The sequence below is a fragment of the Leucopleurus acutus genome (genome assembly GCF_964270905.1).
Source record: "Leucopleurus acutus genome assembly, chromosome: 8".
Taxonomy (NCBI): domain Eukaryota; kingdom Metazoa; phylum Chordata; class Mammalia; order Artiodactyla; family Delphinidae; genus Leucopleurus; species Leucopleurus acutus.
Window position 1 is genome coordinate 15,288,819 of NC_139151.1, and position 129,576 is coordinate 15,418,394.

The 129,576-nt window shown below is 46.7% G+C and overlaps 2 protein-coding genes across 2 annotated transcripts; one reads left to right on the forward strand and one right to left on the reverse strand.

Moving 5' to 3' along the window:
* Window positions 1–1,696: 1,696 nt before the first annotated feature.
* SMIM35 (small integral membrane protein 35) lies at window positions 1,697–56,056 on the forward strand (the record flags this gene model as incomplete). Its single annotated transcript, XM_082844092.1, is given in 5 exon segments — window positions 1,697–1,799; window positions 54,144–54,260; window positions 55,248–55,281; window positions 55,970–56,013; window positions 56,016–56,056. Coding segments are annotated over 5 exon segments (339 nt in total).
* A 13,879-nt stretch (window positions 56,057–69,935) lies between these two features.
* IL10RA (interleukin 10 receptor subunit alpha) lies at window positions 69,936–82,264 on the reverse strand (the record flags this gene model as incomplete). The annotated part of the gene is made up of 7 exons (XM_082843905.1): window positions 69,936–70,862; window positions 73,935–74,056; window positions 76,074–76,221; window positions 77,955–78,124; window positions 79,198–79,388; window positions 79,996–80,110; window positions 82,198–82,264. The coding sequence occupies 7 exons, from the start codon at window positions 82,262–82,264 to the stop codon at window positions 69,936–69,938; spliced, it is 1,740 nt and encodes a 579-aa protein (XP_082700031.1).
* Window positions 82,265–129,576: the final 47,312 nt, after the last annotated feature.

Here is a 129,576-nt window from a genome sequence, read left to right on the forward strand (position 1 = left end):
TTCCCCTTGAGGGGAGATGGGGCTCAGACCTCTGCCCAGGGCCCTCCCCAGCTCCTGTCTCACGGGTGTACCTGGTTGAATAGGTTTGAAGGAGAACCGTCATGAAGACACAGCCACCAGTGTAGGACTCTGTCTAGGGAGTGGCCCGAGGGTGTGGGAGGAAGCAGGGAGGGGAAGGAGAAGGGAGGGCTGGAAGCTACAGTTGTCTGGGCCTCATTACGGGGAAATAACAGGATTATCAGGTACGGGTGGTTTAATGGTTAGCTCAGGGGCCAGAAGCTCCTTGGGTCCTGTCCTGGATCGTGGGTAAATCTGCTGCCTTGCCTCTGGGGCCCTGGGCCTGGTCTCTCCTCCCCAGCTTGCCCACTTGCCACCATGCACTCATACAGTAGCACCCGGCTCCTCCTCCGGGCAGTGGAGGGTCAGTGCTGGCCACGCCGCCCACCTGCCGTTCCCTGGAGTGGATTTTTCTTTAGTCCTAAATGCTGACATCTGTACAGGGCTCCCTGGTTTACAGAGGCTATTCACATATACCACTAGCCCATTTACTCTTTCCACTAACCCTGTGTCTGTGCCTAGGGGGTCACATGGATAATGTTTCTGTTTTACAGAGGGAGACGGTGAGTCTCAGAGGAAAGTTTGAAGACTGACAAGCTCATAAGGGAGCTGGCCATGTGACCTTTTGACTCTATGGCTAGTGCCCCAGCCATCTGCCCCCCAAATTGCCCCCTTCCGTGTTGCTCCAAGCGCCACCAAGAAGCTGCTGACATTTGGGCGGGCTGGTGCCGCTTCCTCTTCCCTCCTGAGAGCCCTGGCAGGATGGAGCTTCTCTGCAAACAGGCTGGGCTTCTAGGGACGGGACATAGACGGCTGGTGCTTCAATGCTGGCTAAACTGCAGAGTAAAGCAGGCGAACCCCTTCCCCTTTCTGGCCCCAGCTCCCCCAGCCCTGGGGCTAGAGCATCGCCAGACTGTTCAGGGGAGTGTCACAGAAAGCGCTCGGGAGTCAGGAGACCGTCCCCTGAGGGGCCCAGCAGGTCACCCCCTTCTCTCCCGGACCTAATGCTCCCCCTTCCCTTCCCTGCCTTTCCTCCCCTTTCATCTTCACTTTGCTTGTTGGCAACTGCAGCATCCCGGCCAACAATCAGAAGGAAGTTTCCCTGGTTTCCACCTCCTCCCCTTCCTGTCCTCAGCCATCCTCCCTGAAAGGTGGGGTCGATTCTCTTTGCCCCCAAGACAGTGGAGAAGCTCTCGCTGTTCAGAGGAGGAGAGAAAGCAGAGCCAAAAGGAGGGGCAGGTAGATCGCCACGGCGCCCCAGATTGTCCTAAAGCAGTGCTCCTCTGCTTTTCTTTAAAAAGAAAAGGAGTCAGTTTTCCCAGAGAGGTAGCAGAGGGCCACCATTGTGTCAAAGCAGACCCTTGCCTTGGAAAAGTGGCTCCAGTCTGCAGCCAACAGACCAGGAGACCTTGGGCAAGAGAGTAGGCAGGATGGCCCTGGCTTGGTGCCGGTGCAACGGCTGTTGGCGAGGAGGGCAGGTGGGGACTGACACCTATAATGGGCTGGAGTGTGGGGCGAGTCAGGTGTGACTTCTTTTTTTAACCCGGAAGGTGTTGCAAAATTCTCAGCTGCCCAAAGGGCCCTTTATGGGGAGACCCTCCCTCCGCCAGTTTTTGGAGCAGAGGCCTTCACACTCACCATGTTGGCTCTGCGACCTTCCCGAATTCTCTGCAGCCTGGAGCTGAGTGACGTCGGCAAGTCAGGAGGAGGGCCTCCCGGGATCGGGCCCTGGCGGCCAGCAGGTCAGTGATCCCTGGCAGCATCGGCTGGAGGAGGCCTAAGCGCAGGGCAGGCTTTGGTCCCCAGCGTCCAGCATCTCTCCCCGCCTCGAGGAGCTGGCCGTGTGCCTTCCACCGCTGTCTTCCAGGAGTGATTTGGAGACTATGGGGCAGGTCAGTTAAAGCAGCCCTACAGGTGAAGTTGCCAAACTGGAACGATTATGCGTCTTATAATCCGACACTCATCTTAGGGGCTGGAACAATACCTGGAGTCATTCTTCGGCCTTTGGCCTCAGAACAGGTGACACACCTAGATGTTGTAAAAGCCTTCCTGGCTGAATGGCTTCCACCCAACCGGGAGTTGGCTGTCTGTGATGTCAGAAGGCCCTCCCTCTCTCTCTCTCTCATCTCTTCTAGCTGCAGGTGTTTTGTTTGGGGTTCTCACCGTGTGGGTGTTTTGTTTGGGGTTGTGGGGAGGTGGTGGAGGAGTGTGGGGGGTGGGCTGACGGAATTTACTGCTCGGTGGGACTAGATTGTTGCCGTGAGTGGGGCAACAGGATTGGGAAGTCCGTGAAGAACAGGTTTCCCTACCTTTCCCCGGACCTTGGAGTGAAGCTGTCCTGCGTAGGTTCATATACGGAGTACCAGCCAACATCCCTTTTGAGCGTTTTTTGCCCCTGCCTCACCGGTTATTACTGTTTTGAATATCACCCAGCAGGGTCACTGCAGATTCCCATCCTGCAGTATCCTGAGATCCGGAGCCACCCCCTTGGCCGGGGGCTGTGCAAGGAGACACCTTGGAACCACAGAACCACAGAACTGGAAGGGATTTGGACAACTGTCTTCTCCCATCCCCTTTGTGGGTCAGGAAACTAAATTCCCACAAAAGGGATGTCCAAGATCGCACAGTAAATTAGTGTCGGTTTCTGAACAAGTCTAGATTTTCTTCCATGTCTCAACCTTGACCCTCCCCAGAGACCAGCCCAGGTTAGACTTCTGTATTGGCCCATCCATGGATAACATGCTTGTATGTTTCATCTCTTCAATTCTCACCATAACCCCATGAGGAATATTTTGCTCCCATCTGACAGTTGAGGAAATCGTAGCGCGTGGAGATGACGTGACTGGCCCCCAATCACACTGGGTTTTTGGCGGAGCTGGGGCTTGACCCCGGTTCAGGGCTGAATGCAACACATGTGTCTGAAAGCCCTGGGTGATGGTCTGGGGAGATATGGTGCATGCAGGACCCTGGTGACCTCTGGGCAGAAGGAGGAATATTGGCTCGATTTAACTGTTTACTGGCCTAATCTTGGCTCCTCCATCAGGTGTGGCCTTGGACTCATCACTGGGCAGCAGAGATCTGAGCTGGTCTGGGGGGGTCTCTTGGGCCCACCATCCTTCCCCACTCTAGGGTGATGGCCTTCAGAATTGGAAGTTTTGGGCCAAGTCAAGTGCCCGTGATCTCAGAACAGGTGACTTCAAGGGACAGGCTGCGAAGACCCAGGCAGGCATGTCCCTCTTAAGGAGGACCCAGCAGTCGGGCAGTGGGAGGCCAGGGTGCCACCCTGAACCAGGCTTTCCCTGACCTTGCTTCCTCTATGTACCCGGCTAAACGTCAGGCCCCAGGCTTGCATCTCCTTGCTGGGTGCTCAGGTGATGAACCAGGAAAGAGGTAGCTGCATGGGCAAGAATGCTGCTGGGCAACGCTTGCTGGAGGGGTGATTACTCAGCCCTCCTGTCTCCAGCTCGGGCCCAGGCTCCCGAGTGGGTCTGGGAGCTTGAAGAGAGGCCTGGGAAGGAGACAGGTGGGCAGGACGAGGCAGGGTCCTTGTGGGGAGGAGGTTGCACGGTGTACAGGTGGAGGCCCAGAGGCCTGGAGAGAGCAGAGGGCCCGTCCTCCCAGGTACTGGGGGGACCAGCTGGCTGGATGCTCCCAGCCCCCTGCCCCCATTCATCCAGAGGCAGCTTTAACTCCCCCTCAGCTCCTTCCTGTCCCGTCTCTGATGGCTCTGTCTCTTTCCAACCATCTCTTTGAGTCCCCTCCTTTTTTCTCCCTCCTTTCTTGTCTTTTGCTCCTGTTTTATCTCTTTCTCTCTTTGTCCGACAGTTTTTCCTCTCCCTTCTTCCTGTTGCTCTCATTTCCAGCACGTGGGTCAAGGTCAGAGGCATTTTTGCCATGCAGCTAATGTAGCCTAAGCTGCAGAGCCCCTCCCTGCACGGCACCTCCAAGGCTGGGAATGGTCCCGGTGATGTGTTCACATAGTCATACTATTTTGTAAATTTTGCAGCAGAGTTTTGCGGGTATGTTTTTCTCAAAGAGGGTCCCTCAAAATGTATCAACTTGAGGCCTCACACAACCTGGCTCTCCCTCGGTGAGCAGCATGGGCTCCGGTCTCCTGGGCGCTAATCCCAACCACTGATTGTGTGACTGTGGGCATCTTACTTAATCCTCCCAAGTTTCACATTCCTCATCTGTAAAGTGGTGATAATAGGACTGACCTTATAAGGCTGTTACAGGATTAAATGAGATATCCATGTCTGGTACCTAAAGGGGATTTCCTGAATGGAGCTATTATCCCTATTCATTTCACAAAATGTGTATTTATGGAGCTCTTGCCAGAGCCAGGCACTGGGGATTAGGAGATAAAAAACACAGCCCTGCGCGCGCACACCTCATAGTCTACAGGAGGGGATATGACACATCCATAAATCATTCTAAGTTAATAAGATGTTCCAGTAGAGTTAAAAAGAAAACTCTTTGGGAGTTTAGAGGGTTTTTCATCTTTCACTGACCTCTTCCCCTCCCTCCCTCCCTCCCTCCCCTCCTTCCCCCTTCCTTCATTTCACCTCCAGGACATTTTTACCTAGATATGTAATTATAGGACAGTTTGATCTTCACATCAGCATCCGTCCATCTACATCTGCCTGCCCATCCGTTCATCCATCCATCCATCTGCCCATCCATCCATCCACCCATCCATCCATCCATCCGCCCATCCAACCATCCATCCATCCATCTGCCCATCCATCCATCCATCTGCCCATCCATCCATCCGCCCATCCATCCATCCGCCCATCCGTTCATCCATCCATCCATCCATCTGCCCATCCATCCATCCGCCCATCCATCCATCCGCCCATCCGTTCATGCATCCATCCATCTGCCCATCCATCCATCCATCCATCTGCCCATCCATCCATCCATCCATCTGCCCATCCATCCATCCATCCATCTGCCCATCCATCCATCCATCCATCTGCCCATCCATCCATCCGCCCATCCAACCATCCATCCAATAAATATTTTCTATGGTGCTAAAGGCACTGTGATGCTAGACCCTGTGGTTGGAGAAGGACCTGCCCAGGGACTGCACTCCCCCTATTACAGCAGGACCTTCTGAGGGCAGCAAGTCCTCTAGATCGCCCTACTGAGTCGGAATCTGCATTACAAGATCCCTGGGTGGTTCAAATGTACCTTTAAGTTTGTGAAATGCTGGTCTAGATCTCTTTCTGTGCTGGGGAGAGGGGAGAGGCTGTGATTTCTGGAGCGAGCTGAACTCAGAGACTGGAGCTTGGCATCCATGAGTCCTGTGGGCTCCTTCCAGCCAGCAGAGTCTATGATTCTTCCCTCTGAGCCCAAATAATTTGAGATAAGTTTCAGCGACAGACCCTTTTGTTCTAGCCTCTCCCAGGAAATTAAGTGAGAAAGGGTGCAGCCTGTGGGCAGGTGCTGGCAACAGCTCTCGTCACCCAAGCCAAACAGCTCTGAAACGCGGCAGGCAGGGAATGCAGCGCCTGTGCTATGGGGGCAGCAAGGGGCACCTCGGCTCTCTGTGAGGGATGTGGGTGTGGCCCTCTGTTGAGTCTCTTTCCGGAGAGGATTTTCACTGCTTGGCAGCCCGTCTCCCAAGACATGGGTTAGGCCCCGAGGCTGTAGAACTGAGTCTTAAATATCTGCACCAAAGAAGGACTGGGGAACCTGAGAATCCCCAACCCTGGCTGGTCTCTACCGGGTGGGAGCTGACCTTTCTCTTGCCAGGATGAACTTCCACGGGTGGGGAAACTAAGGCTGGGGCGGGGGTGGGGCACACAGTGCATCTGACAGAATGACAAGACACTTTTGCTTCCATAGACCACAAGAGGGAAAAATAACCAGCATGTAAATTGTGTTCCCATGTGCCAGGCTTTACACCTGTGCAAAGAAAGGACATCACCTCATCTGGTCCTTGCGGCCACCCTAGGATGTGGGTGCTGCTCTTGCCCCCATTTTACAGAGGAGGAGACAGAGGCTCAGAGCGGGTGGGATCCAGGTCTGCGTAACTTGGGATGCCCAGGCCTTTTCCACCGCATCGTGCGTGGGTAGGCCCTGCATGGGTCATGGGGAGAAACTGCAATGGCCTCTGCTGTCCTCCAGGGACCTCTGGAAAGCCACTCGGGCCCCTGTGGCACCAGAGCACAGGGTGGGCCTGCCTGGACCCCAGGGGGCAGTTTCTACATTGCCAGTATAATTTGAAATCAGTCTCAGAGAAAATGTTTTCATTCAGTCCTCTCCCCTGCAAAGTGGGCAAAGAATGAATTTCAGATTAGTTCAGAGGCAGCCTCTTTCTTTTCATCTGTCTCTAGAGGCTGCTCATAGCTTCACCCTGGAGGAGCCCAGTGGTTTAAAGGAAAAGGGAGGGCAGCGGGGCTGGGAGATGCTGCTTTTCCTCTTAACTGTGCTGTAGATTTGAGACCACGAACATATAATACTTTGATGATTTTTTTAAAAAAAGAATCTGGCTAGAAATTAACTAGTATAGATGAAAACTTTATTACATTTATTTCCTCAGGATCAGAGAATCAGTTTAAAATCCAGTCTATTATACATGGAATAAACTCCATGCACAGCTTTAAATCTTAACTATAGCAGCTCTGTCACCCACCAGCTGGGTTACCTTGGGCATGTTATTTAACCTCTCTGTGTCTCACTTGCCTCATCTGTAAAATGGGTGACAATGATATCTACCTTTAAGGACTGTTGAGAGGATTAGGTGACTTAATATTTGTAAAGTGCTTACAATGGTGGCATGAAAATACTGTCAGTGAAGTGAAAACGATTATTAGTTCAGCCACAGGTTAAATAAATCATCACCTTCAGAATGTATGTTTTGCCATGTAGTCTGCATGTCACAGTGCATGGTTTTTATTCAGGTTTCAACCCCATCTTTTGCCAGTTGTGTGGGTGAGGGCTGGACCCTCACTTCTTGGCCTCAGTTACCTGCGGCGTTAAAACAGCTGCCCAGTCTGGTCCACGATGTGGTTGTGGAGGTGGGAGGGGAGAACGGTTGTGTGAGGGCTTCACCAGCCGTGCAGCGCACTGTCAGTGTAAGGGACCTGTGTCCTACAGATGCGGGACTTGTGAGAATGTTGAAGGCCCTGATGTAGTCCATGCATCTGCTCCAGGAAAGGCTGGACCGTCCTGCAGGTGCAGTCCCACCCGAGTTGTGCTTTGTCATGTGCTTGGCTCATTCTGTATCTCCCTACCTGGCAGGGGAGGTCCAGTGCCCACTTTTCTCCTCCCGCTACTGAGCTTTTGTGACTCTTCAGGGATGGAATTGCAAACAGATCCCTGAAGAGGTGCAGAAGCTCAGTGCTGGGTGCAAGGTGGAGCCTGGACCAGAGGAGAGGGCAAGCCGGTTAAGGGCTTAACAGGACCACACGCTGATTCCCTCTGGCAGCTACTAAAGGATGCCCTTCAGAAGTCCTGAATCATAAAATGATCCAGCTTGGACTTTATACAAGAGATACCCTGGCAAATGCTTGCTGATGAGATCAGGGCAGCTCCCAATTTATTCAGGAAGCCAACGTGCATGGATTGGTGAAGAAACATCACACGTGTCTGTGCACAGGGCTTTATAGCAACAAAGCATCTTTTCTCATTTGACCTTCAAAACAATCTTGTGCTGTTGACCAGAGAACTGAGGCTCAGAGGAGTTGAGCAGCTTGTCCAGGGTTACACAGCTGCTAAGATGTCCACCTGGAACTGACCCATCTTAAACCCCTTCATATGGTCCTTTCTTCTAACTTTTATTGGCAACTTGGCAGTATATCCTCCTGCTGGATTGTCGATGCCTGTACTGGGTTGAATAGTGTCTCCCTGAGACAAGACTGGGACCCTTTGCTGCAGTGCTTGCACCTCGACAAACTTCTCCTTGAGCAACAGAATAGGAAGAAACTATAAGGGACTAAAAATCACTGCACACATGCGCAGTTGGGGCCAAAGTAGAAACAATAAGATACAAAAAGGCCACAAACCAACTGCCACTTATCAGGTACGGGGACCAAAAGCAGGGTAAATACCCATCATCCCTGCACACAGCACCACCGAGTGGGTGGGCGGACCTAAGGCACCCCTCTAGCCCGACCACCATGCTGATCTGCCCCTACCCTCCCCCAGTTAAGAGACCGCCTGCCCTCCTTGGAGAGAGGAGAGCGAGAAAAGAGCAAGTACGCACTGTTACTTGTTCTCGCTCCCTCCCGCTGCAGCACAAATCCCAGTAAAGCCTTGCCTGAATTCCTTGTCTGGCCCCTTATCAATATCTGCCGATTAAAGAGGCCGAGGACCCCGGTGGTAACACCCCAAGAATTCATGTCCACCCAGATCCTCAGAATGTGACCTTATTTGGAAAGAGGGTCATTGTAGATATAATTAGTTAAGATTGGGTCATGCTGGAGTAGGATGGGCCCTTCATCCAATATGACTGGTGAGAAGAGACCCAGAAGCAAACACACACTGAGGGAAGATGATGTGTAGCTACAGAGGGAAGACGGTCATGTGAAGACAGAGGCAGAGATTTGAGCGATGCTGCCATAGGCCAAGGATCACCTGGGGCCACCAGAAGGGGGAAGAGGCAAGGAAGGATCCTCCCCTAGAGGCTTCAGAGGAAGAATGGCCCTGCCAACACCCTGATTTCAGACCTCTGGCCTCCAGAAACATGAGACAGTAGTTTCTGTTGTTTTTGCCGCAGAGTTTATGGTACTGTTACTGTGATACAGTGCCCAGGGCAGGGGTTGTGTCTTATTCTTCTTTGTGTTTCTGTTTCTTCTAGTCTTGCTGTGTCCTTTCGCATCCTGGATGGTTATACAGACAGAGAAGCTAAGTCCTGGCAGCTCATGTCCTATATAGACAAGGGTTTTGAGCCTTGATCTGGGTTATGTTTATCGCAGCAGATTTACCTGTCTAATCCTGTTTGGTGGCTCTGGCTTTTTTCAGTGTAACTTCTGCCATCTCAGCTACTCTGAGAGTGCGCCTGTCTGCGTTTGCGGGTGTGGTGGTGTCCGGGAGGGGAGGTGGGAGGTGAGGTGGTCATCACACCTTGGGAACAGACCTTTGTCTGGCAGGCACTCACAGAAGCCCCTGAGTCCATCTGTCTGGGGCTGAAGGTTTCAAGCCGGGTCCGAGGGCTCATGCTGGACCTTGCTCTTGGCTTTCAAGTGCCGGCTGGACCAACACTGCCCGAGGATCTGATCTTGTTCAGGCTGCCACGAAAAGGGAAATATTGAGAAGGGAGGTGATCACCCAACCCCCTCCTCAAAAAGAGGCATTTCCTCCGCCAGAGTCATTGAGCCAGATGCTTGCAGTTAGTTGAGTCATAATCTTTGCCTGTTTACTTTCTGTCACTGTCTGGACAGTCTCTTTATGCTGGGACTTCCTGCTACTTGTCCTTGTGCTGAAGTTATGAGTGTGTGGGAGAGGCGGAAGGAAGGCAAGTGAGGGGTGATGGAGATGAGGGGTGAATTAGAAAGAGCAGGGGTTCCCACTTGGTGACCTTCTAGATTAAAAAAATCGTAAGTATTTATTATGGGAGAGAGGCAGGGAAGCTCTCTCTCCCTGGGAGAGAACTCATTTATTTATTTATTTATTTATTTTTTTAACATCTTTATTGGAGTATAATTGCTTTACAATGGTATGTTAGTTTCAGCTTCACAACAAAATTAATCAGTTATATATATACATATATTCCCATATCTCTTCCCGCTTGCATCTCCCTCCCTCCCACCCTCCCTATCCCACCCCTCCAGGCGGTCACAAAGCACCGAGCTGATCTCCCTGTGCTATGCGGCTGCTTCCCACTAGCTATCTACCTTACGTTTGGTAGTGTATATATGTCCATGCCTCTTTATCGCTTTGTCACCGTTTACCCTTCCCCCTCCCCATAGCCTCAAGTCCATTCTCTAGTAAGTCTGTGTCTTTATTCCTGTTTCACCCCTAGGTTTTTCATGACATTTTTTTTTTAAATTCCATATATATGTGTTAGCATACGGTATTTGTCTCTCTCTTTCTGACTTACTTCACTCTGTATGACAGACTCTAGGTCTATCCACCTCATTACAAATAGCTCAATTTCGTCTCTTTTTATGGCTGAGTAATATTCCATTGTATATATGTGCCACATCTTCTTTATCCATTCATCCGATGATGGACACTTAGGTTGGTTCCATCTCCGGGCTATTGTAAATAGAGCTGCAATGAACATTTTGGTACATGACTCTTTTTGAATTATGGTTTTCTCAGGGTATATGCCCAGTAGTGGGATTGCTGGGTCATATGGTAGTTCTATTTGTAGCTTTTTAAGGAACCTCCATACTGTTCTCCACAGTGGCTGTATCAATTTACATTCCCACCAACAGTGTAAGAGGGTTCCCTTTTCTCCACACCCTCTCCAGCATTTATTGTTTCTAGATTTTTTGATGATGGCCATTCTGACTGGTGTGAGATGATATCTCATTGTAGTTTTGATTTGCATTTCTCTCATGATTAGTGATGTTGAGCATTCTTTCATGTGTTTGTTGGCCATCTGTATATCTTCTTTGGAGAAATGTCTATTTAGGTCTTCTGCCCATTTTTGGATTGGGTTGTTTGTTTTTTTGTTATTAAGCTGCATGAGCTGCTTATAAATTTTGGAGATCAATCCTTTGTCAGTTGCTTCATTTGCAAATATTTTCTCCCATTCTGAGGGTTGTCTTTTGGTCTTCTTTATGGTTTCCTTTGCTGCGCAAAAGCTTTTAAGTTTCATTAGGTCCCATTTGTTTACTCTTGTTTTTATTTCCATTTCTCTAGGAGGTGGGTCAAAAAGGACCTTGCTGTGATTTATGTCATAGAGTGTTCTGCCTATGTTTTCCTCTAAGAGTTTGATAGTTTCTGGCCTTACATTTAGGTCTTTAATCCATTTTGAGCTTATTTTTGTGTACGGTGTTAGGGAGTGATCTAATTTCATACTTTTACATGTAGCTGTCCAGTTTTCCCAGCACCACTTATTGAATAGGCTGTCCTTTCTCCACTGTACATTTCTGCCTCCTTTGTCAAAGATAAGGTGACCATATGTGCGTGGGTTTATCTCTGGGCTTTCTATCCTGTTCCATTGATCTATCTTTCTGTTTTTGTGCCAGTACCATACCGTCTTGATAACTGTAGCTTTGTAGTATAGTCTGAAGTCTGGGAGCCTGATTCCTCCAGTTCCTTCTTTCGTTCTCAAGATTGCTTTGGCTATTCGGGGTCTTTTGTGTTTCCATACAAATTGCAAAATTTTTTGTTCTAGTTCTGTGAAAAATGCCAGTGGTAGTTTGATAGGGATTGCATTGAATCTATAGATTGCTTTCGGTAGTAGAGTCATTTTCACAATGTTGATTCTTCCAATCCAAGAACATGGTATATCTCTCCATCTATTTGTATCATCTTTAATTTCTTTCATCAGTGTCTTATAATTTTCTGCATACAGATCTTTTGTCTCCTTAGGTAGGTTTATTCCTAGATATTTTATTCTTTTTGTTGCAATGGTAAATGGGAGTGTTTTCTTGATTTCACTTTCAGATTTTTCATCATTAGTATATAGGAATGCCAGAGATTTCTGTGCATTAATTTTGTATCCTGCCACTTTACCAAATTCATTGATTAGCTCTAGTAGTTTTCTGGTAGCATCTTTAGGGTTCTCTATGTATAGGATCATGTCATCTGCAAACAGTGACAGCTTTACTTCTTCTTTTCCGATTTGGATTCCTTTTATTTCCTTTTCTTCTCTGATTGCTGTGGCTAAAACTTCCAAAACTATGTTGAATAAGAGTGGTGAGAGTGGGCAACCTTGTCTTGTTCCTGATCTTAGTGGAAATGCTTTCAGTTTTTCACCATTGAGGATGATGTTTGCTGTGGGCTTGTCATATATGGCCTTTATTATGTTGAGGAAAGTTCCCTCTATGCCTACGTTCTGCAGGGTTTTTATCATAAATGGGTGTTGAATTTTGTCAAAAGCTTTCTCTGCATCTATTGAGATGATCATATGGTTTTTCTCCTTCAGTTTGTTAATATGGTTTATCACATTGATAGATTTGCGTATATTGAAGAATCCTTGCATTCCTGGAATAAACCCCACTTGATCATGGTGTATGATCTTTTTAATGTGCTGTTGGATTCTGTTTGCTAGTATTTTGTTGAGGATTTTTGCATCTATGTTCATCAGTGATATTGGCCTGTAGTTTTCTTTCTTTGTGACATCCTTGTCTGGTTTTGGTATCAAGGTGATGGTGGCCTCGTAGAAGGAGTTTGGGAGTGTTCCTCCCTCTGCTATATTTTGGAAGAGTTTGAGAAGGATAGGTGTTAGCTCTTCTCTAAATGTTTGATAGAATTCGCCTGTGAAGCCATCTGGTCCTGGGCTTTTCTTTGTTGGAAGATTTTTAATCACAGTTTCAATTTCAGTGCTTGTGATTGGTCTGTTCATATTTTCTATTTCTTCCTGATTCAGTCTTGGCAGGTTGTGCCTTTCTAAGAATTTGTCCATTTCTTCCAGATTGTCCATTTTATTGGCATAGAGTTGCTTGTAGTAATCTCTCATGATCTCTTTTATTTCTGCAGTGTCAGTTGTTACCTCTCCTTTTTCATTTCTAATTCTATTGATTTGGGTCTTCTCCCTTTTTTTCTTGATGAGTCTGGCTAGTGGTTTATCTATTTTGTTTATCTTCTCAAAGAACCAGCTTTTAGTTTTATTGATCTTTGCTATTGTTTCCTTCATTTCTTTTTCATTTATTTCTGATCTGATTTTTATGATTTCTTTCCTTCTGCTAGCTTTGGGGTTTTTTTGTTCTTCTTTCTCTAATTGCTTGAGGTGCAAGGTTAGGTTGTTTATTCGAGATGCTTCCTGCTTCTTAAGGTGGGCTTGTATTGCTATAAACTTCCCCCTTAGAACTGCTTTTGCTGCATCCCACAGGTTTTGGGTCGTTGTGTCTCCATTGTCATTTGTTTCTAGGTATTTTTTGATTTCCTCTTTGATTTCTTCAGTGATATCTTCATTATTAAGTAGTGTATTGTTTAGCCTCCATGTGTTTGTATTTTTTACAGATCTTTTCCTGTAATTGATATCTAGTCTCATGGCATTGTGGTCAGAAAAGATACTTGATACAATTTCAATTTTCTTAAATTTACCAAGGCTTGATTTGTGACCCAAGATATGATCTATCCTGGAGAATGTTCCATGAGCACTTGAGAAAAATGTGTATTCTGTTGTTTTTGGATGGAATGTCCTATAAATATCAATTAACTCCATCTCGTTTAATGTATCATTTAAAGCTTGTGTTTCCTTATTTATTTTCATTTTGGATGATCTGTCCATTGGTGAAAGTGGGGTGTTAAAGTCCCCTACTATGAATGTGTTACTGTCGATTTCCCCTTTTATGGTTGTCAGTATTTGCCTTATGTATTGAGGTGCACCTATGTTGGGTGCATAAATATTTACAATTGTTATATCTTCCTCTTGGATTGATCCCTTGATCATTATGTAGTGTCCTTCTTTGTCTCTTCTAATAGTCTTTGTTTTAAAGTCTATTTTGTCTGATATGAGAATTGCTACTCCAGCTTTCTTTTGGTTTCCACTTGCATGAAATACCTTTTTCCATCCCCTTACTTTCAGTCTGTATGTGTCTCTAGGTCTGAAGTGGGTCTCTTGTAGACAGCAAATATATGGGTCTTGTTTTTGTATCCATTCAGCCAATCTGTGTCTTTTGGTGGGAGCATTTAGTCCATTTACATTTAAGGTAATTATCGATATGTGTGTTCCTATTCCCATTTTCTTCATTGTTTTGGGTTTGTTATTGTAGGTCCTTTCCTTCTTTTGTGTTTCTTGCCTAGAGAAGTTCCTTTAGCAGTTGTTGTAGAGGTGGTTTGGTGGTGCTGAACTCTCTCAGCTTTTGCTTGTCTGTAAAGGTTTTAATTTCTCTATCAAATCTGAATGAGATCCTTGCTGGGTAGAGTAATCTTGGTTGAAGGTTTTTCTCCTTCAACACTTTCAATATGTCCTGCCACTCCCTTCTGGCTTGCAGAGTTTCTGCTGAAAGATCAGCTGTTAACCTTATGGGGATTCCCTTGTGTGTTAGTTGTTGTTTTTCCCTTGCTGCTTTTAATATGTTTTCTTTGTATTTAATTTTTGACAGTTTGATTAATATGTGTCTTGGCGTATTTCTCCTTGGATTTATCCTGTATGGGACTCTCTGTGCTTCCTGGACTTGATTAACTATTTCCTTTCCCATATTAGGGAAGTTTTCAACTATAATCTCTTCAAATATTTTCTCAGTCCCTTTCTTTTTCTCTTCTTCTTCTGGAACCCCTATAATTCGAATGTTGGTGCGTTTAATGTTGTCCCAGAGGTCTCTGAGACTGTCCTCAGTTCTTTTCATTCTTTTTTCTTTATTCTGCTCTGCAGTAGTTATTTCCACTATTTTATCTTCCAGGTCACTTATCCGTTCTTCTGCCTCAGTTATTCTGCTATTGATCCCATCTAGAGTACTTTTAATTTCATTTATTGTGTTGTTCATCGTTGCTTGTTTCATCTTTAGTTCTTCTAGGTCCTTGTTAACTGATTCTTGCATTTTGTCCAATCTATTGTCCATTCTATCTCCAAGATTTCGGATCAACCTTACTATCATTATTCTGAATTCTTTTTCAGGTAGACTGCCTATTTACTCTTCATTTGTTAGGTCTGGTGGGTTTTTATCTTGCTCCTTCATCTGCTGTGTGTTTTTCTGTCTTTTCATTTTGCTTATCTTACTGTGTTTGGGGTCTCCTTTTTTTTTTTTTTTTTTGCAGGCTGAAGGTTCGTAGTTCCTGTTGTTTTTTGAGTCTGTCCCCAGTGGCTAAGGTTGGTTCAGTGGGTTGTGTAGGCTTCCTGGTGGAGGGGACTAGTGCCTGTGTTCTGGTGTATGAGGCTGGATCTTGTCTTTCTGGTGGGCAGGTCCACGTCTGGTGGTGTGTTTTGGGGTGTCTGTAGACTTATTATGATTTTGGGCAGCCTCTCTGCTAATGGGTGGGGTTGTGTTCCTGTCTTGCTAGTTGTTTGGCATAGGATGTCCAGCACTGTAGCTTGCTGGTCGTTGAGTGAAGCTGGGTGCTGGCGTTGAGATGGAGATCTCTCGGAGATTTTTGCTGTTTGATATTATGTGCAGCTGGGAGGCCTCTTGTGGACCAGTGTCCTGAAGTTGGCTCTCCCACCTCAGAGGCACAGCACTGAGTCCTGGCTGCAGCACCAAGAGCCTTTCATCCACAGGGCTCCTTAATTTGGGATGATTCGTTGTCTATTCAGGTATTCCACAGATGCAGGGTATATCAAGTTGATTGTGGAGCTTTAATCCGCTGCTTCTGAGGCTGCTGGAAGAGATTTCCCTTTCTCTTCTTTGTTCTCACAGCTCCCAGGGGCTCAGCTTTGGATTTGGCCCCGCCTGTGCGTGTAGGTCGCCGGAGGGCGTCTGTTCTTTGCTCAGACAGGACGGGGTTAAAGGAGCCGCTGATTCGGAGGCTCTGGCTCACCCAGGCCGGGGGGTAGGGAGGGTCACAGAGTGCAGGGCGGGCCTGCAGCGGCAGAGGCCGGCGTGACGCTGCAGCCTGAGGCGCGCCGTGCGCTCTCCCGGGGGAGCCGTCCCCGGATCCCGGGACCCCGGCAGCGGCGGGCTGCACAGGCTCCCCGGAAGGGCGTGTGGCTAGTGACCTGCGCTCGCACACAGGCCTCCTGGCGGCAGCAGCAGCGGCCTTAGCGTCCCATGTCCGTCTCTGGGCTCTGCACTCTTAGCCGTGGCTCGCGCCCGTCTCCGGAGCTCTCCCAAGCAGCGTTCCCAATCCCCCCTCCTCGTGCACCAGGAAACAAAGAGGGACGTAAAAGTCTCTTGCCTCTTCGGCAGGTCCAGACCCCTCCCCAGACTCTCTCCCGGCCAGCCGCGGCGCACCAACGCCCTGCAGGCTGTGTTCACGCCGCCAACCTCAGTCCTCTCCCGGCGCTCCGACAAAAGCCGGAGCCTCAGCTCCCAGTCCCGCCCGCCCCGGCGGGCGAGCAGACAAGCCTCTCGGCTGGTGAGTGCCGGTCGGCCCGATCCTCTGCGCTGGAATCTCTCCGCTTTGCCCTCCGCACCCCTGTTGCTGTGCTCTCCTCCGCAGCTCCCAAGCTCCCCCACTCCGCCTCCCGAAGTCTCCACCCGCGAAGGGGCTCCTAGTGTGTGGACACTTTTCCTCCTTCACAGCTCTCTCCCGCTGGTGCAAGACCCGTCCCTATTCTTTTGTCTCTGTTTAGTTTTTTCTTTTGCCCTAACCAGGTACGTGGGGGGTTCCTTGCCTTTTGGGAGGTCTGAGGTCTTCTGCCAGCGTTCAGTAGGTGCTCCGTAGGAGTTGTTCCACGCGTAGATGTATTTCTGGTGTATCTGTGGAGAGGAACGTGATCTCCGCGTCTTACTCTTCCGCCATCTTCCTCATTTATTTTTTTATAAATTTATTTATTTATTTTTGGCTGTGTTGGGTCTTCGTTGCTGCACGCGGGCTTTCTCTAGTTTTGGCAAGTGGGGGCTACTCTTCATTGCGCTGCGCGGGCTTCTCATTGCGGTGGCTTCTCTTGCTGCGGAGCACAGGCTCTAGGCGTGTGGGCTTCTTCAGTAGTTATGGCATGCGGGCTCAGTAGTTGTGGCTCATGGGCTCTAGAGTGCAGGCTCTGTAGTTGTGGCGCACGTGCTTAGTTGCTCCACAGCATGTGAGATCTTCCTGGGCCAGGGATCGAACCTGTGTCCCCTGCACTGGCAGGCGGATTCTTAGCTACTGTGCCACTGGGGAAGCCCCAAGCCCATTTACTTTTATATCTGCAGCACCAGCACAGTGCCAGGCACACAATGTGCTCAAATGTTGCTTAAGTAAATTTAGTTTAAAACATAACTGTTGCCACAGAGAAAGATATTTCTGGCAGCTGTGTGGAGGAGGGGAAGGGAGACCAGGTAAGAGGCCATTGCAATAGTTCAGGTAAAGATGGAGAAGGCCTACATTAAGGCCTTGTCCACAGGAATGGAGAGGATGAAGAAAAGGAAGGGATATTCTTTATTGATATTCTCCTCTGTGCTGTGCCCTATGCTTTGTGTTGTATGTTAGTTAAGTAATTTTGTCCTAATAACCTTGCAAACTCAGTCTCATAAATGTTCCCATTTTATGGCTGAGGGAACTGAAGTAACTGACCCAATACCACACAACTCGTACTTGGTGGGCAGACCCAGAGTGCAAGATTGGCACAGACACGGGGCTGCCAGGATTTAGAGACATTTCTGACACTCCAAAGGACTGTCTGTGGGAGGACTTGGGGATGACTCTGAGGTTTCTCTGTGGGTGATGGAGCTATGGTGGGCCATTAACAGTTGGTTCAATGGGTTGACCCTGTTGCAAGAGGGGATGCTTTTAGATTGTGTGTGTCCAGGCTTTGCCAAATCCCGCAGAAGAGCATTTATTGACAATGCTGGTGCCTCTGGCTTGACTGAGTGCTTCTGGCCGCAGAGTGATGCTTGGGAGAGGCTGCTTGGCTCCTGGAAGCCACTCTGCCTCAGTGCGGTTGCCCGATGTGGACAGCGCTGCCAGGTGGCGGAAGCTCACTTCCTCACCCCAGGGTCCCTGCTTCTTCTCCTTTGAGTAGATTCATCTCCCACTTGAAAGGCCGTCAGTGAGCAGCCCTTCTGTCAACATGCAGACACGGTCCTGGATGCCCCTCACATCATCGCCTTCATCTTCTCCCTGCCCATTACCCAGAACCAAAGTTCTTGAACCTGGAAGTCTCCGGCCCAGACTGTCCCTAGACCTCATCCCAGGCTCTGTGGGAATCTCTCATTCATTAGTCATTTACTGAGCACCTGTAGTCTGAGGACACATGGGTGAATCAGGCACCTTACCTGCCCCCCATAGCTCTCCGACATGGTGGGGAGGGCACTGTGATCTGCCGGGGAGGCCGTGCTGAGAGTGCAAACTGAGCTGGAGGTCGGCAGCCTCCGCAGAGGAGGTAGCATTTGAGCTGAGCTTATGAGGATGAGCAGGACGTGGTCAGGTAGAAGAGTAAGGGCCAAAGGGGAGGATTTACGTTTGGTAGTGTATACATGTCCATGCCACTCTCTCACTTTGTCCCAGCTTACCCTTCCCCCTCCCCATGTCCTCAAGTCCATTCTCTACGTCTGCATCTTTATTCCTGTCCTGCCCCTAGATTCTTCAGAACCATTTTTTTTTAAATTCCACATATATGTGTTAGCATACGGTATTTGTTTTTCTCTTTCTGACTTACTTCACTCTGTATGACAGACTCTAGGTCCATCCACCTCACTACAAATAACTCAGTTTCGTTTCTTTTTATGCCTGAGTAATATTCCATTGCATATATGGGCCACATCTTCTTTATCCATTCATCTGTCAATGGACACTTAGGTTGCTTCCATGTCCTGGCTATTGTAAATAGTGCTGCAATGAACATTGTGGTACATGTGTCTTTTTGAATTATGGTTTTCTCAGGGTATATGCCCAGTAATGGGATTGCTGGGTCATATGGTAGTTCTACTTTTAGGTCTTTAAGGAACCTCCATACTGTTCTCCATAGTGGCTGTATCAATTTACATTCCCACCAACAGTACAAGAGAGTTCCCTTTTCTCCACACCCTCTCCAGCATTTATTGTTTGCAGAATTTTTGATGATGGCCATTCTGACCAGTGTGAGGTGATACCTCATAATGGTTTTGGTTTGCATTTCTCTAATGATTAGTGATGTTGAGTATCCTTTCATGTGTTTGTTGCCCATCTGTATATCTTCTTTGGAGAAATGTCTATTTAGGTCTTCTGCCCATTTTTGGATTGGGTTGTTTGTTTCTTTAATATTGAGCTGCATGAGCTGCTTGTATATTTTGGAGATTAATCCTTTGTCAGTTGCTTCATTTGCAAATATTTTCAACATTTTGAGGGTTGTCTTTTCATCTTGTTTATGGTTTCCTTTGCTGTGCAAAAACTTTTAAGTCCATTTCTCTAGGAGGTGGGTCAAAAAGGATCTTGCTGTGATTTATGTCATAGAGTGTTCCGCCTATGTTTTCCTCTGAGAGTTTGATAGTGTCTGGCCTTACATTTAGGTCTTTAATCCATTTTGAGTTTATTTTTGTGTACGGTGTTAGGAAGTGTTCTAATTTCATTCTTTTACATGTAGCTGTCCAGTTTTCCCAGCACTTATTGAAGAGACTGTCTTTTCTCCATTGTATATTCTTGCCTGCTTTATCAAAGATAAGGTGACCATATGTGCATGGGTTTATCTCTCCCCCACTTTTTGGATGGGCTCCTCATTACCTTCCTGTGTTGAGATAAAAACTGTAACAATCTAATCAATATCAATGGAAGCTGATTAGAAGTATTCAAAATTATCAAGATAATTTGAAATATAGATTCAAATTTTCTGGTGTTAGTAATATTCTTTCTTTAAAGGTTGGTTGTCCTTCAGATATTGGCTAATGATGGTAGAACATGGAAACATAATTTTTTTTTTTTTTTTGCGGTACGCGGGCCTCTCACTGCTGTGGCCTCTCCCATTGTGGAGCACAGGCTCCGGACACGCAGGCTCAGCGGCCATGGCTCACGGGCCCAGCCGCTCCGCGGCATGTGGGATCTTCCCGGACCGGGGCACGAACCCGTGTCCCCTGCATCGGCAGGCGGACTCTCAATCGCTGCGCCACCAGGGAAGCCCTGGAAACATAATTTATACATAAATGAATATACATATGTTAGAGGTGGGTGCCAAAATTATTTTGTTATCGACAAACATCAGAGAGGCTTGGAGACCACAGCTCTAGGCACTAAGGAGCCAGTAGAAGTTGTTCAAATAGGGATGAATTTTTTCTCTTTGTTTTATTAATTTTGGAAGACCCCCCCGGCAGCAGTGTGGAGAGATGGGGGTAGAGACACTTGTAGGGGGCTGTTGGTGGAAGTCCAGGTGGGAGGAAGAACCCAGGAGAGCAGAGAGAAATTTTACACATGGTTGGATTTGATAACTAAGTAGATTTGGAGAACAAGGCAGGGGGAGGATGCAGGGAGAGTCTCAGTTCTCCGAGCGACTGGGCAAATAGTGGTACCATTTACCAAGGGGGTGAACAGTTGGGAGGGGTAGCTTTGGGGAAAAAGATAGAGTCTGAATCTGAACAGGTTGAGTCAAACATGCCAGTGAGAGCCCTGGCTGGAGCTGTCCCACTTGGTCATGCTTCTGGAGGTCGGGGGGCTGCAGACACCCCTTCCCCAGGCACAGCCCCGAGTGAGTGATGGTGAGGGTAGTGCCTGAAGGACGTGAAATGGGTCAATCGGGCAGTAATGGTGGCTTCTGTCCAGTCTCCCTGATTTTAGCCTGGCCCCTTGGCTCCATGTCCCAGGGATCAGACCCAGACCACTCCCATATTTCACCTCTGGGAACCACTCAAAGTGTAGGTACCCTTGTTTTCTTCTTCCTCCAAGCCATCTTGGATGGTGGCCAGACTCCTACCCACGGTGCTCCAGGCCAAAGTCATTAGGAAAGGCTGGTTAGGCTGGGTGTGTCCTGGCTGTCATCTTCTGGTGCTAAGATAAGCAAAGGAGAATGCAGGGAAGGAGCTGGGTGGGGTGGGATGGAGTGTGGGTACCCTGCAGCTGCCAAGGTAGGACAGGTGTGGGACCACTGACAAGGGCTCCACTGCAGGTCATGCTTTAGAACAGATGTATTTCATTCTGTCCTGGTCTGGTCAGTTGGGATATCTGGGCTGCCCCAGTTCAGTGTACTTGACCAAGATTCCGCCTAGGGCTCAGCGTGGAGAAGGTTACCAGTTTTATCAGTGGTGACTCTGAGGATGAGCCCCCAGAACCACCACTTTGAACCTCTGGCAGGACCTTGGGGTCTGTGTATATGGGGGTGGGGTGGGGTGTGGTCAGTGGAAAGTTGGTGGCTATCTTATCTCCCACTTCGGTGTTTTTCTTTGGAAGGGAAGAGAAGAGAGATATAGATAGGCAAAAAGACTGAGTAATTAAGAGTAGAGTAGATTTAGAAATAAAAACAGAAAGATGGAGATGAGAGAGAGACAGGAGAGACAGAAATCAGGAAGGAGAGCAGAAAGATATTTAGAAAAATACCGACTAGAACAACAGAAAGAAGAGTGGAATGAAGACAGAGGGAAGACAGAGTGAGGGAGATGGACAGGGAAACAGATGGAGGCTGCAGAAGTGGCAGAAGCTCAGAGACACGGAGGAGAGAGAGGGCATGTGGAGGGAGGGATGGAGAGAGGCCTGCTCGGATGAAGCCCTTGCTCTCCACCTTCCTTCCTTCCCTCCCCATCTGCCTGGTTCTCAATCACAAAATCAAAAGAGTCAGCTCGCTGCTTTGTGACCACCTAGAGGGGTGGGATAGGGAGGGTGGGAGTGGGGGAGACGCAAGAGGGAAGAGATATGGGAACATATGTATGCGTATAACTGATTCCCTTTGTTATAAAGCAGAAGCTAACACACCACTGTAAAGCAATTATACTCCAATAAAGATGTAAAAAAGAAAAAAAAGAGTCAGAGTCCCAGTGAACGTCCTGTTTCCATTCCTGACACCCAGCTGGGCTGCGGGAAGAGGTCAGAGGCTGCTGTCACCTTTGCTTCTGCTGGGAAGGGGCCCTCCAGCAGGGTCTGAGGCTGCCCTGGGGTCCTGGCCCCTGTGAACTGAAGAACGTGCCTGCTTTGATGCTGTAGCGCCGGGTGGTTCCCCGGACTTTTGCTTTTCTTTGTGATGGAACAGAATTAGAAGTCTATGTGCTGGAATTGTTCAGAGGGGGAGACTGAGTTGTGATGAACTTGGACCCAGGTGGCGCGTGGGGTGGGAGCGCTTGGTGACAGTCACACCCCGTGCGAGGTGACCGGCATTATTACTTGTACACCAACAGCCAGGCTGTGGGCTGCGAAGGCGGGAAGTCCCTGAACGGTGAGGGCTGCTGTTGCGAATTCAACTCATCATGGGAAGAGAAACGCCATCTTGGAGGCCCAGGGAACAGAGGTGACTCTGGCTTAGTCAGTGACACTCACACATCTAAAGAAAGCAAGCATCCACAAAAGGGGGATCCCAGGGTACAGAGGATCTAAACCAGCCCAGGTCAGAGGACGGGGCCTGGGAGTGGTGGGCACTAGCAGGTTCTGCTTACCTCTTAGCCCCTGTGGAGGCTACTGGTGTTCGTGGGCCCTCCCCAGAGTGCAGTGAAATTCCCCACACCCTCCCACTTCCCTTCATCTGATTCTGTGTTCATCTGATAGTTATTGATTCAGCTTCCCTGGGACATTGATGCCAGGAAGAAGATAACCCAAGGTGTGGGGTCTCACCACACTAGTCCCTGGAATAACTTGCTAATTAAAAAAACATCATTCATTGGCATAATAGTAGCAAGAAATGCCACTTAGTGAGTGAGCCCTTTTCAGGCTCTGCTTCATGTGACTGTGTTATCCTATGCTGACAATAATCGTGTGAGGTGGGCATTATCTGCAACATTTTACAGGTGGGAAATCAGGCCCAGATCTGAGGTTTGCAGCCAGCTCCCAGAGACCAAAGTCTGGTCTCTTGACCTCTCCCTTCTTGGAGGAGCTGGGGATGAGGGTGATGCGGACGCAGAGCCCAGGCCCTCTTCAGCCCCATAGTCGTCTGCACTGAATGGGGGCAGGGTGAGTCTGTCACTGCGACGGTGATGCAAGCAGTCCCGTCACTGGACAAGCAGATATCAGAACGAGTGACTCAGCAGAAGTGGTGCCTGCGGGAGGCTCTGCTTGCCCCATCGGAGTCCCCCAGACCTTCATCCAGAGCCGCTGTGATGGGAGGACACGGAGCTGGAGAAGTAGCATGGAAGTGCCTCCTCTGCTGCTTCCTCTTGGATCAATAAGGGAAAATTAAAGGGAGGCCAGCGTGGATGTCTGCCTGGGAGGTTGTGCGTCTGTCCTCAGGGCTGAAAAGAGATCTGCGAGCCAGTTTGGAGCCACATTCCAGGGGGCCTGGAGCTGGCAGGCAACCAGAGGAAGGGACGGGGGAAAGGGATCGCTAAGGGCAAAGAAAAGAGGAATCCCTGTAGACTCCAGTTCTGTGGGGGCTCCAGCCAGCCAGTGGCAGCTGCTTTCTCCCCACCTGGGACCCAAAGGTGCACAGGATCCTACGCTTGGAAGGGAAAGGAGGCCAAGGACAGTCTCTCGGGGAGCAAGGCAGCCACCTCTGGGTTTCCATCACGAATGCTTCCCAGGGCTGCCTGCGCCCCCGTCTACCCTCCTCTGCCAGCCAAGGACAGCAGATTGGTTATAGCATTGGCTGCAGCAAAACAGAGCTGCAGCAAAAGGCTGACTCATGCCTTCCAAAGCCAGAAGATCTTATTTGAGTATTTCCCAGCTCCTTCATCACCTCTAGGAAGAGGGCTGATCGCAAGAGGGCTGTTGCGGCTGGAGGTGGTGAGCCAGGGTGTTTACACTGAGGAATGGAAAAGGCTGGAACTCCCACCCGTGGAGGAAGCCCTCAGCCTCCCTTCGCATCCCTGATGACCAGGGCGGAAGTGAGATGAGTTGTCTGGGCTCTGGGTGGAGGCTTCAGGCAGGCTTCCCAGGGAAGAGGCATGAGTGTGGATGAGATCTGGGAGAGCCCCTGGAGCGTGGGAACTGGGTCAGCGGCTGGGGGCCCTGGCTGCCTCCCAGCCGGCCCCTCCTTCTTGTCCCGCACGGGTGGGTGCAGGTTTGTCTGCCAGGGCGGTGCGGCCTCCACCTCTCCCGACAGGCCCCAGAGCTCAGGGTGAGGAGAGAAAACGCTAACCAAGTTCTTCTCGACCCGCCGCCTGCAGGCTCTCAGCTTGGTCTGGCGCAGCGAGTATTCTCCTGGCATCTTCCCCGTCACAGGAGGGGTGGGAGGTTGCGATCCCCAGCAGGGCCCAGCTGCTCCGGGTGGGACCGCAGTTCCATTTGAGCTTACCCACAGGGGGTTGAGAACCTCGCCCTGTGCCCCAGATCTGGGCACTCCTAACGATGCTCCGGGGCTGCTTCTGGGCCCAGAGTGAGGCAGAGTCGGGGTTGGGGGGGCGCCCAGAATGTTTTCCCAGGGGAAGCAGCAGAGGAATGGAGACGGAGTCACATCCAGAGGGCCCCCCGAGACCAGGGGATCCTGAGGGCCCCAGTGCACTCCAAAGCCTCAGGGTGCTCTTCTCGGCAATGGAGCTCCCATGACATATTTTTGTATTTTTAACAACGGTGGCAAACTTTCTTTCACGCGTTTTCTCATTTACACCTTAAGGCACCCAGCAGGTGGGCCTTACAAGGCTGCTCATTGTTTCAAACCAGGAAGGTGATCCCTTAGTAAGTGGCTGAGCCTGGACCCCAGTGGGTCTGAGTATTCCACGCTGGGGGTGTTTCCCTTCCTCCAGCACATTTGATAGAAAACATCACTCCCCTCCCCAGACCGAGGCCCACCGTGCACGTGTCCCAGGCTTCACAGGTGACAAGGCTTCACGTTCGCGTCCTCACCTCCCCACTCCTCACATCATTTCTGTGTGACGGGATGACAGTTACTTTGAAAGAGTCCCGGGGTCCTCTCGGGTTCTCACACCTTTACAGGATGGCTGGGGTCTCCCAGAGGTTTCAGTGCCCCACCCCGTGAACTGGGCAGAGGCTGAGCCCAGAACCACCAAGCTGGGACAGACATTGCTGTGGAAGATCTGCGAGGGCTCTGCCTCTCTAGATAAGGATCCTGCCTTGTGAGAGGGGCAGGTGGAGGCCTGGGCCAGGAGAGGGGCCTGACCCCAGCTATGCCAGGGGCTCTGATGACATTTCTGCTCAACTTGTGACTTGCCCTATTTGTCCTATCTTGACCTCTCTCCTGGTTCCCTTTAGTTACCAGCAAAATGTCAGAAGCACAGTGCTCTATTTTAGGGACAGGAAAGTGGGGGAGATGCTCTGAACCCGCTACCGCCTCCTCGGCAGGACCCCTCCCCCCATTTCCTCCCCAGGTCCTCAAAGTTGAGGTCATGGTCTAATTCCAGAGAAGTCTGACCTGAAGGCAGGACACACTCAGTAACCCAGACTTCGAGGGATGGGTGGACCCAGTCGGGGGCTCCACCAGCTCTCGACTCCCCTACTTGTTTCTGAATTTTCTCGTGTTCTTACAAGTGGGTTTCTGGTTTGGTCCCTATACCAAGCCCTTGTTCCAGGATTCTGCCCTCAGGCTGACCTGATCCCTGGCACTTGCCTCTCACCCACCTGTTGGGCATGCCATCCTGAGGTCCATCATCCCTCCTTGTACCCAGGCCATGGACCCCTGCCCACAGCTGCCTCACCTGCTCAGGACCCCCTCCTTGGGTCCATTTCCAACTCCGGTCCCTTCCCCACAAGCCTGGCCCTGGGGTGAATACTGAACCTGAGACTGGGCGCGAAGGAGAGAAACCTCAAAGGAAGGAGGGGTGGACCCAGGAAGGGGGGACAGTGGACCACCCAAGGGCTGCAGGGGGACTTAGCAGCCAAAGCGAGCCCAGGAGGGGGCCCCTCTGCTTCAGGGACGCTGCCCTCCTGGCCCCCAACATAACAGCCCCTGTAACAGGGTGGCTGGCCTAGGGAGTGGGTGCCTGAGATTTTTTTTTAAAACAATTATGAAACGTGTTCTAATTCAGGAGGACCAACTCCCAGCTAGGTCACAGGGTCAATAGAGTTTAATCCCCTGCCTGTGGTTACCCTACTCTTGTGGCCAGGTATCAAATTATAAGCTTAGATCAACTGAAGATGGAAATGTAATGATTTATTTTTAAGCCATTCAGGTTTAATTCCACAAAAATTGTACCACAAAGCAGGTATTACGGGGATTACTCGGGTAAAGGAAAATAGGGGTGATTTTGGATCTGATACATATTTGACCCACGGTCCACAGGTGGACCTCTTCCATTGGGCCATTGGTTACCATGCGTATGGCTTCCACCCTGACCTACTGTAGGCCTTGCCTTTGAGACGCAGATGCTGCAGGACTCTGTGCCTGGGGGCAAGTACAAGTCAGGTGTGAGCCTTTGGCCATGGTCAATGCTCATTACCTTTTCCTGTGTTATTACTAATCTTGTTATGACTATCTTAGTGACAGCATCCCCTCAGACTGCTGGCAGGGAAGGAGGTGGGGAGAGGTTGGTGCCAATCGGATGTGTGTGTGTGCGCACCACACCTGGCCAGCAAAACACCAACCCTGGAGTGAGCCAACAACCACCTGCATCCTTCCTGTACCTGGGATGCTGAAAAAAACTCCTTCAGGCTCCCAGATGTGACCACAGCAACGGCATTGGCTCCAGCTCCCAGCTGAGCTCTCCCCACCCCATGGCCACCTCTCTGTGCGTCCATGGTCAGCTCTCTCCCCGCAGTGGTTCACCTGAGTTCCCCATCATGCTGCCCCCCAATACTCTCAACAAACGTCCTGACTTCCTGTAGCACAGAGAAGTAGAGAGCCTCACAGACAGGAACCCTTCAGCTTCCTGCCTCTCCTTACTCCTTGCACAACCACAAAAGCATCTCTATCCAAACCCTCCCTGCTTTCCCTTCAGCTGCAATGGAAGAATGTTCTTCACGCCCTCAGAGCCTTCTGAGCTCCTCTCTCTCCTCCTGAAGAAAGCGAGCATCAATTAGCAACTCCTTCTGTGTCTTCGCCGTCTCCCTTTCGACAGCGCGCACCTCTGTCCAAATCTCCCTTCTAGCAAACGCGTCTCCCCTGACTCGACATCCTGCTCTATAGCCCTGCTGCCAGGTCGCTTTCCCTCCCCCCACCGCTCAGCTTGGGGAGAATGGCCAACTCCTGTCACCTTCACTTCTCATGGACGTGCGGCCTTTCTCTTCTGCTCCCTTCTCCACCTGCATTCACTCCGCTGCCCACGGTGGCCTGGCCCCTGCCTGCCTCGTTCCACCAGAACTGCTTTTGCCGAGGTCCCCGATGACCTGTGTGTTGTGACCTCTGGTGATGGCGTGCGACGATCTGCACAGTCTCCTCCCTCGATTGCCCTCCTGCTGGCTGGACCTTCCCTGTCTCCTCTGCCTTGTGTGTCAGCATCCCTCAGGGCTCCCTCTGTGGCCCTCTCTTTTTCTTGCTTATATTCTCTCCCTGGGGATTTCATCCACTTCCAAGGTTGCACCTATCACCTGGGTGCTGACAGCTCCCAAATTTAAGTTTTCTAGTCCAGAGAACTCTCTTAAGCAAGAAATCTCTATCTCTATTGCCCAGTGGGCATCTGCTCTGGAGGGTCTGAGAGTACCTGGAACCCAACAGGGCCAAACAGAATTGCCTTCTCCGATGTCCTCATTTTGCTCCGTGGCCACTGCCATCCACCCTGTTGCCTACAGCCACATCCTAAGAGCCGTCAGGCTGCCCCCTCTTCCTACTTCACTGCACCCAGTTGATCACCAAATGCTGCTGACCCTCCCTCCTCAGTATCACCTCCCCGTCTCCCCACTGCCCCTGCCCTCGACCAGGCTCTGTTGTCTCTCTCTGGGATGACACGGCTGCCTAAAGGGCTCCTTGGAGAATACCTCCCCATACAGTGGCTGCAGTGACCCTTCTAAGGAGCCAGTATCATCATGCCCCTCCTTGATGGGGAGCAGCAAGGCCCCCACGACCTGCCCTTGGTCACCACTTGACACTCAAAGCCTCTGACTGGCTACACTGAGCCCTGAGTGCCCCACGGTCCCTCCTGCCTCTCAGCCCTCAGATTGGAGCATCTTCTTCCTTCATCACGTCCCCTGCTGGCCCCTGACTACTAGGACTTTCTTTACAAAGAAAGTGCAGATGACACCTCGTCAGGAGCGTGTCTTGGACACCACCCAAAATCAGGGCTCTGTGCTGGGCCCCAGTGCTCTCAGAGCCCCCATGCTCACCTCCCAAAGCACTTACTCCCTGGAATAATCACTAGTAATACTTCAGCTCCTCTGTCTTCCCCACCAGAGGTCTAGGGCTGTATCTCTTATTCCCATATGCTCAGACTGCTTGTCAAAACAATGGTACATGATTATTGAATAAATAATCAAAGAGGGCTTCCTAGAAGAGGCAATTATTAAGTAGTATTTTGTAGGCAGACAGGAAATGGTGTGAAAAGGAGGCTGTGAATGAACTGTATAGAGCAGGAGTGTCTAACTCAGATCCTTCAGGAGCTAAGAGACACTGGGAGGAATGACGACAGATGGTCCCCGACTTACAATGGTTCGACTTAACGATGTTTCAACTTCATGATTGTGCAAAAGCGATACTCATTCAATAGAAACTTCGAATTGTGAATTTTGATCTTTTCCTGGCTAGCGATGTGCGACTATACTCTGTTGTGATGCTGGGCAGCAGTAGCTCCCACTCAGCCACGTGATCCTGAGGGTAAATAACCGGTACACTCACAACCTTTCTGTACCCAGACAACCAGTGTGTTTTTCACATTCAGTACAGTATTCGATAGATTACATGAGATATTCAACACTTTATTGTAAACTAGGCTTTGTGTTAGATGCTTCTGCCCAACTGTAGGCTAATGAAAGTGTTCTGAGCACGTTTAAAGTAGGCTAGGCTAAGCTATGATGTTTGGTAGGTTAGGTGTAGTAAATGCATTTTTTCAAGTAAACGCATTTTTGTCTTATGATATTTTCAATTTACGATGGGTTTAGTCAGGATGTAACTCCATTGTAAGTCAAGGAAGAACTGTACATATATTTAACAGAGGGTGGGAGACACCAGCAGAAGGCATGCTCCGTCGAAAGGCATCACATTCAAGTATGAATACAACACTGCACAGGCTGAACAAAGCACAGTGGGGGCTTCCCTGGTGGCGCAGTGGTTGAGAGTCCGCCTGCCGATGCAGGGGACACGGGTTCGTGCCCCGGTCCGGGAAGATCCCACATGCCGCGGAGCGGCTGGGCCCGTGAGCCATGGCCGCTGAGCCTGCGCGTCCGGAGCCTGTGCTCCGCAACGGGAGAGGCCACAACAGTGAGAGGCCCGCGTAACGCAAAAAAAAAAAAAAAAAAAAAAGCACAGTGGTTTGCTGTCCCTGATTCCAGGTGGCAGGGCTGGGGGTGGTGGCAGGACTGTGTGGTCCAGAGTGAGGAAGGCTGTTGGCGTAATAGCTGGTGAGCTCCTTCAGAAGCCAGGAAGTAGGGCATGACTTTGCTATGCCTAGTCTTGCTGTGGGACTGGGTCTCACAGCTCATCCTGGCTCTGGCACACATCCCAGGTGTCCTGGAGGCCCTTGGAAGCCACAGGCAAGAGTGTCAGACCAGAGACACAGGAATCAGGATGGCCTCCCCTTTTCTTCTCTGAGACCTCCTGGACAGATGTGATCACCATTGCTCAGGGCAACTGGGTCCAGGGTGGGGTCTCTGGAACCACGGGTGAGATGAGTCCTCATAGCCCCTTACAGGCCAAGGAATTACAGAAATTGTAGGACTTGAGCCTCCACGTGAATAGGACCCTGGTGAACACATTGCTCTTGTGGGTGGTGGGTGTCAAGCATCTGTGCAAGTCGTCCAAGGATTGGGCCCCGCCTGCCGCCTCTAGTTCTTGGGGAAGGTGCTGGTGGCCACTCGGCCACGAGGGGGCGCGCAGGCTCCAGGAATGGTTTCTCAGGGCTCAGCTTCCTGGAGGAGCGGAATAAGGTATCAGGAGGGGTGGCCAGAGGGTGAGAGCAATGACTGCAGCTGGGATCTAGGACTGAACTTGACCCTTTAACATCACTCTGTCACTGTCCCCAGCACTAGCGTTATTCATTGATTCATTTATTCAAGAAACATTTGCCCCGCACCCGGGAGGGGCCAGCTCTGAGCCGGTGGGCTCTGCCGACACAAATCAGATAAGCTCGCCTGGACCCTGGAGGAGCACACAGTCTGGGCAGGGAGGCGGACTCTCAAAGCTGAAGTTGCCCCGGGACGGATTTGTGCTGTGACAGAGGGGTGTGCTGAGTGCAGTAGGGGCACCCAGGAGGGAGGGTTGATTTTGCTTGGGACTTGGCAGAAGGCTTCCTACCGTTGGTAGTATTTGCTGTGGGTCTGAGCAGTAGTGCAACAGGCTGAAAAGTTAGGGAAAATGCAGTCCTGGCTGGGGGATGTCCTGAGCCAAGTCATGGAGGCCTGTCCGAGTTGGCTGGACAGGTGGACATCCGCGGGGGGGAGGCTGGCTCGTGGAGGGCGTTGGCTATCAAGCGGGGAGTGATGGGAGCTTATCTCTGAGGAGAGGAGAGTCCTATTTGGGAGCCAGAGCAGCCCCAGGTTTTGTGGGGGCCTGAAGTTTAAACAGTTTTGGAGGTTTTGTTAAAACAAGAAGATAGAAATAAGTACCAAATTAGATAGAGGGGCTTGGAAGGGTCTGTGCAGGTAAGGGGCCTGACACGTAAGCTTATTAGCTTCGTGGAGAAACCTGGCAGCAAACTGCTTCTGCTCTCTCCCTCCTTTCTCCCTTCTGGGGAGCCCTGGACCCCTGAGCAGCTAGTCAAGGCTGGATTCAGGAAACCAGAGTCTGGGGTCTCCTCTGGAGGAAGAGAGGCAGAACTGCTTTGCTGGGGGGGAGGCAAGGTAAGTGGATGACTTTTCACATTGAGTCTATGCACATAGTGCCCCCAAAATTTTCCAAGGGGTGCCTTGAATCTGACCACAACTCCTGTTCATGCTTCAAGTAATACACAGGTGTGGAGGCTTTGCCCGTCGGCCAAATGCTTTCACCTGTGTCATTCTCACCCCATCCTGGTGAGGCAGGTAAACTGTTCCCTCCACCAAGGCTCAGGATTGTGCTGAAGAACACCTGGCACGGCTGAACCACCGGCAAGTGGGACTTCATACCCTGCTTCCCGCCGGTGCCCCTCGTTCACTAATATTTAAACCCAAGGTTGCACTATTGAGCCCCTGCACAGGGAACTGATTCACTGTAGAAGTGAAACCACAGATGACTTGGCTGGCTTTGGTAGTTTCCACCACTTCCTGCATGGGCTCAGATGGTAAGGGCAGGCACAGGTAGGGTGCAGCTGACAGGTTTTTTTCACCCTGTCTATCTGCGCTGTGGTGAGAGAGGGTTCTCACTTTTTCCCCCTTTCTGGGCTGTTGGGAGAGCTCACACCTGGGTAAAACCTCCATCTCAGGCTGTCACCCAGGCAGTGGGTCTCTGAGACTGATTTGCACGATCTTCTGAGGGATCTGAAGCCTGTGTTTAAGTCTCAGCCAGCGCAGGGGGAGGAGAAAGGTGCCTCCTAATTCCAGCAGCTTTGATCAAGCGGTACTGAGCATCTGCTGTGTTAGACGCGGTGCTAGCCCCAGCAGGATAGAGCTGAATCAGCCATGCCCCTGTCGCCACGGCTCACTTCAGCATCTACCTGTGCCAGGTATTGACCTGGGCGGGGAGACGCGGAGATAGATGAGCAACTGTGCACCTGGGTAGGGGAAGCTCATGGTCCGATTCAGGGTCTCAGCAGAGAATGGTGAAAAGTATAACAGTCTGTTCAAAACTGGGAAGGATACGTTCTCTACTTTTGTGCCCCAAGCTGTTTGCTGGGATTTATAGGAAGTAGATGGGATGGGAATGGATTGGGGGAGGTCAGCAGAGCAATTTCCTCCAAACGGTGCACAAAGGATTGGGAGGCTCTGGTCTTGGGGTCGGTACACATCGGGGTGACAAGAGGAAGAGAGAGATGGGAATCATGCAAGTATTCAGATATTTCTAGAGGCTTCAAGGCCAGATCCAGAAAACCCCAAAGGCTTTAAACTTGTAACCATACAAAGCAGCCCCGGTTTATCCTAATTTCTGCAACCTGCACGAATCAGCCTGTGCTTATGATCAGGAAACAAGAGTGGGGAGGGCTGGAGGAGGCTTGGGTGAAAAGGAGGCCGTGAGGTAGAAGGACCCTGGGCGTGCTTGGGATGAGCGCTCACCACTCTGTGCATGTCAGCTGTCTCCTCTCTTCCCCCTCCTCCCCTCAGAGGTCTGGCAGAGATCAACAAGAAGAGTCAAAATGTAAAAGCCAACTTGCCCTTGAACTTTCCCACAAACTACAGGAGCCTGGAGACAGCAAGAGTGGCTGATGGTGGGTGTGGCCGGCTAGGTGCCAGTGCCCTAGCTCACCTGGGCCGGGCATGACATCTGGCCCATCTGAGCAGAGACCTGGCTTTGTCTGGACAGGGGCCTCAGCACGGGTTCCCATGGCTGGCCCTGCAGCACCCCTTTCTTGCAGGCTTTGGAGCTTGGGAGCCTCTGGGGCCACCCCGTGCCCGAGACACTACTTGGGAGAAGGAAGATACTCTGTGATTCCCCAAAGCTCTTTTCCTCTTACTTCACGTGAGCCTTGCAAGGATGCTATGAGGTGTATACCCCTCATTAGCTCTTCATTTCACAGAAGACAGACCTGAAGTTCAGAGCGGTCACCCAAGATTGCACAGCTGGTGTGCGCTAGGACTGGGCTCCAGTGTAAGGTCTCTCTGAAGGCAAGCCCTGTGCTCCTTCCAGGACTCTTGACTTTATAAACCTCCCCCGCCTGCTCCTCCCAAGGAGCCTGGGCCCCTTGGAATCCTCCAGGCCCCAGGGACCCCACTATAGCATGAGGTGGTTTGAACTCAGTGGCACAGGTCACCCCCCAACAAACTCCCCAGCCCTCCCCCCTCAGCGTCCAGTTGGGGAGGTACAGTTTACGTAGAGGAAGTGCTGACAGCAATCCAGGCAGGCATAGTTAGTGAGTAATGTCGATGTATATAGCAGCCACGTTTGTTGATCCTGCCTCCTAGCCACAAACAATTCTGAGCGTTCACGCTGCTATTTATGTATTTACAAATTGTATTTGTACTTATACTCTAGTGTGTACGAGCATTATAAAACATGCAGAAAAAAATATAAATTAAAAAATAAGAAAGGGAAAAAACACGCAAGGGAAGTTGAGTGAAATAACACTTTTTTGAGTTAAAAAATGTATTTTTGGTTACAAAAGTGGTGTATTATGATTATTGACCAAACTGTTATGTTTTTTTTTTGTTTTTTTTTGTTTTTTTTTGCGGTACAAGGGCTTCTCACTGTTGTGGCCTCTCCCGCTGTGGAGCACAGGCTCCGGACGCGCAGGCTCAGCGGCCATGGCTCACGGGCCCAGCTGCTCCGCGGCATGTGGGATCTTCCCGGACTGGGGCTCGAACCCGTGTCCCCTGCATCGGCAGGCGGACTCTCAACCACTGCGCCACCAGGGAAGCCCCTGTTATGGTTTTTACTTGTTCTTTTTTGCAGCTCTTCAGCCTGAGCTGTAGGCATGAGGTTGTGGGTAAGAAGAAAATATGAGGGGCAGGTTCCCCCTCTCTTGTCCTGTCCCAGGGCCTGTGACATTTTATTCCTTTAGGGCATGTTCTTTCCCAGAAGGTATCTCTTTCTCTTCTGAGGTGGCCTGGTGTTTGGCTGTTACTCATATGTTTCATCCAGAGCAGTGTTTCCCCAACAACTTTATGACCTTTGCCTCATCCCCAAACACCTGTACCATTATTAATATTTTTCTTAAACCTGTGTCACCTTTTAAAATTAAATACCTCCTTTGACCTTGTCCTAAGCAATGAAGTCCACAAAATCCAGAGTTGATGTGCTCATTCTCCTTCTGAAACACAGTAAAGTAAATGCATAACTGTTTAATCAAAAACGGCCCCAGGAACTACTATAATCATCTCCTGTATTACCAGCGGATGCACCCACACTCTGGGGAGCACTGACATGGAGGGAGGGAGAGAGAGTCCTAGGCCACATTCCATCTGACCCTGAAAGGTCACCTTCTAAGGGACCATTGACAGGCTTTGAAACACTCAGGGATGCTTTCTCTGTTCCACCCTTCCCAAGACACAGACCCTATCCATTGAACCTTAGGCACTGAAACTGGTACCCTGGGGTGAGGGTGGAGCGCCGCAGTGATTACCAGCTCACAGTAGTCATTTGCTTAACCTGATGTAAAGGGGATCTTTGCCTGGACTCCCCCAAGGTGAGTGACCACAGCTTATACTCCAGGCTGGGGGAGGCTGAAATGTTTTATTTGCTTCTCCTGTTCATGGGTCCAGGCTCTTCAAGCAGAGGCCCACCTCTCCCAACCCTTGGTCTCTGGGTAGGAAAGTCAGAGGTCTGGGGTCCCCTGGCTGCAGATGTGCTACAAATGCCTCCCCCTAGATGGCATCCTGGCTTTACTGGGACACCACTGAGGCTCCATTCAGGAAGAGCCAGAGTTTCTGGGTGTCATGTCAGGAAGGCCCTAGAATGCCAACCTCAGCAGCCCAGTTTGCGGCCAGGGCTCAGTCTTTGTGTGTTCTCTCTGCCTCTGTCTCTTTTTCTCTGTTGTCAGACACCTATTGGATCATTTTTCCCCAGATCATCACGTTAGGAGTGGGGGCTGGCTCTCAGAAGTCAGTTTACCCCCAAGGCTCACTTATTAGAAATGAGGCTGACTTCTAGTCTTCTCATTGTCTTTATCTTGTTTAGGGAAGTACTAAAACTAAGTATTCTTGGGACTGGTATCTACCAAGAAATCTAAAGTGTTTATTTATCTTAAACTCTTACTCAAAACAACACATTTCCAAACCTAAACATCTTTGTGTCTAACCTTAAGTATATTCAATGTGACTTTCACCTTCTTCCTCTTCAATGTGAGATAACCGGAACTATTTTCTTTGGGAAACTCCCTATACTGACTCTCCTATGATAGACCTTTACAGACCCACCCCTCAGATCTTTTTTTTTTTGAATTTTATTTTGTTTATTTTTTGTACAGCAGGTTCTTATTAGTTATCTATTTTATACATATCAGTGTATATATGTCAATCCCAATCTCCCAATTCATCCCCCCCCCCCCCCGCCACTTTCCCCCCTTGGTGTCCATACATTTGTTCTTTACATCTGTGTCTCTATTTCTACCCTGCAAACCAGTTCATCTGTACCGTTTTTCTAGGTTCCACGTATATGTATTAATATACGATATTTGTTTTTCTCTTTCTGACTTACTTCATTCTGTATGACAGTCTCTAGATCCAAGTACATCTCTACAAATGGCCCAATTTCATTCCTTTTTATGGCTGAGTAATATTCCATTGTATATGTGTACCACATCTTCTTTATCCATTCGTCTGTCAATGGACATTTAGGTTGCTTCCATGACCTGGCTATTGTAAATAGTGCTGCAATGAACATTGGGGTGCATGTGTCTTTTTGAATTATGGTTTTCTCAGGGTATATGCCCAGTAGTGGGATTGCTGTGTCATATGGTAATTCTATTTTTATTTTTTGAGGAACCTCCATACTGTTCTCCCTAGTGGCTGTATCAACTTACATTCCCACCCACAGTGCAAGAGGGTTCCCTTTTCTCCACACCCTCCCCAGCATTTGTCGTTTGTAGATTTTCTGATGATGCCCATTCTAACTGGTGCGAGGTGATACCTCATTGTAGTTTTGATTTGCGTTTCTCTAAGAATTAGTGATGTTGAGCAGCTTTTCCTGTGCTTCTTGGCCATCTGGATGTCCTCTCTGGAGAAATGTCTATCTAGGTCTTCTGCCCATATTTTGATTGCACCCCTCTGATCTTTAAACCTAAACGGTGGCAGCCTGTCTGCAAGAGAATCCCCTGGGGGAGCTTATTGAAAATTACAGATTCCCTAAAACATGGCACAAATAAACCGATCTACAAAACAGAAACAGACTCATAGACATAGAGAACAGACTTGTGGTTGCCAAGGGGGTTGGGGGAAGGAGAGGGATGGACTGGGAGTTTAGGGTTGGTAGATGCAAACTGTTACGTTTAGAATGGATAAACAACAAGCTCCTAATGAATAGCACAGGGAACTATAATGAATATCCTGTGATAAACCATAATGGAAAAGAATATAAAAAAAGAATGTATGTGTATAACTGAGTCACTTTGCTGTACAGCAGAGATTGACACAGCATTGTAAATCAACTACATTTCAATAAAAAAGAATTAGAAAAAGATCAAACTCAAAAAAAAGAAAAAAAAAAAGGAAATTACAGATTCCTGGGCTTCCCGTCTGCAGAGTTGGATTGGACAGGTCTGGAGTAGCTCCATTCTTTGAAAGATCCTTAGGGGATCATTTGGGAACACCTGCTCTACACCTGCCCTGACTTGTCTAAATCATGGGGGGAACTTGGCTCCGTCTCAAGCTGAGGTCCAGGATACACAGGGATGTGTTGAGGCCCAGGGCTGCGTAGGCAGAGAACCATCTGGCGTTAGATTGCATTTCTGCATAGGTGGGAACCAGCACTTAGAATTTCTTGAGGCCTCCCCCTGGTTCTTCATAAACCTATCATTGGTATCAAAGGTGATGCTTATCTTCCTGTGTGCTTGAAGGGAGACCACATATCTATCTAATTTAAAAGGGGTATCTGATCATGTGACATCACTTAAAGAGAAAGGGGCCCAACACTCAGTCCCATTTTATGTCATGGGAGATTGTGATCTCTCAGACCATTTCTGCCCACCCTCATTCTTGCGTTAGCATTCAAAAGTAGACTTTTGAGCAACTTCAGTAGGTGGAGATCTGTGTGGGGTCACGTGGCTTGGTGCCTAGCTGATTTCTGTTCTGATGGTCAGAGACAGCAGTTAGATCGATGCAAAGCTGCCAACACTCTAAGGCTGTCCTAAAAATTTTCATCTTCAGAGAATGAAAGTAATTTATGGAAGTCTGCTACGTGTCAGGAACCATACTGCACCCCTCTTTTCACACACATCTCACTTTTTCTTCACAATAACTGTGCAAAGTTAATATTTTTATCTCCATTTTGACAAAGGTGAGGATTAAAACTTGATCTTGCCCAAAGTAACAATATTTCACCCTCCAGATGGCTCAGCTTCAAGTCTCATTCCATGATCTCATACCACTAAAGCCAGTTTTCTGGTGCCCAAGAGTTAGGAAGATCTGCCTGAAATCCTCTGTCAGCTCATTCATGAAATTGGATTGAAAGAAAGGGAAAAGTGAGGTTAAAATTTGGTGGGGGGGAGGACAGTAAGCAAACCAATGTGTCTAGTTTTTTTTTTTTTAATTGAGAATTTACTTTTTAGAGAAGTTTTACGTTCACAGCAAAGTTGAAGGGAAGGTACAGAAATTTCCCATATATCCCCTGACCCCCCCCCCCCAACAAAGCCTTTCTCATTTTATCAACATCACCCACCAGAGGGGGACATTTATTATAACTGATGAACTTACGTTGACACATTAATGTCACCCAAGGTCCACAGTGTACATTAGGGCTCACTTTGGGTGGTGTGCATTCTGTGGTTTTCGACAGATGTATAATGACATGTATCCAATAGTATGGTATCATACGGCGTATTTTCACTGCCCTAAAAATTCTCTGTGTTCCACCTATTCATTCCTTCCCAACTCCTGTGTCTAGTCTTAAAAAAAGAGGTACTTGTTCTTTTATTGTTACTATGAGATTGGTTAGTCTTCTTCAGTAATACTTTTATTACACAAATATTCCTCTTGCAAAAAATTAAAATGGTATGAAATTTATGATATCTGTTCTTGACTTACAAAAATGGCAATTTTATATGGTTCAATCTAATACTAAGGTAAAACTGGAAAGTCTTTTTTTACTCCTATCACTACCTCACTCTCACACAATTTGGGACACACAGTCAATTTTAGAACATTTTCATCACCTCCCCCCAGAAAAACCCTTTCCTTTAGCTGTAAACTCCCTTCCCTTCTACCTCCTACCCCAAAGCAAACAATAAACTACTTTCTGTTTCTATAGATTTTCCTATTCAAGACTTTCATATGAACGGAATCTAATAATATGAGGACTTTTGTGACTGGCTTCTTTCACTTAGCATAATGTTTTCGTGGTTCATCCAAGTTGTAGCATGTATCGTACTTTATTCTTTTTTATGACCAAATAACATTCCATTGTATGGATATACCACATTTTGTTTATCCATTTGTCTGTTGATTGCTGTTTGGATTTTTCTACTTTTCAGTTAGTATGAGTGACGCAGCTAGAAACATTCATGTATGAGTTTTTGTGTGGGTTAATGTTTTCTTTTGGGTGTATATCTAGGAGTGGAATTGCTGGATCATGTGGTACACAATGTTTGAGGAACTGCCAGATATTTTCCAAAGCAGCTGCACCATGTTACATTCCCACCAGTACTATATGAGGGTTCTGATTTCTCTACATTCTCATCAGCACTTAATATCTGACTTTTGGAATCCAGCCATCCTAGTGGATTTGAAGTGGTATCTCATTGTGGTTTTGGTTTGCATTTCCCTAATGACTAATGACGTTGCGAGTATCTTTTCATGTGCTTATTGGTCATGTATATATCTTCCTTATAGAAATATCTATTCAAAAGACGTAGAGAGTGGACTTGAGGACATGGGGAGGGGGAAGGGTAAGCTGGGATGAAGTGAGAGAGTGGCATGGACATATATACACTACCAAATGTAAAATAGATAGCTAGTGGGAAGCAGCCGCATAGCACAGGGAGATCAGCTCTGTGCTTTGTGACCACCTAGAGAGGTGGCTTAAGGAGGGTGGGAGGGAGATGCAAGAGGGAAGGGATATGGGGATATATGTGTACGTATAGCTGATTCACTTTGTTATACAGCAGAAACTAACACACCATTGTAAAGCAATTGTACTCCAATAAAGATGTTTAAAAAAAAGAAATATCTATTCAGATCCTTTGCTCATTAAAAAAATTTTATTATTAAGTTATAAGAGTTATTATAAGATACATAATTTGCAAATATTTTCTCCCATTCTGTGTGGGGTATCTTTTTCACTTTATTGATGGTGTCTTTCAAAACACCAAAATTTTAAATTTTAATGAAGTTCAATTTATCTATTTTTCTTTCATTACTTATGCTTTTGGTGTCTTATCTAAGAATTATTTGCCAAATCCAAGGTAGTAAAGATTTACCTTTATATTTTGTTCTAAGAGCTTTATAGTTTTAACTCTTATGCTTAGGTCTTTGACTCATTTGAGTTAACTTTTGGATATGGTTAGGTAAGGGTCCAGCTTCATTCTTTTGCATGTGGCTCTCCAGTTGTCTCAGCACCATTTATTGAAAAGACGATTCTTTGTCCGTTGAATAGTTTTGGCATTTTTGTAAAAAGAAAATTCAACTGATTATAGATGGATGGGTTTATTCCTGGATTCTCAATTCTGTTCCACTGATCTATGTGTTTATCCTTGTGTAGGACCACACTGTCTTGATTACCGTTGGTTTGTAGTAAGTTTTAAAATTGGAAGATGTGAGTCCTCCTACTTTTCTCTTATTTTTCAAGACTGTTTTTAAGTACTCGAAGTCCCTGGCAATTCTATGTGAATTTTAGAATCAGCTTGTCAATATCTATAAGGAGGTCTCTGGGATTCCGACTGGGATGCGTTGAACCTGAAGATCAATTTGGGGAATACTGCCATTTTAACAATGTTAAGTCTTCTGATCCATAAACAAGGAGTGTTTTCCCATCTAATTAGATCTTCTTTATGTTTTTCCAACAGTGACTTGTAATATTCAGAGTATAAGTTTTACACTTATTTTGTTAAATTAATTTCTAAGCATTTTATTCTTTTTGATGCTATTGTAAACTAATATTTTCTTAATTTCATTTTGGATTGTTCATTTCAAGTGTATGAAAAGACAACAGTCTTGTATATTGAGTTTCTATCCTGCAATCTTGCTGAACTTGTTTATTAGTTCTAATAAACCAGTGGATTTCTTAGGTTTTTTTTAATGTATCAGATATAATCTGTGAATAGAATAGTTTCATTTCTTCCCTTCCAATGTGGATGCCATTTATTTCTTTTTATTGCCTTAACTTCCTGGGCTAGAACCTCCAGTACAATGTTGAATAGAAGTGGCAAGAATGGACATCTTTTCTGTTGCTGATCTTAGGAGGAAATCAGTCTTTTTATCATTAAGTCTGATATTAGCTGTGGGTTTCTCATAAAGGCCTTTTATCAAGTTTGAGGAAGTTCCCTTTTATTCCTAGTTTGTTCAGTGTTTTTATCATGAAGGGGTGTTGCATTTTGTCAAGCGCCTTTTCTGCATCTATGGAGATGATCATGTGATTTTTATTCTTTTGATATGATGTTTTATATTAATTGATTTTCAGATGTTGAAACAACTTTGGATTTCTGGGATGAATCCCATATGGACATCGAGTGTAATTTTTTTAATATGTTGCTGGAGTAAGTTTGCTAGTATTTTGTAGAGGATTTTTGTGTTTGTTTTCATAAGAGACATTTGCTTATAATTTTCTTGTGATGTCTTTGTCTGCTTTTGGTATTAGGGTAATACCGGCCTGATAAAATGAGTTGGGAAGTATTCCCTTCTCTTTTATTTTTTGGGAGAATTTATGGAGAATTGGTATTCTTTTTTAAATGTTTGGTAGAATTCAGTAGTCAAGCTGTCTGGGCTTGGGCTTTTCTTTGCGGGTAGATTTTTGATTACTAATTAAATCTCTTTACTTGTTACACTTACTCAGATAGTCTATTTCTTCTTGAGTCAGTTTTAGAAGTTTGTGTCTTTCTAGGAATTTGTCCACTTTATCTAAGTTATACAATTTGTTGGTGTACAGTTGTTCAAGTGTTCCTTTATAATCTTTTTTAATTTTTGAAAGATTGGTAGTAATGTCCCCTCATTCATCTCTGATTCTAGTTATTTGAGTGTTTTCTTTCTTTTTTTTTTCTTGATCAATCTAGCTAAAGGTTTGTCCATTTTGTTGATCTTTTCAAAGAACCAACTTCTGTTTTCCTTTATGTTCTCTTTTGTTTTTCTATTTGTTGTTCATTAATGTCCACTCTAATCTTTACTATTTCCTTTCTTCTGCTTGCTCTAGGTTTAGTTTGTCTTCCCTTTACCAGTGTCTTATGGTGGAAGGTTTGGCTATTGATTTGAGATATTTCTTCTTTCTTAAAGCATGCATTTACGACTATAAATTTCCCTCTGATCACTACTTTAGCTACAACTATTTTACAGAAGGTATAACTAAATTGCCTCTCCCGTAGACAGCATATAGTTGGGCCATGTTGTTCTTTTTAATCCAGTCTGATAATCTTTGCTTTTTTATTTGATTGTTTAATCCATTTACATTTAAGGCCATTATTGCTATGGTGGATTTATATCTGACATTTTACTTTCTGTTTTCTATATGACCCATGTCATTTTTTGTTCCCCTAGTCCTCTTTTACTGATTTCTTTTGCATTAAGTAGATATTTTCTAATGTAGCATTTTAATTCCTTTAATATTTTTTTACCTTTTTTTTTCTTCTTAGTGGTTGCTCTAGGGTTTACCATATATAGCTTAACTTATCAGAATTAGCTTCAGATTTATATACTAGCTTAGTTCCAGTGATGTATAGAAATATTACTTCTATATAGCTCTATTACCTGCTTTTGTATATTGTTGTTCTGTATATCTCTTAATGTTACAAACCCAACAAAACACTGTTATACTTATTACTTTACTAACTGCAGTTATTTCCTTAGCCCAAAAGAGCTTTGTTCCTACCCACTTCCTTTATGGTGTTATTTACATTTGTATATGTTGTAGGCCCAACATTACATTATCTACATATTATTTATACAATTTCTTTTTAATCAGTTATAAGAAGGAAGGAAAGAAATACTTATACTTTAAAAAATAATTACATAATTACCTTTAGTGGTACACAATTACCTTTGTGTGTGTGTGTGTATGTGTGTGTGTACTCAAGTGATAATGTGGGATTATTTGCTTTGCTTTCAGCCTGAAGAATATACTTTAGTATTTCTTTAAAGGTGGGACTGCTAGCAACAAATTCTCTTAGCTTTTTTTTTTTTTTTTCCTGGGAAAGTCTTTATTGCACCTTCATTTTTGAAAGATAGCTTTGCTGAATATAAGATTCTTGATTGACAGTTTTTTTGTAAAAATTTGAGCAATTTGAATATGTTATTCCACTGCTTCTGGCCTACATTGTTTGTGCTAAGAAGCTAGCTGCTAATCTTATTGGGATTCCTTGTAAGCAATGAGCTGTTTTTCTCTTGATGCTCTCAAGACTTTTTCCTTGTCTTTTTTTCTTCCCCCACCCCTGGCATGTTTTACTATGATGTGTGTTTGTGGATCTCTTTGTGATCTTATCTGGAGTTCATTAAGCTTCTTGGATGTGTAGATTACTTTTTCATAAATTTGGGAAGTTTTCTGCCACTATATTTTGGAATATTTTCTCTGGTCTATTCTCTCTCTCCTCTCATTCTGATATTCTGATTACACATATGTTGGTGCACTTTATAGTGTCTCACAATTCTCTGGGCCTAATTCACTTCTCTTCATTTTTTTTTCCTCTCTGTTTTTTTGGCTTGTATAATCTCTATTGGTCTAGTGATTCAAGTTCTTTAATTCTTTCTTCTGCCAGTTCAAATCTACTTTTGAGCCCTTCTAAAGAATTTTTGAATCTCACTTACTGTATTTTTAAACTCCCAAATTTCAATTTGTTTTTTAAAATAATTTCTATTGCTTTATTGATGTTCTCTATTTGATGTGACCCTGTTATCATACCTTTCTTTACTTCATTATAGCATGCTTATAATGACTATTTTGAAGTCTTTTTCTGTTAAATCTATAATCTAGCTGCTCTCCCAGGCAGTTCATTTTGCCTGCTTTTTTTTTTTTCCTGGTATATGGTTTACATTTTCCTATTTCTTTTCTTGCCTCTTATATTTATTTTTGTTGAAAACTTGACATTTTAGATGATATATTTTGGCAATTCCTAGTCCTTCCCCTTCCAGATTTGTTGTTATTTCTTGTTTATTTTTTTGTGATTTGCTGGATTGTTTTAGTAGAGTCTGTTTCACTCCACCAGTATTCGGCCTCTGATGCTGCTCCTCAGGGAGATGTAATAGCTTTGAGTATGCCCACAGCCCCTTGGATGGCAGTGGTGTTTGTAGGACTCTCTTTCTTGCTTATCTTGACTATACCCAGCTGTTAAATTTCACTAATTGCTTGCTGGTTGCTCTAATGTTTTCAACAGTGCTCTGGGGTGCAAATTGCTCTATAAGTGAATCTGATCAAATTGTGACTCCTTTGAAGGAATAGTTTTTGAAGTATGTGTTTGAGATTTGTTCTGACCCCAGTGGGTTCCTCTCAGCTGTTTCATTCCCTGATTCTGTCTTATAAACTATCCAGTGTATAGTCTGGGCTATAGCTTCATTAAATCCACGAATATCCCTCTATTTGCTTTTCTCCACAGGCTCCACGGTCTTGAGAGCAAACATTAGGTTTGAACTTTTCCATGCTCTTTTGCAAAGAAAGTCAGTTCCTTTGGGAAGACATGGTGAGCTATTTGTTTTATGGACTGCTTTCCCCCTAGGAAAAATCTCTGGATCTCTGGAGGTGGGGGTGGGAACAATGACAAATCTCTCTTTGAGTGACAGTGCTCTAGGAGCTGAGCAACCAGTAGGTGCAGACAGTAGCCTGAGATCCTCTTGGCTTGCCTCTCCGTTGTGAAACCACTGCCTCATGAGGGCAGTCGGGGCCCCAATATTCTCAGCGTGCCCTACCCAGGGTAGAGCCTCCATCTCATGAGAGGGGAGTGGATGGAAGAGAGAGACCCCAATTCTCAACTGTACTCACCTGGAACTTAGCCTTAGCAACAGTAGCTGGGGACAGGATGAGAAATGCTGAAGTCCTGTTCTTCCTGGGAAAAAAGCCCTCTAGCTGGTTACTGTGGGGAGAGGGAGACCTGTGTTCTTGGAAGCAGAAGCCTGGAGTGGAGTTTCTGCCTTGATGAGCTGAGTGAAAGGAGGGAGGCCATGGTCTTGGTTCAAATACCACACATTCTTACTTTTCTTACCAAATTTTTGTAGATGTTCTTGAATAGATGTTTCTTCATTTGCTAAACAGCAATTGAACCCTTAGAACCACTTACAGAGTAATGGGCAGCTCGATGGACACATATTCCAAGGGAATTTTCACTAACAGCTCCATCCTTGGGCTAATGTTGTGATAAGGTGGCTGGCTCCTCCTTCTTAAGATTCTTGTGATGAATATCATGGTGCATATAGAAAACAGCCATTTCCCTTTTACTTTTACGCTTGACATTGTGGACCATGAGTCTGTTTTAATCCATAATTAGAACTGTGAGATTGAGAAAGCAGTTATTTTTTTTAAAGTAACCAACAGCAACAGCAACAATTACTATGGTTAATACTTATTAAGTGCTCTCTTTGTGGTAGACACATATTATTTCCAAAAAAATCTATAATAGACAGTAGATAATTTTATTTTTATTTCACAGATAAATAAACTGAGTTTTAGAGGGATTAAGTCCCTTGCTCAAGGACACATTGTAAGTAAATGGTAAAGCTGAGATTCAAACTCATGTGTGTTTGGCACCAGCACCCAAACTCTTAATTTCCGTTCTGTATTGCCAAGCGATTCTAGAATTCTGCAAGGGATTTCTTGCTGTCAGACAGTCTTCTGAAACTTCATGTAAACTTTCCTCTGAGGTGCCTTTTGAAACTTTCATATTTAAGTGCCTTGAGAGAAGGAGGCTTCTCTCTTCATCTGTTATCAAGAGATCACTGAAAACTAAAGTCTGTCTTAACCATTCCATGTGTGAATAAATGTGAGTCTTGCTCCAGACTTCCTTGATTTTACAAGGACATTATCAGGAAGTCAAAACAACAGTGACAATAACAACAATAGGAGAAGCCCCTTGACTGTGTTAATAAGGCAGCACGTAAAGGAATATGGAAGAAAACACACAGGAGCTTATCAAGTCTAAATCCTATTCAAACTTATTACCTCCAAAATCATTGGAAAATGCTTGTCAAAGGTCTTAGAACCAAACAGGAGAGTAGATTTTAAAACATATCCCACGGGGTGAGGTTATGAAGTAACCTTCATAACCTACCAATTACCGTGAGCGTCCATGGCTCACGGGCCCAGCCGCTCCGCGGCATGTGGGATCCTCCCGGACCGGGGCACGAACCCATGTCCCCTGCATCGGCAGGCGGACTCTCAACCACTGCGCCACAAGGGAAGCCCTATACTGTATCCATTTAAACTTTGCTTTTTCGTTTACAAAATGTCTTGAGATTTTGTAAATCAGTAAATAGAGACCAGCCACATGTAAAATATTATCAAATTATATTTTGAAATGATTAAAAGTTTACAGAAAAGTTAGAAATATATTTTTTAAAAAGTAAACCAAACCTTTTTCTCCCTGAATAATTTGAGAGTAAGTTATTGACCTAATGCCCTATCACACCTGAATACTCTAGAGTCTGTTCCCTATAAAGACATTTCCCTACATAACCATGATACAATGATCAAAATCAGAAAATTAAATCAATACATTATTTCCATCTAATCCTTAGATTCTTCACGTTTTGTCAATTGCCCGCATAATGGCTTTTATAGAAAAAGAATCCAATTCAGAATCACAGGTTGCATTTAGTTCTCAGGTCTTTCTAGTCTGCTTCCGTCTGGAACATTTCCTCAATCTTCTCTTGATTTTTATGACTTTTACAGTGGAAGATTGCAGGCCAGCTATTGCGTAAAATGCCCTCAATTCGGGTTTGTATGATGACTCCGCACTCTGAGGCTTGGGTTCTACGTCTTTGGCAATAATGTCACAGAAGTGACGTTGTGTGCTTCATATTGCGTCGTAGCAGAAGGCACACCGTTTGTGTTTGTGTCATATTGATGACGTTCACTTTGATCACTTGATTATTGTGGTGTTTGCCAGGCTTCCCCTCTGTAAAGTTACTCTTCTTTCTCTTTATTATTATTATTATTATTATTATTTTTGGCGGTACGCGGGCCTCTCACTGTTGTGGCCTCTCCCGTTGCGGAGCACAGGCTCCGGACGCGCAGGCTCAGCGGCCATGGCTCACGAGCCCAGCCGCTCCGTGACATGTGGGATCTTCCCGGACCCCTGCATCGGCAGGCGGACTCTCAACCACTGCGCCACCAGGGAAGCCTTCTCTTTATTATTAAAAGGTATTTTGCGGGGAGGGACTTTGAAACCATGTAAATATGCCATTAGGCACTAAACTTTTTAAAAAATTTATTTGATCAAAGTATAGTTGATTTTCAATGTTGTGTTAATTTCTGCTGTACAGCAAAGTGATTCAGTTATACACACATACATATATATATATGTACATTCTTTTTCATATTCTTTTCCATTATGCTTTATCACAGGATATTGAACATAGTTCCCTGTGCTATACAGTAGAACCTTGTTTTTTGTCTATTTTATATATAGTAGTTTGCATCTGCTAATCCCAAACTCCCAATCCATCCCTCCCCCACCCCCTTCCCCCCTGGCAACCACAAGTCTGTTATCTATGTCTGTGAGTCTGTTTCTACTTCATAGATAAGTTCATTTGTGTCATATTTTAGATTCCACATATAAGTGACATCATATGGTATTTGTATTCCTCTTTCTGACTTCCTTCACTTAGTATGATAATCTCTAGGTCCATCCATGTTGCTGCAAATGGCATTATTTCATTCTTTTTTATGGCTGAGTAGTATTCCATTGTTTATATGTAACACATCTTTATCCATTCATTTGTTGATGGACATTTAGGTTGTTTTCATGTCTTGGTTGTTGTAAATAGTGCTGCTATGAACATAGGGGTGCATGTATCTTTTTGAATTATAGTTTTGTCTGGATAACTGTTCAGAAGTGGGATTGCTGGATCATGTGGCAACTCTATTTTTATAAACTTTTAATTAGTTAATTAATATTTGTATGGATTTATGGTTTCTGTTTTATTCAATGTGTTGTTATGTAATGATTTATTCTGATGCTTCAACTATCATGATTTGGCCAATAGAAGCTGGCTTATATGTCTTTTTGACATGTCCCCAGTATTCTTTAGGGCTTTCTTTTTTGGAGATGGGAGACACAAGAAGGTTTTCAAGTTCATCTTGTATTTTCCCCGTCAGTCCGAAATCAGCCCTTTATCCAAAGAGCCCTGGTTTCTTACAGTGAAAAATGGCATTTAGAAGCCAAGATTTTGGTGGTAGATGTGTTCATTGATATTGAGTCATAATTGCTCTCAAGTCCTCTTAGAAGATAGAGCTACATATGTACACATCAACATTTATTTCTGTACCTATTTATATATGTAGAAAACTTGAATTCACATTAATAACTCCAATCCAATCTAATACCGCAAGGCTTAGTCTAGGTTGCTCCATTTTTGTATTTGTAATTCCTTTTCCCAACAGTGAGAAATCTGGCTTCTATTTTTCTTAATATTTTTACTTTTTGGATGAATCCTCTGTTATAATCAATTCCTATCTCTGCTGCTCCCCTCTCCAGCACTGATACCCTTATCACCCTGCTTGGTACCTGACACCCCATGTTTGACTACCTTCCTCTTTCCTCTTTTACCTGACTCCTCATACCAGGCATCCCCTCCTCATGGACATCTTCCTCACCGCATGTGGAATCAGACACCTTGCATTAAACAGCTCTCCACCACAGACACCCTCTTCATCTTGCTCAGGGCCATCCTGGTGCCATTCTCCCCACCAACTGCAGTTGGGACAAAAAACAGTGATTCTGTTCCTTAAGTTCTTTTATATTTGAGAATGTCTGCCTATTGTCTTTATATTTGATCAATACCTTGGCTTGGATAAAATATTTCTGGGGTTTCACTTTTTTCTTTTCCCCTTAGAACTTTGTAGACAATGATCTATTGTCTCCTGGCATTAATTTTCTGTGAAGAAAGCTGAGGTCAGCCTAAATTATGTTTCATCACCCTGCCCTTCCCCTAAAAGGTTTTTATATTTCTGCCTGGAAAGTCAGGGTCCAGTAAAGGAAACAGAAACCTTACCAGGTATTTTAACAGAGAGAATTTATTATAGAGAATTGCTACCTAGCTAAGTGATAAGGCAGATAGAGAATACTAAGGTATCATGGAGGTAGCAATTGCAAGAAGAGCTACTACCCGTAGGACTGGGAGAACAAAGTAAAGAACCTGGAACTATTAAAACATGGAGATTTGAGGAGAACCTCAGACCTTTGGGGGACGGGGCTTTGACTGTCTGATGCTCATGCTTCTGGAGCGGAGGGTAGGGAGTAATGAGACTGGTTTTATGACTTTGGAAAAACTGAAAACTAGACCCAACTGTAGAAGAAACTGCTGGGGTGAAAAAGAAGCAATAGGTGATGCTGACAGTAGTAGGAAATCCACAAGAAGACAACGGGAAGTAGACAGAACTGAGCAAGACCCTTCTTTATCCTCCAGTCTTTCAGTCTCCCGGTGTCAACCTCTATTGGCAGAACCTCCCCCTGTCTGGCAAAGGAGAAATGGGGTCTGCAGAGTCCCAGCTGTAGCATCACAAAACTGGATATAGAGGGTGGGCTTGAAGTTGAGAAACAATAGCTTAATAACTGGAACAACACTTTAATTAGAATGTACATTGATCTTCAGTATTCTGAATCAGTATTTCCTAGAACCTGGTATACACTTAATTGGCAGATGCCATTCCCCACCCCACCCCACTCCCCATTCAGGGAAATTCTCTTTTATTATATATTTGAAAACATTTTCTATTTAATTTATTGGGTTCTCTACCTCAGGATTGCCAATTTTCCTTAGTAGGATTATCTTGGTCTTCCATAAGTATTAGTTTTTCCTCTAATTTCTTTAATCTCTTTGTATTTTTCTTCCCATCCTCTGTGCTTTCCTCAAGTTTTTTCTCTGTTAGTAATTTAGTTTTTAATGATATCTATTCTATTACTTTCTATTTCTATTGAATATATTATCTCCATAAAAATATTATGTGTTCTTCAGTTTGCTTCCTAAATCTTTCTCTTCCTGTAAACTTCCTTTATTTTATTTTTAACATCTTTATTGGAGTATAATTGCTTTGAAATATTGTGTTAGTTTCTGCTGTATAACAAAATGAATCAGCTATATGTATACATATATCCCCATATCCCCTCCCTCTTGCGCCTCCCTCCCACCCTCCCTATCCTACCCCTCTAGGTGGTCACAAAGCACCGAGCTGATCTCCCTGTGCTATGCGGCTGCTTCCCACTAGCGATCTATTTTACATTTGGTAGTGTATATATGTCCATGCCACTCTCTCACTTCGTCCCAGCTTACCCTTCCTACTCCCCGTGTCCTCAATTCCATTCTCTACACCTGCGTCTTTATTCTTGTCCTGCCCCTAGGCTCTTCAGAACAATTTTTTTTTTTTTTAGATTCCATATATATGTGTTAGCATACGGTATTTGTTTTTCTCTTTCTGACTTATTTCACTCTGTATGACAGACTCTAGGTCCATCCACCTCACTACCAATAACTCAGTTTTTTCCTTTTTTGGCTGAGTAATACTCTGTTGTATATGTGTGCCACATCTTCTTTATCCATTCATCTGTCGATGGACACTTAGGTTGCTTCCATGACATGGCTATTGTAAATAGTGCTGCAGTGAACATTGGGGTGCATGTGTCTTTTTGAATTATGGTTTTCTCTGGGTATATGCCCAGTAGTGGGATTGCCGGATCATATGGTAATTCTATTTTTAGTTGACATAAATCATAGCAAGATCTTTTTTGATCCACCTCCTAGAGTAATGAAATAAGAACAAAAATAAACAAATGGGACCTAATGAAACTTAAAAGCTTTTGCACAGCAAAGGAAACCATAAACAAGATGAAAAGACAAGCCTCAGAATGGAGAAAATATTTGCTTTTCAACTACAATCTCTTCAAATATTTTCTCAGTCCCTTTCTTTTTCTCTTTTTCTTCTGGGACCCCTATAATTTGAATGTTGGTGCGTTTAATGTTGTCCCAGAGCTCTCTGAGACTGTCCTCAATTCTTTTCATTCTTTTTTCTTTATTCTGCTCTGTGGTAGTTATTTCCACTATTTTATCTTCCAGGTCACTTATCCGTTCTTCTGCCTCAGTTATTCTGCTATGATTCCTTCTAGAGAATTTATAATTTCCTGTATTGTTTTGTTCAGCATTGTTTGTTTGCCCTTTAGTTCTTCTAGGTCCTTGTTAAACATTTCTTGCATTTTCTCCATTCTATTTCCAAGATTTTGGATCATTTTACTATCATTACTCTGAATTCTTTTTCAGGTACACTGTCTATTTCCTCTTCATTTGTTTGGTCTGGTGGGTGCTTACCTTGCTCCTTCAACTGCTGTGTGTTTGTCTGTCTTCTCATTTTGCTTAACTTACTGTGTTTGGGGTAGGGCTGCAGGTTTGTAGTTGCTGTTGTTTTTGGTGTCTGACCCCAGTGGCTAAGGTCGGTTCAGTGGGTTGTGTAGGCTTCCTGGTGCGGGGGGGACTGGTGCTTGTGTTCTGGTGGATGAGGCTGGATCTTTTCTTTCTGTTGGGCAGGACTGCATCCAGTGGTGTGTTTTGGGGTGTCTGTGACCTTATTATGATTTTAGGCAGCCTCTCTGCTAATGGGTGGGGTTGTGTTCCTGTCTTGCTAGTTGTTTGGCATAGGGTGTCCAGCATTGTAGCTTGTTGGTTGTTGAGTGGGGCTGGGTCTTAGCATTGAGATGGAGATCTCTGGGAGAGCTTTCGCCGTTTGATATTACGTGGAGCCGGGAGGTCTCTGGTGCACCAATGTCCTGAACTCGGCTCTCCCACCTCAGAGGCACAGGCCTGACACCCGGCCGGAGCACCAAGACCCTGTCAGCCACGCAGCTCAAATGAAAAGGGAGGAAAAAAAAGAAAGAAAGAAAATAATAATAAAATTTTTAAAAGTTATTAAAGTAAAAAAGTTATTAAAATTAAAAAGTTATATAAAAAGAAAGAAAGAAGAGAGCAACCAAACCAATAAACAAATCCACCAATGACAACATGCGCTAAATACTATACTAAAAACAAAAAGGACAGACAGAACCCTTGGACAAATGGTAAAAGCAAAGCTATGCATATGAAATCACACAAAGAAGCATACACACACACATTCACAAAAAGAGAAAAACGAAAAAAAATTTATATATATATATATATATATATATATATATATATATATATATATATATATATATATATATAAAAAGGAAGAGAGCGGGCTTCCCTGGTGGTGCAGTGGTTGAGAGTCCGCCTGCCGATGCAGGGGACGCGGGTTCGTGCCCCGGTCTTGGAAGATCCCACATGCCGCGGAGCGGCTGGGCCCGTGAGCCATGGCTGCTGAGCCTGCGCGTCCGGAGCCTGTGCTCCACAACGGGAGAGGCCACAACAGTGAGAGGCCCGCGTACCGCAAAGAAAAAAAAGGAAGAGAGCAACCAAATCAATAAACAAATCCACCAATAATAATAAACTCTACACACTAAACTAAGATGAACATAAAACCAGAAACAGATTAGACGCAGAAGGCAAACCCCAAGTCTACAGCTGCTCCCAAAGTCCACCGCCTCAATTTTGGGATGATTCGTTGTCTATTCAGGTACTCCACAGATGCAGGTACCTCAAGTTGATTGTGGAGATTTAATCCGCTGCTCCTGAGGCTGCAGGGAGAGATTTCCCTTTTTCTTCTTTGTTTGCACAGCTCCCGGGGTTCAGCTTTGGATTTGGACCCACCTCTGCATGTAGGTCGCTGGAGGGCGTCTGTTCCCGCCCAGACAGGACGGGGTTAAAGGAGCAGCGGACTGGGGGCTCTGGCTCACTCAGGCCGGGGGAAGGGAGGGGTACGGAGTGCAGGGCGAGCCGGCGGCAGAGGCCTGCATGACGTTGCACCAGCCTGAGGCGCGCCGTGTGTTCTCCCGGGGAAGTTGTCCCTGGATCCCGGGACCCTGGCAGTGGCGGGCTGCACAGGCTCCCCGGAAGAGAGGTGTGGAGAGTGACCTGTGCTCGCACACAGGCTTCTTGGTGGCTGCAGCAGCAGCCTTAGCGTCTCATGCCCGTCTCTAGAGGTCGTTTAGGCGGTGCTCTGAATCCCCTCTCCTCGTGCATCCCGAAACAATGGTCTCTTGCCTCTTAGGCAGGTGCAGACTTTTTCCCGGACTCCCTCCCGGCTAACTGTGGCGCACTAGCCCCCTTCAGGCTGTGTTCACTCAGCCACCCCCAGTCCTCTCTCTGGGGTATGACCTCGCCCAAGCCTCAGCTCCCAGCCCCGCCCGCCCCGGCGGGTGAGCAGACAAGCCTCTCGGGCTGGTGAGTGCTGGTCAGCACTGATCCTCTGTGTGGGAATCTCTCCGCTTTGCCCTCCGCACCCCTGTTGCTGCGCTCTCCTCCGTGGCTCTGAAGCCCGCCCCCCCACCACTTCTCTACCAGTGAAGGGGCTTCCTAGTGTGTGGAAACCTTTCCTCCTTCACAGCTCCCTCCCACTGGTGCAGGTCCCGTCCCTATTCTTTTGTCTTTGTTTTTCCTTTTTTCTTTTGCCCTACCCAGGTACGTGGGGAGTTTCTTGCCTTTTGGGAGGTCTGAGGTCTTCTGCCAGCGTTCAGTAGGTGTTCTGTAGGAGTTGTTCCACGTGTAGATGTATTTCTGGTGTATTTATGGGGAGGAAGGTGATCTCCACGTCTTACTCCTCCACCATCTTGAAGGTCTCCCTTACTGGGCTCCTGCTGTCTCTCTGGGGCTCAGTCCAGCTCTCGGATCCCACAACTCTACCTGGGAATTCTGTTGCCTCCCCGGGGCTCCACTTCCATCGGGGAGTAAGGACTTTTTCTCTGTGGCCCATTGACATCTTTTCAATGTTTTCCAGTGCTTTTTTCCCATCTCTCTTACCTCACTTTCTCCCTTCCCCTCCCCCAGGCTGGAAATTTTCCCCTAGTATAGTGAGAAGAGTAATCTTGGTTCTGTTCATCTCTTGTCTATGTTGGGAATCCTTGCCATTTCTCTAAGGGTCTGGGCTTTTGGAATCTAAAAGTAGGAGGAGAGACCCTTTCTCCCTGCATTTGGCTGTCATACTCTCTCAGAGAATAATGTGGCTGCTTTAATGGGAAGAAGGATCAGGGGCATGGGAGAGGGAAAGGCTCGGGTGGGGGAAATTGTGAAATATTTAAGAATACAATTCACTACTTGATGATAATTATGACAACAACAGTAATGATGTAATTAACATCTACTGAACACTTCCTGTGTGCCAGGTCCTCTCCCAAGTGCTCTATATATGGCATCTCCACTAATCACCACAACTCCATGTGTATTCATTATTATGCTTATTTTTCATAAGAGCAAATTGAAGTCTTGCGAGGGACAGGGGTTTGCTCGGGTCCCACATTTTGCAAACGATGGGCATGGGCTTCGCGTGCAAGCCTGCGGTACCAAAGGCTGTGCATAACCTTGCACCTCTGGCCTCTTGGTGACACCTCTGGAGCCTCAAGACACCAAGCCATGGAGATGGGGAATCAGATGATTCTTTCACACTCCTGGCCCCTCATCCAGCAGGAGTGGGGCTGCCCTGCCTCTTCCTTCCCTGCCCCAGCAGGGGTGGGTTGTCTCCGTGTGCCCCCATGGTCAGCTTCTCCCTACAAACCTGGTTTCCTGCTCTACTTCTGCTTCAGCACGTTTCCAGTCTCTCTCTCTCTCTCCCTCCCTCTCTTTTGCTCTTTTTCTTGGTTTGCCTTTACAGATAAAATATAAATCTAACCAAGAGCTCATACCACAAACAGGGAAGAAGTGATAAGTATAAGCAGCAAACAGAGCCCAGGGGTTAACACCCTGCTACCACATACGAGGGCTTTGTGGGGAGAGGATCAAGGATCTGTGTGTCTCTGCTCTCGGGGGCCCTCCAGGCTGCCCTTCCTGCTTCATGCAGAGGAGAGACGTCCTGGGCTTCTCCCCAAACAGCAGTGCCTTTTTCAACACGTAGAAAGCCTACAGCTTCAGGAAGGCTTCCCAGCTCCAAATTATCTCTACTGTCAGAGGACTGTTACTTTGGAGAAACAAGCTGACTCTAAAAAATCAGGTATCAGACATTCACATCTTAGCGTGACTTAGCTGAACTAGCTGGCCAGGATCCAGATTCCTAGGGGACAGTCATTTTGATGGCAGTGGGGAGGGAGGAGAGGACATTTGGAACGTGATGCAGTCAGTTGGCATACGGGGCCGCGAGAGGGCTCTGGGCAGCTGGGTGAAGGATGTGTGTCTCTCTGCAGGTGACGACTCCATCAGCACCTTGGGCCTGCTCCTCTGCCTGGGGCTCTCGTTGCTGCTTGTGTCCATCCTGGGCTACAGCCTGGCCAAGTGGTACCAGCGTGGGTACTGCTGGGAGGGTGAGTGAGCGCTGGACCCTGTCACCCAAGCGCAGCCCAGTCCCTCCTCTCCTGTGGCAATTGGCCAGGCCAGGCGGGGCTGCAAACTCTTCAGCACGGAGTCATGCAAAAATATTTCCTGTGGTGGCCGCAGTGGTTGAAGACTTGGGTGGGTGGCTGAGCGCTTGAGGTGTGTGGGGGGAGCGGGTGGGGCCTTTATTGAGGGAGTGGAGGCTCTTCTCCCCCAGCAAGCAGTCAGCTTCCTTGTCCTTCAGAGCTCACAGGAGTCCACCTCCCAGGCCTGTGCAGGCCACAAGGCTGAGGGTGATGTGCTAGACGGGCCAAGCTGCAGCTGTCTCCTACCCTGGCTCCTAGAGCCTCTCTTGCCCTGCCCTCTCTTGGGACTCTCTCCTGAGCTTGCTGATGCTTCAGCCCCACTGGGCGTGTCCTGGAATTTGCTGGGCTGCTCCCAACTCTGATCCGTATCTGCCCTTCCCATAGGACCCAGGAGGACTGGGAGGGCATGCTGGAGTGCCAAGAGGCAGAGGGCATCTCCCAGATCTGCAGTTAAGTTCAACAGCTTCCGTGGATGTCTGTTGAGCACCTACTGTGTGCCAATGCACAAGCCTAGTATGATTTTTTTTTTAATTACATGCGAAGATGAAATTTTTAGTCTCTCTTTTTTATAGATGAGGATGAGGCTAAAGTCACAGAGTCTGGATTCAAGCCTCCTTCCCAGAGTAATCAGTGCCCTTGACGGAGGGATCCCCAGTGGCAGGATCTATCCTCAAAGACTGGTGGTTCTGTCTGGGAAGAAGGGGTGTACCCATGGGTCTGGGGCAGGAAGCAGACGCTGAGGGACTGGGAACCTCCCATGGCATCCTGCAGCCCTGCCTAGCCACCCCACACCTTCCAGACAGGGGTGAGGGAGAACTAGATGCTCCCAGAAGAGTGATGGGCCGCTCTCCCCGTAGGTACTAACCCTCTCTTTTCTGATTGTCTTTCTAGGGTCTAATTTTGTCTTCAACTTGTACCAAATCCGGTGAGTAGATTCAGGGCAGATCTGGGTGGGATGGGCCTGGGGGGTTAGGTATGCTTGAGAAAGAACCAAAGATGGAACTCAAATTCACTGCTCGCCTTCCCTGTGTCCTCCCCATGCCCCTAAACAAACAAGAGAGAAGGAAGGAGCCAGGGTCCATCTAGAAAGTTCCATGAACAAAAACTTGAACATGGACAGGACCATGTAGGATCCAAATGACAGTGCTCCTCTTAGCATCCACCCCTGGGCAGGCACCATCCAACCATCCATTCATTCCTTTATTCATTCACCCATCGTGTATTCGGTAAAGATCTAGTGTAGCAGGTATTGTGGTGTTAGTTTCTAAGGGTACAAAGATAACTGGGCATAGCTTCTGTCTTCAAGCATTTCACTGTCTGTGGTGGACGCCTGCCTGATTACAAATAATTTAATCTCAGGCATAAGATGCTGTCAAATGAAGACAATCAGGCATTCAGGGTGTGGGGTTTGGAAACTCCTCTTGTGATAAGTCATCTCATCTGCTCTTTGTCACATGGCAGCTTCTCATCTGGCCTGAGAGATGGGGTAGCTCTGATTCTGGAAGATAAGCCAGTGAGTCAGTGAGTCACTGCCAGAAGTTCTTCCCATGCTCTGGTCCCAGGGAGAGGCCTTGTTCTCAGCCCCAGTAACTTGATGGGCTCACCTTTCTCAGGAACATGAAGGATCCGGAGATGGGTCCACCCTTCACCATCAGTGGCCGGATGGCGGCTCCATGAAGTTCTCCAACAGGTTGGTCTGATGAGGGTAGCAGCAGCTTTCTGGAGCCCCAGAGAGGTGAGTGGAAGGTTGGTGAGCTGAGTGAGTCTGATGTCCCAGTGTGGTCCTCAGATGGTCCAGGCACCCAAGCCCAGCACCAAGGACTGCTTGGAACCCGGAGGTGATTTGGTTCATCCCCCGCCTCCTGGAGAGTGAGTGCTGTAGGGGATGATCTCAGGAATGAAGGCCTGGGGTCGTGCTGTCTCCCACTCCCCACCTCCTGCTAGCCCTGGGCCGCTCCTTTTCCACTTGACCCATGTCCTGCCTTTCTTTCCTGGGGAAGTTCTATTTCTGATCAGATGGAAATTTCTAGAATAGAGCTTTGTATCTCAACCCTTTGCTCTGAGATGAAGATTCCAGATGGCCACCCTCTCCAAGAAGCATTGCTGTAGAGCTTCTGAACTTTCTGAACTTTCTAAGCCCAGGAGCCATCCCTGTTTCCTGGCTGGCTGACCCTTTGGTCACACCTTTCCTCGCCCGCCTTCAAGCCCATCCCTCTTCACAGCACAGTTGCTTTCTCCCATCTAAACATTTCCTCCCTCCAGCAGTCCCTCACAGACCCTCAGTTTCTCTCTCATCTCTTCCCCACAGGACCCCACACTCACCTCTTCCGTGTGTTCCTCCCTCTGCCCTGATGTGATGGTTTAGAGGAATCTTTCCCGAGACTCATCTCTTTGTCACTTTCCCTTTTTTTCTTTCTGCAGGAGGAGGCTCCTGGCTCAGCACCTGCCCCTCCCAGCCTCCCCTGCCTCCACCCCTGGGTCTTCAAGGCCTGGCCTGACCCCCTCTTGTGAACATTGAGGAGTTTTCTCTGGGGACACCACCAGCCTGTGGCATGAGAGTCCCCCAGGAGAGTCAGGCCTCTGGGGACAGAGCCTGTGGAGTCACGGTGGCTTTCTCACAGAAACAGAGATGGCCGCGTCCCAGCGAGAAAGGGCTGATTCCCGGGAGGCCTCTGAGCCTGCGGGCGGAGTTCCAGGTGCCCATCTGGCCGCTGTGGGTGGGGCCTGCTACCTGGGGCATCCCCAGTCACTTCCCTGCAGGACTGACACAAGGGCCAGAAAACCTGTCACATCCTCCATAGGCAAAGTCATGTGGGAGGGAGGGTGATTCCACTTTCAACCTTCCTACCAGAAGCCAAGTTCCCCTAAGGGCTGAAGGCTGAGCTTAGGCCTTGACTCGAACTTGGTTCCGGCACTTTCAGCAAGTCCCCCAACCCCTCCCCGCAACCCCTCATGCCCTCCCACACACATGTCCACCACCGGGGCCTGTTTTCCCTGCTTCTGACCAGCCTTGGTGCCTCCCAAACAATTGTGAGGGCAGTGCTGAGAACGGTCTAGAAACACATTCTTGTTTCTAGCTTCCTGTGATGGGGTGGGCATGGTGTGGCAAGCTCAATCTCCCATGTTCTCCATTTCCCATGCAACGCCTGCCTTGTGATATGGAAAGTGGACCAGAAATGGTGAGAGTGGGGAAGAGGAACCAAGGTTAGCCTGAGAAAAACAGATCATGCACACGGGAAATCAAGAACCAAGTGTAGCTTTGTGACAGGAGAACAGTTTGTTCGTGTGTCATCACTCCTTCCTCCGGTCTGTGCCCTACTGGACCCGAGGTGGGGCCTGAACTGGGATGTCAGCTTAGTAGGTACTTAATGCAGAGTTGTTCAATCCAGAGAGATTGAGTTCCTGGGGCAGCTGTGGATGGAGCAGGGCCTGAGGGGGCCCTGCCACTGCTGAAACTGCAGTTAGAACTACCAGCCACCGGTCTCCCTGCCCATGTCCCAGCAACAAGGTGGACAAGATGCAGAAGCCCAGGACCATGATAGGCGAGGAGGAGAGAAGTCATGGTATTTGTCCTCCTATCCTCTCTTTCCTGAGGCCTGGTTTCTTTCTTACTTTGGGTTCTAGCAGATTGCCGAGGAAGGAAGGAAGGAAGGAAGGAAGGAAGGAAGGAAGGAAGGAAGGAAGGAAGGAAGGGAAGGAGGGAGGGAGGGAGGAAGGAAGGAAGGAAGGAAGGAAGGAAGGAAGGAGAGGGGACTTATAGCTGCTATCCCCTTACTTCCCTCCGGGGTCTGGGGTCCATTCTCTCAATGTAGCCAGGCTCCAGCTTAATAAACCAGATCCCCGGATTTGGAGGTCTTCAGCTGGGCCCTAACTCCTCTATTCCTGAGTAGGTGGGGCTGGGGAAGAGCCCCCCAGTGACTTTAGATCCCTCCCTTCCTTGAAGACCTATTGCCGGGGAAGGGCTGACTTTGGTGTCCTTCTTCCTTGCATTTCAGTTCTGAGGGCTGAGCCCCATTGCTTAACCCAGGAGGTGTCCAGCCTCAATAAACTCTCAGCTATGCCCTGCTCAGTGTGGATCCTGGGTCTGCAGCCCTGGCAGGACTGTCCTAGGCCCCTGAAAGTGCTCAGAACTCAGCGGCCTTGGGAAAAACAGAAAGGATGCGGCCCAGAGCCCAGGTGGTCTCGGCCCCCGGTTTGGTGGCTTCAGGTTAGGAGACAGAGACAGCTGCCGAGGGCTGGGAGAAAGGAGGGTATTTCCTCCATTCTGCTCCTCAGTTGGGAGCAGAACTGAGACTGGGCCACTTCCTCTTTTTGGGTCCTCTGACGCGATCCCTGTCCTCTCTGCCTCCCCCTCGTTTTCCTGACTTCCGTAGTCTGACTGGCTAGCACGGCTTTCTCTACCCTGGATTCTACATGTTTCCGTTGGGGGCAGATTCCAGCTGATTCAGAAACGATAAGGGAGAAGATGCTGAGAAATCTGGCTTCAAGTCTGGTTGGTCTGGGCATTGACTGGGCACCCAGACCCATGGCCGTGCCAGCACCGACCGCCCCCACCCAGGCCCTCCTTCTCCCCTTAACTATTCTTCATCTCACTGGCCCCAGGAGCCAGGAAGCGGTCACGAGTCAGCAGTTCCGTGGCCCTTCCCATGTTCACTGCCACCAGGTTCCTCTTTGGTGTCTTTGCCAGGGCTGCCTTTGCCTAGAATGCCTTCTCCTCCCCACTCCCACCCCCAGCCACATCTAGTCTCCATGGTTGGCTTAAGTCTCATCTTGCCTGTGGCTTCCCTCAGGACTCTAGACTTGAGGTCACCCGATCAGGCAGGGTTACGTCCCACAGGTTTTTAGTAACTGCTAAAAGTGGAGTCCATAGGCGGTGCTTAATAAATGCCTGCTGAGTGGAGAGAAACACCCAGTTTCTCTGGCCACAGAAGGCTGCCTTGTCCTAGAGAAAGACGCCAAGGTGACATGAGGAAGAGCAGAAACTGCTGATACAGTACGCAGTCTGCAGAGTACAACGCATTTCCATGCATGTTACTGTGTCTTGAACCTTGTAGCAACCTTGTGACGTGGAGATGATTACTGGTCCCATTTTACATATGGAGAGGCTGAGGCTCAGGTGTATGCTTTGCCTAAGGCTGCACAGCCAGCCACTGACTGCATTGGAGCCTGAGTAGAATCTGAGGCCTCACAGATGCAGCCTGATCTCGGGGCTGGTGGGAGGAGGGTTGAACACTGTAGAACAGGGTCTGGTCTTGACCTGTCCTGCCATGCTGTGTGGCCATGGGCTGTCACTTCACCACCCTGGGCTTCAATTTCAGCATCTGGCAATCGAGGACTAGACTACTTCTCCAAGGTTCCTCTCTTTTACTTGAAGGAGAAAAAGAGTTTCACCTTCTAATCTCTGTACTCTCTGTGTTTAGCACAGCACCTGTCACTTGGTAGGCATTCAATACACAAAAGAGGCAAGTATAATACAAAGTGTAGTTATAACTCTCTAACTCAGGAGGTGGCAGCTGAAAGGTGATGACTGCAGTTCCCTTAGACCCTGATGGTTTAGGATCCTAAATATTACTCAATCTTTCTTTGACCTTGGCTAAGTCTGACCAGCTCACGAGACTGGACCATTCCCGACCGAGCCCTTCTTGAGCAGGAAGGTAAAACGCTAACATTTGCTGAACAAAGATCTGTGCAAAGCAGGGACTTCAAATGCAGTGTGTCACTTCATCCTCCCAGCCTCACAGGTGAGGGAACAGAGGCTCAGGGTCTGGTGAAATGATTTGCTTAAGGCCAGGCAAGAATGTGTTGTCTTTATAACTCTTCCTCACTTTTAGCCTCTGCCCAAGCTAGCAGCTCCCTGAGCTCCCTGGCCCCCTCGCTCTGGTCTCTAATCTCTTTTCCAGGTCCCCTCGTGTGGTGAGAAGGGCTTCTCAGAAGCCTGGCCTCTTCAGGCCTTGTCCTCAGCCCTGAGCTTCCCACTGACCCATTCCTCATTCTTTCTTCTATTTTTTATATCCCCTTTCACCTCCAAATCATCAAATTCTGTGCATTCTTTAGGTCATCTCAATTTTCACTTCTCCAGAGAAACTTCTTCAACATCTGTGGATCTTCTTGTCTTCTGAGTTTTAATTACAAATACTCTCTGGCTACCATAACTTAATTCTTGATCATTCCCTTGTATTTATTCATTCATGCAGTTTCTCTAATAGGCCAGGAACTGTGCTAGGCACTGTGCAGGAATCCAGTCTCTCTTGAGATTAACCTCGCTTTCTCCTATTTGATGGGTACTTTCTGCGGCAAAATTCAGATCTTATACTTTTTCTGAGTTCTTTATGGTACCTTGCACGGCTCTGGCCATAGCCAGGAACTCCTCAGGAAATTATGTTGAAAGATTCTTCAGTCTCTTCAGGGAATCTTGGGTGTTGCTTCATCCCTGGTCCAATCCCAGGTGCTCGGAAAACCAAAACTTTCGATTTTCTCTTTCCGTCCTCAATCATGTTCAACCCTTTGATCATCAACTGATGCAGATCTGGAGAAAGTGCTCACAGTGACTTTTTCTATTTGAGAGATAATGGCCAAACCCATGAAGTAGCTGGACAGGTGAGGGGGGAGCTCTGCTCTCCTGTAGCTTCCTTTTCAGCTGTAATGACCTTGCTCCATGCCACTGACCACGGATGGAGGGCCCAGTGTCTATGGTGTCCCTCTCTCTGGCCCAGGGTTCTAAGAACCTCAAAGTGGGAGTAGATCAGTCTATCATTACTTTTTTAAAGTGCTTAGTGATCAAAAACCATCTAGAAACAGTGATATTTAAGCAGATCTGGTACAAAACAGGAAGCCAGTGGCCTGGTGAATTCTCACACTTGGGGACCAGAAGTGAAAATGTTCTGTCTGCCCAGAGCAGCAACACGCCAACAAAACAACAGGTGGGGAAGTGCTAGAGATCCTGGTAGACTCCCTGTCTCTTGGATTTTTCCTGCAGAGACATGGGGGTAGTCTCCCCATCCCCAAAGCCTAGGATGCGGTTTCTCATACACAAGCAGGGAGCCGTAGAGAGGCAGAGGGGTGGAAAATGTAAGAAGCCTCATCTTCAGGTCTAGCCCCAGGAGCTGGTGGGTCCCAGGTGCCTTGTTTGTATAAGGCTGTCACTGGACTTAAGGATTCTGAGACCCCTTCCAGCTGCAAGGCTATTTCAGAGTGTGGGTGACTTCAGTTCCACAGTGCTGGGGGAGGGAGGCAGAGACACCTCTGAGTGTGTGTGTGTGTGTGTGTGTGTGTGTGTCCACTGCAGAGGTGAGCCAAGGAAGAGACGGATTGTGTCTTGTCACTGGCTGTATTCCCAGAGGGCCCACCCATGACAGGTGCTCAATGAATGTTTGCTGAAGGGGTGAATGGCTACATGTTCAATGTTTTCACGGTCCCTTGCCTCGCCTCCTCACCACATCCCCTTGCTCTAGGCTTCCTCTTTAGTCTGTAGCCCTGAGCCCCTCCAACACCTAAGAGCTATAGGGTGAAAACAGCAGAGAAGGGAATAATCATGGTATAATATGATGAAGCCGAGAAGATGACGAGCCTGAAAATAAAATCAAATTTATATCCTGACTGCTTTCATTTCAGATCGGTCTAATGTCTCCCAAGTATACGTTCAGCCTCAGGCTACCATTACCACATTGCCATCTCATATGTGGACATTATACTACTTCACCATCTTTCACATGCTTTTCTCTGTGAGGAAACCCACTCCTTCAGGCATTCATTTATTCATCCAAAAATATACTGAGCACCTATGCTATATATTAGCCATTGGTTGGGTGTGAAGGATACAGAGAGAAATCAAGAGGAGTCTCTGCTCTCCAAGAGCTCACAGTGAAATGAGCATGGAATGTTGTATGTTCAATGACAGCAGTATGCCCAATGCATTCATGAGAGGAGTCAGATTGAAGATTACTCTCTCCATGTGGCAGATGAGAAGACTGAGGCATGACAAGATTGAGCTGGCTGATGGTAGAACTCAGGTCTCCTGAGTTCCATTCCACTCCTGAGCATTCTGTCCACTCCCTGGGTCTGTTGCCTCTTCCCTTTTGCCCTTGGGGCGTCTCCAGACCAGCCACCTTGGCTTGGAAGCTTGTCCATGGATTGGTCCTTTCAGCCTGGGTGGACTGATGGGCACTTCCTCCATGTGAGGAAGTTTTGCTTTCTTCACTCCATTGTATCATGCCACACAGTGCTTGTTCTACTAGATGTGTGGTTTCTTTGCCCCAGGTTTGAACCGTGGGCTCAGATCTTACAATATCTCAAGTTTTGGAAGTCTCCCAACCTCACTTAGCATAATCTAATAAATCGTGTATTTTACTCCTTTCAGTTTAGTCCAACAAATGTGCATTGAACACTCTAGCTGGACCAAATGCCCCTCCTATGGACCGCTGTGCACATCTCCATCACAGCACGTTCAGCTGATGCTTCTTATGATCGCTTATGTCCTCTTGGCCCCACCCCTGATTCTGGCCAGTTCTGAGTGGGCTCTGACTGACTTTGTGCTAACCAGTCTCTTCTGCAGTGCCCACTGCACATCACTTGCTTTCTGCCCTGGCTCCTTCTGTTCTGGGGGAGCCCATGCAGCCCTGTTCACCAGCAGCCCGAGAGTACAGATGAGTCAACATCTCTGGGGCAAGCCTCAGCCGGTGAAGTTCAGGAGCTGATGGATTAGGACTTCTACTGTCAGTGCTCAGGGGACAGTTGGAAGAGGCCTCTATATGCTCCAAGAAACATTCCAGTGGGATCAGGGTCCAGCTGCTCCCAGCATGACCAGCCTGATAACATATTCTTGTTGCGGCTTTTCCTTCTCCTGTTCCCTCACCCTTGTTCCCTCTGATTGCCTTCTAAATAAACCACCTGCCCACAATTCCTTGAATCAGGCTCTGCTTCTGGATGGGGCAGTCTAGGCTAAGGCAGCACTTACGGCCTTATATTGTAAGTCTGTGTCCATTTATTTACTTGCTCATTCATTCCTTCAACAAATACAAACTGAAGTTGGGGAATGTAGGAGTGAACAAAAGAGATAAAGTCCCTGTCTTTACAGATCTTATATTTTATTGGGAGAGACAGACTATGAGCAAATAAACACATAAATCGATCATGTCACTTCAGATAATGATAAGTGCTCTGAAGGAAGTAAGCTGGGGATAGAGGGATGAAGTAGAGATGGGGCGGATACTTGGGGAGGGTGGTGAGGAGAGACTTCTTCAAAGAGTCTCCATTTGAGGAGACACGTGAATTAAATGAGGAGGGAATGCAGGATAAGACCTGCCTGGGAGGAACAAGGGCAAATGACCTGAGATGGAAATTAGCTTGAAGCAGAGTGGGCAGGGGGAGGCTGCAGCAGGTGTGTCGAGAGAGTGGGCAGGTACCAGCTCATCTGGGTTTTACCACCCATTTGGACCAAGAGCAAAGGAGAGGGCTTCCAGCAGGGGAATAACATGACCTGAGTCATATGTTATAAAGATCACGTTGGCTACTGCACTAGAGTAAGTATACTGTACAGATCATGCTGGATTAGACTAACGGAGCCGGAGTGGAAATAGAGGGGCAGGAAGGGGATGAACAGTGGTCCAGGTGAGACATGATAATGGATTTGACCAGGATGATCATGTGGGGGTGGTGACAAGTGGTTGGGTTCACCATCTATTTGGAAGGTGGAGCTGATAGGACCTACCTGATGGATCAGATGTGGGTTGTGAAGGGATGACTCCTGGTTTTTTGTTATGAACAACTGGGTAAATGATGGTGCATTTACTCAGGAGGGGAAGACTGGGGGAGGAATGAGTGTGTGTGAGGGAGTCAAGAGTTCTGCTGCAGACATATTTTTGAGATGCGTGCTAGACATCTAAATGGAGCTGCTCAGGAGGCAGCAGAGTTAGGGAGAAGTCCTGCTTGGGCGTTTGGAAGTCACCAGCATCCAGATGGCATTTAAAGGTATGGACTGGGTGGTACCATCTAGGAGCAGTGAGGAGAGAAGGGTTGAGTTTAATAGAACAAGCAGCAAATCATCAAGTTATTCTCGAAAGCAGTGACTCTCAGACTTTAATGTATATGGGAATCACCTGCAACTTGATCACCTGGAACTTGTTTATTAAGCAGGTCCCTGGGAACTAGCCTTAGAAATTCTGGGCCTTGAGGAAAAGCTTAGGAAGACAAGTACCCCCAGGTGATTTGAGTGCCCTGGGGGATAGGTAGAGGGGTGCCTAGGATTTGCATGACTAGGTAGCAGGATCCTGAAGAATGTTACTGTTCTCTCCAGGGCCATCACGAGGACTTAACCTCCACCAGCCCCTCCTTCCTTGTGCAGGTAGAGGTATACAGGTGTGGCACCCACACCCAGACCTTTGCCCGTCATGTACCAATCATCACCAGCACCCCTCCCTGTGCCTACTCCAGAGCTAACCAGCCCCACAGATCAGCTGATTTACTACAAACCCTCAGCTGCACCCTTGCGATGGGCTGTGATTGTCCAAGGAACAACATGGCACCAATGACAGTGGGGTCTGCAAGACAGGTGCCCAGCGTAGGCATGGCTAAGAGCAGAGGAATGGCAGCCTGCTTTTCCTCTGGTTGGGCGATCATGAGGTGAGTATTTTAACTGTATATTGGCTGCAGAGGAGCTTGGTGGTCTTCTCCATACCTTTGAATGAGAACTTGACCTAAGTGGGTCATAGCACAAACGCTTTCATATCCGAATTCTCAGCTCTGAGCCCTCACCCAGTGCCAGGCCTGCCTTGCCAACTGCTGGAGGATCGTCTCCTTGGCTGACCTGTCATATCAACTCCAGAACTCACCATCTCCCCTTTTCCCCCATGCCCATGTCTCCCTTCCACGGCCATATTTCACTTTTCTCATCATCCACATTGAAGTATGATTAGTACCTCTGATTCCTGTTTCTCTCACTCCAGGTTGTCATCAAGTCTTGCCAGTTCTCCCTTCACATTGTCTTTTGAATCTGTCACTTCTTCTCTTCCCACTGTCCCTGCTCATTTAATTGGATTATTGTTTAAGCCTCTGTCGTGGACTGAACGTTTGTGGTCCCCCCATTCATATGTCTCATCTAACCCCTAATGTGCTGGTATTAGGAGGTGGGGCCTTTGTGATTCGGGTTAGATGAGGTTGTGAGAGAGGAGCCCTCACAGTGGAAAAAGTATCCTTACAAGAAGTGGGAGAGAAACCAGAGCTCTCTACCACCCCTACCCCCATCCCATCCCACTATGGAAGGAGAAGGAGAAGGGGCCATCATGAATCTTTAGCCTCATCTGCAAGTCAGGAAGAGAGCCCTCACCAAGAAATGAACCTGCCAACACCTCTGGCCTCCAGAACAGTGAGAAATAACTGTGGTGTTGTTGAAGCACGGTATTTTGTTGTAGCAGCCTGAGCTGACTAATACAACCTCCTGTTCAGTTTCTCTGCTGCTTGCCTCCATCTCGTGTGTGGACATTAGTTTCCTTCATGGCACTTATCGCTGATTATAGTAATATGTTTGTTAGTCTGTTGAGTAGCTTGGTGATTATCTTCATAAGCAGAGGTGCCCTCCATGAAGCTGTACATCTTTTGTTCACCACTCTGGACCCAGGGCCGAGTGCCCTGTTGGGCACGTAGTACATGCTTAATAATGTGTTTCTTGAAGAAATGAAATGCTGACAAGGAATGCCTCCGACAGTTCACCCTGCATTCTGCCTGGTTCCTTCTGACTCATGCCAGGGTGTATTGACCCTGTTGTGTACTGACCAGGGTTATCTTTCTAAAACACAACTTTCACCTCACCCAACCCTTGTCAGTGTTTACTGGGTCCCAGCACCCTTTTTGAATGTTTACGGGAGTGAAAATGAAGTTAAGATCAAGCTGATAGTGAGGTGTTGTGGCTTATCAACAAAAGTGATCATAAATGATTAATCAGAAATTTTTAATTGTGGATTTGCTTTAAAAGAAACCCATGAGCACTACAGGAAATAGATGAGTCATGCCTTCTAGTACCTAGTGTCCTCTAGACTGGGGTTTGATAAAATCAGCCTTAACTGCTAGAACTACCTCACATGGTTACCAGTGTGCTGTCCCAGGTGGGCACAGCAAGACCCCCTTCTTTGCCGTTCGTGGGCGGGGCTCAGCGACCCTCCACCTGCACTGCCCTGTGGGCTCCATTCAGTGCAGTGGGTGGGACCATCTCAGGGGTGGTGTGTGTCCTGTGACCGTGTGTGCATTGGGAGTGGGTTGGGGAGGGATGGAGATCTTTGGGGAAAGACGAGGCAGACTCTTTGACTATAGCTATTTACAGACTCGGGAAAACAGAGTTCAGTAGAATGCCCACTTCCCATCTCCTTACTAAGTGGAAGTTCCATTAGCTCATAGAAATGCAGAATCACCCATCCTTCAGCTTAGAAAAGCCCTCGAAGGAGGTTTCTCAGTGTAGGAACAAACGGGGCCATCTCTTGGAGACTTTATTCCAAATTCCCAAGAAGCCTGGCAGTGTCTCACTGCTGTTTGGAAGAACTCGCTCAGTTTATCCCATGGCCCTGGCCGTGCTGGGTGGTCAGAAAGCAGCTTAAAAGAGGAGGAGACCCGGCACAAACTCCTACTCCTTCCACATAAGGGAAGCCTGCTGCAAGAGCTCACGTGCTTGGACTCCACTCTCTCCTTTGAACTACTCCATGCTTCCTCTCTTCCATCCAAACTGGCCTCAGTTCCTTGAGAGGGATTCGTCTTACTCTCTGAAACTTCCTATTCATGTCTCAGCCAGGCTTCATCCAACCTGCCCCAGAGGCCTTTCCCTTGGGCAGACGCCATCTCCAACACTCATTTCCAGGAGGAAGTGACCAACCCCATACACCAATTTGACAAGGAGGCCTTCAGGGCAAAAGTCTGAGCAGGTCCCAAACGGTATAAGATTAGTCAAGTTCTCTGAAGATGACAGGATCAATGCTTCCGCAGAACTGGTTATTTTCTCAGAGTAAAAGGGGAGAGACATCATCAGAGATGGCACAGGGGAACAGAGATGTGGTGTCCCCGACCACCTCCTGGAGGATCCAGGCTGCGACAAAGAGCAAAGTGTACCCCAAACTCAGGCCCCAAGCCCTGGGTCTGCTCCACCAGCTGGGCTGAGCTCGGGGAGAGCCTGAAACCCACACGTGGCTTTTCGTGGAAGGGGGAGGCTGCTTTTAGAATTGAATGCAGATGGCTTCTGCACTTACGAGAAGCACTGCTGGGACACACGTCCACGTTGGGGGGAGCAGCTGGCGGGGCTCCAGGAATGCCTGGTCTGCTGTCTGCCTGGAAGGGAGGGGCTGTCGGGTCTCCTTTCAAGTTTTCAGAATTCACATCCAAAAGATAGTGTTTTCTGTCCCACTGTTTCCTTTTCAGTCTTCTTGAAGAACCCTCTGCATACTCTTTCATTTACACTCATTTTCATTACCTCTCATTACATTATATGCTCTATACCTTACGTTGCATTCATTATCTTTCCTCATGTACTCTTTCAGCAATTTCGTCACATAACATACATTTTTCATGATCTCTTTCATTTTCACCTGTTTCCAAGAAAAACTGTTCATTTCCCTATACAGCTTTAAATGTAACTCTTCATGTGTGATCTCATTTAAACCTCCTGACATCCCCATGAGGAATGATTATTCCCATTTTATAGATGAAGAAACTGGAACTTAGTAAGAAACTTGCCCAAGGTCACAGAAAATAAATGTTAACATGACGACTTGGACCTGATTTGAGCCTAAGTCCTCAGTCTTGGTAGCTTAAAGTGACATCGCACATCTACTCATTATCATTCTCGATCGTCAACAACTTGATGCCTCTACCAGCCACTGTGTCATCAGAAATCTGATTGGTTTCCCAAGATTCCTGTGGTTCTGACAATTTATTGGAAGAAAGAACACATGTCACTCATTTACAGAGCCTGCGTTCAAGGCACATTCACATCCTCGTCGTCAGTGGAACCTCACACCCTTATGAATGAAACAAGTCAGACAACGTTTTCTGGTTTCACAGATGAGGAAAAGTGGCTTTCCCACGGTCACACGGCTAGAAACAGTGAAATCAGAATGAGAACTCCTAGGCTATCGAAATACCCAGAACTCTTTCCCTGTATCTTGCTGCCTCTTCAATAAATAAATGAACAAAATAAATAAATAAACCTTCCAAGGAAACGCTGAGAAACCCCTCCTTCAAGCCTGTTTCTAGAGGGAGTTATTATCGGACTGGTGCCTACGAGCTTCCTGGCAGAGTGGAAGGGGCTCTGGCTGGATTCCCTGGGCCTGATGTCTATTCCCAGAATGCCACGGAGAACACAGGGCCGAGGATGACTTGGGCGGTGGGCACGCCCCAGGCCTATCACCCCTCCCAGGTTCCCTGCCCACGGATTGTAAACTGGCTTTGCAGACAGATTCTAAACTGACTGTGGGGAAGCAGGGCCCACACCTGCCCCCTCTCTGGGCCCAGGGTCTGGTTGTTCTCTCAGCACAATGCCATGCACTCTTGCTACATCAGTTAGCCTGCGGCATGGGAAAGAAGCCAGCTCTGTGAAGGCATGGCTTCCTCCCTACCCAGGGTCAGTTGGGGTTGGAGATGTTACCCCAGAAGCCAGCTTGGCTATCATCCATCCATCATCTAGAAGGGTCCCCTAGAGATTCTTTACATCACAGATGGGATAACTGAGGCCCTCTGAGAAGTGGCTGGCCCAAGGTCGCACAGCTGATCATTGAACAGAGACCCTACCCCAGTGTCCTGTCCTATAGCTGGATGTCAGCAGCAAACACAGTGCGGGTCCTAACCCTGACCCTCTTGGGCAGATAAGGTGGCGTCCAAGCCTAGAGGCCACCTGAAGGCCTGAGTTTTGACCAGTACAAACACCCATGGTTTCGCTGGTACTGTCAGCAAGATGGTGTGGGCAGCAGGCTGAGGGTAGTGCATGGCTTGGCCACGCCAAGTGCCCCAGGGGGATGCTGCTCTATTTGCTTGAAAGAGGGTGCTGTCTGCAGATGGACACAAGCCATCCCCAGAGCACTGGATTCCGAGCCAGAAGCCCCCTTCTGCATCTCAGCTCCCTTTGACCCCTGCTCCCTCTTTTACCTCCTAGAAATGGCCCCTGCAGCGAGGCCCTGAAGCCTCCATCCTCTCGGCCCTCTATCCTGCTGGAGGCCCTGGCACATGGCTGGCCTCAGCAGGGCGGCCTGGCTCTCTGAGCTGACTTCAGCCTGGTGGCCTCACCACGACTCCGAAAGGCCCCATGATTCCCCTGAGCAAGCAGTCCTTTACAATATGGGAAGCATCCCAAGGAGGTGGAGATCTCTGCCCTGCCCTTCTCAGTTCCGCCAGAGTCTGCAGGGCCCCGTCTGCAGAGGAGGCCAATGCCACACATGTACCCTGTGCTAGCTGAGTGTCCTCCTGCCCTGGACACTTACCAGGCCTGGCGCTGGCCTCACTACGCTTGCAGAAAAGTGCCCAGACTGGCCTCGTGCTTCACTTTCATCCCCTGGGGCCCCTCTGGGTCCAGGCAGGGTGCAGCGGAAACCAAAAGCAGCCCTCTGGCCCGAGTCACTCACTTGAGTGCAGGCTGGAGATGAGTGGCAGGGCGACCAGGTCTGAGTCAAAGCTGCCCAGGAGACCGCCTGGGGCTGCCACACAGTCCACAGGGGCAGGGTCGTGGGCAAAGCTCCAGTCAGATGCTCCAAGGTCACCACAGCGGGTCAAGCCCAGGAGTGACCAATCCTCAGTTGGTGGGTTCCACTGTCCAGCTGGGGCCCCTGAGGGAGTGAGAGTCATTTCTGGGGGGTCCTGTTTCAAATAGCCCTTGGCCAGGGCTGGTAGAGGCCAGTCCACCTCAGCGTCCACACATGTCTTGAATTTGGGGCCAAGGCCATCTGTTGAGGAGGACTCTTCTTCCAGGCCGCCTGCCTCGGCTGCCCTCTCCTCCGGGCACCGGGTCTGCTTCAGGTAGCCCTGGAAGGCCCCTGCAGCTGGGTCTTCCCCCGCAGCCACCTCCGGTCCCAGGGGACTCACATGGCCCAAAGCTGAGCCACCCTGAACATCCTCAGGCTGCCCCTCAGGGTTCTGGACCAGGCCAATGCCACTGTCAAGCTGGTCCCGGCTGTCGCTCCCCGCCTGCGGCTCCCAGCTGGGCTCCGAGCCAGGACTCAGGCTGGGCTCCTGCAGGCAGATCCCGCTGTCTGTACTTTTGCTGCCGCCGCTACTGCAGCTGTCCTCCGGCAACCGGGGCACCCCCTTTCCCAAAGTACCCCCAGCCTGGGGGTGGTGGACAGGGAGGTGGAACTGGGGCTCATCGGTCTGCAGGGATGGCTTGGCACTGCTGAAGCCACTGTCCGTGCTGCCGTGCAGCTCTGAGTTCCTCAGCTCTGGGGACACCTTGGGGAAGGCCTGCTCATCGAGGGGGTGAATGGTGTCTTGGGTCTCTGGGCAGGAAAGCTGGCTGATGAGGCTGAAGGGACTGGGCTTCTTGAAGACCTGGGGAGGAGAGGGTAGAGTGAGGGGTGGGAGGGTCACCTGCAGGAACCCGCCCCAGTGTGGCCAGGGGAGGCAGGGGGTTCAGGAGGTACTGCTCCAACAGAGGGGTCCTGCAGAGCCTGGAGTAGTACACTGCCACTTGTCTTTCGGTTTTGGTTCAGAATTGAGTTTTCCTCCTCATGCAATTCTCAGTTTGACTCAGGCCAGATACCTAAGAAGCCTGTATTCTCGGAGTTCGGACAGAATGACAGGCAGAATGGGAGGCTGCAGGGAAAGGTGAACATTCTCGGGAGGCTCTATCAGCAGTGCTTTTCAAACCCGAGAGCAGGCTGGACCCACTGCGATCTAGAAATGTGTTTCAGACTTTTTTCCACTATGACCCCAAGTAAGAAATATGTTACACAATAACCTGTATGTAAATAGCCCATAAATATATAACTCATATATGATTGAAACCAATTTCACAAAATAATACTTATCGTTACTACCTGTGCACTGTGATCTATTGTATTATCCTGTCCTATCCTATCCCATGTTATTCATTTCATCTCTTAAAACGCTGGATGTGAGACACCGAGTTAATTTCTTCACTCCCTGAGTGACTCACATAAACACAGCCTGGCTGCAGCGTGGGGCAGTGAAACAAGCAGAGCTAGCAGCTGAGGGGGTCTCGTTCCCCGTTAATTGCCCAGAGGCCCAGGGAAGTCACTTAACCTCTCTCCCCCTTGCTCTTGTGCCCCAGCCGCACTGGTGTTCCTTTTGCTCTGGACAGTGCTGTCTCAGGGCCTTTGCACAGGCTACTCCTGGTTGGAATACTCTTCTCCTAGCACTTTGTATGGCTGTATCCTCCTTATCGTTCAGGTCTCAATTCAGATGTCATCTCCTCAGAGAGACTTTCCCAATCACCCTTGCTAAAGCAGTGCTCCAGACACTCTCTTCCCATTAACCCAGTTTACTTTTTCCTAGCACTTAGTTCCTGGAGTTATTTTTTTGTTTTCTGTGCCCCCACATGCACACACACACACACACACACACGATCCCCAACCCCAACAGAATAGAAACTCCTTGAGGGCAGGAGTCGTCTGTTCTTATGGGCCACTCTGTTCCCAGAGCTTAAACTGAGCTGGCACATAGTAGGCACTCCAAAGGTTTGTTGACTGACTTACTGACTCACTGTTGCACATCTGCCCTTGTTCCTTTTGTATGTGATGACTCTAATGCAACTCTTATTGGTTGTATCCCTATTGATATCATGTGGCTTGGTGACTAAGGATGTGTATTCTGGAGCCAGACTTCACGGGTTCAAATCCCAGGTCTGCCTCTTATCAGCTGTGTCACCTTGGCCAAATCATTTATCCTCTCTGTGCTTTAGTTCCTCCTATGCAAAATGGAAGTAATGACAGTATTGCCTTCTCAAGTTGTGGTTCATGCATGGAAAATACTTAGAACGGTGCCTGGTACAGAGAAAGCACTCAATAAACACTTGGTGAACTGAATTTTACTCTCTAATAATTCTCTAAAGAAGTATTATTATCTCTATTTCCTAGAGGAGAAAACTGAACCTCAGAGAAGTTAAATGACTTGCCCAGTGTCACACAGCAGCAAAGAACAAATAGATCTGGAATTGGTACTCAACTGTCCTGATTTGTAATCCCCACTTGTTTAACAATGCTTACTTTGATAATCATTGAAGATCAGATCAAAGCAGCTAATGAATGAGAACAAGCAAGTGCATGTTATTTATAAAGTTAGTAACGGCTGTGATCGTTAGAGGAAGGAAACTGGGCTGTACTTATCTTGAGGACGAAAAAACTCATGAGGACAAGTCAATTCTGTGATCCAAATGTTCAGAAAGAACAACAAAAACAGAGGTTGCTTGTCGTCTCCTTTGGCATTTTTGCATCTATGTCCATTTCACTGGTTTGCATTAAACGTAATCGTTGATTCGTTGGCTGCCCCACCAGACGTAATCAAGCCCCTTGGGACCAGTGGCCACATTACTCAGCTGCTTCCGTACAACATTTTGCACGTTGTATTTGCTTGGTAACTGTAACTCAACAGCTACCTCTCTCTTACTAGATGCCTTTTCCCAAGCCCAACTAAGACTCTCCCATCCAGTGGTCCTTTCCTACCACTATGCTGTCTAGTTACCCATCCCTGAGGGCAGGTTCCTTGGTGCACTCACCAGGCAGCCCCACCCCTCTTCTCTCCCCTCCATCCCCATCCCAGAGTTCTTACTCAAAATAATTTCAGAGGGCCTCTGTCTCTCTCCTTATTTTTCCTAGAGATCCTGGGATCCTTGTGGAGGGTCCCCTTCCAGCTGTGAGCTTCCCTGGGCCCTGGTCTCCCTGAAGGAGCCCACCCTTACAGCTGAGCCCTCGACCATCACAGTAATGTCAGCTGTGGGGACCACCTTTGGTCCAGTCTGAATCCCAGGCCAGAGACGGGCTGTGGTCTGGAAATGCTGCTCAATGTGGCAAGCTGAACTTTGGAGGCCGGCTGACTACCAATGCGGTGTTTGTCAGCACTGTGTAGCAAGAGGATAGGCTGTGGGAAGGTCCGGAGATGCTCGCCTCTCAGCATCACCTCTCCGCTCTGCTCTCTCCCACACTGACAGCAGCCCTTTGTCTGCCTGTTCCAGAGCACCCATCGCCAGCCTCTAGGGATGGGAAAGGCTGGGCTCCGGCCCTGACTCTTCCTGGCTGTGGGACCCTCTGCACGTAACAGTCTCTCTACACCTCAGTTTCCTCAGTTGTAAAGTGAGGCTATAACTACCTGACTCCGAGGTACTAACGCACAGGGGCTGGTTTGTGGCCAATCATTGGCAAATAGTAACAAAATGGCGCATGGCGGGTTGGGATTACTGTGTCTTATCTGGGCCACTATAAGGCAACATTCTCCGTGCTGGGCTTGGCATTCAAGCCCTCCCTCCGCCCCCATGGTGCTTGATGAAGGTGCCTCTGATAATGTCAGGGCTGAGGGTACACGGCCTGCCTGGGAGGGTTCTCCCTGCCTCCCGGAGTCCTGGTGGGGCCGGGAAGGATGGAGCAGTGGCCTCCCCGTGAGACTCACCAGGACGGTGGGCAGCTTCCCCCGGCGCTGCACATACAGTTGGAGGGCCAGGAAGAAGGCCAGGGCTCCACAGAGCAGCAGGACAAAGGTGAAGAAGATGCTGAGGTTGGTCACGGTGAAATCTGTGGGCCCAGAGCGATGGGTTTATAGTCTGGTGCCATGGGATATGGAGGGGCAGTCCCCGAGGATCCCATGGCCCCTCTCAGGAGCCTCTTGGTGAGGGGCCGAGTGACACCCCCACACCCCCCCCAGGTTACCTCTAGGCCACAACTCTGGAGGCCATGCCAGGATTCTTGGGAGTCCCTGCCTGGCCCTCCAACCTCTGCCCTGAAGGATTCCCTCACTAGACACATGGCCTCCAGCTCTCTGCACAAAACTCACATGAAGGCATACATAGCGGTGGGGCAGGATGGTACAGCAGGTGAGAAGGGAGGCTTTGGGAGCAGCCAGACCTGGGTTCAAATCCCAGCTCTACCACTTACTAGCTGTGAGGCTGTGGACAAATTAGTTAGCCTATCTGAGCCTTAGTTTTACCGTCTACGAAATGGGCAAAATAATAGTGCCTACCTCATAGATGGTTGTGAAGCACACAGCACTTACCATGAACTAAGCCCTTTATAATATCACCCCTTATCTGTGGTTTTGCTTTTCGTGGTTTCAGTTAACCTGTGTTCAACTGTGGTCCAAAAACGTTAAATGGAAGATTTCCAGAAATAAACAATGCATCAGTTAAATCGTGTGCCGTTCTGAGTAGCATGATGATATCTCACACTGCTCCACTCTGTCTGGCCCGGGACATGAATCATCCCTCTGTCCAGCAGATCCCACCCGTGAGTCACTTAGTGGCTGCCTCAGTTATCAGATGGACTGTTGTGGTATCCCGTGCTTTTGTTCAAGTAACCCTTATTTTACTCAATAATGGCCCCAAAGTGCAAGAGTAGTGATGGTGTCAATTTGGGCATTCTCTTAAATTTTTGTTTAATTTATAAACTAAACTTTGTCATAGGTATGTATGTATAGAGAAAAAACATAGTATATATACATGCTTTCAAGGCATCCACTGGGGGTGTTGGAACGTATGCCCTTCAGATAAGGGGGGGGACTACTGTACTATGTCACCTGATTCTTATAGCCACCTTAGGAGATGAATACTATTATCTTCCCTATTTTTATAGGTTAGCATCCTGAGGCCCAGAGGGGTTAAGCAAGTTGCCCAAGGTCATATATTTCATAAGTGACAACGCTGAGATTTGAACCTAGACCTGTATACAAAACTATTTCTATATCAGTGAGTGGATGTTGAAAAGCTCTTAAGGCCGCCTGGCACACAGATGGTGCCTTCCTCTGCTTCAGTAAGGCAGAGTGAGGCTGAAATGACAATGAGTTTGTGCGTGTCTGCCATAAACTGAAATGTACTGCAGAAAAGTAAGGAGTCCCTCTGGTCATTGCTGGACGCTGCCCACACTGGACCGGGCACTCCCAGCGCACTGACTGTTGGCATGATTCGCTGGGCACTTGACATATGTTGTCCTGAGTAGCTAGTTACAGCCTGCTCTGGGCACACCCTGGCTTCCCAGCCAGACTGTAAGATCCTTGTGGGCAGAACCACAGCCTTCACATGCCATTTTCCCTTCCCTCCCTCCCCTTTCCAGCACCGGGCTGAGAGCCTGGCACAGTATTTGCTGACTTTTGCAGCTGTGGGGAGGAGTCAGCTCAGTTCTGCTTTCCTCTGAGGGGGAGGAGGGCAAGTTCGGAGAAGCCCTTGGTGCCCCCAGCTCTAAGAAAAGACAGCAGAGGAATGTAACAAACAGGAACCACCACAGCTGGCTGAGGGGTGCTGCAGAAGGGCTCCCGGGAGTGCAGCTGGGCTCCAGTGGAAGCACCCGCAGAATTGGGAGACCTGGCTTTGTGGCCACACCCTGGAAGTTGCTTATAGGTACTGAGCCTCAGTTTCTGCATCTCTAAAATGGGGACAATAGGAGCTCTTTCATAGAGCTGTGTGAGGATGGAGAGCTGTGTCGCAGTTGGGGGGCACCTAGCACAGTGCCCCACATCGGCAGCCCTCAGTGGAATGCTTTTCAGAAGTGAGAGGCCCTTCCTGCCTCCCTTCTGCCCAGACAGCAGCCCTGACCAACTCACACTGCGGGGTGAGCACGATGCACTCCTCCTTGGACCAGACCTCCTTGTTCACTCGGGAGCTGACAGATGGTTTCACCCTGACACAGAACTCTCCCACCCCTCTCGGGACTGGGAGGTTAAAGTTTTCATGTTTTATCTTGTCATGGGACTGAAACGAAAACAATCAGAGCAGTAAACACGATATCCTTGTTCCATGCCGTATGCAAGCCGAGAGCCGAAGGGGCCTTTAGAGATGCTCTAAAGCACTGAAGGCCAACCCCCTTTAGTGGTCTTTTTCTAAGATAAAAAACCCTGCATTATCGAGGCAGCCCAAGATCTCTGTGATTACCATGATTTAGTTAGTATTAAAAACGAAAAGGAGCAAAGGAAGCCATAAACAAGGCGAAAAGACAGCCCTCAGAATGGGAGAAAATATTTGCAAATGAAACAACTGACAAAGGATTAATCTCCAAAATATACAAGCAGCTCATGCAGCTCAACATCAAAAAAACAAACAACCGAATCCAAAAATGGGCAGAAGACCTAAGTAGACATTTCGCCAAAGAAGATATACAGATCGCCAACAAACACATGAAAGGATGCTCAACATCACTAATCATTAGAGAAATGCAAACCAAAACCACAATGAGGCATCACCTCACACAGGTCACAACGGCCATCATTAAAAAATCTACAAACAACAAATGCTGGAGAGGGTGTGGAGAAAAGGGAACCCTCTTACACTGTTGGTGGGGATGTAAGTTGACACAGCCACTATGGAGAACAGTATGGAGGTTCCTTAAAACATTAAAAATAGAACTACCATATGACCCAGCAATCCCACTACTGGGCATATACTCTGAGAAAACCATAATTCAAAAAGAGTCATGTACCACAATGTTCATTGCAGCACTATTTACAATAGCCAGGACATGGAAGCAACCTAAGTGTCCATCAACAGATGAATGGATAAAGAAGATGTGGCGCGTATATACAATGGGATATTACTCAGCAATAAAAAGAAACGAAATGAGTTATTTGTAGTGAGGTGGATGGACCTAGAGTCTGTCATACAGAGTGAAGTAAGTCAGAAAGAGAAAAACAAATACTGTATGCTAACACATATATGTGGAATCTAAAAAAAAAGTGGTTCTGAAGAACCTAGGGGCAGGACAGGAATAAAGACACAGACGTAGAGAAGGGACTTGAGGACACGGGGAGGGGGAGGGTAAGCTGGGACGAAGTAAGAGAGTGGCATTGACATATAAGCACTACCAAATGTAAAATAGCTAGCTAGTGGGAAGCAGCCGCATAGCACAGGGAGATCAGCTCGGTGCTTTGTGACCACTTAGAGGGGAGGGATAGGGAGGGTGGGAGGGAGACGCAAGAGGGAGGGGATATGGGGATATATGTATACGTATAGCTGAGTCACTTTGTTATACAGCAGAAACTAACACAACATTGTAAAGCAATTATACTCCAATAAAGATGTTAAAAACAACAAAAAGCAAAAAGGAAGTATTTTATAGATACTGAGGACCATCCCAGAAGAGGCTAGAATCAACTGTGGTTGAAAGGAAAGAGGATGGATTTTGCAGATTCCAGATCCCCCATTTATGGGAGTGTGCTTGGGCATTTTCATAGCCTCTGAGAGCTTCATTTTGCCATCTATAACATGGAATAAAATCCCCACCTGCAAGGGGGTTGGAAGCAATAGTTATAACATCTCCTGCACTGCCTGACACCTAGCGGGCACTGTCGTCCCTGCCACCTGGCAGAAGCACAGGTTTAAGGGCTCAGGCCATCTTGGCTACCCCCACTTGCCCCACAAGCTCTCTCGACTCTGCTGGAAAAGTTCCCCAGGGGTACACAAGGGAAGCCTGGCCTTGGGGAATCCCATACCTTATATCGTCCTGGTACCTTGCGAACCTCAATCTCATACTCCCGGAAGTTGTGGAAGATGCTTTCATATGTGTCGCCTGCAGGGGCCATCTTGGGCCTGGGGAGCTGGATCACCCCAAAGATGATGCCATTGTGCACCTCTAGCTTCACGCCGGCAACTGTCAGAGTCACTGAGTCGGGAGACAAAACCATGAGGCGTGCAGCCTGGGGAGGGCCTGGGCACCCCATCCATACCTGGCCTCCAGGGTCAAGCTTTACCCACCCTAAAACCTGGGCTACAGGTTTCTCAACCTGGCAGAACATAAGGATATCCTGGGGAGCATGTTAAAAACGCAGATGCCCAGACCCACTCAAGACACAGTGAATCTGAATTTTGGAAGCTGGCTGGAAAGGTCTATTTTTTTTATTTTTATTTTTTTTGCGGTATATGGGCCTCTCACTGTTGTGGCCTCTCCCGCTGCGGAGCACAGCCGCTCCCTGGCATGTGGGATCTTCCCGGACCGGGGCACGAACCCGTGTCCCCTGCATCGGCAGGCGGACTCTTAACCGCTGCGCCACCAGGGAAGCCCAGGAAATTCCTATTTTAAACACACTCTTCAGTGATGTTTCTGCAGCCAGTGGAGTACCGGCCTGTGGGCAGGCATTTGGGAGACAATGACCTCCAAGAGCATCATTCTGAGTTCTGCAGAGCAGCCTTGCCACACACATAGAGCACAGTCAGTCCCAATCTGCAGAAGGAAAGAATCCCATCACATTTGGGGCTTATTCTTTTCTCTTCTCTCTGCAGAGAGAAACTCCCAACTTTGCTTCAATAGCACCTCCCTGCTTCAAAGCCTCACACCCTGACCCCGAGGAATTCATTCTTAAAGGGAGGAGGACCTGATCGAAATTCTGCCTCCAGCTTGCTGCCCTATGCTGAGTGCTTATGGATTTGCTTCCCCTCCCAGAACCCTACAAGTACACCAACCTGACCCTCGTGACTCAGCTGCCCCAACTCACCCCAAGACTTCTCTTCTGTAGGATAAACAACTCCAGTTCCCTTTTAAATCTTGAATAACTTGGCTATTTTCATCTAAACCTTCTCCAAAGTCCTGACTCAGGCTTGTTTGGGCAACTAAATCCCCGGCCAGGAAGCCAGGCAGATGAGGCGAGCTATGGGAATGGAAAGAAAAGTTCTAGACTAGAGCTTCCGGCCGGAAAGGACCCTGAAAGCCATGTTCTAGGTCCCGGGGAGGAAAAGCACCTTCATCCACAGAGAAGCGGGTGTTGGGAGAGGTCCAGTTTGAGTGCTGGCCTCCGTCCACTGCCCGGACTCTGGCTCGGTAACCATTGCTATGATACAGGTCCAGGGTCTGCATGGTGAGATCACAGGACAGCACCAAGGTTTGGCTACAGCTGCAGATGGGGTTCCAGTAGATGGGCTCTACTCCATACCTGGGGAGATAGCGGGGTAGGCATTGGGAGAGGAACTTGTGCTCAAACCTAACTCCTTTAGGAGGGAAGCAAGAGGCCAGGGGAGAGCTCTCGTGAAGGTATAGCCCTCAGGGTATTCCCTTTAGTCCGGGGCATCTAGTTGCAAGGGGATCTCCCTTGGTTCTGGGACTCTGTACCAATTTCTCTGTGCTCTAGAAGACTCTTAGATTGGAATACGAGTAGCTCAAACGCCAACTCATCCAGGAAGACTTGCCACTCCCTGCACCACAGCCCAATTCCTCCTTTCTCCCAACTACATCTGTAGTCCTTAGGGCTTCCTTGTTCTCCAACTGGCTTACGGATGCTTTTCCTGTTTTTCCAATAACATGGAAAAATCTTGAGGATAAAGGCAATACCTTGGCTTTCTCACCCAGAGCTTCCAGCACACTACTCTGCCCATATGAGACTTGATCGGTACTTGTCAACTGATGGATATGTGCCAGGGTCCTTCCTGGTGTCATCTCAGTAACAAGGCAGGTATCTTCCCATGCCAGGGTGGGTAGAAGGGGATGGACTCACCCACTCCCTCCCTCACCTCCCTCCTTTCTCCATCCTCCCTTTTGCTTACCGCAGGAGCTCCACTTCATAGTAGGTACTTTCAGACTGATTCGGGATGGGAGTCCAGTGGAGGACATGGTAGAAAAATTCTGCTTCAAACCACGCAGATGAAGGTCTGGGCAGTTCTGTCCGCAGGGAGAACAGTGTCAGTACCAGAGCTAGCAGAGGTCCCCTCCACCTCCCCGCCCGGGAGGAGATGATGGTGGTGATGGTGGCAGGCATTCTAACAGCTCCCATTTACTGAGCACTTGACCTTGAGCTGAGCACTCAGCTGAGTACTTTACATATATTGCCTCATTTAATTATCACAGTAATCCTACAAGGTAGGCATTTATTACCCCAATTTTACCAGAGAAGAAATGAAGGTTCAGAGAGGCTAAGTGACTTGCCCAAGGTCAATGGGGTAGTAAGCGGTAGAGTGGGCCTTTGAATCCAGATGCGTCTGATCCCAGAGCTAGTATAGTGTCCTTAAATCACTGTCCTGTGCTGTAGGTGATCAGAAGCAGAAGTGCTGGTTGAGAAGAGCCAAGGTGGGTGTGATGCCTCCCAGGCAAGAAGGCAGGGGCTGAGGGCTAAGATATGCCCACAATGAGCTCTCAGATGAGCTGGTCCCTGGCTCTGCCCAATCCCTGTCCCTGCTCCAACCCCATCCCAAGGCCTGCTCTCCGTCCCCACACCTGGTCCCCACCCTGGTCCCAGCCCTGGCTCTAGCCCAAGGCCCCCCTCTCTGGAGTTCTTTGGGTACACAGATATCCTGCTAGTTGGCATCTACCTGTTTCTCTTCACGGAACCCCAAGCTGAGTGCTTGCCCCCACTTCTCGGAGGGCTTTACTGCAGCCAGATGCCCAGCCTTAGGACAGGCAGCCCGGGGTCTAGACTGGGCTGAGGACGTTTCCACAAAGAGCTGGCACCCTTGGCTCCAAGGTGATATATACTAAGTACCAGTGCCTCTCTCCACCTCCTGTGTTCCCCTCACAGCCAGCTACACCTCTCACCATGGGAAACTAACTTCAAGAGCCTCAAACTAGCACTTGCTAGTGTGACTCAGACAAATCATTTAACCTCCCTGAACTTGTTCTCTCATTTGTAAGAACGTGATAAATACACCTACTTTAAGAGTCTTGCCGATCGAATGCAATGAAGTACGTCAAGGCCAGTACCCACATTCAGCTCCTCTTCTCTCCTCCTCGATCCCTTAATGTCTCTCCATCTGACAGCGACTCCCAGGCTTCCCTTGTTCTCCAACTTCTCATCATCTCTCTAATACTGCTTCTTTTTTCTGACTGTCATCCTCACTTAGAAAGCACATCTGTCTCGGTCCCCTGCTTTCTTTCTTATACTGTCTTTGATCCTCAAGTCTGTGTCTCGATTTCAAAACAGTATACGGAAAGTGAAAAACACAGTGGGTCATTGTGGTGTTGGGGCTGCACATCCTCAGCTCAGCTCTCTATCATGTGAATGGTGACTGCATGTTTTACTTCGTATTCTGGCGTCATGTAGAAGCAGTTTCAGTCCCTGCTTTCCCTGCCTCCGCTCCTGGTCCCTCCGGCTCCCAGCCCTTTCATTTTCTCCCTTCAGGATTTAGTCTTTTCAATTGCAGAAACTTTCCAGGATTTCTGGCTGGGTTAGGAGAGCTAAGGGGTAGCAGTAGGGAGGAGGGAGGCAGGTGGCAGTGGGAGAGCACTGGGGGCTAAAGAAGGAGAAGGGATGATCCGATGGGGGTGACAGGTAATAGTGGGGGAAAAGTGCTGAGATAGGGTGACATGGCACGGGGCAGAAATAGATTAATCGGAGAGCTAAGGGAAGGTAGAGTCAGACTGAGATCAAAGTAATTCCCCAGAGGGACCAGCAGTCTCTTCATTTGAACTAGAACAACAAAAAAGCCAGGGGTAAATTTATGACGCACAGGGAGGCGGGTGGACGGTGACTTGTGTGTGTGTGTGGGGGGGGGTCATTTAACTTCTCTATCCATACTTCCCCCTCCCCTAGTCAATCTCAGTCTCTTCCACGTCCACAACGGGTGAGCCTGAGACCCAGGCTTGCCAGAATGAGGGAGATTCGGGGAGTGGGGAGATAATGGGTGCCCCTCTCCATAGAGGGCAAACCAGACGTGATTCTCCGTGGGACTCAGAACTTTAATGTACGAGTGACGACCGGTAGGAGGGGGAGCGGGACGGGCGCGGAGAGGTCAGGGCTAGACCCCGATCCTTACCGTGCGCGCGAAAGCCGAGGAGCAGGCTGAGGAGGGCCGGAAGCTGCACTATCAGGCGCGGCAGCATCCTAGTCGAGCCGCATCCTCCGGAGCGGGAGCAGAAGCCAGAGCCGGGATGCTTGCCTCCGGTCGCCGCTCTGCGGGACTGAGACTGAAGCCTCCGACCGCCTGCCAGGCCACGCCCCGCTAGGCTGACGTCATAGGGGCGGAGCCTCGAGGCGCCCCGCCCCCGAGCAGCGGCGTCAGGGAGCCCGAGCAGCGGCGTCAGGGAGCCAGAACCGCTGCGGAGCGCGGTCAGCCCAGGCAGGTGGAGAGGAAGCAGGGGCAGGGCTTGCGCATGCTGTCCCGGGGCGGGGGCCGGGCTCTGGGCAACTCTCACCCTCCTCGCCTCCCGGGGCCCCCGGTGTAATAGGGTGAAAGCGGTCTGGGTAGCCTGGAGGCTGTGTGTGTGTGTGTGTGTGTGTGTGTGTGTGTGTGTGTGTGTGTGTGTGTGTGTTGCGGTGCCTGGAGGGTGTGTGTGTGTGTGTGTGTGTTGCGGTGCAGGTGGCGAGGGACAGCCTTGTCCCTGTGGGTGCGGAAGGTGGGGTGAGGATGTTAGAGCAAATTTTACGGAAGAGTAGGGTTGGGATCCGCAGCTGCTCAGAGTTGGGAAGGAGATTGTCTCAGGTGCTCAGGGGATGTGTGAGAGGACACGTGTGGGAGCCTCGGAGCTGCCAAGTACCTTGATGTAGGGCTGAGCTAAACCAACAGTAAAATAGGCAGTCCTCTACCTGCTTAATATTTTGGAAGGGGTGCTGACGACGTCTTCCAGCCTTTTTTGGTTTCCCTCGCCTGCCTGAAATCTCATGTTTAGAGGTTTTTTGTCGTGGTCCGAACGGGGGTTGGAAAAGAATTTCCAGACACAAGGCAGAATGTAAAGAATATAGAATTTATTAGAGGGAAGGGTCGCCGCCAGAACAGCGGGTCGACCTCCTAGTAGTCTGGGAGAGTCGAGCCAGAACATGTGCTATTGATCAGTTTTTATAACCAGAAAACAAAGGAATGGCCCGAGGTGAAAATTTCGTTTACTGATTGGTCGAGGCACATATACCTTCCTTCTATAGGGTGGGAGTGGGACAGGGCATATGCCTTTCCTTATTTGGGACAGGTCCCGTTGCCCAGGTGGGCTCAGAAATTTCCTAACCATTGCAACATGGTGGGGAGGGCGATTAAGAGTCCGGTAGGGGATGTAACGCTGACACTTTTTCAGGCAGGGTCGTCCTTTGTCCTTGAAGCACCATTGTCCTTGGAGCACCACATTTTTTTTTTTTTCCTGCTGGGTAATAGTGCTTCGGAAGAACTGGGTAAACATCATCAGTCACTCATACCTCTGTCAATTGGCTCATCTGACACTTCACTCCAGGTGCAGGGAAGGTATCTGGGCATGGGAGACAAACTGTCCACTTCACTGTTGTTGGGTGGTGGCATGTGCTTCAGACTATGTGTGTGTATGGGGGGCGGGGGGTGGGATGGAAGTCACATCCTGTATCTGAAGATCTACCTTGGGACTAGAAATACCTCATTTTTAAAAAAAATTATTTATTTATTTTGGGCTGCATTGGGTTTTTGTCGCTGCGTTTCTCTAGTTGCATCGAGCGGGGGCTACTCTTTGCTGTGGTGCGCGGGCTTCTCATTGCTGTGGCTTCTCTTGTTGCGGAGCATGGGCTCTAGGCACGTGGGCTTCAGTAGTTGTGGCTCGCGGGCTCTAGCGCGCAGGCTCAGTAGTTGTGGCGCACGGGCTTAGTTGCTCCGCGGCATGTGAGATCTTCCCGGACCAGGGCTCAAACCCATGTCCCTTGCATTGGCAGGCGGATTCTTAACCACTGAGCCACCAGGGAAGCCCAGGACCTCATTTTTTGATGGTGGTTGGTGAAGGTCAGGGATGCACTGGCCACATGGATAGCGAAGAGTGGTATATGCAAGCCCAGCAGGACACATGGTCAGCCAGGGCCACCTGGCTCTTGTTATGTGGACAGCTCTTGTTGCCACACTCTTACTTCAGCCTGGAGGAAGAGTCCCAGGGTTTTTAATGTGTGAGGATATTTTTTGCACCCTCTGTTGCTCAACTGAGAGATGAAAAGTTAGCCAATTGCTCAGAAGTACCCAGGCATGACCCGAGGGTGTGGCTGCTGTCTGAAATGACTTCTTAGTTCCCGTTGACCTTTACAAGGAGTATGCTGCGCTGTGTCTTTCTGAACTTGTCTTTACTTTTAGTTTTGTGTTGAATTGTAAGAGTTTACAATCTATACCCCCTCACCATTTTGCAGAAGGATCAGGATTTCTTAATTCATTCATATGACATACATTTAATGCATATCATTATGAACCTGGGGATATTATGTGCCTGCACATTGTTGAGGCTGAGGAAAAAATGGTGGTGAAAACAAGGTCCCTTTCCACAAGAAATGAACACTCAGCTAGAGACAGAAAGTGAACAGAGATTTTTAATATGCTATGGTAAGTGCTTTGGGAAGGAAAATACAGGCTCACATGGGGACACAGGAGACAGACACTCTACCACAACTGGGGTCAAGGATAAGGAAGGTTTCCTGGAGGAGGTGACATCTAAGCTGAGACCTGAGGAATCAGTAGGAGGTAGCTGGGTGAAGAGGGGACAAGGAGGGTGTTCCAGACAGAGGGAAGTATATGCTTAGATATGAGGGAATATGGCATTTTTAAAAGAATCCTGTAAAGTGAGTAAATTAGCATTCCTATTTTAAGAAGAGGAAACCACTGTGACTGACATAGGTTAATGTTTTGCTCAGGGCAGAGTCAGCATTTGAATGTAGACTATTCCAGTGTATCCTGGTGCCTCAAAGAAAGCACCTAGAACAGAAGTTATGTCAGGCATATGATTACTGTATCTTTTTCTTTTAAGAAATTCAGTGTTTATTTTGGTTTGTATTCAGTTATTCAATCTCAGTGTTGTGAAAAGTCCACCTAAGTAAGGTTCAGTGATTTCTGGTATTCATACCAGTATTGGGACAGATAATAGAAAGTAATTGTAATAGTATCCTTTGCTTATTGAGCTCTTACTATGTATCAGTCATTCTGCTAAATACTTAATATGTTGTATCAGAGACTGGCTAGATGGTTAGCAATTCCATTTCCTCTTCCTGGGCACACATGACAACTACATTTCCTAGCTTGCTTTGCAATTAGGTGGAATATGTGACTGGGTTTTAACCAATGTAAAGTTGAATTGATGGGTGCTACTTCCTGGCCTGGCCTCTAACTCTGTCTTTGCTATTCTGTCAGCCAGTGGAGGGGGCCTAGTGGGGACTCCAAGGGGATGGAAGGAGCTTGGGTCCCTGAATCACCTCTTGGAGGGGAGCTATGCAGGAAAGACACCCAGTCTACATCAGCTTGTGACTTGAGTGTGGAGCACACTCTTCTTGTATGTAGCCACCGAGATTTTGGAATTTTTGTTATAGCAGCTAATGTTAACTACCCTGATTAATGTACAAACATTGTCTCATTTAATCCTTATTACTACCCCCGCTAGATTGACATAATTATTAATGCTTTACAGACGGGGAAGTGAAGTCAGGGACAAGATCACTTGTTTGCATCATTCAGCCACTTAGTAGCAGAGCTAAGATTACAATCCAGGTCTGTTTGACTCCAGAGCTCGTACTTTTGCGACCATATAAAAAATGCCCTTCCCAATCTTGGAAGAGTTCTTGGAAAAGACAAGTGTCTACTGAGTTGAGAGAGAGAAAGAGAGGAGGGTGTGGGTCGGGGAGGAGGAACAGCTCAGGGCTGAGTATGGTGGGAAGAGGGAAGGTGAGGAGCCCCAGAGAACATGTGGGCAGAGCCTTGCCCCCATGGCCACACTGGGAAAATTTTAGGACGAGTTTTGGGCTTTGGATGGTTCCGTTGTCCCATTTTCGCTCTACTTCATCTTGGTCTTCAGTTTGATGCTTCTGAATGGGCACCACTGTGGGGTAGGGTGGGCATCTGAGCGGCAGGAAGTCCAGCTCGAGTGTGGTAACAAACACGGCTTGCAGTTTCTGTCCCTGGACTAGTGATGAGGGAAGTTCCAGGCCTTGTGATCACTGTGTCAGAGCTAAACATAACAGGGAGAGAGACCTCAATGGAACCAACCCCGAGAAGAAATCAGAGAAAAGGAAGCTGCCTGGGGATACTTGGTAGTCACTGGGTCAAGGAGAATGACAGATGTGAGGGGAAGAGGTCATCAAGGGCCAGCCCAGCCCCAGAAGGAGCCTTCTTGCTGTTGGTTACAGAACCTAATTAACATTCACATCCATTCACCGTCTGCCTGGCTCTCTCCTGGATGAGAATAAAAGAGCTCACCAGGGACAGAACCCCCTTCTGAATGTCCTTCTCTCTTCTGTTCAGATGGTGGCTCAGACTTGAATGGAGAGTTGCTTGAATTTTAGTTGGGTGGGTAATAGGCCTCCCTAAAGGGTTTTGGGCAGGAGAGAGACATGGCAGATTTGCATTTTAAATAGAAGAGGAAACCCAGAGTACAGAGGTAACTAGCTAAGGTGACTCAGCTAGTTAGTGGCAGAATCAAAACCCTGATCTGATTGAAGTTCAACTCTTTGCCTGACAGGCCCCAACAAATAGGCTTGTGGAACTATGAAGACCATGTGAATCACGTGTCATGTTTTGTGCCCCCTAGCAAAGAGAAAAGAGGAAGAAATACTGGTCTCCCGGGTGAGGGACCTCCCCTGCTAATTCTCTTGAATCAGCAGAGCTGGGGCCAAGGGCCATCTCAAGCCTACAGTCTACTTGGGATATCATTCTTGGCCAGTGGCCAAGATCCACAAGGCTGCTGGGAGCAACCTGTGGGCCTCAGAGACAGGAGACCCATTTCTCGCCCTAGCTTGGCCACTGCCAGGTGTGTGCCCTTGCACCAGTCCCTTTACCTCTATTAGCTAATGACAGGATTGGAAGAATTGTAACCTTCCTGGGCTGTTGCAAGGCCAGATACAGAAGTGTTCTGACAACTGATAAAGGCTTCCCAAATAAGAGGGGGTGTTGCTAGTAGAAATATTCAGCAGAAAGGCCTCATACTAACTAGAGGGGGCCAGTGCCCTTTCCCCTTGTCTGCATTCACTCATCCTTTCTCCAGGCTGTATGTTGTGCTGAACCCCACCCCACCCCAGGACAACTGGGGCCTTTGACCACACTTGGACTCCTCTTCGCCTCCAATCATCTTATCAGGAAGGGTGAGCACCATTGCCATTGCTCTCATGAACCTGGGTACGAGAGATTAAGAACGCTGACAAAAATATCCCATTCCCTTCAAGAAACAGCTGTGTTTTCCTTCTGTAGTCCAGATGACTTTGACTTCTCCAGTTTTTAGGGGTGTCATTTCCCTTTAATTGTAAACTTAACAGCAGTCTGAGCTCCTCTCCTATGAAGGGAAGAAGTTCATCTGCTCTTGGGCTTCCATTCCCAGAGAACTTGTGGGGTTCTCCAGGGAAGTCTCCCATGCCCAGGGCTCTCCTGGCAATCTCGCACCTCACCTCCTAGGGTCTCATGGTGCTGGGCTGCAGCTGCTCACGTCAAGTGTGGACACAGGGCCTATCACATTTTGACTTGCTGTTGGAGGCTTGCAAATTGCAGAAGTACCAAAGAGATAGTTTTCAACCACTTTGAGAAGTAGCCACTCGGAGCTCCCACCAGTTTGGTCCCCTTCTGAAAACTTTCCTTAAGCTCCTGGCAGGCATTGTGGCAGGGAGAAACCAGTTAGCCTCCCACCTTTGGAAATCTCTAGGCCTCTCTGAACAACTTTCTTGCCTCCAGAGAAGGGAGAGGCCTTCCTTTCCCTGCTCAAAGCCCACTACTTCTTCTTCTTATTTCTCTCTTTAAGATGATTCACAGGAAGAGCATCAATATCCTTCAAGGGAAATTCCTAGCCCCACCCCAAGGTATAGTGTGGCTCCAGTGGCCCACAAAGGGCTAGTTGCTGGCGTATTTCCTTAAGTCTGCCTTAGCCTCAGATAACAGCACAGGTGGGACAGCATCTGTATGGCCCAGACAGTGGCATGTCAAGCGTAATCCAGGGCCCTGCACAGCCATTCCTCCACGGAGGGGAAGAGACCAGGTTTGCCTGCTTCTCCTGTGCGTGTCTGGGCTCCTGGTCTTCTATGAGCGAAGGCACAACAAAGAACAGTGATTTTCAGGTGTGGGATGGGACAGTCTAAATTCAGCCTATTTTTCTAACTTCTCCAGGCCATGGATCTGCGAAGGAGATACTCAGTTGACATTGCCAAACAAAACCTCTAGACCTCGGTCTGAGGGACCTGTCTTGGGTCCACTACTGACGTCTGGGCCTTTGCCCAAAACTATGGGCATATGCTTACTTTCTATTGACATGACTAAGAAGGTTCACCCAGGACAGAGGGAGGCTCCCACCTAAAGATAAATCCTAATTACTACTCTGTGACATAGAAATTGCTTGTAACCCTTGAAATACAGTTTTTCAGTTTCAAGAATTTAAAGGTATCCATTCCACTGTACCTCTGGCAGCAGTAGGAGTGCGGGGTGGGAAGACCTAAAACTGGGGTTTAAGCCCCAGTTTGTCAGTTGTCATCTGTGACTTTGGGCAGGTCACAAATTCCCCAGGTCTCAGGTTTCGTACCTATAATATAAAGATGATACCTCTTCTTACAGCCTATTGGGGTTGTCGAGAGGATTAATGTAAGCAAACGTTTGTTAAGTACCCTTGACTAGGTCCTGTGGGATACAAAAATTAGTCATACGCTGGCCTGAACAGGAGCATGTACTTTCAAGGGATTTAAACCTGTAATAAATAACGTCTAAGGACCAGCTTAGATGTAAGGTGTCTTGTAAACTCTAAGGTGTAATACACATGTAGGGTATTAGTACTGCTGGTATTTTTCTTGTGGATTGGGTCTCCTTTCTGGTCACTGCCAGGCCAAACATATCTTGACCAGGTCATAACCCAAAGCCTGTTCTCCCCGTCCCCTCATGGCTCCAAGAGATCTTGTTGCCCCTTGGAATCCTGGAATCCTTACGTGGCGGACAATTCATCTGTACCCCTGCTTCTCTTCCAGCACTTTCCCCAGGACATACTGGAAATAAGGCCTTTCCTCTTTCACAGAATTAATGACGAATACAAGAAATGATCATTGGAGGTCAGGCGGGCATAGTGCGTAGAAAGTGTGCACATGTTCCCAGTGGATGGGTGCGTGGGAGGGGAGCATGGAAGAGGGAAGTTCTACAGTCCGAGGGTGCAGTTCAAATTCTTATCATTTATAGGAAAATGAAAGTCAGAGAGGAGGAGCTCAGTTAGATAGACAAGTTCACACCTCACCCCCAGATTCATTCTGTGGCCATCTGACCTTTTGGGACATAAGAGCAAGTGAGTTGTCCTTCTCACCTTGTTCCAAACTCTTTTTCACAAGCCAGCAGTTGGGTGACTGATGACAGGAAGTCCTGCTGGTCTTTCTGGTGGCCAGTAGCCCTTCCTTTCTGCCTGCACGAACCTGCCCTTCTCTCCCCCCTCAGCCCCTCCTCCCAGGACACCAAAGGAACCCAAGTGGAAAATTCTCAGGACCCATGAGAGAAAAATGAGCATTTCTTCTGCAGCTTTTTAGAGTTCTTGCATATGATGAGGTTCCTTTACACTTCTTAGAACTTCGGTTTGGTAAACACATTTTTTTTAACACATAAAAATTCTTTGTTAAAATTCTTTTAACACATAAAAATTCTTTTTTTTAACACATAAAAATTCTTTGATTTTAACACATAAAAATTCTTTGATAAAAAACACATTTTTTTTAACACATAAAAATTCTTTACTTCTTTGATGAAGTAATAAGTGTTCAGAAATATATACCATTTATCAACACTTTGATGTACGGTAGGAAGCTCCAAAGAGGTGACTCATGTTTAATGTTACCAATTGTGGAAATTCTAAGCCTAATTTCAGAAAGCTGAAGTGAATAAATGCTCTGGGGTTCATGCAAGTTTTGTAAGTGGTCACTACCTGTGTCCACATTTATAAATTCACAGAAAGCTTTCCATGTGAGTCCTGGATACTTGCCCATCCATTGTTCTCAGGAGATGCTCCCTGTGCAGTCATATAATGAGCTACTTCTTCTGGCTCCTGGAGTAGAAGCCTCTTTCCATGACATGTGTTCTTGTGCTCAGGACTCAATTCTTTCCCCCTCTCCATCTAACGTTCCTCCCCACACCAACTCTGGTCCTTACATACTAAAGCATAAGTCAGTAACTCAGCTCCTCTGAGGTCCCACTTTGATAGCAAAGTCCATTATTGCCACATCTTCCTCACGGCCCTTCTCCCTCTTGGGTCAACAGCTTGAATCTGCTAGTATTCATCGAGTACTTGCTCTGTGTCAGCCACTGTGATTAGCACCGGGGGACAAAAAATGAAAAAGAGACTGTGTTTGCCTTGGAGGATGCTTAGTTTGAAAGCGAGGGGAAAAGGAAACCTAGCGTTTATTTTTGTGCTGCCTAATGCGCTGTTATTACTTCATCTGATCCTTTCTGAGGTATTCTTTTCTCATTTTACAGAGGAGGAAACTGAGAGGTTATATGATTTTCCCGAGGTTACTCAGCAAATGGTCCAGTCCAGGCCTGTCTGACCCTACATCACCACTTTCCTCTTCGCCCCTACTCCCACCAGCCATAGGCAAAAAGAAGCAGATGGGACGTTCCAGCTGTAGGTCAGTTGGGAGGTTGCCAGGCAAAGAACTAGGTTGAGGCCTGTTGGCAGGTGTTTGGGTACAACCACGTCCCCCTGTGAGAGACCCAGAACCCAAGGCAGCCAGGGTGAGGTGTATGTGTCAAATCTCCCTGTCTAATTACAAGAATTTCTCAGGAACCTAAATGTGATTACATGTAGGACTCATTTTTTTAAAGGAATAGTTTTATTTTATTTTATCTTATCATTTTATTTTATTTTATATTTTATTTTATTTTTTGACTGTACCGTGCAGCATGTGGGATCTTAGTTCCCTGACCAGGGAGTGAACCTGTGCCCCCTGCAGTGGAAACTCACAATCTTAACCACTGGACTGCCAGGGAAGTCCATGTAGGACTCATTTTGATGATCCTTAATTTAATCACATCTGCAAAGACCCTGTTTCCATAGGAGGGACCATTCATAGGTTCCAGGGATTAGGACATGGATAGCTTCTGGAGAGCCATTTTCATCTTACTACAGTGACCAGTTTCAACATTCATTTCTGTATTCATTCAATCATACCTTGATTGAACATATACTTATTGAGCATTTACTCAATACCGGACACTGCAGGACACTGGGAAGACATGGTGAGCGAAGCAGAGCCTTCTCATAGCCTTACGGTTTAGAAGTGGAGATGGGCGTTGATCAAATAATCACCCATATAATATGCAAAATTGCAACTGTGGTAAGTGCTATGAGAGTCCATAACTGGGACCTGACCTGGTGACAAAGGCCCAAGAGAACTTCTATGAGGAGGTGCTGCTTGAGTTGAAATCTGACGGACGGACGAGTTGGGGTCACCAGGTTAAGAGGGGAGGGAAGAGTGTTGCAGGCAGAGGGAACAGATGGCGGGACCAGGGCATGACCAGCACTGGCAGGATGTGCAGGGCTTGGGGTGGGGCCCACGGGGAGAGGGGTGTGGGTTTCAGGCACTGTGTGCGGGGGTCAATCTGTTTCTGTTGTGCCTTCTCCCCATCCTTTAGACCAATCCTAACTCGTGGCCCCTGCCTGGTATCCTAGAACCCTTCCTCCCTGTTCCCCCCTCAGGCCTCATCCTCTCACTTCCTGCCCACTATGCCATGTGGTTTAGCAAGGAAACCGCCTGAACTCAGTGTTAAGGGCAGACCTCTAAGCTTTGATCAACAAAAAATTCATAAGAGCCTACTGTGTGGCAGACATTGTGTCGGGAGTTACAGAGATGAAGACAAGAAAGTGACATTCTTCTGGCCCTTGAGGCAAGAGACTATAGGGTGGAGGGGAAAGCATGAGGGCTTGAATGCTGAATAGCCTGTTGACCTGCATTGAATCTCATTTCTTCTACTTACTGCTGTGTGGTCTTGGGAGAATGACTTCACCTCTCTGTACTTCAGTCTCTTTCAGGAGCACTTAAGTCAACCAACTTTTAATATGGCCCCGCTGTGTGCTAGGCAGGAGGCCAAGTGCTGGCAACCCTCAGAGACCTGTCTGGCTGGGAGCAGAACACTGAGGTTGATTGTTTCCTCTCCTGGGACTCCAGATCCAGTTCTGCTGCCTGCAGTGCTTGATCAAAATGGATTTCCGGGGTAGATGCCACCAAGTGGTTTCTGCACAGGGGCCCCACGCCAGGCATAGTGTTCCAGGAGATGGAAGTCAGATGAATGTTCTGGGAGTGTGGACCCATCTGGCCTTCTTCCTGCCTCCTCTTCCCTCCTTCTGCAGAATATTCGACACTGTCTCCAGAGAACCCTCTTTGATAAACACTAGTCATTCCAGGCTTGTGCGTCACCCCCAACTTTGCGGAGTACTCTTTTGGCCAACAATTTTCATCTACATCTTTGTTTATTGGCCAGTATTACTAGGTGCCTCAACTTGATGTTTTGGTAATGACACTGGCCCTAGTCTTTTCCATCAAACCATCTGTGTGAATAGGTCAAGACGGGGTCAGACAACTTGCTAACTCTACTGAGTTTGGCAAATCGCTTTACATCTTTAAGCCTCCATTTCTATGGTAAAGTGAAAATATAAGTCCCTTGTCATCCTTCCAGGGCTTCTGTGAATATCAAATGATATTCTGCCCCCGCGTCCTGTTTTTACTCCATTGTGGTGCCCAAGATGAGGTTTAGGGTGGGGTGAGGAAGAGCAAAACCTTGAGCATTGAGTGGTTGAACTCTCTAAAATCGCCTGAGCCTTCTTGATACCCATGATTCCTCCTCTAAGGGCTGTTGTGGGTGCAGGTGGGTTAACTGCCCAGAAGCTGTCTTGTTAGGTTTCTTTTCCAACCATAGTGGCTTTTGAGTCTTCAATTCCCTCCCTGCTCTCTCACCTTTGAACATCTGGGTGGGGGATTTTGTTCAGAGTGTGAAACAGTCTTCTAGAACGCTCAGGTCTCCATAGGTGTGAGGAGTTGTTTTTGTCCTTTGGCGAGAAGGCATTTTCCATGTGAGCAGAGGTGTGAGGCTGTGACCCCTCATGCCGTGGGGCTGCTCTGTGCCTGAGAGTTCAGGCACCCATGGGAAGCCATGGAACTGGATTCTGGGGTAGGCTTTGGGGCAGGCTGAGGAGCCCGCCTAGTTACTACACAACCAGGCCCAGCAGGGAAGGGAGGATAGACGGCCTCAGACACGGGCTGAGAAATGTGTGAAGGAGAGGATTCAGAGCAGGGTCCACCAAGCAGCACAAAATCTGGGTGGACAAACAGTCTATGGAAATTCACTCCAATTTTTAGGGTATGGTGTGCAAGGCATAGCCAGGAATACCATGGGGTTCACAAGTAGAGTAACTCTGAGTCTCAGTTTCTTTATCAATGAAATGAGAATAATAGTATTTATTTTATACGGTTATTGCAAGGATTAAATGAAATTAAACACATAAAAGTTGTTTAGTACAGTGCATGGTGCATAAATGTCCAACAGATGTTAGATGTGGGAAGGTCTAGTTCAGGTAATGGTGGAATAGTTTGTACTGGATAACCCTCTGGCTGCTAACAGTGATAAGCTCTGAGCAAAATATGGAAAATCCCAACTAAAGAGACAAATCTCCCATGTAGAAGAATTTCCAATCATTTATATAAATACTCGACCCTCAATGAGCATCACTGCTTACTCCTTAAGTGTGGGCTGTGCATGGTGACTTTCTTTCAGAGGACAGTATGGAAAGAGGGGGAAAAGAGTAACTTTATAGTGGCAAAACCTGACAATCACTAACTCAGACAGGTGATCAAGGTCAACATCAACAGTGATATCAAAGTCATGCTGACAGTACCTGCCCTTGATATGATGTGATGAGAATAGTACTTTGCCTCTGTGGTCTTCTTCTCCAGAGCCTGTAATTCCAGTATAGCCATGAGGAAAACATCAAACAAATTCCAACAGAGAGGCATTCTACAAAATATCAGACCAGTACTCCTCAAAACTGTCAAGGTCATCAAAAACAAGAAAGCTCTGAGAAACTGTCCCAGCTAAGAGGAGCTTAAGGAGACATGATGACTAAATGTAATGTGATATGGCAACCAATATAATGTAGTACCCTGGATAGGATCCTGGAACAGAAAAAGGACATCAAGTAAAAACTAAGGAAATATGAATAACGTATGAATTTTAGTAAATGAAAATGTATCAATATTGGTTCATTAATTGTAATCAAATGTTCTCATATTAATAATAGGGGAAAATGGTGTGCGGTGAAAATTCTTTCAGCTTTTGTATAACTGAAAATATCTTTATTGTAGCTTTATTTTTGAGAGATATTTTTGTGGGCATAGAATTCTAGATGGATTGTTTTTTCCTGTCAGTTCTTTTTTTTTTTTTTTTTTTTGCGGTATGCGGGCCTCTCACTGTTGTGGCCTCTCCCGTTGCGGAGCACAGGCTCCGGACGCGCAGGCTTAGCGGCCATGGCTCACGGGCCCAGCCGCTCTGCGGCACGTGGGATCTGCCCAGAGCGGGACATGAACCCGTGTCCCCTGCATCGGCAGGCGGACTCTCAACCACTGTGTCACCAGGGAAGCCCTCCTGTCAGTTCTTTAAAGGTGTTGCTCCATAGTCTTCTTGTTTACATTGGTTCTGATGTGACATATCCTTATCTTAATCTTTCCTTTGTATGTAACATGTCCTTCTTTGACTGCATTTAAAATTTTCTCTTTAACATTGGTACTGAGAAATTTGATTATAATGTGCCTTGGTGTAGTTTTCTACATGTTTCTTGTGCTCAGATTTTTTGTTTGTTTGGTTGATTTCTTAGACCTGTGGGTTTATAATTTTCATTAAATTTGGAAAATTTTGCTAGCATTTCTTCAAATATTTTTCTGTTTACCCCTTCTCTAATCTCCTTCAGGAATTTTTCAGGGAGTCCAATCTTAGGCCATTTGAAGCTGGCCTACAGCTCACTGATATTCTTTTCTTTTCTTTTCTTTTGTGGCTATTTTTTCCTCTGTGTTTCATTTTGGGTAGTTTCTATTGCTATGCCTTCACGTTCACTGATCTTTTATTCTACAGTGTCTAATCTGCTGTTAATCCCATTCAGTGTATTTTTCATTTATGATATTGTAGTTTTCATCTCTAGAAGTTAGAATTGAGATTTTTAAAAATAAAAGTATCTCGGTCTCTACTTAACTTTTTGAACCTATGAAGTACAGCTATAATAATTGTCTTAATGTCTTTCTCTACCAATTCTGGCATCTGTGTCAGTTCTGGGTTGTTTCAATTGATTGATTGTTTCATCATCATGGGTCATGTTTTCCTGTTTCTTTGCATGGCTTATAATCTTTGGTTGTATGCCAGCCATTGTGAATTTTATATTGTTGGGTGCTGGATATTTTTGTATTCCTATAATTATTATTGAGTTGTGTTCTGGGATGCAATTAAGTTTACTTAGCGAAAGTTTTATCCTTTTGTGTCTTGCTTTCGTGATTTCTTAGGTGAGTCTGGCAAATATTCTCCTCTGTTGAGGCAAGACTACCCTGAGAACTGTACCCATTGCCCTGTGGGTTATTAGTTTCTCCAGTCTGGATAGTGGGGACAGGTACTGTTTCCAGTTCTGTGTGAGCATCAGGTACAGTTCACTCTTATTCTTTCAGATGGTTCTTTGCATGGCCTCTGGTAGTTTCTTCTTTTGGAACCACTAATCAGTACTCTGCTGAATACTTGAAGGGAACCTCCTTCAGATCTTTGATGTTCTCTCTGCGTGTAGCTCTCTCCTCTCTGGTATTCCATCCTATGAACCCCAGCTGCATAGGCTCTACCTGAGTTCCCCCTCCCTGTGCTATGGCCTGGAAACTCTCTCAAGGCAACATGTTGGGGCAATCATAGGGCTTTCAGGTTCTTGTCTTTTGTTGCCTGAATTTCAAGATCCTGAAAACCAATATTACATATGTTTTTTCCATGTGGGGGGCAGTGGTTGTTTCAGGTGGGAAGGTAAAATGGTCCCTGTTACTCTATCTTGTCCAGAAGCGAAAGTTCTCACTTTCATTTTAGAAGGACATTTTTGCTGATTATAAAATTCTAGGTTGACAGTTATTTTCTGTCAGCACCTTAAAAATATCATTCCCTGGTCTTCTGGTTTCTCTTGTTTCTGTTAAAAAGTGTATTAGTTTTGTAGGGCTGCCATAACAAAATAACTTTTAAACAACAGAAATTTATTTCTCACAGTTCTGGAGGCAAGAAGTCCAAGATCAAGATGTCAGCAGGGTTCCACAAAATGGGGGAAAATACTTGCAAGTGATGTGACTGACAAGGGATTAATCTCCAAAATATACAAACAGCTCATGCAACTCTGTGTCAAAAAAACAAACAACCTAATCAAAAAATGGACAGAAGACCTAAATAGGCATTTCTCCAAAGAAGACATAGAGATGGCCAAGAAGCATATGAAAAGATGCTCAACATCACTAATTATCAGAGAAATGCAAATCAAAACTCCAGTGAGGTATCACCTCACACCAGTCAGAATGGCCATCATCAAAAAGTCTACAAACAGTAAATGCTGGAGAGGTTGTGGAGAAAAGGGAACCCTCCTCCACTGTTGGTGGGTTTGTAAATTAGTACATCCCCTATGGAGAACAGTATGGAGGCTCCTTAAAAAACTTAAAATAGAACTACTGTATGACCCAGCAATCCCACTCCTGGCATACATCCAGAGTAAACCATAATCCAAAAGGATACATGCACCCCAATGTTTATTGCAGCACTATTTACAATAGCCAAGACATGGAAGCAACCTAAATATCCATTGACAGAGGAACGGGTAAAGATGTGGTACATATATACAATGGAATATTACTTAGCCATAAAAAATAATGAAATAATGCCATTTGCAGCAACATGGATGGACCTAGAGATTATCATACTAAGTGAAGTAAGTCAGAGAAAGACAAATATATGATATCACTCATATGTGGACTCTAATTATTTAAAAAAGGTACAATGAACTTATTTACAAAACAGACTTACAGATATTGAAAACAAACTTATGGTTACCAAAGGGGAAACATGGGGGGTGGATAAATCAGGAGCTTGGTATGAACACACGCTGCTATATATAAGATAGATAACCATCAAGGACCTACTGTATAACACAGGGAATGCTATTCAATATTCTGTGATAACCTGTATGAGTAAAGAATCTACAAAAGAATGAATGTATGTATATGTATAAGTGAATCACTTTGCCGTACACCTGAAACTAACACAACATTGTAAATAAACTCTACCCCAATAAAATTAAAACATTAAAAAAAAAAGATGTCAGCAGGGTTGGTTTCTTCTGAGGCCTCTTTCTTTGGATTGCTGATGGCTGTCTTCTCCCTGTACCTTCACATGGTCTTTCCTCTGTAAATGTTTGTGTTCAAATCTCCTCTTCTTATAAGGACACCAGTCATTTTGGATTAGGGCCCACCCCAATGATCTCATTTTAACTTAATTACCTCTTTAAAGACCATCGTATTCTGAGGTACTGGAGGTTAGCACTTTAACATATAAATTTGTGGGGAGGGGTACATTTCCACTTATAACAAAAAGTCTTTTTTTAAATTAAATTTTAATTATTTATTTTTTATACAGCAGGTTCTTATTAGTTATCTATTTTATACACATCAGTGTATACATGTCAATCCCAATCTCCCAATTCGTCCCACCGCCACCTGCCACCCCCACCCCCCCCCCCCGCCACTTTCCCCCTTGGTGTCCATATGATTGTTCTCTACATCTGTGTCTCTATTTCTGCCTTGCAAACCAGTTCATCTGTACCATTTTTCTAGGTTCCACATATATGCGTTAATATACGATATTTGTTTTTCTCTTTCTGACTTACTTCACTCTGTATGACAGTCTCTGGATTCAACCATGTATCTACAAATTACCCAGCTTCGTTCCTTTTTAATAGCCATTAGTCTTATTCTTCTTCCTTTTAAGATTATGTGTCTTTTTTTTTTCCTGGATTCTTTTCAAGATTTTCTGTTTGTGTTTGTCATCAGCAGTTTTATTATGATGTACCTAGGCATGGTTTTCTTGGAATATACCCTGATTGGGGTTTGTTGAGCTTCTTAAGAATTCTGCTCAGTCACTCAGACACTCATCTTTTATTCAGAATTCTTGTGTCTAGTGTCAGCTTCATCTGCCTGCCCCATTCCCTAGATTTTGTATTCCCTGGTTCCTTATAGCTGGCTCCTTGACTCTCCCATTTTGAAAGTTCGTCCCTTTCCAAGTACCCTAAGGACAGGTTGTCCTAACAAACCATAACATTTTGAAGCATTCATATTCCCAAACAATGGGATTTTGAAATGATCTCATTTTAAATTAGAAATGTTTTTCTTCTACAAAGCAGTTCATATTTATTAAAGAAAATTTAGAAGTACAGAAAAGTTTACAAAGAAGGAAAAATAAATCACCCATAGTCCCATGACATAGTTTCCACTTTGTTTTTTTAAAATGTTTTTATTTTCTCTTTCAGTTTTATTGGGATATAATTGACATACAGCATTGTATATATTTAAGGTGTATAGCACAATGACTTGCATGTATTGCAATGTGGTTAGCACAATAAGTTTAGTTAACATCAACCATCTCACACAGATACAAAAAAGAAAAAAGTTTTTTTCCTTGTGATGAGAACTTTTAGGGTCTGCTCTCTTAGCAGCTCTCAAATGTACCCTACAGCAGTGTTAACAGCAGTCATCATGTTGGCATCTCATCCCTAGTACTCATTTATCTTGTAACTGGAAGTTGGTACCTTTTGACCACCTTCATTCAATTCCTCCACCCCCACCCTCTTGCCTCTGGTAACCACAAATATGATCTCTTTTTCTATGAACTTGGTTGTTTTGTTTTTCTTAGATTTCATATTTAAGTGAGCTCATACAGCATTTCTCTTCCTCTGTCTGACTTTTTCACTTAGCATGATGCCCTCTAGGCCCTTTCGTGTTGTTACAAATGGCAGGACTATTTTTTTTATGGCTGAATAGTATGCATTGCATATATATACACCACAATTTCTTTATTCATTCATTGTTGATGGATATTTAGGTTATTTTCATTTTTAGATAGTGTAAATAATGCTGCAGTGAACATGGGGGTGCAGATATCTCTCCAACATAATGATTTTGTTTTCTTCAAATATATACCCAGAAGTGGAATTGCTGGATCAGATGGTATGAGGGACCTCCATAGTGGCTGTACCAGTTTACAATCCCACCAACAATGCACAAGGGTTCCCTTTACTCCACATCCTTGCCAGTATTTGTCTCTTATGTTTTTTTTTAATAGGAAATTTATTGATGGAAATCTCATATTTTTTCATTAGATTACACATCATTTATTACTTGTTTTTTAAATTTATTTTTTAATTAATTATTTTATTTTATTTTATTTTTTGGCTGTGTTGGGTCTTCATTGCGATGAGCAGGCTTTCTCTAGTTGGGGTGAGTGGGGGCTGCTCTTCATTGCGGTGCATGGGCTTCTCATTGTGGTGGCTTCTCTTGTTGTGGAGCATGGGCTCTAGGCATGCAGGCTTCAGTAGTTGCAGCATGTGGGCTCAGTAGTTGTGGCTCACGGGCTCTAGAGCACAGGCTCAGTATTTGTGATGCACGGGCTCAGTTGCTCCACAGCATGTGGGATCTTCCCGGACTAGGGATCGAACCAGTGTTCCCTGCATTGGCAGGCGGATTCTTAACCACTGCACCACCAGGGAAGTCCCTCTTATGTTTTTTAATTATAGCCATTCTGATAGGTGTGAGGTGATACCGCATTGTGGTTTTGATTTGCATTTCCCTAATGGTTAGTGATGTTGAGCCCCTTTTTAATGTTCCTTTGGCCATTTGAATATCTTCTTTGGGAGAATGTCTATTCAGGCCCTTTGCCCATTTTTAAATTGGATTATTTATTTTCCTGCTAATGAGTTGTATGTTATTTATGTACTTTGGATATTAACCCCTTATCAGATGTGTGATTTGAAATATTTTCTTCCATTCTGTAAGTTGCATTTTCACTTTGTTGATTGTTTCTTTGGCTGTGTAGAAGCGTTTTAGTTTGACGTAGCCCTATTTGTCTATTTTTTATTTTGTTGCCTTTGCTTTTGGTATCATATCAAAAAAAAAAAAAAAAACGTTGTCAAGACCCATTTCAAATAGATTTTTTCCCTCTCTTTTCTTCTAGGAGTTTTATGATTTCAGGTCTTACATTTAAGTCTGCAATCCAATTTTAGTTCATTTTTCTGAGTGGTGTAATATACAGATCTAGCTTTATTTTTTTTACATGTGAACATCCAGTTTTCCCAGCACCATTTATTGAAGAGACTGTCTTTTCTTCATTGAGTATTCTTGGCTTTCTTGTCAAATATTAGTTGACCGTATATTCATGGGTTTATTTCTGGCCTCTTAGCTCTGCTCCACTGGTCAATGTGTCTGTTTTTATGACACAGCCATGCTGTTTTTATTACTATAGCTTTATAATATAGCTTGAAATCAGGAAATGTGATACCTCCCAGTTCTTCTCATAAAAGAATGCTTTGGCTCTTCAGGGTCTTTTTCATATTTCATTTTTTTGAATTTCATATTTCATTTTTTTGAATTTCATATTTCGTTTTCATATTTCACATTTCATTTCATTTTCTATTTCATATTTCATTTATATGGTTTCATATAAATTTTAAGATTGATTTTTCTATTTCCATAAGAAGTGAATTTCATATTTCATTTTTTTGAATTTCATATTTCATTTTCATATTTCATATTTCATTTCATTTTCTATTTCATATTTCATTTATATGGTTTCATATAAATTTTAAGATTGATTTTTCTATTTCCATAAGAAGTGCCATTGGAATCTTGATAGGAATTACATTGAATCTGTAGGTGGCTTTGAATATTATAGACATTTTATTGATATTAATTTCTCCAATCCATGAACACAGGATATCTTTCCATTTATTTGTGTCTTCTTTGATTTCTTTCATCAATGTCTTATAGTTTTCAGTGTAGAAAATTTTCATCTCCTTGGTTAAATTTATTCCTAAATATTCTGTTGTTTTGATGCTGTCGTAAATGGGATTGTTATCTTTATTTCTTTGTCAGGTAATTTCTTGATAGTGTATAGAAACACTACTGATTTTTGTGTGTTAGTTTTGTGTCCTGCAACTTAGTGAATTCACTGATTAGATCTAACAGCTGTGTGTGTGTGTGTGTGTGTGTGTGTGTGTGTGTGTGTAGTCTAGGATTTTCTAGATATAAAATCATGTCATCTGCAAATAGAGACAATTTTACTTCTTCCTTTCCAGTTCTGATTGGAATTGTTGTTTATTTCTTTTTCTTGCCTGACTGCTCTGGCTAGGACTTCCAATACTATGTTGAATAGGAGTGGTGAGAGTGGGCACCCTTATTTCTGATCTTAGAGGAAAAGCTTTCAAACTTTTAACATTGAGTTTGATGTTAGCTGTGGACTTATCATATATGACCTTTATTTATGGTGAGGTATGTTCCTCCCATGTCTAATTTGTTGACAGTTTTTATCACGAACAGATGTTGAATACTTTTTCTGCGTCTATTGAGATGATCATATGATTTTTATTTTATTCTATTAATGTAATATATCACATTTATTGATTTGCATATGTTGAACTATCCTTGCATACCAGGGATAAATCCCACTTGATTATGGTGAATGATCTCTTTAATGTGCTGCTGAATTTGGTTGCTAGTATTTTATTGAGAATCTTTGCATTTATATTCATAAGGGATATTGACCTATAGTTTTCTTTTCTTTTAGTATCCTTGTCTGGCTTTGGTTTTTGGCTGCCTTCATCAAATGAGTTTGGGTTAACCCAACTCCTCTTTGAGTTTTTGGAAGAGTTTGAGAAGAGTTGGCATTAATTCTTACTTAAATGTTTGGTAAAATTCACCAATGAAGCCATCTGGATTTAGGCTTTTCTTTGTTGTGAGATATTTGGTTACTGATTCAATCTCCTTACTAGTAATTGGTCTGTTCAGATTTTCTATTTCTTCATGATTCAGTCTTGGTAGGTTGTATGTTTCCAAGAATTTATCCATTTCTTCTAGGTTGTCCAGTTTGTTGGTATATAATTGTTGATAGTAGCCTAATTTGATCCTTTGTACTTCTGTGGTATCAGTTGTAATGTCTCCTCTTTCATTAATAGTTTTGTTGATTTGGGTCCTCTCTCTTTTTCCCTTGGTTAGTCTAGCTGAAGTTTTGTCAATTTTGTTTGTTTTTTCAAAGAATGAATTCTCAACTTTGTTAATCTTTTCTACTGTTTTCCTATTCTCTATTTCACTTTCTGCTCTAATCTTTATTATTTCCTTCCTTTTGCTAATTTTGGGGTTAATTTTTTCTTTTTCTACTTCCTTGAGGTGTAAAATTAAGTCATTTATATGGGATCTTTCCATTTTCTCAATGTATGCATTTATAACTATAAAATTCCTTCATAGAATTGTTTTTGCTATATCACATAAATTTTGGCATGTTGTGTTTCCATTTTCATTTGTCTCAAGATATTTTTCTATTTCTCCTTTAATTTCTTCTTTCATCCATTGGTTGTTCAGGAGAGTTTTGTTTAATTTCCATATATTTTTGAACTTTCCAGTTTTTAACTCCAGTTACTAACTCTCCTGTTATTGATTTCTAGTTTCATACCATTGTGGTTGGAGAAGATATTTGGTATGATTTCAATTTTGAATTTGCTAAGACTTGTTTTGTGGTCTAACATGTGGTATGTCCTAGAAAATGTTCCATGTGCACTTAAGAAGAATATATGTTCAGCTATTGTTGGATAGATTGTTCTGTATATGACTATTAGGTACATTTGATCTATAGTCTTGCTCAAATCTGCTGTTTCCTTATTGATTCTCAGTCTGGATGATCTATCCATTGTTGAGAGTGGGATATTAAAGTCTCCAACTATTGCTGTTTATTTCTCCTTTTAGTTCTGTTAGTATTTCTTTATATATTTGGGTGCTCTGATGTTTGGTGCATAAATATTTATAATTGTTATATCTTCTTGATGAATTGACCCCTTTATCATTATATAATGGCTTTCTTTGTCTCCTTTTACCATTTTTAGTTTAAAGTCTATTTTATCTGAAATTTACAAATAGCTCATGCAGCTTAATATCATCAAAACCAACAACCCAATCAAAAAATGGGCAGAAGACCTAAATAGACATTTCTCCAAAGAAGACATACAGATGGCCGAGGCACATGAAAAAATGTTCAACATCACTAATTATTAGAGAAATGCAAATCAAAACTACAATGAGATATCACCTCACACCAGTCAAAATGGCTATCATCAAAAAATCCACAAACAGTAAATGCTGAAGAGGGTGTGGAGAGAAGGGAACCCTCCTACACTGTTGGCGGGGATGTAAATTGGTACAGCCACTATGGAGAACAGTATGGAGGTTCCTTAAAAAACTAAAAATAGAGCTACCATATGATCCAGCAATCCCACTCCTAGGCATATATCCATAGAAAAACATGGTCTGAAAGGATACATGCACTCCAATGTTCATTGCAACACTGTTTACAATAGCCAAGACATGGGAAGCAACCTAAATGTCCATCAAAAGTGGAATGAATAAAGAAGGTGGGGGGCACATATATACAATGGAATATTACTCAGCCATTAAAAATAATGAAATAATGCCATTTGCAGCAACATGGATGGCCCTAGAGATTGTCATACTGTGTGAAGTAAGTCAGATAGAGAAAGAGAAATATTGTATGATATCACTTACATGTGGAATCTAAAAATAAATATACAAATGAACTTATTTACAAAACAGAAACAGACTCAGACTTAGAGGACAAATTTATGGTTACTGGTGGGGAAGGGTGGGCGGAAGGGATAGTTAGGGAGTTTGGGGTTGACATGTACACAATGCTATATTTAAAATGGATAATCAACAAGGACTTACTGTATAGCACTGGGAACTCTGCTCAATATTATATGGCAACCTAAATGGGAAAAGAATTTGAAAAAGTATAGATACATGTATATGGACAACTGAATCACTTTGCTGTACACCTTAAACTAACACAACATTGTTAATCAACTATACTCCAATATAAAATAAAAAGTTTAAAAAAATAAAGTCTATTTTGTCTGAGATAAGTATAGCTACCCCTACTCTTGTTTTGTTTTGTGTTGTTACCATTTGTATGAAAAACATTTTTCCAACTTCTCATTCTGTTCATGTATTGTTTTGCTAATTTCATTTAAACGTCTATCTGTGTGTTCTTGTAGTTTCTAAATTTCTTTAAGAGGATTATTCTGAATTCTTTGTCTGACAGTTCATAGATCTCCATTTCCTGAGGGTCAGTTATTGGAGCTTTATTAGTTTCCTTTGGTAGTGTCATGTGTACTTGATTTTCATGATCCTTGATTCCTTACATTTGTATCTGTACATTTGAGAAAGCCGTCTTCTTTTCCAGACTCTACAGGTTCACTTTGGCAGAGACGGTTCTTCACTAGGCTTCTCAGGTTGGAGTTCTAGATGTGGCAGGTGGTAGCCTCCTCGGATAGGTGGGGCTTACTATCAGGGTCTAGTTTTGGGTGAGGCCACTGCCCAAGCTCTGAGGTTGGGGGGCTGCCATTGTCTGAGAACAGTTAGATAGGACTGCTGGCTTGGTTCCCTGCACGTGCAAGGCTGCAGGATAGGTTCTGTGGTTGTCTGAGTTCTCTGGTCAGTCTTCCTAGATTGTTGGTACTGGGTACTATACTCAGCAGTAGATGGGGCTGTGAATTAGCTTCCCTGCGCTGGGTGGGGTGGGCAGCAGAACGGACCCAAGGCCTGCATAGCTTGTTTTGGGGACATAAATTAGGTAAGACTGTGCACTGACTTCCCAGGTGGATGGGTGCCCTGGTTTTGCTCTGTAGACAGGAAAAGCTATGGGATATGCTCTCTGTTCAAATGCCACTGGAAGGAGGGTTGTTGTAAGATGGGCTACACAGCATCCTGTGTCCTCTGGTTAGGTTCCCTGGTTGGATGGGCTGAAGGCTGTATTCAGCAGTGGGTGGGGCTATAAGTTAGTTTCCCTGTTGGGGTAGGTCCCGCAAGGCTATTGTTCAGGGGTCAAAGTTCTCTGGCCTGATGGGCCACCATCATAGCTATACAGATGGGAAGGACCACTGACCAGGTTCTTTGCTCAAGTCTTGCTGTAACCAGAGTTGCAAGATAGCTCTGCAACTAGAGATGATAGGTTTCTTGTTTGGGTCAGGCCAAGGGCTGTATTCAGCTTTGGGCAGAGCTATAAATTAGTTTCTCTGCCAGCTGGGGTTGCAGAACAGGCCCCAGGGCTGTCAGGGCTCTTTGCTGGGTGATCAAATCAGACAGACCTGCATGCTTAGCTCCCTGGACAGACACGGTCACTGAGTTGGCCCTGCAGGCTCAGAGCCACTGGCTGGGTTCTCCAGTCAAGTGCCACTGTAATCAGGGTTGCAGGGTGGGCTACTGAGATTCCCAGGAGCTCTGGTGAGGTTTCCTGGCTAGCAGGGTTGGAGGCTGTATTCAGCAGTAGGTAGGGCTATGAGTTAGCTCCCTTGCCTGGGTGGAGGGGCAGACCAGGCTCCAGGGCTGACAAAGCTTTTCGTTTGAGGTCCCAAATCAGGCAGACTTGCACCCTGCCAAGTTCCCTGGTCAGACTGCACCACTGTCTTGGCTCTGCAGATGAGTAAAGCTCCTGGTTGAGACTACCACTTAGGTGCTGCTAGTAGGAACTTGGTCTGCCAAAATCCAAACGCTGGTTCCTACAAGCCCTCCTCCCTTCTCCATCACAATCTGATTCCCAGTGGTCAAGCTCCACAGATTCCCCTGCGATCCCCCTGAAGCAAGACAAGAGTGGGACTCCCAAGAAGTGAGCCACAACAACGGGGAAGCTGGATGTCCAGCCTGGGCTCTCTTTTGCCTCTGGAGGAACCATAGGCTCAGGGGAGACCTCTCCATGTGGTGCTGCGCCAGCCTGGGGGAGGGGCAATGTGGTCAGCGTGTGGTTGCTCCCCTTAGCCTCCTGATGTGATCAGTCTTGGTCTCTGTGGTACGGGGTGTGCTTCAGCCTCACCTCTGTGTTCGAGGATTTGCACAGTGGTGTCTTGTCCATGAATAGTTGTTCGTTGTTCTTCTTGTGTGAGGGGGTGAAATCGGGAATGTCCTATGTTGTCATTTTGGTGACATCACTCCATCCCTGTCTCTGTTTAATGCAAAGGTGAAACATGTAAAAATATATATGGCTTTAATCATATTGCGGATATAATTTTGTATTTGTTTTTCATATTTCTTATTGTATCATGGGTATATATGTATATATGATATACATGTGATATGTATGTATATGATTATATGTCTATGATGTATACGATACATATGTATGTCATATGTGTTATGATATATATTATATCATATATACTTTTTCATATTATAAAATTATTGCTAACACTGATCAGTTACTAAGTGTTGAGCATTGTGTTAATTTTTTTCATTAATTATCTCACTTAATCTCACAACAATATTATGATATAAAAACTTTTTTCATTAATGATCTCACTTAATCTCACAACAATATTATGATGTAAAAACTATCATTATCCTCACTTTACAGATAGGTAGTTGAAGCTTAGAAAGGGAATTGGTGGAGCTGGTATGTCCAACCCAGATCCATTTGAGGTCAGAATACAGGCTTTTAGCCACTACTGTATTTCACAATAATTTAAAAAATTGTGATATAATTACATACGGTAAGATCCACAGACCTTAAGTGTGTAATTTGGTGAGTCTTGACAAATGTATATACATGTAACCACAATCATTTTTAATGACTGCATGATTCTCCTCTGAATCTAATTTGAATTTTTAGCCTAGTAAGTAGGAGGATAGCCAGTGGTACAATGCGCTGTCTTCCCTTCCAGGCTGCCCTGGACACCCCTCCCCAAACTTTTCAGTCTGGCAGCTAGAAGGTTAACACCTGGCATAGTAGGGCCTTCAGAATCCTTATTTGTACTGGTTGTTTCATGTTCTGACTATTATTTCCTACCTAGCCAATTCCTCTCTTGTTTGATGATAGACTAAAAAATTTTACTTAAAACACTGCAATGAACAATGTGTACACATCACAGTCTTTGTGTGACTCTATTATTTCCTTAGAGAAGATTTCTGGAAGTGAAATTACTAGATTAAAGGGCATGGACCTTTTTTTTAAAAACAGCTTTTGACATATCATTTTTGTGTGTAAAGGTTTTCTCTTTTTAAGATCATTTCCTTAGAGGAAATGGCAAGAACTGGGATTATTAGGGCATAAATATATGAAAGGTCTTTGATGTGCACTGAGGCAGGAGTTTTGCACGCTGACCAAGCCTCACTCCCTAGCTCACTTAGCGGATTTGAGTTTTGCCGAAAGTTAGCTTTCCTTGGGACGGTCAGCTGAAGGTTATAAACGTGTCCTTTCCATGGCCAATCCCAGTGTGGGGATGACTGGGTCTCAGTGGGCCATTCCCCAACTTCTGAATGGGTAGCAAATTATCATCTGGGAAAGGGAAGGTACTCAAATTTCTGGGAAGCCACCCTGCCTCTCTGGTTTTTCTCCTGTCTCATAGTGGAGACCTTGCCTGCCTTGTCCAGCACCTGGAGGACACCTTATAAAAAGGCAGCTCCTCTGATGCATCTTTGTGCCTCCAAAGATAGCATGGAGCCTGGCACATACTGGTATCAAATAAATAGTTGTCAAATAACTAAAATGAGCCTCTACTATGTAGGAGGTTCTGCTCTGTTGGTTCACATACAGTATCTAATTTAATAGCCAAAGCCATCCCGAGAGGTTGGCTTCATTATCCCTATTTACAGATGAGTAAATTGCTCAAAGAGGAAAGACACTTGCCTGAAGTCACACAGCTAAGGTGCAAAGTTAAGATTTGACTCCAGACATGATATTTCTTTCCATTATCATTGGAATGTGATATGTGAGTCACACCGTTTTTAAAAACGGTGAGGGGTGCTCCGGTCGAAGCCTGACACTGAACTTCCAAGAAGAGGACTGTGGGTCAGAGACTTGGGGAGGGCTCCCTCCCCCTTTCTCCCTCACTCACTCGCTCTCACCATCACTGTCTCTAGCTTGGTCTCTGTGTCTGTAGATACCAGTGAGCTGCAAAGAGAATTACCCCCCTTACGTGGATAGGACTTCTCAAAGAGTGGGCTGCAGACCACAGGCATCAGAATCCCCCACCGCATGCAGATTCCTGGGTATCCCCACAGCTATTAAATCAGACTTTCAGAGTCGAACCCAGTCAAATCTGCATTGTAACCATTTCAGTATGTAATTATCATAAGCACACCCTCAAGTTTGAGAACCATTGCCTTAGGAAGAAGTGTCCACAGTTGGAGCTGCAGGCCTGGCAGGAGGGGTTGTAATCAGGGACAGACGTTGTTCAAATTTGGGTCACCAAGGTGCCCTGGGACTGTCCAGCATGACTGAGAGAAGACCCTGGGCTTGTCCCAGGTGGGTGTCACATCTCAGGCACACAGAGCTGCCCTGTGCTGTGATATGACCCAATCAACAGTCCCATCTCAATTGACATTTGGTGGAAGCAAGATGTCATGTCAATTACTGATCAGACTGTCACTGGACAACAGACCAGAGAAGTGTTGCCTCGAAGCATAAGTATATTTTTTCGCCTTTTCTTCATGTTCTTAGGAATGTTCTTTGACCTTCGCTTTGCTTCTGGGGCCAGAGACTTCAAAGGCAGACAAGGTGGGTGGAGTGGAGGATAAGGGAAGGATGGGAGAGGCACTTTATAACATCAAGAGAGGAACTAGGTGGGGCCCCATGTTTTATTGAGAAACCACAGCAGAAAAATATCATCTGTGGTTGTTTTGGGTAGAAAAGACTCTGGGGTTAATTGATTAATTTTCTTCCAAACTTTCTGTATCTTTGGATTTTCTTTAACAAACATGGAACAATAATACCTACTATTATGATATCAGATGGCAGACACTCTTCTAAGCACTTACATGAATGAACTCATTTCATCCTCACAACTACCCCATGGTGGAGGTCCTATTTTTAGCCCCCTTGAACAGATGAGTAAATTGAGGTACAGAGACATTAAGTAATTGTCCCAAGGCTGCACAGCTAGTAAGTGGCATGGGTGGGATCTAACCCAGGCAGTTTGACTTCAGAAGCTATGTGCTTAGCCTCTATCCTCTACTGTATTTTATGTTTATAAGAAGATGAGCATTCAAAAAAGACTTTGACACAAAATTATTCAGAGCCCCACCCACACCCGTGTGCTGTCTCTTTCAAGTGGTGAAGTAATAACACCAACATTTACCCTGCACTTACTTGGGACCAACTGATTTCTTTCCATCAACTCATTCAATTTTTATTACTTCCTAAGCCTGCACTGTCCAGTATGGCAGCTACTCCCTACATGTGGCCACTGGGTATCTGAAACCTGGTTAGTCTGAATTGAGATGTGCTGTGTATAGTAAATACATGCTGGATTTCAAAGCCTTAATATTAAAAAAAAAAGACGATAAAACAACCCCTTAAATTTTTTCATTGATTACACGTTGAAGTGATAATCTTGTGGATATCTTGGGTTAAATAAAATACATTAAGATCAGTTTTGTCTGTTTCTTTTTACTCTTTATAATATAGGTGCTAAATATTTAAAAATCGCATCTCTGTGCTTTGCATTTGTGGCTCATGTTATATTTCTGTTGGATAGCGCTGGTCTAGAAGGTAGGCGTATGTTGCCATCTCCTCACTTTTCCGATGAATAAGCTGAAAGGGTAAGTAACCTGCTGGGGTGATCCAGAGGCAGGATTGACATCCAGGCTCTGGGCTCCACCTCGCCGCACTGCTTTCTTCTCTGCCCTCACAGAATCTCTAATCCCACTGATCGGACAGTCATGTGTACGTGAAATGAGTAGTGAACAAGGAGTTCCGCGCCGATACCCCAAGTCACAAACACGTGCTGGGGACAGGTCAGGCGGGAGGCGTGGTGGGAGACGCCACCGCCCTTGTTGCTTGGCCCCGTGCAAGGTGACAGCTACCATGATTGCTGACGTTTCCCAAGTGCTCACCGTTGCCAGGCACTGTGCAAGGCACTTCATCCACATCCCCTCATTGAGTCCTCAAGACACCATTGCCGTTTGTAGCCCTGATTAACAGAAGGGAGGACTGAGCCTTGGCGAGGTTAAAGCCATTGTCCAGGGTCACACAGCCAGCGTGGGCTGCAGCTGGGACTCAGTCTCGACTTTGTCCACATCGAGAGTTTGTGCTGTTGAACCTGCCTTGCCAACCACAGACTAGGGGTCGGGAGGCAATGTACACACTCAGGGAACTCTTACAGTGTAGGAAGTGACAGGGGAGCCAGCACAGAGCCGCAGCACAGGGGACAGGGCACCCCCCCCACCACCACCGCGAACTAGCATTGGTGAACAAGGGAAACAAGAGAGCCTCTTGAGAGCTAACCTAGACAATCAGTACATCCCAGGTCAAACCAGGAGACTTGTTGGCTTCCGGCTAAGAGTCACCACAACCTGGACAACGTGCCCTTGGGAAGAAGACATGTGGGTGAGGAAGGAGGTCGGCAGGGGAACCCAGGTTTCCCTGGAACTGAGCACTTGAAGGTCATTTGCATTCAGGACTAGAATCTTTCTGGAAGAGTATAGCTTGGACAGTCCTGGGGTGAGAAAAGCACTTTCAAAGGAGACTATTAAGTTCATTCCTCTGTGGGGATTCCCTCCAAACTGAATGAGCAGTTGGTTTTCTGAGGGTCTGCTTCTGGGAAGAAGTTATTTCTATGCTAATGAGAACCTTCTAGACTGTGTGACCCTTAGGTTTCTTTGTGGTAAATTAATGAGTGTAGCTTTGGAGAATTCACTGGTCTCACTCACATGGGTGGTATTTGGCCTCGTTCCTGGGCTCTTTCCCTTTGGCTTTGTCCCTGTGGCTCTCAGACTATTGCCAGATCTTGATCTTTCTAGAAAGACTTCTTCTGGTATCTGTTCTCAGGTGCCAGTGCAGCAGCCCTGGACAAGTGGTACCCAGGGCTCTTCCTCCCCTGACTGCTGGGGAAGGAGCTCAGATACCCCAGGACTTTGAACGGACTTGAGGTTTCCTTTCACTTTCCCCCTTCGTTTTTTCTAGAGTGTACTGCAATAGCATCTATGAAGAGCGGGGAGGATTCTTGCTTGTTTTGGTTTTGGGGGTCCATCTGCTTCAAAAGTTTGAAAGCTCTAGTTCTTATGCTTTTTTTGGCTTGAGGTGAATCATTTCTTCAGGACCTTATCATCTTGGAGAATTCACAAAACCTAGGTTCTGGGTGCTGCTAGCTGAGCAACAGCTCCCTGACTGAGGTTAAGTCATCAAAGTAATGTTGAGTTGGCCAGCTAGTAGCTTTCCTCGATGACATCTTCCACATCAGAGTTTCTCAACCTCAGCACGAGGGACATTTTGGTCTGAATAATTCTTTGTTGTGGGTCCCATGCATCGTAGGGTGTGTAGCAGCATCCTGGCCTCCACCCACTAGATGCATGTCACCACCACCACCAACACCAACACCCGAAACGTCTCCAGACGTGGCCAGACGTCCCTGGTTGAGAACCACTGCTCCGTGTAGTCGAGGTCTCTTTCAAATTTCAACAGACCACGTACTATGGGGGAGTCAAAAGAGCGAGGGACTGCTTGTGTCTATGGGTGTCTGAGTGTTGGGGTGAGAGGGAAGGAGAAACGTTCATTAAAAAATTCATTGTATTCACATTGTAGAGTCTGATCAGGGCACAGGGTTAGAGTCAGACTCGAATTCAAATTCTACGTCTTCCACTTATGAGTTAAGTAATTTTCAGCAAGTTACTGAACCTCTCTTACCTTAGTGTCCTCATCTATCATGTGGAAATAACAGTGGTGCCTAGGGGCAAGGCTAAAATGAGATATTGGAAGTGAAGTGCAAGTGTGCAATGAACATTGGGAATTCTCTCTCTGCTCCGTGGGATCTAGTTAAGATGAGTTTGAGCCTCTAGTCCCAGACTGGCTGTGGTCTGAAACCCTGCTGAAGAGGAATTCCCAGGGGGACCTGTGAGCTCATGCTTGCCTTTATCTGTGAGTTTCTGTTTCTAGATCCATGTTTTCTGTTCGTCTCCATGGGTGACAATCTCACTTCTTTCCTTAACTTCCACCAAAACCAAAACAGAAACAAAAGTAAAAACTCCCTTGCAAAAAAATCCATGAGTATGATCGATTTACTGAAAATGAGTGGCCACACTGTACCCCTCCATGCACACACAATTTTGAAAGTGTACATTGAAATTCCTGTCCTTGAAAATCACATGGGTTACCTTGCTTTGGGGAGGTCTCTTCTTGACCCTTCACCCCAAAGGTGAAAGGCCAATCCTCTGACTCCTTTCCGCCTCTCTTCCTGACTGTTCACCTTTCTCCTCCCCCTTGCTCTGTCTCCTTCTCACCATGCAGGTCCTGGCCCACCTCTCAACTTCTTGGAGAAGTCATCCCTGACATCATTTTATGCAAGTGCCTCCCTTCTTTTCTACTAGCCACTCCCTATCACTTTGTTTTCTTTATAACTCTTATTACTACAGAGGTCACCTAGTTATTTACTAGTCCAGTTGTTTATTGCCCATCTTGCTCCACTAGGATGTAAGCTTCATGAGGTTAGGACCATTATCTCTCTGTCCATGCAGAACTCCTGTCCAGAACTGATCTGAGCTGTCCTGGCGCCTCTATTCCCACAATAAGGTTAGATCTGTAAATGGCATCATGCCAACCTTAGCCTCCCTCCCCTCATCTCTTGCCCAGTGTTGAGTTATTTGACAAGGCACCTCCCTGCTTGAACACCCCCTTCCGACTCTACACCTTCTGTAAAGTGTGCTGCACGCACAGCCTTTGGTAGTTGGCCCTTTGGGGAACAAAGCAACAGGGGTGTTTTCTGGTGGGGTACATGGTGCAGAAAAAGGGCAGCACGTGAATAGGATGTAAAACCTAGAGCAGCGAGCAAGGGTTCCAACATCTGCAGAAGAAAGAATGCAGATCTAAAGGTAACTCTGGGAAACGTAAGTCCCCCTCCATAATCCTTGGAGGTGTGGGGAGTGACCCCGGCTCCCCACTTGTATGGGCTTGGAAGCAGAGGGTAATAACTCCAGACAGCTGAATGCTTTAGGGACATATAAGTAGCTGATACACAGGTGACATTTTCCCTTAAAAGGATGCCCAAGACCAAAGCCGCACAGGAGGATTATAGTAAGGGTCTTGGAAGAGGATTGATTCTGCTTTTTGGGGGAACTTGGACTTTGGGGTTCTGGTTTCCTGGGTTACCAGCCTGGAGGACTCTGAGGCTGGCCCAGGTGGGGAAGGAGGTGGTGACCTGGAGAGCCTTTCCTAGGAGTGTCAGCAGGTGGCGCCCTAAGCCAAGCATGTCCTGGGCGGCTAAGCCAGCAGAGCGGGAGGTGGTTCTCCAGGCCACTTCCCAGGAAATGACTCACCAGGATGACTTCAACAGTGGGGTGTTCGTCACTAGGTTCAGTGGGGTGAGACCCAGGAGGACTGTATCGCCTGTTATATCTGAGGTGAGGGTGCAGCTGGGGGTGCCCTTCTTGACTCATTCATTCATCTGACATTCATCTGACGTTCTAATGAATGCCTGGACCGGAGGGACATGGCAAGCATTTCTACAAAGATACCCCTGTCCTGTTTCCTTCTGAGTTTGGGCAGTGGAGTGGAGGGTGGAAGTGAGGGCCAAAGACTGGTATCTGAGCATGGAAAATGGGGGATGTGAATGACACAGTGGAGAGCGCCCCAGCCCAGCCCCGCCCACGGTTCTATCTAGTACTCTCCCTCCTTTGACATTGGGCACTACTTCACGACTGTACTATGTCTCTGACATTTATTGCAAACTGTCCTAGAATCTGATAAGCTTTTTCTAAGTACATATCTCTCCACCCAGCTGAATGGTAAAACATGCTAGGTCAGAAATTATGTCTCATCTATCATTATTATCTTACCAACTCCCACCCCAGCCACTGCTTTCCGAGCATTCAGCACAGTGACTGGAACATAGGATGTTCAATAAAGATATGGTGATGATGATGATGTTGGTGATGATGGTGATGATGATAAATCCATGGGCCGTCTGTATCGAGGTACTAGGAATGTGACAGAGGTCCTGCTTGGCAAGCCCTGAATGTCACAGATACTAATAGAGATGTCAGTGGTTACTGAGACAGGGAGGTGTATGGATTGGACTTGAGGGTAATCAGAAGTTCTGCTTCAGAAGCAGCCATGTCTCAGGAAGCAGGTGGCAAAGAGAGGCCTCTCAGCGAGGCCATCACTCCTGTGCCTCTATACTTCAGAGGATGATGAATAAATTACATTTACCGTAACAGTATGAAACCCCCTAGGCAAGAACTTAACCCTTAGCCCCTACTGGTTTGAAATCTCCCAGTGATAGAAGGATGTAAGGCAGTGTTACTCCCTGGGCACATTTACAGGTAATGATATTCATTATTCATTCATTCATGCGTGCCTACATGTATTCATTTGTTGAGCACCTACTATGTGCCAGATACTGTGCTAAGTGCTGAGATACAATAATTAGCTGAAACAGACATGGCCCCTGTCCTCACTGAATTTAAAATCTTGACAGATGTCAATCAAATTATCACACAGATATAGAATTACTACTGTGATAAGCTGCAGAGGAGAGGTATGTGGTGACATGAAAGCTTGTTCTAGGAGAATTTAGCTGGGAAGGGAGTCCCTCTGTCACCCCACAGAGGCAGGAAGCCAGCACGGTAACATGTCCGAGCAAAGCTAGATGTGGCTTCTACTGAGATCGCCTGACTTCTGTCCTCTCAGAGGCTAATGGACTGACTGTTTTGTATTTGGATTTGGGGGAGGTCATGTCCTGAAGGGCAGCTAGAAACAAAAGCTCTACCACATTAGGGGTTTGATCAAACAGCAAGATGCCCAGTTGCTTGTCCAGGATTCACTGATCATCTAATCTATCATTTTAAGTGGAAAGAGCTACCGAGAATAGGGAGATAAATGTTTTAGTTAGGATGATCAACTTGTCCTGGTTTACCTGGGACTTTCCCAGTTTGGGCATTGAAAGTCTCATGTTCTGGAACTGTTCTGGTTTTAGAACTGAAAGCTCCACATCCCAGGAACCCCCTGAGTCCTGGGCAAACCAGGATGGTCATTTATCCTAGTTCAAGCCACTGCCCAGCTCTGCCTCTCAGTTTCCTCCTCTGTGAGATGAAGAAGTTGGATGAGAACAGGGGCTTCTCAGCCCCAGCTGCTCATTAGAATTACTGAGGAAGCACCTCAAGAATACCAATGCCCAGCTTCTCTTCCAGAGCGTTGGTTGGGGTGAGGGCCGGGTATCAGTGATGCTGGTGTGAGGCCAGGGTGGGGAACCATTGCTCTGAGAATCTAGAGTCCTTTCTGGTGGTCTGATCCTCATTTGCGGTGAGTGTTATACCTGAACCCATTCATTAATTTATCCCTAAGCTCAAGTGCTGGCCCGTGTGGCCACTGTTGTTCCTGCTGACAACAGCAGGTTCCTTTCTTTTCCCTCTTCTCCTTCTCCCTTTGCTGCTCTCTTGGTCTTTCTACCTCTGATACCTGGGTTCCTAACGCTGGTTCTACCCAGCTTTGCCCACTAGGCCTGGACCAATCAATGGGCCTCTGATCAGTGGTCCAATGATATCAATGGTCCAATGACATCCCCTCCTCTGTCCTTCCTCTTTCTTGGCCTTCCCCTTCCCCAGCCTCTCTCAGTTCTCACCAGAGAAGCTGAAAGAGATCTCTAGGTTCGGATGTCCCCTCCGCTGGGGCCAGAGCCAGGCCCTATGCCCCGGGAGTTCTCCTCCTCTCCCTCTTCGCAGTAGAGACCATTTCCAGTGTGTGCCTCCTCCCAGTTGTTTCCTAGGGATCACCCAGCCCGGGGGCCATGTGGCTGCCTGGAGGCCTTAATTTCATTCCTATTTTGGGGTCAGAGGCTGGTACATAGCTCCCTGCTTCAGACACTAATGTGCTCTGCGGCTACAGAAATAGACCAACAAATATATAGTCAGTTGAGTTTTGGGCAAAGGTGTTAAGGTAATTCAATAGGGAAAAGATAGTCTTTTCAATAAACAGTACTGGAATAATTGGATGTCCAAAATGAAAAAAAATGGACCTCGACCTTTACCTCACATCATACACAAACATTAACTTGAAATAGATTATAGATCTAAATGTAAAAGCTAAAGGTATAAAAATTCTAGAGAAAAATAGGAGAAAAATTCCTTGGGTTAGGAAATGACTTCTGTTTTTAATTTAAAAAAAAATTTTTTTTTTGGCTGCACTGAAGCTTGTGGGATCTTAGTTCCCCAACAAGGGATCGAACCTGGGCCTGGCAGTGAAAGCACCAAGTCCTAACCACTGGACCATCAGGCAATTCCCCAGGAAATGACTTTTAGATAAGTCATGAGAAACACAAACTATAAAGGGAAAAATTGACATGTTGAATTTCATCAAAAATTAAAACTTCTCTTTAAAAGACACTGTTAAGAAAATAGAAAGATAAACTACAGACTGGAGAAAATATATGAAAACATATATCCAGAGTGTGTAAAACATATTCAGAATATATGGAGAGCTCTTATAGCTCAATTATAAAGAGACAAACAATTAGATAAAAAGGGGAGGGGCCAAAAATATTTGAATAAACAGTAAAGAAGGTATGGAAATGGTCAATAAGCACAAGAAAGAATGCTCAACGTCATTAGATATCAGAGAAATGCACATTGAAACCACATTGAAATACTACTATACACTCACTAGAACAGCAGAAATTTTAAAAGACTGACAATAGCAAGTGTGGGTGAGGATGCAGAGCAACTGGAACTCTCATATGTCGCTAGTGGGGGGTGCAAAAATGGTACAACCACTTTGGGAAACAGTTTAGTTTTTCTTATAAGGTTAAAACTTACCATATGACCCAGCAATTCCACTCCTAGGTGTTTATACTCAAGGGAAATGAAAACATGTCCATACAAAGATGTACATGAATATTGATAGAAGCTTCATTCATGATAGCCCCAAACTGGGAATAATCCAAATGTCAATCAACTAGTAAAGGGACGAACCAATTGTGGCATATACATACAATGGAATACCACTAGCAAGAAAAAAGGAACAGACAATTCCTATTTGCCGATATAGATTAATCTCAAAAACGTTATGCGACTGAAGGAAGCCACACAGCAAGGAGTGCGTATTTATGATCACATTTATATGACATTCGAAAAAGGCACAAAAAATGAATCTGTGGTTGTCGGGGACAGGGAGTGTGGACAGAGGATTGACTGAGAAAAGGTATAAGAGAAACTTGGAGAGATGGAAATATTGTCTATTTTGAGCACGGTAGTAGCTATGCAACTAATATTTTTCAAAGCTCATCAAACTTCATACTTTAGAAAGGTGAAGTTTATTGTACATAGATTACACTTCACAAAATCTGATTTAAAAAAAAAAAATCAGGGGCTTCCCTGGTGGCGCAGTGGTTGAGAGTCCACCTGCCGATGCAGGGGACCTGGGTTCATGCCCCGGTCCAGGAAGATCCCACATGCCGCGGAGCGGTTGGGCCCGTGAGCCATGGCCGCTGAGCCTGCGCGTCCGGAGCCTCTGCAACGCGAGAGGCCACAACAGTGACAGGCCCGCGTAGCGCAAAAAAAAAAAAAAAAATCAGATCATGCCTCTACACTCCCCCCACCCCCACCCTCCCGCCACTTCCACCACTTACTTGAAAGAACACAATGGCTTTTCATTGTTCTTGGAATAAAATTTAGATCATCCCTGCCTGTGGCCTACGGGACCCTAGGACCACTCTTTTCCTTGCTCGTTCTGCTCCCACGATGCTGCTGTCTTTTCCTCTGAGCTCTTCCTTCTACCTAGAGCACTGCCCGATTGACTCTTTTTCATTATCCAGGGCCTTCCCTGACTGTACCATCCAAAGCAACTCCCTCGTTCTGCTCCGTTTCATCAGTTTTCTTTCCGTTGCTATGTGAAATGATTGTGCTTATTTACTTTTTCTTGCCTACAGCCTGTCTTCCTTTTTAGAATTCGAGCTCCATGAGGACAGAACCTCATCTGTTTTCTTCACTAGAATTTATTCAGATTTTTTTCACCAGATTTGTCCAGAATCCCTAGCACCCAGCCCAGGCCTGGCACATAGGAAGCTCTCAAAATTATTTGTGAAAAAGTTCCTTAAAATGTTAAACACAGGGGCTTCCCTGGTGGCGCAGTGGTTGAGAGTCTGCCTGCTGATGCAGGGGACACGGGTTCGTGCCCCGGTCCGGGAGGATCCCACATGCCGCGGAGCGGCTGGGCCCGTGAGCCATGGCCGCTGAGCCTGCGCGTCCGGAGCCTGTGCTCCGCAGGGGGAGGGGCCACAGCAGTGAGAGGCCCGCGTACCGCAAAAAAAAAAAAAAAAAAAAAAATGTTAAACACAGAGTTACCATATGACCCACGAATTCCAATCTTAGGTATATACCCAAGAGAACTGTAAACATATATCCACACAAAAACTTGTATATAAATGTTTGTAGAGCATTATTCATAATAGCCAAAATGTAGAAATAACCCAAATGCCCATCAACTGATGAATGGATAAATTAAATATGAGATAACCATGCAATGAAATATTATTCCACAATAAAAAGGAATGAAGTATTGATACAAGTTGTAACATGAATGAACCTTGAAAATAGTATGATGAATGAAAGAAGCCAGTCACAGAAGATCACATGCTGTATGATTCCATCTATATGAAATGTCCAGAATAGACAAATCTATTGAGACAGAAAGTAGATCAGTGGTTGCCTATGGGGCTGACCCCATAGCAGTCACTAATGGAGAGTGACTGCTAATGGGTGGGGTGTATCTTTTTGGGGTGATGAGTGTTCTAAAACTCATTGTGGTGATGGTTGCATAACTCTGTACCCTGTAAGTGGGCAAATTATATGGGATGTGAATTCTATCTCAATAAAGCTGTTAATTTTTATTTTTTGTGGGACGAATGAATGCATCTTCTCCTTCTGACCACTTCCTGGCTTTTAGGGGAGACAGATCAGGTAACACATGCCCCGTGAGCTGGTCTATTCTGCTCTTTTCTGCACATGCACAGTTGATGCAGGCGTTCCATCTGTACACATGCCCTGCCTACCTCTGGGATTCCATCCCCATGGAGCCCCCCTGGATGCCATGAGAGACCTAATGGGAAGGGTGTCCTGGAGGGCCACACAGGGTCCAGGCCCAGGTGGGACTGCTGGAATTTTCTCTCCAGCTCTCTGAAGCTAGAGCAAAGCATTCTCTTAGTCACTGGCTCTGTCACCCCGCCCGGGGTAATTAACCCTCGTTAGCCCCTCTGTGTGTGTCATCCACACGTGTGGGTGATTATACTGAACTTGGGCCTGATGATTTGGGCCACATTGCATCACACCAGCCTTGGCCCAGTGAAGGCAGGGAGAACCAGCTCTTCCAGGTGCTCAGGGTGAGTGGAAAGCCAGGGCACCCAGCACTGAGAAGAAAAGGGGACAGTGGTGACACAGGAGGGCTCTCTGGTCTTCCTCACTCCTCACCCCAAAACTGGAACCCAGAGCAGGTGGGGCCGTGGTGGTTCCAGCTGGAGCTGAGGATGGCTGGCTGGTTGGCCTTGTATTTAGCCTTGAAGCATTGAACTTAGTATAGGAGGGTCTGTGGTTTGGTGTTGAACCAAAGAAGCCTTGGGCAGCCTTCAGACTCTGAGGTCTGGGCACAGGCCTGGGTGGAAAGGCCAAAGGCAGGAAGTGCGTCTTTAGAATCCTGGCCTCTCAAAGCTCTGCCATAAGATGCCAGAGGTTCACCCTGCAATCAGAAATTTAAAAGAATGATTCAGAAAAGAGGACCCCTGAGGTTCTTCCAGGCTGGACCTTCTGTGAGTCTGATTGCGAACATCCACTGAGCACTTGGTCTGTGCCATGGCTGTACACGCACCAGCTCTGTTCACCCTCACATAACACCATGAGGTATAGCCTATTCACAGTAATTTTTCTTCATGATGGGGAGATCAGTGGAAGCAATTTAGTTATTAAGCAACTCCTGATAGGCACATAGTACAGACTCAATAAAGACTTGATGACTGACTAACTGATTGCTCAGATTTGTGCTACACATTGTGAGGAGATGCAAAAGAATTATATCAGTCAATTGGTGAAGACTTATTGAGTGTATATTATGGGCAAAGTATTGTGCAATCTTGGAAGGGGAAGCAGACTTCTTTGGGGTTTTTAATGTTGGCAATTAATTCAGGTAAAAGTAATCCTGTCCAAATTCAATAAAATATATTGTGGGGCTTCCCTGGTGGCGCAATGGTTGAGAATCTGCCTGCTAACGCAGGGGACACGGGTTCGAGCCCTGGTCTGGGAAGATCCCACATGCCGCAGAGCAACTAAGCCCGTGAGCCATAACTACTGAGCCTGCGCGTCTGGAGCCTGCGCTCCGCAAGAAGAGAGGCCGCGATAGTGAGAGGCCCGCACACCGCGATGAAGAGTGGCCCTCGCTCGCCGCAACTAGAGAGAGCCCTCGCACAGAGACAAAGACCCAACACAGCCAAAAATAAATAAATAAAAAATAAATTTAAAAAATATATTGTGAAATAAGAAGAAATTTATGTATTGGTCTCTGTTCCCCACAGTTCCTGTCACAGGGCTCCTGAAACCCTTGTAAATAGGATGCTAGGAGAATTTTTGGTTTTAATATTTAGTCTTTGATCCTGGTTCTTGACACAGGGTTCCTAAAACTCTTTTAATTTCCTGGGTGATAGGAGTGTCTTTTGTTATAATGAGGCAGCTCTGGGTGGGCTCTTGAATGGCTCTTGGTGGAGGGCTGGTCACCAGAAAGACCAAGCCGTGATGAGAAGCTTGGAATTTTCAGCCTCACAGCCCCCATGCCCTAATGAGGGCAGAGGGGCTGGAAATGGGGTTGATCATTGATCATGGCTGCATGAGGAAGCCTCCATAAACTCCCAATAGTGTGGGCCTCAGGGAGCTTCCAGGTTGGTGAACACATCCATGTACTGGGAGGGGTAGGACTCTACAGAGACAGAAGTTCCTACCCTCCCAGACCTCACCTATGTATCTCTTCATCTAGCTGTTCAGCTGTGTCTTTTATCATATCTTTTAATAAAGTGGTAAGTGTAAGTGCTTCCCTGAGTTCTGTGAGCTGTTCTAGCAAATAATTGAATCCAAGGGGGTGGAGGTCATGAGAATCTCCAATTTGTAGTTAAGTTGGACAAAACTGGTGGGTAAGCTGGGCTCCTACTACTTGCAGTGGCATCTGAAGTTGGGAGGCAGTCTCGTGGGATGTGACAGAATTGAGTTAAATTGTAGGACATTCATCTGGTGTCACAGAATTGCTTGCTGTGGGGCAAAAAACCCACCGTCTGGTGTCAGGGTGTTGTGGGTAAGGTAGTAATGGAGAAATATAGGAGGAACACTGAGTTTTTCCCATCACACACATGTTAATCCAACTAGAGAGAAGCTAGTTTTCAATGTTTGTTTTAGATTTTCTAAATATGTAAAAGTTCCAATATCCAAGACTATTGAAAAAATTGTGATTAAGAGGAAAGTTGTACGGCAACATACATTACTGGTTTGTCTCATTTAATCTTTAATGGGGTATTGTAACCCATCAGATAGGTATTATTTTCTCTTTTGCAGCTGGAGAAACTGAGATTCAGATAGTAAACGTGTAACTAATGTGACCAAAATTTCACCCTAGGGTGTTTTTTTTTTTTAAACCATAGTCTAGTTTACATTCTTAACCATTATGTTATATTGCCATATAGATAAGCAGCTAGCCTAGAATGGAAAACCAACCATAGAGAAAATTGGAAACTTCTCTATACAAAGAATTAAGTAACATCCTCTAAGAATCTTGGAGTGGACAGACCTTCTTTAAATCTTCATGAATTCTCTGGAAGACAAAATGACCATTCATATTTCTATGTCTGAAGTCGATGGTGAGTTGGGAGACTGTATAGAGAGGCATAGAGTAGCATTAGAAGCAGTTTCAGAAGTCCAACAGAGCTGTTTTCAAACCCATTTCCAGCATTACTAGCTTTGTGGTCTTGGGGCAAATTACTTAGCCTTTTTGAGCCTTGATTGCTTCTTCATCTGTAAAATGGGTATAAAATATCTATTTATAAGTTTGATGTGGCAATTAACTAAGACACTGTCCACAAAGAGGGTGCAATACACATTAGCTATTCTTTTTCTGGTAGCAAAGTCCCAGGGTGGGGAGGGCGAGGATGGAGGAGAGTGAGGCTCTCACGGAAGGGTAAGCTTCATAACGACAGGTGTGATGCTGGGCTGCCCCTGCTAGGTTTTAGTGGCCTGAGCAGTACCTGGTATACGATAGGTGCACAGCAAATAATCGTTTACAGATGTATAAAAATCAAGCAAGATTTCAGGGGCTGAGTGAGTGGGCTTTGATTTGGTAAGTGAAAGGGAACATATCTCAGCAAAATGATCCGTGCACTAGCTTTAAGGTCGTGGGGCCTGGGCCTTCTGTCTTGACTCAAGAAAGGGATCTGAACGGTGCTACAAACAGTTTTGGATACAGCCTACCAGTGGGTGATCCAAAGGGTAGTCATGATCCAAAGGGTAGTCTCAGCCCAAAAGGCCGATGGAATCTGGGTGTTTTCAGGGAAACATCAGCTGGAAACCTTGCCCTGCTCTGTGTAACAGCCTCCATTCAGTGCTTCCGTGATTAAGGGTCTCCATCAGAAACTGCTAGAAATGTCAGGACCCCTCAGTGTGGGAAAACTAAAGCTGAAAAAATAAACCCAGTATAAACTTATAAAACTTGGAAGGCTGAACTGAATTCTGATGTGTTACAAAAGGGCACATCTTAGCGGTCAAAAACATTGAGGGAAGACATACTGTAGGGAGATCTGTTTACACAGAGTTTTAAGCTGATAGTAATAACATCCTATATCCTTAGAGTACATCAGCGTTTCCCAAGAGCCATCTCACAATATCATTTGATCCCTAAGGGACAGGCAGAGCAGATCTTACCTTTGCTGGATTGCAGTTGAGAGAACTAAAGTGAAGTGATTTGGCCAAGTTTCCACTTCTGGGAAGGAGCTAAGCCAGGGCTGGAAGTGGGTCAAGGTGCATTGTCCCTAAGCAGTGCTCTAGGTTGGATATAAAGATAGTTTCAAGGGAAGCATTTGTCTTCATGAATTTTATGTCGATCATAATTATTAAGGGCCCCTGTTTGGGGTGTACCATTAATGTGAAATGCACAGACTTGGAGACATTTCGGCTGCAGCTGGACCCAGCCAAGCCACCAGCCTTGGGACCTGGAGCCTCTCTGGGCTTTCCTGAGATCACCTGTCCTGTCTGCTTTGGAGGGCTGTCCTAAGGGCTAGAGGAGATGAAGAGAAAGTGCTTTACAAATGTGATTATTCAATGTCTTAATATCCATGTGCATAGAGAAAAAAAAATCATATTCCTTTAGATTAGTTTGTTCTAAACTGAGAAGTCTTTTGAGGGCCAAAAAAGCAGAAAGGCTCATGTTCTCTTTCCAAATTCTGAATGACCTATTGGAGAAATGGAATAATGTAGTTGCAGGCTCAGACTCACAGACATAGAAAACAAACTTACGGTTACCAAAGGGGAAAGGGAGGGAGGGATAAATTAGGAGTTTGGGATTAGCAGATACAAACTACTGTATATAATAGAGAAGCAACAAGGACCTACTGTATAGCACAGGGAACTATATTCATTATCTTGTTATAAACTATAATGGAAAAGAATCTGAAAAACTATATATATATATAAAACTTAATCACTTTGCTGTACACCAGAAGCTAACACAGCATTGTAAATCAACTATACTACCAAAAAAAAAAAATCTAAAGTTTCTCGTGTTATCTAAAGTCTGTATAACTTTGTATCTTTTAAAAAATAATTCATATTTTAAAAGCCAAAATCTCAAAATGCATAACATTTCCCTTTCACTGAGCAAACAGTATAAATGTCTATCTTTTGGTGACAGCTGGCAAAACACAGAATGATTAATCTGGGGACCTGCAGGGATTCACCTTCAGTGACTTCACACTTATCATCTTTTCTGATAAAAACACATCTGCAGCAGCTGAAAAAATGAAGCTAGGGAAAGAGTTACATCCAAAGGAAGCGTTCCTTTTAAAATAAAAGAATTACATCCAAAGGAAGCGTTCCTTTTAAAATACTCTGAACTGTAAAGACTATAGATAAAGGTTCTAACAATAATGTACAGATTTAACATTCTATACTGTTTATTATCAAAACAGTGTATTGATAGTTTGGAAAATTTAAAAATATGATGATCCGTTATACCCGTCTATTACAACAGACACTGTCATAGTAAGAACATAGATCCACGTGGAAGCAGAGAATGTGGATTTGAGCATTAGCTCCATCCTTCATAAGCTGTTGACAGGGGAAAATGTATTTGTTTGACTCTTTGCTCCCTGTTGCAAAATGCAATTGTTTTCTGAGGACAAAGTGAAATAATATTCGTGCAAGTGCTTTGCAAATGTGAGTTATTATTTCCTGGTGTTCTTTTTATATTTAACCATGAAAAAATATGTAGTTTCTCCTCATAATTCTTATTTACTGCACATTGCACCTGTTTTTGCTTTTTCTCTGGGTTCTGACCCCCCTTCTGTTCTGTCTTCCTGGACAAAACCTTTAGGCAGCATTTTATTCTTTCTCAAACTGTAATTCTATTTCTTTCTGTCAGATTCTCTGTTCCTCAGCTCTTGTGCAAGGATCTCCAGACCGCCTGGTCACCTTCACTGACTCTCTTCTCTTGTGCCCAGCCTCTCTCCTTAGAGATTAGGTTCTCCAGAGCTGAAAGGGACCTCACTTTTTAGAGATGAGGAAGCTGAGCCCTGGTGCCCCTGAGAAGTTGCTCAGCAATAACAGAGAAACAATAAAAGCCCAGTCTCGAGTCTTAGCCCAGGGCTTTCTCCACCAAACTGTCAGCAAAGGACCATTTTCTCCGGGCTTTGAATTCAAAGCGTACGTCTTAGCCCTCTCCATACCTGCTCAGAGCACTACCTGTTGTTCAACCAAATTATATCATCTCACAATGGCTCACAATGGCTCACAATGGCTCACAATGGCTCACAAATTATATCATCTCACAATGGCTCACAATGGCTCACAATGGCTCACAATGGCTCACAAATTATATCATCTCACAATGGCTACTACTTATTGGTGAGTGCTCTCTATCAGACCTTGCGCCAAATGCTTTATACAAACGATTTCAGTGAATGGACATAAATACTCTCTTTGAGAGGAACCATTATCCCCTTTTAAGGAAACTGAGATTCTGAGATGGGGAGTAACTTGCCCAAGGACACAGAGGGAGTACCCGAAGAGCTCTGATTCCATGACAGATCTCAAAGTCTGTTGTACAAACCACTCAACACTTCCTGCTCTGAACATTCCTCTGAGGACTCTCACACCCTCCTTGGCAGCCCCAGAGTGCCAGGCTGTCTTACTGCCTGTCTCTCACACCTTCTGGAATCCCACCTCCTCCTCCAGAAAGCCTTCTCAGATGGATCAGAGGGGAGTAGAGATGCTCCTGTCTGAATGTGGGAGTCTCGTGGTCACAGCAGTGTCTCATTTGTCCTCACTCTGTGAGTGTTTGAAGGTGGCTTTGGCTGTGTGCAGGTGACCCGTGTTTGCCTCTGCAGGACTTAATCCCTACCTGTCTTTCAGCACCGCTGGTCTCTGGGCAGCTGCTTCAGTCCTGTGGACAAATTAGCAGCAGCCCAGTTGGTGGTTCTGGTGAACCACTGGTTGGTTTTATCTCAAGGAGGAGCCTGTAGATATTGCTGCGGGGACAGTGGCTCTGGGACCACCCTTCAGGGGGGCCATAGTGCCCGTGGGCCTGCTTTTGGAGAAATCCATGGAGGGAAGAGGACTTGACATCACCCCACACCAGGAGCAAGTGAAGGAACTGGGTGTGCTCAGGTGGGCAGAGTGCCGACTCAGAGAGTCACCAAACTGTTCCCTCAAGTGTGAGAGGGGCTGTCGTGCTGAAGTGGGGTTTGACTTCTGCAGGGAGGGGAACTGGTAATACAGAAAAACGGGTGTGGGCGAATCACGAGGAAGAGCAGCTGCGTCAAACGCTTCTTTGGAAACAGGTGGCACCTAAACAGTCAGAACTGTCTCCGGATGGTGGTATTTTCCACTCCAATCTGGGCACAGCTGGGTGACTTCCAGGTAGGCGGGTCACAGGTGGTCCACCTGAGAGGACTCGGCTGCCCTGGCCCGGGACACCCTGGAGGGCGGGGCCAGCCCTCCTCACGGCCCATGGCCCACTGTTTAAGGGGCTGGTGGCCAGAGTGTGCCAGAGGGAGTCTGGGGTTCTGCCAGAGGCTTTCTACATAGTTTATCCCATCTAATCACGGATTTGGAGTGATGCAACCAGAACTATGATAGTTACAGGGAGAAGAACAGGGCTTGGTCCCTCTCTGCCTCCTGTTGGTCCTGAACAAGACAAATGGGGCAGCAAATTCCATGACTAAGGGGAACGCTGGCTCCTGGGTTGAGGGTTCTAGACTTTCTGAGGCCCTGACCTGCTGGGGGGTCATCAGGTGGTCCTTTGGCCAAGCTCAGGCTTTCTGGCCAGCTTTCTCTTCTGGGTGTGGCTGGCCTTCCTCCCTCCCCTGTCCCTATTACTCGGCCAAGAGGCCCCATATCTGCTGGATGTGGGGAGCCTCAGAGTTGCCCCACCAGCAGAGTCCCCTGCCAGCCTTCCTTAGGCTGGCTGAGGGGCCCCGCTTAGGCTCATGAGCTGTTTCCTCTGGGTTTGAAAAAAAAAATACTGCCACCCTCTCCAGCCTCCCTTTATAATATCCGGGAGCACCCTTAACCAAGCACGTGGTGTGGGTCCCGGCCAGTAGCCTTGCTGGTCTGGGCTCAGGGAAGAGCGCTGGCATGGGGAGAGCAGGGGCTGGGGGAAGAGTCCAGGCTCTGGGGTGGGGAAGTTGTCCTGGCCCAGGGGGTCTCTCCTGGTGACTTATTCCCTTGAGGGTGGGCTTGTTGTGTCCTCTCTGCCTGGCCTCGAAGTATGTGGTCTGTGTGTCCCAGCTTCCCTTAGACCTGGAGGGAAGTCCCCCTGTTGAGCTCTGAGTGATGGAGAATCTCAGAAGTGGGCTACACAGGAGGGATGGTACTCGGAGCTTTCGCGGAGGGAGCGGGGAGGAAATTCACAAGTAGGGCTGATGAAGGAGGACTCACGATCCAGGACTGTTGACAACCAGGTGGGACTAGAATGGCCAAGAGCCCTGTTTCCCGGTCTGTAGCCGCAGGAAAGAGCTTGCAAGGTGCCGGGTAGTGGCAGCTGGAGCGGCCATGAAAGCAGAGCGCTAGGAGTTTCGTCTCAAAATAGTAGTGAGATTTCTGTCACTCCTCACTCTCTTGGGGCTGCCTTGAGGCATGTACTTGTTTGCATGGATGATATATTTTCTGTAAAACTCCCTCCACCCTAAATGAAATGACCCAGAGGCGGGAAAGGACCAGGCTACTAAAAGCCTGGAGTCCCCCCTGAAGGGGAGGTGAAAGGTAGAGCGGATGAACACCTGGGCCCAGTGCACTGCTCCCCTCTGGGTGGAAAGTCGTCGTGATCAGGTCTCTGGAGGGAGGAGGGCGGGAAGGCAAAGGAAAGGCGGCAGTCAGAGGGAAGCAGGGACGGCACGGACGGGGTCTCCTTCCTTCCAAGGAGACAGGAAGAGGCGGAGCAAGGCTGGAGCCGGGTGCAGAGCGGGGTAGGTGGTTGCTAAGGCCGGCTCTGTTGGCGGAAGAGTCCAGGCCCTGTGCCGCCCCAGAACCTTCCCCTCTGGAAACAGGAAAACCACCAGCAAAGAACTTCATGCCTCAGTGTCCCCTGGCCCCGTCTCCGAGCCCCAACGCGGGATATTGCATGTTCACCCCACCCCCCGGGGCGGGGTCCCCACACTCCTGTTCTTGGCCACCTTCACCTCCAACAGCTACGGCGGGGCCTGGTGCCGAGCTGTCAATGCTGATTGAACTGAACGGACGGCTGATGGGCATTTCCACGTGGGTCAGCTGGTTTGGTCAGCAAGGACCCTGGGACGACTTGTGCCTCTGATGGACCCAAGGAACAGAGCAAGAAATACAACCCACGTCTCTTCAGAGCCTCCCCAGTGCCGGACACATTCTCTGGGTGGCTGTGTCATCACGGTCTTCCAGAGGGTGAATCTAAAGACCTCCAAGTTCACATTGCTGGCATTTACCTCCGAGGTGGGGTTTCCCGCCCCGCCCCCCGCCACGGGCCCAGAGCCCCAATCCTGAGCTCTTACCAGAGGACGGGGGGACCTTCAGGGAATGAAGCTAAGGGTGACCCTGGGAGGCCAGTGGTCTGCCTGGGAGACAGAGTGGGGTTCCTCAGGTCTGGTCTATGGAAGGAAAGGCCCAATGCCAGTCTCCAGCCTCAGAGTCCCCGGTGGCCTGAGCGGGGGTGGGTGCCTCCCTAGGAAAGAGGGAAGAGGAGGTGCTGAGGACACAATTCGGTGTCTCCTAGGGACTGGATGACCACGTGGGAGGGGTCCCTCTGCCCTGGCAGGCTGGTGGCGGGAGGAGGGAGGGTATGGGGCCTGAAGCTGAGTTCTGTTGGAGAGCCAGTGCAGTGACACCCCAAATAACCCAAGATTGGAGAACCCTAGGGTCTCTGCCTGGGCCCACCATCCTTCTGCCTCTGGATTCCATTTCCTTCAAGACACCTCTGGAGCCAGCAGCTTCCACTCCAGCTAGAAATTCCTGTTTTCTTGTATGTAAATGGAGAGAATAGTAGTCACTTCCCTTGTCTTTGCTTAAATGTCAAGTCAGTGATCCCCTCCCTGACCTTCCTGTTTCAAATTGTAACTCTGCCTGCCCAGCCCTCTGGATCCCCTTCTCTGCTTTGGTTTGCTCTGTGGCCCTTTCCACTTTCTGCTACACTGTATCATCCACCTATGGGCACCACTGTTGTCTATCTGGTTTTTTTTTTTACATCTTTATTGGAGTATAATTGCTTTACAATGCTGTGTTAGTTTCT